Raw genomic sequence first — 144,179 nt, 5'->3', positions numbered from 1 at the left:
ATCTCCAAGTATCACTCCAAACTAATGCCTGTGCTCTTGAACAGAAACGTACATTTTCTGTTTCTTGAATCTCAGAGCTGTAATAGTAAGCAGGCTGTCTTAACATACTACTTTGCCTTAAAAAAAAATTATCCAAGCATGTCCCACCAGATCTGACTTCTAAAAAGAAAAAAACAAAAAAAAAATCCGTGTGGCTTAATTTGGAAAGAAACTTTGGATTTGTTGTAGTTCTCTTTCCATGCGCTATTTTTCCCAAAGGCAGACATTCATACACATATAATTCCCTCTTCTTGTCACTGGGCTTCTGGGTCAGTGAGCATTCCTTTGCTGTAGTGTTTTTCAGATGAAACTCCAAGAGAAACACTGTCCTCAATGATGGGTCGGATACAGAAGAGGAGGATGGGCAAATATTCTAAGATTGGCCTGGATTCTTGCCAGGAGCAGAAGAAAAGAGCCTTTGTGTTTGGACATCTGAAGGCCAGGCATAAACATGTTAGCCGATACTTAACACCCAAAGCCAGAGCCAAAACCGTTAGACACCCTGGATAATCCTCACTAGGCCTCCTTTGGGTTTCAACTGTCCATTACAATAGGGCAGCCTCCTCCAATTATCAAATGTGTTTCTTCTAAAAACATCCTTACAGGAACTCCCAAAATAGCAGCGATTAAAAGCAAACAGCCTGTAATTCATTGACATATGCAAACCTTTTAATGTTTTACTGGAGACAAGTTGCAACTTTTTGTACCTACAAGACTATTTATGCATTTTTAATAATTACCCTTGTATATTATGTGATACAATTCCTTCAGGCATTTAGTTAAGAGAAGCAACAGAATTCACATTCAAAAGAAACTGTTAGTTTTGCTGCAAGAAGCACAGTTAATTTATGTAGTGAATTTTTTATACATTTTCCCCTGATTTCTCTTCCCTGCTGTCCTCTTCCCCCTTTCTTCTTCACTACATTAAGAAATTCTGATGTGCCTGCAGCAACATCCACTGGTGGGGAGTGTCTGCAGTGATGCCAGCCCCAGCTTCCCCGCATTGGAAGGCAGTAGCGTGTGCTGCTTCAGCAGTATGTGCACCTTTATAAGCCCCACTGGGATGTGCCTTACCCTGGGGTCCTCTCTAATCACATACCTTCTGCAAGCTGGAGGATTCCCTTGTCACCTGATAGACAGTAATCCCCATCCAATCAGTTCTGCAGAGAAAACAGCACAAGGAGATCTTTCCTGCGGATCAAGAATAAAGATGCTTTCACAATCAAGAATCCTGCAAGTTCTGACTTGTATTCAAGCTTGAATTCCCATATTGCTTGCATTTTGGCTAATGTTTTAGCTCTTGTTTAGGACAATCTGATCAAAGTGCCAAGTGGGGAAACTCGGGCACGGGGCTGGGCACCGTGTGCCCACAGTTCCCACCGTTAGCACTGGCACACACAGTTCAGGAAAACAGAAACTGAACTAACAGCACAACTCATCAAATCAATGTAGGTTGCAACAATAGGCAGCTCTTGACCTGCCTCAGGGATGAAAAGAGTTAGTTTCTTCCTCACCGGACACCAAAGGACCAGATCCCCATCTGTGTAGCTGCATTGATTTCATCCATTTATACCTGCCAAAAAACTGCTCCTCCCTCTGTTTTAGAACAACAACCAATGAAAGCCGAGTCAAATAGGTTGATGTTTCTGCTGTTTGGCAATATATTTGAGGAGGGATTTTCAAGTCAGCCACTGCAGACACTACGCTTAAAAATGCAAAGAAATCCTTTAGCTTACCATGTGCAGGTCACAGTTCTTGCACAGCAGCACTTCCAATTGGCCTCAGAAGGCAGTTTGTCACATCGAGGACTTCATTTTCCCATTTTAAATAAGTAGTGAATAATTAGGAACTTCCCACAATTACATATTGATGTAAATAAATAGATAGCAGCACTTCCCTGTTTAGATAGTAAGGAGAAGGCTTTGCATCAAAAAACACAGAACAAGTGAGAAAGCGAATAGCATAAAGCTCATAACAAAGAAAGATAAACTCTTCTTTGTATGCTTAATAGATTCATTTATTTCTCTGTAACTGAGAATCTATACAAATAAATGGGATAAAAAGCCAACATAAACCTCAATATCAGCTGTAATCTGTCAGTTCTTTGACCAAGCCTACTGGAACGCATAGGAAAGGGGCAGGATATACATAACAGGCACAATGAGTCAGCTCTTGTCTCAACAAAACTGCCCCTCATCTGCAGTATTGTAGCTGCAGTAGTACAAGTCTAGCAATCACAAAACTACCTGCCTGGGTCTAGCAGTTTTTCAGCTCAGCTCCTTGCTTAGCTCCAAACTTCCCTTGAGTCTGTGATTCACTACAAGTGAATCTTCTAACAGCTACACCAGTAGCAATACCAAGACTTGCATCCCCAAAATTCCTGGACATCCTGCTCTGCTGGGGGTGGATCTTTGGCTTCAGAGCGCATCTGCGACCAGTGACATGCATGAGGTAGTTTCAGCACCTGGAGGAACAAACAGCTGAATAAGAAGGACCTAAGCCTGTCTCCAGTGCACAGGGCAGGATTCAGACTGCAGGGCCATCACTCAGTCTGGTGTTGGACTCCCTGAGCCTGTGCCACAGAGGATGCTTATGTACACACATATGTGTCCACAGCCTGCTTGCAGCCCTAGCAGTGGCAGGACTGCCAGGTGGCTGAAAATCCTAGGAAAATGTAGAAAATATCCAAATTCCTCCTTAAGAAGTTTTCTAGGTAGGAGAAGAGAACCAGGAACAGAGTAACCGTCTTTGTGTGGCCTTATGTCATTTGTGGGAGTCCTCTCCTGGAATTAGGTACCTCCTTTCAGATTTCCTAGGTCCAAAAAGTGCCAAAGAACTTCCCAGCCAGGTTTGTGAATGCTGTAGTACAGTCTCACAGAAGGGTGGTTCCTGGCTCCACCCTACCTGAGCACATAAACTTGCTAGATTGAAAAAAGATTTCTCCCTGACCTCATCTTAGTCCCTTAGAAAAGTTAATTTCCTGTTACTTTATATGCCAGAGTGGGAGAATGGAAATGCAGGATTGTTTCAGTGTATCACAGTGACTCTTGGCTTGTAGGAAAGTTATTTTGAGGAGAAAAAAGCCTTCGAGGTAAGTAAGGTTTACCAAAATAATAGCAGCAATTCATATAATAGTAACAATTCAGAGTGAAAGTGAAAGATCATATCTGTTTTCTGTCTCTGATTCTTTGGGGAACATTCACCAACAAGAGAAATTGTGGAGCAGAACCAATAACCTAACATTGCCTTCATTCATTTTTATGGGCCAAAATTATTGTCTCATACCTTTCTAAAGCACCCAGATGTTCAGGATACCTTGCAGAACTGTCATCCCACTCTGGGTAGGGGTTTTTTTGCCACCAGGGAAAAGCTTGCCAGGGCTTCTCCAGCCAGTCATGCTGTTGTTATCCTGGTGAGCTTAATGAGTTGATTTTGGTTAATGGACCAGACTTGCTTGTGGCACCATCCTACCCACTCAGGTGTCACATTCCTCTAGAAGCTCTTAGAGCTTGGTCACACAGAAGCCTAATGGCACAGTGGATGTTTGTTTGGAGTGACAATTTTCCCACTTGATTCAAGAGATATAAGGAGGTAATTGTTCATGGGTTTCTCTGTGTAACAAAATTATTTACAAGGGATTTGTCCTTGTTTTTGCTGGGGTAGATTTAATTTTTTGCTGGTAGCTGGTATACTGCCATGCTTTGGATTCAGGATGAAAATGTTGATAACTAGTTTTGCTGAGCAGTGCTTACAATAAGTCACGGACTTTTCAGCTTCTCATACCACCCAGTCAGCCAGGGTATTGACAGTGTACGATAGCTGGAAGGGGACACATCCAGGACAGCTGACCCAAACTGGCCAAAGGGATATTCCATACCATATGACATCATGCTAAAAAAAACCTGAGGGGAGTTGACTAGGGGGAGCAGCAGCTGCTCAAGGACAGGAAAGGCATTGGTCAGCAGGTGGTAAGCAATTGCATTGTGCTTTACTTGTTTTATTATTGTTATCATTATTATTGTTGTTGTTGTTGTCATTGTCATTATCATTGTCATCATCATCTCTTCCTTTTCTGTCCTATTAAACTGTCTTTATCTCAACCCACAAGTCTTACCTTTTTCCCAATTCTCCTCCATTCCACTGCAGGGGGAATAAGTGAATGGCTGTGTGGTGTTTAGCCATCTGCCAGGATAAAACACATCGGGATTGCAGAACGTTAACACAATCAAGGGAGAAACATCCCCCTTTACTTCCCCGCCAAAACGAAGCTGTTGCCCAGCAATGTTGTAAGCCTCTATAACTCCCACTAACCCCAGCATTGCCTCTCTTGAACCCCTACAAAGCACAATTATATAGACTGGTGGTATCGTTACTGCTGTAATACCTTGCTACGGTTTGTATATTTTCTTTTGACCCTCTTTCTTCATCCAGATTAAAGCCTCTGGTACGCTTCATGCAAACACCTCTGTACGAAAGGCAGGACTGTTGAGGAGAAATGCAGGACAGTTGTTAAATAAACTTTCAATTTTATTTACAGTTCAGGAGCCCTGCAGAATGACACACACTTATGGTTTAGGATCACTAGCAATTATTGTAAAGGTGAAAGCAGATACTGCAAATTTAACAAGCCTTTTGTATGAACTAATTGCATTAGAATACATTAGTAAGGGTGCACGTTGTGGGTTTTATGTTTCATTGGAAAGGTCATCCTAGATTCTGGTTGAATAGTGAAAGAGAGGAAGCCATATTAGTAGTGTATCCAGCAAGTGTCTCTGGGATGAATTTCCTTCAGGTCATTTGCATTATTTGATTGTAGCTGAATAGTTCTCCCTCTGCTAAGCGAGTAGGGGAAGACCTATGGTGACAATAGGGGAAGTTCAAAGTCTTTGAGCCTTATTAGAAGGCTCATTTTCTGCACTCATTTTCATGCACTCATTTCCCAGAACTAGGCTAGAAGCTGTATAATCAGGACAGCGAGTTGACATGCCTCCTGTAAAATACAAACCTCTCAGGAAAAGTTACTGTTAGTTTTCCTGAGGCTAGAGGGCTCATGCTTCTTCAGAGGTGCGACACCCCATTGTGCCACAACACAAAGTCCCATTTGCTGCTCTCTCTGCAAATGATTCACGACTGCTGCCTGAGCCAGGATATGCTGGGAGGATGTGCCTTAGCAGAGGGTTTCTGAGCAAACCCAGGGCTTCCTCCAGGCCCTGCTTCAGCCACCTCAGATGTCTGCAAACACTGTGCTGGGAACAGTCACTATACCAACTCCATCAGCTCATAGGGCTCCAGTGGCTTTGCAAGCCCGGGGCTGGTGGCAGCACCAAAGAAACTGAAGAAAGCACAGGGGTGGTAACAGCAGAACTGATGCTCAGGGAAGGAAATGGGTGCAGGGCAGCCAGTAGGATCCTGAAGGAGATTAAGGGAAGGGGGAGCTGGGCCTATAGAGGCACAAAGTTCTGGTTCAAAGGGAAAACTTTTCTCCCCTGGCAGGCAGAACTGGATAACTCTCTGCCAGCACTACCTCATCCCGCGGCTGCAGAAATGAGACTAAGCGTCAGCCAGAGAAAGACAGAGACTATGCCAATACAGACATTTGTGGATCTGATAGTATTAAATTTTCTGGTTACCCCACATACATTCCCCTGGATCTCCAAAAATATGGCTGGTGTCCATGAGTTTTACTGACATGTGAACTTAAACCAGCCCTCCAGTAAAGTTCACCATGTAAAACACTGGTGTGTTGTGTTAGACTAAGCAGTGCCAGCATGCCTAGAAGAGAAGCAAAATGGATGTTCCCAATGACTCTCATCTTTCTGAGACCCCTGTCTAACCTGTAAATGGCACAGACAGCACAGCCTCCCCTTCGAAGGTGTAGTGGCATTTACCCTGTCGTCAACCTCCTTTCCTCTGAAAAGAGGTGGCTTCAACCCATCTGCTGGCCCCAGAAGACATAAAAGAGAGGACCATATGGTTCTGAGAAAATAAAAGGTCCTGGTATCTCAGCTTGATAAAGCTATTGACTTACTCTCTGACCTCCAGCCAGACACATGCCCTCCATCTGCCTCTCTCAGGCTGGCTATGAGACAAGCAGAAGTGACTCTGCTGCAGAGATGCTGAATTTGAGTTTAAGTTGTCGAAGTCACAGCAGCTGGTCACCCCTTTGATGCCGACAAACTGTGTGAAGGCTCATTTCAGCCAACTAATAATAGCTAGGCCTTCTCCTCCCATGAATTCAAACTGGCTGTGAGGCTCTCAATAGTTTCCCAAGACCATGAACATAAGGAATGCAAAACCATAGTGCAACTGCTGCAACAATGAGCCGGGATCTCCCAGGCCAGGTTGTACCTCTTCCCCCAGCTCCATAGCCCAGTTCTCCAGCTCCTGCAGCCCCACAGTCTCATCACAGCTACTGGGATGACACACTCAGTCTGTAGCTCCTTTATACACGTTTTCATGCAATCACAACCAAGGGAGCAAATCAATCCACTCCATATGTATGTCACCTCTGGCAAGGTTAAAGCTTCAGTTCAGCAAAGCCCTTGTGCATTTGGTTGTGGGGACTCATCCTGTGCCACAGAACTTTGCTCAATAGCACACTGGGTAGGAGAGCTCTCAGTGAGCAGAGGGAGACTAAGCCCCATTAGTAACCTGAGACACTTCCAGTAGCAAGCAGAAAAAATGTAAATATCATCCATCCTTCATTAAAGCTGTATATCAGCCCAAACAATAATTTTTACCTACTCTACATTGAAAACATCACACTCCAAATCCTAGTGTCCCATAATTTACATATTGAATTCCAGAGAGGATATTTGATGGAGTGCATGCCACAGCTCCTGTATGTATGTGCTATATCCAAAGGACATGGCAATCTAGCATAACATCAGAGAAGTCCTATTAAGAGCTATATTTTAAAGTCCATTTTAAATATTTAAAAACACAATCTGAAATAAAAATGAAGTGTGAAATGTCCATATAAATAGTATTATCATAGGCCGTTATTAAAGTCAAAGACTTAAATTTTCATCACAATTACAGTCTCATTAATAGCTTTATCCTGACAAATGAATGGAAAGTCTCTATTTTCTTCAGTTAATATTTTGGTCCACTTCATCATTTCTTTTCATGGAGAAATAAAACCTGGAAGTTCTGGGAGCGGTGAAAACCTCAACACCCACTAGGTCCCACTAGCACCAATGCCCTGAAGACATCCTTGGTCCCTTCTTGATGCCACTGAATTTGGCCCAGAGAAATCCCATCACTCATCCACCGGGCTCTGGATTGATTTTCTTTTCTCCCATCCTGCACAAACACACATCTTTTCACTGTTCTCCAGACCCAAGTTGCCTGATACTCTAATAACCATGAGACCAAGATCCATCTGGAACTGGAAAAACATTTTTTAAGCACCTTCCTCCAATGTGGCCACCACCTCTGTCATCCCTTTATTTGCTGTACCCCTCTCTGATTGTGCTGTTTTTCTCCAGGTCAGCAGAAAAAGAACAGGACATGACTGTTATGTATACTATGTGGATGAGGAAGCGAGAATTCATGCTGGAGGTACATGGGCTAAATATTAATTATTTCAATGTTTTTACACAGCAGCAAAGTAAATATAGAATTTTTAATAATGTGTTTTGAAAGGTCATGAAGATACATTAAAAGACATCAAATCAATAACAAGAATTTCAAACTGCTCTCAGAAAATCCTAAATAGCTACATATATGAATTATAACCATTGGAAAGAACTTCATATAAAATCATTTTTCACTTCAGTGTCCTCTTATGATCTGATGGAAAGATTTTTCTGCTCTGGAAGAAAATGATTTGTTTGTAATATCAGTCTAATACTATTAGTTATATTGATTCACACTAGAATATAGTCTGGTGAAGTTTTCGAAGCCCTAGAATTGCACAGCTAATGAAAGCCTCTCACTGGAGCTTTTGCCTAGGCAGGGTGCAGAGCAGGGACCCCCAGGTGGTGTATATTTTGTACAATTATATTTAACCAGCTCATGTAATGATTCCTATAGATTAACAGGGAGCGTTCATTTTGCTTTAAATTGTCTTGATTAGATGAAATAGTTTTACCAATACATCAAAATCTTGAGCATGTTTCCTTGAACTATTCTACAATTCTATTTCTCATACTATTCTAGGAAGGCAAATTTCCATGCTATTTGGCCAAAGACAAAATCGGAAGTTGCTTTTAATTCTTAAAAAAGAATCTTGGTCAAAACTTCACAGTGAAACCAACAATGTTCGGAACAGACCATTGAATCATAAAATCGTGGAATTGTTTGGGTTGGAAGGGACTTTTCAAGGTCATCTAGACCATATGGCTCCCACTTAGATTTTAAAACTCATCAATTGCCGAGTCTGGTTTCTTTGAATAAATACAATATTCTTGCTTAATACAAACACCAGGCACACACTTGCACAGGATGTTTCCAAAGGCAGCATATAATCATTGTCTCCCTTGTATAAAGGAAAAATGTTGTTGAAGATTTCCGTTTGCAAAGCCTCCCTGACTTTCCCATAACTTCCTACAGTACCACTACAGCAAATTTGCTCTCTGGAATATCTTGTAGCCCTCATGCCACAAAGCACAGAGAAACCCTTGAGGATGTACACGCTTTGCAGGCGCTTTGCAAAGGTGAATCATTTTAACCTCAAAATTCATTAACTGAACAGGCAACCCCCTGTGTACCTGCTTCTTTCAAGTGTTTAGAGGCTTGCTTCATATATATATAAAAAAAATAAATTTTAAATTAAAGATATCCACACAATCCAGAAGACTAATAAAATAGAAACACTATTTAAGGTGATGGGTCATGTAAGGTAAACACTAAAGTTTCTCTGACTGCAAAATAGGATTACAAACCATTTTTCCTACTTTTTTCCTCTATTGGACATTGCAATATCAAACACTGTAGTCTTAATTTTAGCCAAACTTTGCAATTATCTGATGTATTCAGTTACAAAAGCTTTTGTCATTTTTGTGGTTGTCTAGTGGTGTATGGTTCAATCATAAAAGGGCAAATGACATGCACAGGTAAGAAAAGAATTTTCTTCTTCTTACTGACATACCCAGGGAAGGTCCCCTGCTGTAACATGGAAAATCTTTTATGCAAAACAGCACAGCAACTTGCAGTGCACAATCTCTATGCAGACTTCTGTTTGAGTATTTTTTTTCCCAATTCAGTTAAGGAAAGGGAAGGGAAAAAAAGATGGCCTTAAAATCAAGTTAAAAAGTTCAAAATTGATTTTAGTGTTAGAGTATATTTATAGGTTTGAGGACATAGAGATTAAAATGCAATAAAGCTCATCTAAGTATGAACATGCCCTCTTTCAACAACACTTATTCTAGTGATCCTGAGGCCATTGCAGTGAATAGTTTTTCACACACAGATGAAGCAAGGTGAGAGGCAGAGAGAGATGCTGAGTCCAGCAGGAAGCAGGCAGGGGCATCCCATGTACTGGAAAAACAAAGAGAAGGCTGTACATGCATTTTAGGAATGCATTTAGTATTCATACTGCTATTTCTGAGCACAATCCAAACATAAAGCTGTATACAGAAAAATCAACCTTTGTGCAGGATTTAAGTAAAACTGCTTTTGGAATAAATAAACTCTCCTTTCATTTCCACAAGGGTGACTTTAACCTCTTCTGAAAATAAACAAAGGTCTTAAACAGAGGGAAAAACTTAGTGTTTGCCATTTTAAGGTCCCGGTGTAAAATGATCTTGCTGCAAATAAGCATCACTCAGATTATGCACACTTGTTTTCAAATGAAAATAGGAGTGGCATAAAGGCTTATTATTCATTAAAAGAGACACAAAACCGGCCTTTGGCTCATGTAGGCTGCTAAGCTGCACGAACCAAATGTGGCGACTTCAAGATGAGAAGATGTCTTGTCCATCACCCCTTATGCAGAGGCTGATGGTGAGCACCATGGCAATGCCTGACCCTAAAGGCGCAGAGCTGCCCTGGGAGAGGTGCAGGCTGAATGTTGCTGTACTCAGCTTCTGCTCCCTTCCTCTCCCAGGCACAGAAGCTGCCAGCGAGTACTGCAGGTGTCACGATGGGAGGGAGCAGCTCTGTCTGGCTAAGAGATGTGCAGTCACAGAGTCCCTGTTGGTGCCCTAGCGCCACCTCCACCGTTCTGCATCTTCCACAGTTGTGACTTCCTCCCAGAAGATTCTCAGATATTCCCACTGGAGGCCGCTCCTTGAATCCTGTGTTCAGTTCTGGGCCCCTCACCACAAGAAGGATGTTGAGGCTCTGAAGCGAGTCCAGAGAAGAGCAACAAAGCTGGTGAAGGGGCTGGAGAACAGGCCTTATGAGGAACGGCTGAGAGAGCTGGGGTTGTTTAGCCTGGAGAAGAGGAGGCTGAGGGGAGACCTCATTGCTCTCTACAACTACTTGAAAGGAGGTTGTGGAGAGGAGGGAGCTGGGCTTTTCTCCCAAGTGACAGGGGACAGGACAAGAGGGAATGGCCTCAAGCTCCACCAGGGAAGGTTTAGGCTGGACATTACGAAAAAATTCTTCACAGAAAGGGTCATTGGGCACTGGAACAGGCTGCCCAGGGAGGTGGTTGAGTCACCTTCCCTGGAGGTGTTTAAGGCATGGGTGGACAAGGCACTGAGGGGCATGGTTTAGTGTTTGATAGGAATGGTTGGACCTAATGATCCAGTGGGTCTCTTCCAACCTAGTGATTCTATGATTCTATGATATGTTACACCTCCAGTTCCCCAAAAAGAGGTATTTGGAGGCTGTAAAGAAGCAAGGTCTCCACCAGAACCTTTAATCTTTGCCCAAATGCTCTCTGGAAGAGAGCACTCAATAGAAGCGGGGACATAGAGGGTCCCTCTGAGGATGGCTGAGAGATGGGGGAAGAGATTGCCTTTTTCTTCCTCCCATCACTACGCATGCTTGAAAATTGTTGATGAAAAGGAAAGTAGGATGTGGTGGGGGATTTTCTCAAGTCAGTGACTCTTCAGCTAAATGGAAAATGCCCAGAAACTTCAAGGTAAGCATAGCACAGCAAAGCCTCAGGGGCATGAGTTTCACAGGCTCCTGTCCTGGTCACAGTACAGCCGCCAAGCAGGGAAATAGGGTGTACAGAGAAAAATAGAGACTTTACATCCCCAAGTTACATTTCCCATCAGGCATTGTCACAGCATTTCCAGATCAAATGTGGAGTCATTTTCAGCTGAAATTTTTCAATTGTAACAAAAACCCCTTTTGTTTTCATTAGCATCTATTTATATGACAATTTTTTTCCAAAGAAAGTATATATGGTTTTTTTCCAAATATCTGTTTAGTTAAGAATCTATATTTCTACTGATGAACAGGATCCATGGACAATCTCTTTGAATTACTCACAGAAATCTGAATAAATACCAACAGGAAGACATCTTATGAAGAAATATATAGTTCCCTGGGAAAAAAAAATAAGCCCTTCAATAACCCATGGCTAAAATCCAGCAGAACTGGTCTCAGTGAGTGCAAATCAGCTATTGATTTCAATGAATCTATGTCAATTTACCCCAGATGAAGTTCTGGCCCACTGAGCTCAGGGAAACAAAATGTCACCTTTACTTTCTAAACACTCTTTCTCAAATTATATTCCCCTTGTAATAATGTGCAGCAAGTGTTTAGCTCAACATGCCTTTTATAGTTTCTGTTTGGGAGATGATTTTTCTTTTTAATTTCTCTGTCAGGCACACTTATTGGAGCGCACATGCTTTAGACAGATGTAACCTGCAAAAAAATGGTTTGAAAGACAGTGATTTATTTATGAAATTCCTGGTTGAGAGGGTGAGGTAAGCCACACAAAAATTTTAAAGCTGTTCATTAATATAAGGCATCTATGCAATATATGTAAAACACACGGAGGGAAAACATTGAGAATATTGGACACAGTGCCTGCACAGGGCAGAACTGCAGTGGGTGAAAAGGGGCAGTGGGTGGGGGAAAAGCTGCAAGGACAAGGTCTACTCTGCCTTTAAATTCACTTTGCTACCTCAGGGCCAGCAACATTTATTATATGGGCTATATACATATGTCAAGTTTTTGTTCTTCTGTGTTTTATATTATGTAGACAACACAGCGATTAAATCTGAAGCTCCATGGTGGATGCAGAGCATAAATTCACTAAAAGATAAGTCCCTGCACTAAAGGGTTTGCTCCCAACAAAACTCCTGTCCATGGCAAAATCTTTTTCTCCAAGTAAGAGGCATTTTAAATTGCAGATGACTCCCTCCAAAGTGGTCTCCCTGGAGTCCCAGGACCACCAATGTTCCCTGGAGACACAATTATTTGGCTGCACAAGTTCAACGGCCACTTGTGCCTGTGCCCTGGGGTGAATGTGCACTCCCTCCACAAGGCTGCTCACCTTAGCATGGCAGAAGGTGAGAGTGTTGGTAGATTTGCTCTGGCAATGCCAACCTGTGGCATTTGAAGACAGATTTCTCCCAGTCCATTTCACACTGCTGAATGCCCCTATAACAGAGCCAGCTGAAAAGAAAGTGTGTCCTAGCTTTGGCCAAGCCAGGGTCTGGGAGGAGGCAGCAGGAACATGCTCCCTTCCTGTGCGACAGTGTGAATCACCAGAGGCTGCCCATATTCACTGGAATAAAGTAATTGGAGGTCACCAGTATCAGAGGAAAAGCACCAGTTTCATGCAGGTTGCAGACAATGGGTGAAACAAATCAGTCTGAATGATGGAAAAGAGAAGGATGCAGGCAAGATCAGCAGGATCTGGGGCTGGAGACACTCTCTTTTATGGTACTGAGGCAGAGATAAATCAAAAAATCTTTAAAAAGCGCATTCAAAGAAAAGAGTTTTTAAAGAATTTATTCGTATTGTACATAGCCGTGAGTGGGCGGCAATTTTTGCAAGCTTTTCAACAGAAATGGCATTGAGGGGGAATTGCAGGGGTGAGGCAGCAGTGCCTGAACCAGCTGGTTCAGAAAGGACAGCCCAGGCACAGGGACAGGACTGTCAGACTGCTGGTGCTGGCAAAGTAGGACTCACTACAGTGTGGTGCAACAGCAGGCAGGAAGAGATTGGAGCTGCTTGATACCTTAGGAGGAGAGGAAAGTTGTATTCAACATGATGGAGAATGGGGTTTTGACAGAGATTCGAGGTGCAAGCTAAAAGGGAAAAGGATGATGTGAACAACCAGCTGGAAAGATGATCCTAACAGGAGTATCTGTGACACATTGCCAAAGGCAGAAGTCACCATCACCACACAAGGGGAAAAAGCTGTGTTCGTTATAAAATAAGATTTTGCTCCATCTTCCTGGTAGATAGTATAGAAAGCAACATCAAAACCTCTCACTCAGGGCACCAGTTCCAGGATGAAGCAGAGCTGGAACTGGAGAAACTGAGACAAAAATGACCGAGCAAACTATCTAATGCTGGAAGGGACAAGCTCTTGAGTCAACCAGTCTTGCTGCAGTGGTGACAAGCAAGGTCCCTTCGGCTCTCCAAAGAGAAAAGCAGTGACTTAGCAGGCTGCTAGTAGCACCCCAACAGTTAAAGGGATTAGAAAAGGAGTCCTCACTCGCAGTGTAAATGGTATTTTTGACAAGATTACTGCTGAAGAAATTAAAGTTTCATACTAGTTAAACCATATTTTTGTGTCTTATCTTCCTCCCTGTTTGGTGGAAAAGGTAGATGGAGGGCAAGACGAGGAGGTGGCAGGTGTTGAGAGTTGCTGTGTGGATGTTCGCAGGAAAAGATGGCATCAATCAAAATGGGAGATGAGAAGAATTTTAGCAGTGCCTACAGAGTAAATCTGAAAAGCACTGGAGAAAGCCTGAAGGTGGTGGGGCCAGGGGGGTAGAAAGGAGGGGTAGGAAAAGGCATAGCGAAATACCAGATGCAAAAGATAACAGCCCAGTACAATTTTACCAAGAATAAAGGCTTCTGAGCCAATACTTTCAATCTACATATCCACTCTCCACGAATAAAACCATTAGACAGACAAAAATTAAGAGGAAAGAAATCACTCGCCTGCAAACAGCTTGCTGAAGACATGACATTCCCAAAGAAAAATGTACACAAGCGTAAGCAGCTTACAAGAGCAAGATATCTCACCGAGCTCACCCCCCATGAACACTATTAAATCCATAAGAATCAGAACAAGGAAATTGTCAGGGAGAGGCTGCGATTAGCCAGGGTGTCTGCTAGAAAAATAGTTTATGAATTGTCATAAAAATTTAAAGCTCAACTCACATTAGCTGCTGCAGTGTCTCTGCTCCCACCTACAGTACAATTCGTCTCCCTCTATCTTCATCACTGACTGTGCCAGTACAAGGGGGAAATCTTCTGACTGTTTCCCCAAAATTAAATGCTGAAACAGCATATCATTATATTTGATATTCAAATCTATTATTAATAAGCTATACACTACAAAAAGATTCTGAGCATGAGTGATACGTCTCATAATTCTGACCTATTAACAGAAGTACATGAGTCTCCCCGGACCAAAAAAATAGTTGTTAAAAAAGATGAATCGCTTTCTCAAATCAAAATAACATGACAGTTCCATGAAAGATTTCAAAATAAAAGTTAATAAGTTAATGGATTCTTTTTACTGCTCCTAAAATGCAAACAGACAATGCAGAACAGTCAGTCATCTTCTTATTAAATAATATGAATCAACTACTCCATCGTGTTTGTGTTAAGCAACAGGCAATAATACACTCCCTGGTAGTGTATTAGGGTGAATGTGCCAGGAAGAGGGCAAAGCCATAGCACATTCTTAATTTTCTTTGGAGTCAATGAGCACGTAATTAAAAATTTGACCTACACGTAAGTATTACCCTGAATGCAGGGGCAAAAGCATTGCCCCAGCTGAAAGCCACCATTTAAGCCACCAAAACAATACCATATTGCAACCACTCCTAATCCTCGCTGTTTGGGCACGACTCATGTCACCGGCTGACCTGCCATCCACTGTCCAGCAGACCACTGGGAGCCCTCAGCATCACCTCTCTCCAACAACTCTCCTAGAAGTGAGTACCTTTCCGTTCAAGGTACCTTATAGCTGCTGAGGGAGCCCAGGCGGGTGGCTCAAACTGAGCTGCTAGGTTTTCAATGTTGAAATTAAGGAGAGAGAAACACTGTGCTCAACCCACACTGGAGGAAAATGTTCCTGGAAAACCTTGATTATAAAAGAATGGGTTTTCCAGTGTAAGGAGAATAAAAATAACATTACATTTCCCTGATATTAAAATAATTCTTCTGGCTTCTTTCAAGTGTAGTAGCCCAAAAATATCCCAGAGGAGGGTAGGCTTGGGAAGAAGATTGACTTTGGGGAATGGTGGAGTGACTTTCTCCAGCTCTCTGCAAGGCCTATTCAGATTTGGCTGTATTATGTGGGTTTGATAATCCAAGTCTTTATATACACAGAAGTTATTTTAATAAGAACAAGAGGTAATATAAAATATTCTAGTTGAAAGTGGGCTGCATTGTACAGGCAGAAGAGTTTTCATTACCTTCTCAGAACAGATAGATGTGAGGGGTTTAATGTAGGAAATTAGGTGGTGAAAGGATAGGAAACAAATGACTCATGGCTTCTGCCATTTAAGCATGAAAGAGACACATGAACAGTCACTGATTTCAGCCACACAAGTAAAGCTTCGGAGAACTGGGCTTGTAAACTGTAGCCGCTTAAACAAAAGTCGGCAGCACCATTTTCAAGAGTACCTAAGTCTGGTTTTCTAAAGGACCTTCCCCTCTTAAGTCACTTAGGATTTATCTACCCCTTCCAGCAGATCCTTGGTTAATAGAGGGAGTTTGCCTGGGCTAACAGAGGGAGGAATGAGGGAGATCTGCTAATGGGGCAGTGGTCAAAGCAGGACCTCTGCACACTGTTGGCATGGAGCTGACTGTGCCAGTGTGGGTGGTGTGCTGGGACCACACACTATCCCACGTTTCATTCCCACAGGCACTTTCAACACTTCTACCTTAAGCCTGCAGTAAGCTTTCAGCAGAAGTCTCCTCAGGCTTTAAGCAGTTTCTAACTGTATTTATGTTTTTATCCCTTGAGTAGGATAAACATGTTAGCAATTAACTCTAGCTTCCTGACCTCTAGCTGGATAACCAGATCTCTAATTATAACATATTATCAGCTCAAGAGTTGTGCGACGCTATCTGAAAGTTTCCCCTCCCATGTAGGGTCTGCAGCTTTGTGTGGAAATTGGCAGCAGAGAAAGTACTGGCAAAACGTGAAGCCAGTTTTTCCCCTCCCTGGCACTTCTGCCTCCTCAGCATTTCCCATGCTTCCACTTACCCTGGAAAATACTTACGTGGTATGCCAAGCAGCTCACACTGACAAGCAAAAGATTCTGAGAAGCATTTTATTCAAAAATACCTTTTATTTAATAACATCCTTGCAGTAGAGAATATTCACTGAAGTTGAGAAATGGGAGAGCATTGATAAGCCTCACGTCCTTTATAATTGTTTTCAATGGTTTCTCAATAAAGCACTATGTTGGGAGAGAAGCTGTTTTTATTTCTTTATACTGCTACAGAATTATTATTTATGAGAAAGAAAAATAGGAAAAAAAATTGTAATGTGCCACTTACCATAGGAGCATAACTGACCTTCACAAAGGTGATGTAGTTGAAGGGACAGCTTTGGAATTGGCAGAGCACATCTCAAAAACAGAGTATCTGGATGGCCTAATGCCAGAAGCTAACAGTGACAAAGCAGAGCAATTTGGAAAATCAGCTTGCTGTCATCCTGTATGCATGTAACTCTTGAAATAAAACAGTGATCTAATATAAAGGAAGTATACGGATTTAGTCTGACAGCAAAGCCAAGCATCCATTCTAAGCAAGTGCCACACATATTCTTTTTTTAAACTGGCTAAAATACACAGCAAATTAGCTATGTTCACATTTAGGAATGAGTCGACTTTGCACTTATTTTTCTATGTGGTTTCCCACTGTCTGTACAGAAAATGCATATCTGCATCTGACCCCACTTCTTACTTCATTACCCATATGGATTATCCTTTCTGAAGACAGATGTGGAGGAACTGTTCAAGATCTCCATCAAGCCAGGAGAATAATAAACTACTTCTTATTTACATAGAACATTATACTCTATTGTAATAGAAACTGGTTTGGATTCACACCAGAAACACCTCCACACTTCAGGCTTCTGAGCTGTGAACAGATTAGTTTAGAGAGCTGCACTGAATGCCCCTGTCATCAGGAGAAATGGGCATATGGACAATGGTAGATTCTTTCTCAAGAAGGCATAAACTAAAGCAAGATGTGCACACCATGAGATAATAACCTACAAAAGTAAAGGCCAAAAGAAGAAAATATGGTTCACACATCAGTTGGAAAGTTAATTATACAGGTCTTAAAAGGACCATGGCAAAGTCATTTTAGACGTGTCATTTTGTTTCTCTCAGTGGAAAGAAACAGTGGCAAAGGTGAGCTGATTAGTTCCTGCTTAGATCTTTCCCTTCTCAGTGGTTTCTTTGCTTCTCACACCTCACCACCAATTATGTGCAGCAGGGGCCAGAAGATTACACCCCTGGCATCAGCCACGTTCTTACTTTGCCTGCTCTATCGCTACTACTCCTCCAAACCAAGTATAACAAAAAAAAAAATTGTTGTGTTGCTAGGGGCAGCCCCCAGCACATTTCAGATGGCCCATTACCAGTTCCAGTTAAAGTGGGCCTTTGTGGATCTGGCCATTTCTCTTTCTGGGTTAACTCTCTGCAGAAGAAGGTGCCATACAAGGGATACTACAAAACATGGCATCGTTTCATAGAAAGGGCAAGAGCAAATATGCATTCAGGGCTGTAAAGAAGGAGACTGGAGAAGTAACACTGTTATCCCACCTATGTAGTCATATTTCTTTTGCTCTCCACAAATTCCTTGCTTGGCCTCCTCATCCGCATTATGTTACAGCTTCTTCTTCAGGCATGAAGGATCATTGTGTGTGTTGCACATGTTCTCCATGTGGGATGATGCAGACCAGGCTCCAAGCTCCATGGGTAGCATTTTACAAAGCACTGTTGTTATGCTTGGCCTGCTATTGTAAAATGCACAGTTCACATCAAGAGAGCTACGAGAGTAGATGTGTTCATGCATCATTCACTCATGGAGAAGGAAGGGGAAGTAGTGAAGGGAATAAATGGCCAACCTAGTTCATTGAAAAAGAGAAAAACAAAAGCCATATTGATGTGGTCCAGGGCAGAACTAAGGCTGAAAGAAAGAAGCTCATGACAACAGTTACCTACACAGTGACTCTGAAGAAGAGATGCCCAGTGAGCCATAGCCACTGGAAATACTTATTACCTGGTTTTGTAGAGAAGAAATCAGTGTGATTGTCGTATGGAAAACAGGTATATAGATATACCTGAAGCAGTGTGTAGGAAAATAGGCAGAGAGAGAGGATTAACTGAAATTTTAATTAGTCTTATCTTCTAAAGCAATGGAATATTTTTTTTCATGGAGAATTGTGGGACAATGACTTAAGCAAGTGCTTTAAGTTTCCAAATAAATTGAGTGGAAGATACACAACAGAGTCGGTATATGTAAGCATAGCAAGGGATAAAATATGCTGGATCAGGCCAGACTTAACAAGAGAAGAGCTCCTATGAGCTTCATGTCCATTCCTGTGTTGAGCATCTAGCCAACACAGTGCCTGCTCAGCTCACATGGCCCAGCTGTAGCCATCCAACTGCCCAGCTGTCTCACGTGTAGACAGAGACAGCAGCACAAGGAGCAAGAACACAGGAACAAAACTGTTGCAGAGCACAGATTCAGGGCACAAACCATACTGAGTGCTCTAAATAAAGGCTGAAAAGAAAAAAATACTATATTGTATAATTTATACCTCAGAGAACAAAAAGATAGGGATGATTCTGTTCTCCAGATGCCTGAAAGACTCCAAATCAATCAAGAACAAATAAGCAGGCAGGCTATTCCATGCTAAGCTTGAAGGGTACTGTGCAAAAACAGTTGTTTCATGACTGCCTCTACCTAACAAGCATGTTCTCCTCCTTTCTAACCTGCTTCTAGGCTAAAAAAAGACCAAATATACTTCCTGCTTCTAAAAGTTCTGCCCTATTTTCATGCTTGGCAGACACTAGGAAGGCTGAATTCTGCAACTACCCAACCAAATGCACATACTTTTTCTGTGGTAAAGCAAACGCATGGGATCCAGCCAATGAATAACCAGCACTCATAGTATGTGCCCTCCAAGATGCTTCATCATTTCCCTGTCCCTAGAATGGAAAATAATTGCTGCATTGGAGAGCTGACTTTTTAATGGCAGTGTTATACATACATCAGTATTCAGATAGTCTAAACATTAGTGCTAACCTCTCGGGCAGTTTCAGAGATTTTTTTTTTCCCCTTTCCAGTTTGTGTATTTGTTTTCACAATCCCACAACAAATCTCCTAGAAAACTAGAAGTGATCAACACCCAGATTAAACCTTGCAATGAGAAGTGGCACTCATCCATTGACATGATCCAAGGATGCCATCATATACACTTTTGATGCATAATAAAATAATACTTCACACACTTATGGAGTAGAATAAAACTAATCTATTATTGGTGCCTTTTAGTTTGGTTTAGTTTTCTCAAGAAATGATGACTTAATAAAAGCCTTCCTCACAGAAAGCATGCAGGTCTGAATTAGAAGTGTGAAACTGGATTTATGAAATAACCTTTGCAGTAAATAATAGCACATCTCAAACTGGGATTCATCACACACCTGTGTGGTATGAAATGGAATTCAGCTTCATCCCACTTAGAGTATCAATCACTCCCAGGATGCAAATTCTGCAAGATACAGAAAGATTACTTTACATAACCTGTGGAAAATAGTTGGTTCAATGTAATAAAACCTTCAGTACAGCATTGTACAGCCTGTGAGTAACCTTAAGAAGACACTTTTTTCTTCATTTTACATATAAACAGAAGTATGGCAAGTAGACAGATGTGCTAGCTTGTACCTGTGGACATAGTAGGTTTTATTAAAAGATTTATTCAAAAGTTTCAGTCACACATGTTGACTCTTTCAGTTGGAAGAAGTCTCTCCTTTCTACAAATTAGCAGCAAAAAAAACATGGCCTTCACTAAGGGTGGGGTCTTTTGCCTTTCATGTATTTTTAGTGCTTTGCTTCTTTCTGACAACTTCTGGCAATCCTGAGCAGTGCCCAGAGGCGGCTCAGTCAGCAGGACATGCAACTCCATCCATGCATACCTACCATCCTGATTTAGACTGCTGCTTTGGACAGAACCGCCAGGGAGAGATTACTTCATGGACTTCAGCTCTCCATAGGCCTGTCGCTGTCTGTTCCTGCACAGGCACTCAAAGGAAGTGTCTGCATTTCCAAGTAGCCCATCATCCAGGAGCTAAGCTCTTCTGAAAATCCATCTGCTGGGTGTGACACATACATACAGAAGTCAATATAGAAGTCAATTTTTTTTTAATTATCCATCCCGAGAGGTTGGCAAAACCCTTCAGAAGCTCTGTCCTTGGTGACCATGCTGGATGCTGGGGCAGGGGGAGCCGGCACAGCACGGTCAGCTCAGACACCCACAACTTCACTGCGGTTTTTGTGGCAGGCAAAAAGGTAATGACACATTTTGTTCTGGAAGACAAACACTGCAGCCAGAAGGAGACAAACTATCTAATCTTTCCCTTCACTACACAATATAATACTTAGGTTCCATTTACTGTACATACAGTCCCTTATTTACTCTGTTATTTGGTAAAATTGTGTCACGGTAAACCCCTGTATCATGTATATTGCAAGTGATTTCTGACACCAGGATACCTCAGGAAAAAAAAAGTGCATATAAAATGTGTAGGGAAAAAATTAAGATGTCTTTTTCATTCTCATGTATTTTACTGTCATCAAAACAGTATAAACACATATACATAAAAACATAAATCTTAAAGCTCATTTTATATGCTTTTTATATATTAAACAGAACTGTTTGCCTTCAGCTTCTTATTTTATTCTTTTTGAAAAGAGATTAATGTAAAAAATTTTAAAATGAGGCATTCCACAGCCACTTCTTTTCTATTGCACTATTTATTACTGCTTTGAGACTGCAGAAAAGAAAATGAATGCAAATGGCACTTAATTCCATAAGTCTTTGGGTCAAACTCAGCTGCCTACCATGCTGATCAGATTTCCCATTTTTAATTTTGGCAAGGGCTAGATATAACCCATCTTCATAATAGATTTTGGAATATAACACTTTTTCTCTAAGCTCATTTACACCTTTCAGTGTACAGCTTTCAATTTTTCTTTTCTTGTTCTTCCTTCTTTCTTTTTCCATTCTTTCTTTCTTTCTTTCTCCTTTCTTTCTTTCTTTCTTTCTTTCTTTCTCTTTCTTTCTTTCTTTTTCTTTCTTTCTTTCTCTCTCTCTTCCTTCCTTCCTCTTTCTTTCTTTCTCTCTCTCTCTTCCTTCCTTCTTCTTTCTTTCTTTTCTTTCTTTCTTCCTTCCTTCCTTCCTTCTTTCCTTCCTTTCTTTCTCTTTTTTTTTTTTTTTCAGATTCACACATGACATCCACATCCTAACTAATGTATAAAACATCAGGGTAACGGATAATAAACTTGTTTTGCCTGCATAAGCATTTTAAAGTGAACTGGGTTTTATTTTATGGGGTTATATTTTTACTAAAAGAAAAAAATGGAAACAGTTAAATTGTTATGTTTAACACTGACTTACTATTTAGGTTTTATAGTTTCAAATCCTAAATAGCATGCTGAAGAGTTACTGGAGAGGAACAAGAGCTCTTCCAGCACAAGAGCAATCAGATTCAGGCAGTAGGGTTGCAAACCTGACAGGGAGCGTGGGCCTGGAGAGCTGGGGAGTCACAGGCCCTGCAGTCACATCCAGAGCTAATCGAAGTCACTGACAGCCTCAGTATAATACAACCGGAGGTCTCAATTGAGCAAAAGAAAAGCTCACAGATGTCCTTAATTCAGGGCACATCAGATCATCAGCATCACCCACCTGCTGAACATTAGGCACACATCTAATTCTCGAGAAGAGCAGAGCTTTCGTTGCTATTACATTTCCACTGGGGCAGGGGGCTGAGAGAGGACATGGGGGTTGCCTTCCAGAGCACAACAGCAACATTCATAACAGCCTTCATTCCTCCACAATAATTCTTCTTCCTATGTTATAGAGAACAGATATTTAATATTTGTTTCTAGGTAATTAATTTTGGAAATAATCTTCATTAAAATTTAACAAATCCTTGTGCATTCTGCATGTACTGCAGGAACCCAGGTAACCTGGGGCTTTTGCTGTGCAAAGACGGAGATGGAGAAGCTATAGGTAGGATGGAAAGAATGCAGATTTATAAAATTATTTTTAAAATGTTAATGAAACAACAAACCTTATTTTCATCTTTCCATCAAAGGTTTGTCTCTACTTAAGAATTAGCAGATGCAGAACAGTCTGTTGAATATTCAGCGTGCAACCAAGACTTCTGCCTTTGCTGTATCCTCACTGAAATTTATGAAGCATATAAGGCCAGAAAAACAAAAAATCTATGTTCCCAAGAGTTACACTCACTCTACCCACCTCAAATTGTCATCTTGGAACTTGACTGAAAAGCGATGGAGAAGAAGAAAAAAATAGCAGTCAAATCAGGGCCCTGGCTATAACGTAGCTGCAGCTGCTCTGTGCCCATTAGGCACAGAAAGGTTGGGCCATCAGTGATTTCTCCAGCCTATTCCAACAACCTCATGCCTCAGAGAGCCAGGAAGGTCAGGGTGAGCACCAACTGTCATGAAAAGGAACTACGTACCATTAACTGACATCTGTGGATCATCTACGCTAAGAAGTTTTGGGGCACCCAGTGAGGATGACTCAACATTACGCTGCACAATGCTGTTCTCTATTCTCCCCTATGAAATAAAAAAGCGATGGTTTCTTTCGCTTCCAACAAGAAGACTGGGTGTAATGAGCTTGTGCCACAGGAAATAACAGGTCAGATGTCCTACCCTAGCGAGGGCTAATTTTCAACGATGAATGAAGTGTTCCACCCACATTATGAGGGAGGCTTTGGGATTAAAATAATGCAAGCGTGATGCATGGTTACCATCTATCATTGCCATATGCAATTAAAACCTTTCTGAAAGCATTTGGTCATTTGATCAAACTTTTCACTAGGGATCACGCAATTTGGATGTTCAGTCTTGGTCAACTGAGGCCAGATACGTTAACACACACGCACATTTCAATTTGTATAAACAAATGGAGAAACTTAATCTTGGCAGGCTGCAACTTTTGAAGGCTCAATTATTCAACCTTCATACCCCTCAGACAGATGGAATTCAGGAGGAGGAAAGCTTTATTACTTGTTTTAAAATAAATGTATCACTGGGTAGGAGAATTAAGTCCTCCAATCACAATTAGGTGTGTAGCACCATTCCTTGCTTGAAATAATATCAGTAACAGGCTGCTATCTTTTACGTGTTGCTTACCAGAGGGGTAGAGGAGCACATGCAAGGCTAACATGTCCATTGTTACTTGCAAGTCAGAGTACAAATACTAAGAGGTGGCACCTTGGGTCCTACCCCAGGTCCCTTATGGAGCTATGAGACCTTTAACCTCTATCCCTCTGCCCCTCTGGGGTCCTGGTTCTTTCCTAGTCCTCTTAATCTCACCTTATTACTGTTCTACTTCCCCCTTTCTCCTCTTTTCCCTTGTCTCAAGCCCCATCTTCCTTCCATCTTACCACACTTGTAGTCTGCCCCTCTCCATACTCCATCCTCATCCTGCAAGACTGAACACATGAAATCACGAGAGAGTGACCATTATTGATAGTTCCCCTACCACAAAACAGAAATATAAAGTCACCACAAAAAGAGGAAATCCTCCTCCAACCCACTCACTTGGGGTCTCTTTCTCCATCCACAATCTGGTCATGACCAGGTGCAGGGAGAGGCTGAAGCACGTTAAACACGTATGCATCCAGTCTGCCCACAAACAGTCCACCTGCAAGGACTGCATCTAGCCCAGGCTAAACAAACAGCTCTAAACCGACATTTTCTCTACCCTACGAAATTCTAAATTTCTGTACCGAAGGATGCTATGCGAGGTGTTCCCAATGAAATAATTGCAGCAATTTTTTTTAGGATGTTCAGATGTATCATTTTCCCTTAATTTCATTCACTGAAGTGATTGAATCACAAAACTGACTGCTTCCAGCATAGTTTGCCTTGAGACAGAGACTAGCAGGAAAAAAAACTCTTTCATTGTTAAAAGTTTGGCAAAGCTATAAACAATACTGCCAGCCCCAAGCATTAAGAAACTACAAATCAGGCCATGCACAAAAAGCCTCATAGATTAGCTGTAAAACCATGATTTTTTTTTTTCAAATAGCTGTAAAAGCAGGCACCTGCAATTGAGGTAGTTCAGTTTTCTCATTGCATTTACAAAGCTTCCCTCACAAACTTTACAACTTTGCAAACTTGTGAATCTTTTCATTTGAAGTGAAAGATGGGCTGCTTATATTTTCACTTGTCTCCTGGATCTTGATCTGGATGAAAACATCAAGCACTGAAACACTCAAATCAAGACAGATGGCAAAACTATACAAGCAAGAGGAAGCAGAATCTTATGATGAAAAGCATCAAAGAATGTATCTATAGGTGATAGCACCAGTGTGTCTATCATGCTCCTCATATCTCTTACAATGAAATTCCAGCCAATGAATCTCAACTCTGTAGTTAGTTATGTGCTCCTTTCCACCACTTCGGATAAGATTTCACAGCATGACAAAGCATGTGATTTAGGGGTAGCAGTACACAGTACAGCAAGGATAGAGTTCAGCTTCTTGTCCCCATCTTCTCCCTATCTTGCTGCACGTTTATTTCCTTACCTAAAACTACCATTAAAAAGTTGTAACATTTGTAAACAGGCAGCTCCCCGGTGAAATCTGTAGGGGTGCATATAAACACAGGCAGCGAGGCTGAGCCAGCAGTTTACATGAGCAGCCCCTGAGAAGGGTCACACCTTTTGGGGACAGGCTCTGCAGAGATGCTTACAGCAGCAAGTGCACCTGTGTGCAGCCCCTAGCCTGCCAGAGGCTTGCTGGCAGCTCCAGGCTGCAGTCGAGACAACAAACATGCTCCTGTCTACCATGTCTGCGAGAAAGGGCACTGAGGATCTCAACAGACAAGCTGCTTCCAGCAAAGCTGCAGCTGGCTGCGTGGGAGAGCGGAGTGAAACTCCCTGGAAGAGGGACTGCAAAGGGGTGTCTCCAGAATAGGCTCCTCTCCGGTCCCACCCTCCTGCTTTCCTGGACCTCTACCTGCTATGGGCACTTTGGCCTCTCCTGACTCTTCTCCCAGAAAGTGATCCTGTGCACAAGATAATTTGTGCCGACTTGATATCCAGAGCAGTTGTTAAGAGAGAAAAGAAGTACCAAAGGACAATTAGATGGGCGCTTGATATTCCTGCAGCTTCCAGAAAAGTTTCTTGAATGCGGTCTTAATCCGCTTCCAGCCCACTTTCTAAATGGTGTATAAATTTTGGCAACTGCAGTCTGAGGATGCTCCTAACGCATCGAAAATTCCCGGGGCATGTACTGCATGGAACTGATATGACTGCCAGCAAGACATGGGCTAGTGATCTGATAACAATAAACTGAGATATATGGGCATAGAGATGGAAAGGGAGATGCAAAATGCACAGGACAAGAATCCCAAATCTTTTTTTAAAAAGAGAACATTTCAAAATGAGTATCAGGCACCTGTTGTTACGTGCTGAAGGGGAAATCTTTCCACTGGATCCACAGGGCAGGTCTGAGATAAGCGGCTGGAATGATAAGTTATCTCTGTTGCAATTCAGAAAATATAGATGCCTCAGATGCTAATGATGTGTCAGCAGGGAAACAGACACATAGCAGACTTGGGTTAAGTAAGTCTAGGAAGGTGTTTATTCATGTATAACATTTGCAGAGAAGGTGACTCCCTACCTCACTCCTGGCTGCCCAGAGGAACTGCTTATAACCAAAAATATTCTCAGAGAAGTCAAGCAGAAAGGTCGGGCAGGGCAGAGGGGGGCGAAACCCAGCCCTGACAGCCCTCCCATCAGCACTGGCGCTCCCCACAGCCACGCTTGTCCGGGGAAGGACGGCAGCCTGTCTGCCTGCGCCTGCGACCACCGCGCCTCGGCGTAACCCAGCCAGGCTCCTGCCCTGGCACTGACAGAGGGGACCGCTGCCAGCTTTCCGAGAGCATAACTTGCTGCAGCTCAGAAGAATTAGAGGTCACTTGCACATTCTTTTGCACTGGGCTGGATCGAGCGGAGCTGAACCATTCCTGGCAGACATTTGTCCAATCTATTTTCAAAAACCTCCCACTGCCACTCTAGGCAATCTATTCTTGTGCTTTCCAACTGAAAGTTAGAAAGCTGTTCTTAATGTCAACTTTAAAAATCACAAGTATGCTTAAAAGTTTCAAGATTTTTCCTAATAATAAATGTAGCTTTCATTTTATTTCTCTGTTGGCTGCTGCACATTCAGAGTGCTTTCAAATCACTTTTTAAAGCATTCCTCAAGAATCGTGACGTATAGAAACTGTATTTTTTATTTTTCACAAGAGCTGAGATTGTCATTTAATTACATAAATCCAGGAGTGGGAGATCTAAGGAGAAAAAAAAATTGTGATAAAGTCCTGTGAGAGATGCCAACACTTAATTTAGCTGTAAAAGGCTTTTTTTTTTTATCCGTATGCCTCACAGACCCATTGCCCAAAAATGTTCTAAAGTGACAGCGATGTCAAGCAGAAAAGACATCTCACCCATAACTAATAGAGAAAAACATCTCAGGTGTGGCAGAGATGTATTCCTATGTATATGCAAACATATTCCTTCATTTATGTCCCATCAAAATCCACTTTAACTATCGCAATCAGGTGAACAGTGCCTTTCAGTAGACATTTTGCAAGATTGCATTCAAATAAGTTGGTGGTGAGAAAGGTAGTCACCAAAGATGAACCCACAGAAAACTGCAACTTTACTTCGGTGCTTGAATTAAAAAAAAAAATATAATATTAAAAAATAACTGGACTCGCTTTCTGCTTCAAGTTTTTAAAAAGAGCACCTTATGGTTTATTATATGAAAGAAAACTACGCTGCCTTAACTTTTTAGATACCCATGGCTGAGCACTGAGATGTCCCTGGAGATGACCACATTCAAAATTTATATCCTCAGTGCTTGATATTTATCACTGAAAATGCCTAGCTTTTTAACTAGGGTGTCACAGTAATTTTGCTTGACTTTAGCATCCATGGTATAGTTAGCTGTATCTTAGTGAGTTACCCTAGGCACTGCATTTCATCCCAGAGCAAACATTTAAACACGGCAGATAAACTGTGCCTCCCGTTGACTGCAAATGGTCCGTGCATTGCAGACATCTGAAGTTAGGTGACACGATCCTCACCCTCATTGTCTGTAGGGGAGAGGGAGGGGGAGGGGGAGGGGGAGGGGGAGGGGGAGGGGGAGAGGGAGAGGGAGAGGAGAGGAGAGGAGAGGAGAGGAGAGGAGAGGAGAGGAGAGGAGAGGAGAGGAGAGGAGAGGAGAGGAGAGGAGAGGAGAGGAGAGGAGAGGAGAGGAGAGGAGAGGAGAGGAGAGGAGAGGAGAGGAGAGGAGAGGAGAGGAGAGGAGAGGAGAGGAGAGGAGAGGAGAGGAGAGGAGAGGAGAGGAGAGGAGAGGATGACTCTTGGTAAGAGTCAATCTCTTGACAAGGCAATTGTCTCTGCTTACCATTTTGTCAGCAGGTTGAGGCCAGCCACACATTCCTTCTGAGGTGCCCATGTATCAGGATTGTAATTACTATAACCTGGAGTCCAGTTGCAGGGTGAGGAACGCACTGGAAAGCAGGGCATCTAAAAATTAGGCATTGCAACGCTGAGCTTCAGCCCCATTCTAGATGTCTAGCCTAAACTGCATTTCCAGTCTCTTTTCTGTACCTTGAGTGAACAGAAGGGAGGGAAGAGGGCTTGTGTCTATCCTAAGCAATTTTAGTAGTATCTTTACCACACCAGACCTAGCACTTGGCATGCAGCTATGATCTTTCTGTGTCTTTGAATAGATGTGTATATATATACATATACATATAGACACACACATATATCTATGCAGCATGTGCCCTTTTTTTTTATGGACATGGTAGCAAGTTACACTAAAATAAAATAGCTCTAAATATGGTTTTGTCTTTTGCAGTCTAATCTAAGACAATAAGTACGCCTCAACGGAAGGTCCGGGTAAGTTACATTTCCAGAAAAGGGGAAAAATCATTCCTATGCATTGTATTGAAATTGCACTTACAATCTGAAGGTATGCAGTTTCCAAACAGCCTAAATTTACACTCTCAGCATGTCTGCAAGGACATATAGTATCATGCTGAAACACCTCAGCCATGTCTGGAAGAGCTAGTTCTGCTATAGTACCTACTCCATCTGAAGCTAGTCCTTCTCAGTTCACTCCCCACTCCTTAGACCTTTCTTTTTGCTCCACTGTAAGTGAAAATTCTGCCTATGTGTGCTTTTCCACTATGTCCGAATCCTCTCTGCATAGCTCAAGAAGTCTGAAACTCTTACTCACCCAGCCCTAGGCCCTCCAGCCCTCCACACAGCTTCTTACTTACTCAGAGTGCCCTCAGTAAGCTTTCCTTTTGTCTTTCAAACAGAACGTTCCTCTTCCCAATCCTTCCCAATCCTCGTCTTCCCAATGCCTTCTTCACCCAGCTCTAACTTCTTCCCCAAACCACTTCCCACTACCCCGCATTTCAACTCTCAGTCTGAAGGCCAAGTCATAGTTTCTCCCTCACTTTCAATTTCCAGAGGTGAACCTAAATCTGTGTCTGCATCTTCTCTCCTCCTTCCTTTTTCACCCTATTCCTTCCCCTCCACCTCCATGTGCCTGACCGTAACAAGTCTCTCAGGAAGCAGCGCAGAGCAGCCGGGAGGAGAAGATGCATCCTCTGCAGAGTTGCACTCAGTTACTGAGAGTGAGTGCATGCTTTCAGAGGAGTGATGGAATTAATTTTTTTTTTAGGGAGAAGAGAACCTTCAAAGATGCCTGCTACTGCTTTGCTGCACACATATGACCTGTTTGGTCAAAGTTTTTTTCCAATCATTTTTAAGCTTGACCAAATTGGCATAATAGATTTTCCTTACAGACTGGAACTTCAGTTCTCATTGCCAAAGCTCTGGATGACAATAGAAAAAATTAGCCTTGTTTGTAGCATCTAGCAACATTATAATACGATTTTTTTAACTGAAACAATCAGGCGACTACAGCAAGGGACATCTCTCTTGTTCCCACCTGTAATGACTAGGATGCATTCAGAGAGGAAGCAAAGAAAAGAGTGAGGTCTTAAAACCAAACCATGCAGATTTTATAATTTATTTTTTTTAAGCAGCAGTGAGCCAGGATCTTTCCCAAACAATATATGAACATTGGGTGTTGATGAGATTTTGTTGGCTGTTTACTGGATAAATACATTAATTCAGTGTAGAAGATGGCTGTAGGAAAAAGGAAGAAAGGAAATAATGTGGAAGGAGTACAAGAAGCCCAGCAAGAAACATTTGTGGGCTTGTTAAAGACACTAAAGCCACAAAATTTCCCTTGATTAGTCCAGTCCAACCGTGATGCACCTGTCCAAAAGGTTTGAACCAGCAATGCCAAAACTCTGGAGTAAAAGGACTAACTCATATACCCTTTCGGCTGCATAAAGACCTTCTCTTTTGAGAGGAGAGTGAGTTGTTGTGAAGCCATAACAGGAAAAGCAGACTGACATAGGGTCCCCCAGGATTTTCAGTGCCAAATGTAAAAGCTACTGTCAGCTCAGAAAATGCTTTACTGACACACCGAAGATAAAAATTGTGTATTGCCAACCACCCTCACCACACATCCTAAAACGTGCCATATGGCCAAAAGTACTACAACTGATTTTGCCGTTCCTCGGGTTCTGGTGTGAATTGACAATGAGTCTAACATATAAATTACATCATCTTTAAACTTTTTGTGATGTATAACATTGGACAGCTTTGTCTGGGACAATCCATCATGAACTAGACTTGTTGACATTTTGGATTCTCTCTTCTGACCTTGTCCTTTCAGCACAGACATAATTGTGCTTATGATAATTTTATTCCCAGTTAGGCAGCAATTTTGCACACCTTTGAGTTACAGAATCACTAAGAAGCCAGTTATCTGTACGACTGCTGAAATGAGGCACCTTGAACCAATTTATGCTGAAGCACAGTCCAGTGGTGTAGTAGTAAATAAAAGGGAGTAAACTCACCTCTCCCAATGCACATAAGTAGGCTAACTCTGTTTAGTCATGTTTACTGTTGACTGCACCACAGGTGCTATCTCAGCTGGGGGAGCTCCCTATTGAGGAAATACCAGCCGCATGTTTGCACAGGAGGTGAGCAAGGAGGGCTGTAGAACCCAATCCTCCCAATGTGAGAGGTCTACTAGGCAAATGAGAGGGATCCAGGCTCATTTCTGCCACCCAGTTCGTGTGCAGAGTCTCCCATTTCAGTCACAGAGCTCTAGGTTCAGGAATCATCACTAATTTGTCCACACTTACATGTCATCATGGGGTTTTAGGGAATTTTTAGAAATGTAACCCTTCAGCAATTATCTAGGGTAATGGGCAAGTCTTTTTTCTTGATGAATTGACTGTTCAGCATCACTTTAGTGAGAATATACAATTATTATGGTACATGAATTATTTGAGCTGTTCCGTACAAAGACTGATTGCCTTTCGAGGGCTGTGTGTGGGAGCAGCAGAGAAATCCTTGCTGTTCTAACTGGTGTCAGCACCCCCAGACAGACAAGCAGAGCTCCAGAAGCGCTACCATCATTTCACCTGCAGTAATGCTCTAAGCCAAGGTCTCTGCCCACCCTGCTCTCAAAACAAGAGAGCCATCTAACATATTTTGAACCACCAGATTTACACGACTGTGAGAAAATGTGCTGGACTATAAATATTTGAAATTTAACTTTCAGCTATCGCTCACTGCACCCACATCTGTATTTTCAGGGAAGAAACAGTTATGTCAGCTGTAGCCTCCTTTTCAGCATAAAACTTCTAGATCAATTATTAGATTATCATAAGTAATAGGCTATCACACTCCCAGCATGATAACCGAGTAACTAGGTGAGTACAGGTGTGTTTTAGTTGAAGACCACAACTTCACAACATCACCCACTCATTTCTGCCCTCTTCAATACATTTTTCAGGCCCTTCGGTTCTGCCACTAAAGCCGATGGGAGGAAACGGAGGGGCAGATGTTGATTTGAACAGGGGAAAAAGTATCCTCCTACAGACACAGTTGTTGTAAAGCTTGAAGGAGTGGCGAACAGTGCGAGCTCTGCAGGCTGCTACAGGGTTTTTTTGCTGCTTCCCACAATATTGTTTTGTGTTGTTTCTGGATCTGCTTCCATTACATGTGTTTTTTAACTTCTTGCGGATGGAGGTTGTTGTTACTGGAGCATGGAGATGTTGCTGGAGATGCTGTTCAAGTCCACAGACTTCTTGCGTGTTTCTGGCTTCCACTGCCCTTGGAGCTCTTGCCCCCTGACCACCAGACTTTATTTTCCATTGAATTTAAAATAAAAGGAGCTCTTATTTAAGGTACCTAATTATCAGAAAGACTAAGCTCCCTGGGAATAGTGACTTGTTTTTAACATTGGTTTGGCTGCGTGGCCTAGGCTTCATACCTGAAGGAGAGGTGCTTCAGGAGCCCAGGGAGGCAGCCCAAGAACAAGGCAATTTCCTCTTATCTCCTTCACAGCCTCCTCACCTATGCCGTTTCTGGAAGCTGTTACTTAACATAGCATTAAATGTAATTGGTTATCAATCCAGTCCAGAAAGCGAGCAAGAGACGCTAATAGACAAGACATGGATGCTTTAAACAAATGCTGAAGCTCATGGAGGAGCAGTAACATAGCAATAACTGAAACTGAGTTTCAATTGAGTTGAAAAAGCAATTATCTGGTACTGTGGAATGAAGTGAGTACAAGGTAACATTTTACGATGTTATGATCCCTCTTTTTTTCACAGCTTTCTCAGGGTGGGGAGGAGGTTGCCATGACCTTTGCACGTAACTGCGAGGCCATCAAAGGTCATCCCTGCTCTGCTGTGATCCTTCTTTCCCAAAAAAACCCCGTGGATAGTAACACTTAGCTTATCCCTGGCTTCTTCATATTTTTGTTGGGGAGTTTTTCAGAAGGCACAAACATAGAACTGAGAAGGAACCATCAAGGTGCTGTCAGCATCCCCCTATCAGGTCGGGGATGCTGCCAGAGCCACCTCTAGTCGGATTGTCAACCCTTCGCATCTGGTAGCTCCTGCATCTTCCGCCCTATGGGTGGGCACCCACGTATCCCCCCCTCCCACGCTCCCTCCTCTCCTTTTTTTTTTTTTGCTTAATTTTAATTTCTTTTTTTTTTTCCCCTGCAGAAGTCGAGGTTAAAACCCTGAAACCTGAAGCCCTGAAACCGAGCTGCTTGGCCCCGCCGGTGGCACGGCCCCCGCCACCCACACCCGTGCCCGCTGTGGGTCACGCTGTGGGGCAGCCTGGGGTGCCCATGCCCTGCGGGTCACGCGTGGGGCGACCACGGAGCTGGAGGAGCAGGGGACAGGGGGCTCCTCGGCTGTTTGCATCTCCCCCACGGGCAGGATAGGGGAGAAACCCGCGTGGGGGAGAAGGAAAGAGGAGCGACCGCTGAGGTTTCATTCCGGAGAGAAAGCAATTAAACACGAAACAGTCGCGCTCACGGGGAGGGCAGCCAGCCCCGTGTCCCCGTCCCCTGCCCCGGGAGGCTCCCGAGCCGCCTCCCGGGACCCCCGGGAAGGGAGAGGCGGCCCCGGGGCTGCTCCGTGCGGCCGGGGCCAACCAGCCCCGGGTCCCCGCTCTGCATTTTAATCCTGAAATCTGGAAATGGAAATTGTTTGATGTATGAGGAGACGTTATCTAATTAGGGCGTAAGAAATTTAATCTTTCCAGCAGGCAGGTCATATAATTAATGTTAATTTAACGCTCAAATTCTCAGTCATTAATTTTTATTCTCTTAAATGTAGTTTGGCAGGGCCCCCTGATCCATGGCAATGGATTTTACTGGATGTAAGAGCACACTTGGTCTTTGGAGTGAATTACTGCAGCCCTTCCTATCCCAATAACAAGATCACATCATGTATGCGTTATTAAGCCATGTAATTGAACGGTCCATAGTTTGCATATCAGACTATTAAAATAATGTGTTTTGCTTTTCTTCCAACACGTAATGTTAAAGCCTTTGCGAATATTTGGTGATTCTGATAATTATCACCGAATTACTACAAATGTTCTCTTCATTAACGTGATTTCTTTCAAGCATTTTTTTAAAATGTGAATAATGCATTAAGTGGTGGCTTGTAAAGTGTTTTTTAAATAAAACTTGTCAACTGCAATTCGAAAATGAGACACACAGCCCGCTCCCCCCCCCAAAAAAAAAAAAAAAAGAGTAAGAGAAAATTAACAGTTCAACGGGAAGAGAACAATTCTTCTATAAGATGGGAAAAGACGACTTGCCTTTTTCCCCATTTCAGATAAGTGACTGTGCACCTTTAAAGTTTCACTTCATCGGGAGCAAAAGTGCATGCAATCTAAAGAACTGTCGATTGCAGATGATACAGAACAGATGGAGGAACAAAGTTGGAGCTTTTCCCTTTACAGGGAATAGATGGGGACATAGGCAGACAGACAGAGAGATTGATTTGAAAAGATACTGACCTCTCTCCTTCAGCTGCAATTTAACTTGTCCTGAAAAAAAAAAAAAAACCCAAGTGAAAACTGCCTCCTCCCCTGCCTGCCTCCCTCTTACCCCCGCCCCAAGTTCGCACTGTCATCCCAACAAACTGCTGTGCCGAGCTCAGAAGGTGAATAATTCTCAATTAACTAAGCAACTAACTTTCTTCTTGCCATCTTGAGTTACTCACTTAACTAAATCTTAAGCCTCCGAGACCCTTCATTACTGCCTTCCCCCGCCACACTGTTTGCGAAGTTCAATAGCAAGGCGACAAAAACCACCGCTGCAAAGTAAGAGTCTCTTTTAAAATTAAGGAGCCGTTCATTTGCATCGGAAGAAGTTATGCCCCCATTTAAATTATTTAGGCACCGAAGAAAATAAAATAAAAAATAATTAAAAAGAAAGTACACGCAAACCATCCCCCAGAGCGCACGCGGCCCGTGCCAGCATCACCGTGGCGGCCGCTCCGCAGGGTGCGGTGCCCGGGGCGGCTGCGCTCCCCGCCGCGGAGGGTGCGCGGGCGCGGGGGGGGCTCGGGGCGGCCCTCGGGGCGCTTTTATTTTGGTCGGCGGCGGGCAGGGCTGCGGGCTGGAGCCGGGAAAGCGGAGGGCGGCGAACTCCGCTCCTCTGTTTGGTTTAGGGTCGGGTGGTTTTTGTGGTGGGTTGTTTTTTTTTTCCTTTCCCTTTCCCTCCTCGCTCTCCCCCTCTTCCCTCCTCACTATAGCAACCAACGCCAGCCTGACAAAAATGCACCCTCTGTGGACAATGGCCCAGCCTGCCTGCTCGCCTCGGTCCTCTTCTTCTTCCTCGCAGAGCGAAACAAAGTTTCAAGCCCCCCCCCTTCTCTCCTCTGCCCCCCCGCAGCAGGGGCAGCCGGGCTGCGCTCGGACCCGCGGGCACCAGACCGACCCCCCGAGGCAGGGTCCCCTGTTTCCTCGGGCACCGGGACCCCCGGGCCCTGCCCTGCCTCCCCTCGCGTTGGGCTGGAAGCGTTTGGAGAGGGGGACGCTGCCCGCCGTGCCTCCCGGAGCCCCCGGGGGCCGGGACCCGCTTGGCCTCCGCGGGGCCGAAAAGCAGCGTCCCGGGCCGGGGGGGCTCCTGCTGTGTGCCGCGAGGGTGAGCCAGGGCCCGCTGGGAGGGCACCTCGGGAGAGGAGAGGGAAGTGCCCCGAAAGCTGGAAGTGGGGAGGGAAGATCGTGTCCCCTAGTGAAGCTGGGACACGATTCTGGGCTCTTCCCGGGGTGTCTGCTTGCTGCCACCAGACGTGGACACCGAACGAAACTAACAAAAAAGCAAATGTGAGATTTGTCATAAAAAGCTGGGCACTTTATTCTTTTTCTTTTCTTTTCTTTTCTTTTCTTTTCTTTTCTTTTCTTTTCTTTTCTTTTCTTTTCTTTTCTTTTCTTTTCTTCTCTTTTCTTCTCTTTTCTTCTCTTTTCTTCTCTTTTCCTCTTTTCTTCTCTTTTCTTCTCTTTTCCTCTTTTCTTCTCTTTTCTTTTCTTTCTGTTTTCTCTTTTCTTCTCTTTTCTTTTCTTCTATTCTCTTTTATTCTCTTTTCTCTTGTCTTTTCCCTTTTTCTTTTCTCTTTTTTCTTTTTTCTTTTTCTTCTTCTTTTCTCTTCTCTTTTTCCTTTTTTTCATTCTTCTTTTCCTTCTTCTTTTCCTTCTTCTTTTCCTTCTTCTTTTCCTTCTTCTTTTCCTTCTTCTTCTCTTTTTCTTTTTCTTTTTCTTTTTCTTTTTCTTTTTCTTTTTCTTTTTCTTTTTCTTTTTCTTTTTCTTTTTCTTTTTCTTTTTCTTTTTCTTTTTCTTTTTCTTTTTCTTTTTCTTTTTCTTCTTTTATCCCATTGCTGTGCTTCATCCTGCGCAATTCTCTGGCCAGCACAGCCTTTGGAAAGCACCGGGTGAAACCGTTTTCCCGTGCCGGGGAGGCAGGATCGCCTCCCCTTTCCCACCAATTCACCTGCTTCTCACGCCAGAAGAAACGCCCTTCCAGCTCCATCGCGGGGCGGTCATTTCCCAGCCAGGCTTTTGAACACTACATTACTAACTGCGCAGCACCAATCGCGTCTGGGTCTGTCTCCAAGAATTCAATAAACAAGCTGTATTAACTCCAACCAGAATTTATCTCATAGACTGATGGAATTTGTATTTTTTTCTTCTGCTTCTTCTGCTTCTTTTCCCCCCAAGGCCTCATATTCACCACTCAAAATTTAGCAGCCTGCCTTTGATAAATTACTCAAAGTAATCCCTGCAACAGCTAAGTCTGACTGGTTGACGTTGTGTTAGAAGTCTTCATAGCAGTATCTGTCTATAAAATATTCACTTGCGGACTACAAAGGGTGGATCATTTTTAATGACAAGATTCAGAACTGGAGGATGAAGGGAAAAGATTAATATCCGTGAATTCAAATAATTTAATTTCAAATACCGAACTTAGAATATTATATCCTACAAGTTTAAACAGTGATGCAGATAAAATAGCAGAGTCTCAGACGAATGAAGTGGCCAGAAGAATAGAGTTGCAGGGAATATTGGAAATGAGCAGTAATACAAACTTTACAGGAACTTTTTAAATCCTACACCTTTCTGTCTTCTGGGTTAATCAGTATTCTAGCAGGGCAAAAATGTGTATGATATTACACATATGTGTGTACATATCTATATCTGCAGGGAGAGAGGTTTTTCTTTCCTCTGGAGATAGGTGGAGAAATCTATTTAGACGGCGGATTTTAACTTCATTGGGTATGTGAGCTTGAGCAATCAAAGTTATCAATTTCTGTCCTTTTTGTTTAGATTTCTTAGTTAAATGTGTTTGTTATATCTACCCGGAGGAGAAGCAACTTGAAAGTGTAGCTTTTGAGCCATCTTATAAATACATCCCTGAGGCTGCTGTTCTTGCAGCTTTAAGCAGTTTTCATTAAAGCAGCCAGCTGCCTCTTTGTGTAGATTGGATTTTTTTTTTTTTTAAGCAATCACTTGTGAAGCCCCGGCCTCAGTTTTGTCTCTCCGCAGGCCCTTAAAGTTGAAGTTTCATTCATGTCTTAGGTCTCTCCACCGAATCAGTCTCCTTGGAGCAACACTGGAAAGAGCCACACGAAAGTGCAGGCTTGAATACCTCATAGAGAAAGGTTAAAAAGGAAGCAGAGATCAAAACAATCCCATCTCACAAAAGGTGCATTAAATGCGCCCCAGCAATAAGCACAAATCTTCTAAGTTGGCCTTTAAAGGGAGCACCGGGAGCCTCACGTTTATTGCACCCAGCAATTCTCTGAGCAACTCGCCGCGTCTTTGCACTCCTGGCGCGTTTCCTCCTAAAACAACATCTAATGGGAAGATAATAGAGACGCAGAAAGGAGGCGAGGGGATTTTTTCTTTTTTTTTTTATCTTTTTCCACACGCACACACAACCACCCCCTTTCCTTTCAGCTGCATGTGTCTGTCTCCAGGCTTTGAGACCAGAGTTTAACGTAAGCTTTTCACCTCTAAACAGAAGAGGCAACGTGCATCACCCGCCCTAGCAAGCGGCGCGCCCGGAGGGAGGCGGGAGCGTGTGTTTGGAGGGCGCTGCCGCAGCCCCCGGGGCCGCAGAGGATGCTGAGCGGCGGCGGGGAGTCGGGGCTGGCCAGGAGCGAGCCGTACTCGCGTTTTGCTGCTGGAAACGCCGCTTTCCCTCCGGCACGAAGGGACTCGAACGGCCCGGGGAGCCGGGTGGCGGTCAGGGGACCCCCGGGTGCGGGGTGGCCGGGGGGTCCCGGGGCCAGCCGGGGTCCCTCTGCGCGCACCTGGCGGGGCAGGAGGCACCTCGCCTCCCAGAGCTCCGGTTAAGTGGCGCTCTCTGTACTTTATAGCGAATATTCTCGAGTAGCTGCACCGCGATGAAGGAGATATCAAGGAGGCCTGTCAGTTCAAAGCTTTTGGGGTTGTTTGAAAATCTTCTTCGCGTCAAAGTAAGCAGCCCTAGTATTTGAACAGCTGCTTTGAACAGTGAAAAAGGGCTGAGCTGAATCAAAACACTGCAGTGTCTGCCCGAGACACCGCATCACCTTCAACCTGCTTTTATACGAGCAGAGAAAAGGAGAGAAAGGCTGGTGAGACCTCTAATCCCGCGGGGTCAGCTCCGCCAGAAAGGGGCCGCATGACTGTCTCTTTCACGTCCCGAGCGCCCGGGCCCGAGCGGAGCCGGAGCGGGTGGCGCTCGCTGCTCCCCGCTCCCCGGCGCTGCCTCCGCGGGGGGAGGCGGGAGGGAAGGACGCTTAAGGAGCGGTATTAATGACGGGGCTAACAATGATGGGGAGGACGGGGAGGTGGAGTCTGCGGCGGCTGCGAACGCGCTCCCGGCCGCTCCCAGCTGCGACTCCATAGGCGGGCGCTCGGCCGGGGATGGGGCGGGAGGGGCGGCCAAGGGGCTTCGCCGCGGGGCTCGGGGTCTGTCCGCCTCCTAACGCCGCGTCGCCGCTCCGGTAATCGTGCGATTACCGTGAGCCTGTGGGATCCGCCGCCGGGGCGGCGGGGAGCACCGCGGGACGGAGACCGCGAGCATCACCTGCCAGGCGGCCCGGCAGGACGGGGCGGGGGGGGGGGGGGGAGAGGGGCGAAGGCGTAAGAGCAGAGCGGGCCCGGAGGGGGGGTTCGCAAAAAGAAAAAGGGATGCCTGAAGCTCGCCGACCCCCGCGTCCCGTCTCCGGCAGCCGCAGGGAGCGCGGAGCTGCCGGGACCCCACGGGCACCGTCTGTCCGTCCGTCCGTCCGCGGGGCCACCGGAGGGTTCCCCGGGGCGGTGAGCGGGGCGCCCGCCTCAAAATCCCGGCCCCGGTCACCGAGCGTGGCGCCTCCGCTCGTGTCGCGGCCGAGCGCGACCCTCCGGCAGCGGAGCCGGGGAAGCCGCCCCCGGCGGGGCCCCGGGAGCAGAGCGGGGGGGCGGCCCGGGCACCGGCGTGACCCTCCCGGGACGCTCCCCGCGATGCTTCGGCCGGAGCCCGCTGCGGACTCGCCCCCTTGTTTTCTTTCAGTTCGCTGGTCCTCGCCTAATGGGGATGAGAGACACTGGGAAAAGGGTCACCGGCTTATAAAATTCCTGGGCGCCCAGTTGTTTCCACATGGGAAACAAAAGGCCGAGCTTCCCCTCAGAGGCACTGACTGCCCTCCCCGCGACACTCGCAGAACAGGGAGGATCGTTCTTCCCTTCTGCACGTCGAAAAAGCCGGGGGGGAGGCGGGAAGCCTTAGGAAGAACCTCCACTCTTTCACGGACAAAGTTTGTTCCCCGCACCTTCTCCTCCTCCTCCTCCTCCTCCTCCCTCCCTCCCCACCCCCCGGGGCTCTTGATACGCCGCTAAACTAACGAAATGAGGTAACTCCTGCTGCGCCCCTTGTCTCAGGGCGCTGGGTGTCCTGTTTATGCCGCTGCTGTGTACATGTTTATGCGCCCATCCCCCCTCTCCTCCGCACCCCCCACGCAGGGGAATATTTCCAGGCGAGGAGCCTTTCCAGCGCTCACGTTAAACACGATGATTTATAAACAACTCGCAGAAGAAAGCTGGTCCCTGTTAGTAGTAATAAATTCCCCGCTCCGCCCCATTGTGTTATTTCGACCAAGATAGCGGGAGCCTGCGACGCGCACCTACCCCCGCCAGCAGTTTATTTTCGAGACAAAGCTACGGCCTCCAGCTCAAAAAAACGGGCAGGGAACTCCCCGCGGCCACCAGCCCGGGCGCTGCTCATTCCTAGGAAATCCGGATCCAGTTCCAGGTCTCCTTCCTTCCTGTCCGGCCCGCAACTTCTTTTTTCCTCAGTTTTTTTTTTCTTTTTTCCTTTTTTTTCTTTTCCTCGCTTAACTCCCTGGGTTTTTTCACTTTTTGCTCTTTTTTCCCTTTCCTCCCCTCCAAACCTCCCGCATCGCTGTTAGAGCCGCCCGCCCCGCAGCGGCCCGTCCCCCCGGGGCCGCCCAAGCGGAGCGGCTCCTCGGAGGAGCGCAGCCCCGTCGCCGGGCTCTCCGGGGAGCCGGGCCGGGCTGGCAGGGACGCGGGGCGGTGGGATGGAGGTGGGGGGGGGGGGGGGGGTGTGTGTGCTGCCCGCTTCCCACGGCCCGGCTGAGAAAGTTGCGGGCGTCCCCCCCGCCGCGGGGCTGCGCGCGGAGCAACAGGAGCCGGCGGGCGGGGCGGCGGGGCGGGGCCGGCGGCGGAGCACCCCCCCCTCCTCCCTCATCCATCCATCCGTGTATCCACCTATCCATCCATCCACCCGCCCCGCGACCGCCGCTCCCCCGCGCCCCTCGGAGCCGGGCGGGGGGGGGGGGGGGGCGGGGGGCGGGTCGCGGGGCGGGGCCGCGCGGCGGTCGCGCGCCAATGGCGGCGGGCGGCGGGCAGGGTTGCCGGGAGCGCCCGCGTCCGTCAGCGCGCGGGGAGCCAATGGCGCGCGGCGGCGGGGCGGGGCGGCAGCGCGTGCCTTCGCAGAGGGCCCCGCCGCGCGGGCCGGGGAGGGACCGGGGAGGAGGCGCGCGGTGAGGGCGGGGGGGGGGGGGGGGGGCGCGCGGGCGCCGCGCGGCGCCCGAGGCGAAAAAGTAGCTGTCAAATGCGCGGCGCCTTTAACCGGCGCGATCAGTGCGGCTCGGCGAGTCATGGCGACCGCAGCCTCCAACCACTACAGCCTGCTCGCCTCCGGCTCCCCCATGGTGCACGCCGAGCCGCCCGGCGGCATGCAGCCCGGCGGCGGCTACCGCGACGCCGGCGCCCTGGTGCAGGCGGACTACGCGCTGCAGAGCAACGGGCACCCGCTGAGCCACGCTCACCAGTGGATCGCGGCGCTGTCCCACGGCGGCCCCGGCGGCGGCGGCGGCGGCGGAGGAGGCGGCGGAGGCGGCGGGGGCGGCGGCGGCCCCGGCGGCGGCCCCGGCGGCGGCGGCGGAGAGGCGCCCTGGTCGGCGGGCGCGCTGGGGCAGCCCGACATCAAGCCGGCGGTGGTGCAGGCGGGCGGGCGAGGCGACGAGCTGCCGCCGGGGCGGGCGCCGCACCTGGTACACCACGGCGGCGGCGGCGGGCACCACGCGGCGGCGGCGGCGGCGGCGGCGGCGGCGGCGGCGTGGCGGGCGGGCGGCGCGGCGCACCTGCCGCCCGGCATGGCGAACGGCGCGCAGGCGGGGCTGCTCTACTCGCAGCCGCCCGGCTTCACCGTCAACGGGATGCTGGGCGCCGCGCAGCCCGCCCTGCACCACCACGGCCTCCGCGACGCCCACGACGAGCCGCCGCCGCCGGGGCCGCCGCACCACGGCGCCGAGCACCCCCCGCCGCCCCACGGCCCCCACCCCGGCGCGGCCGGACCGGCCCCCAACGCCGCCGCCGCCGCCGCCCCCGCGGGGCCGCCGCACCACGACCCGCACTCGGACGAGGACACGCCGACCTCGGACGACCTGGAGCAGTTCGCCAAGCAGTTCAAGCAGCGGCGCATCAAACTGGGATTTACCCAAGCGGACGTGGGGCTGGCGCTGGGCACCCTCTACGGCAACGTCTTCTCGCAGACCACCATCTGCCGCTTCGAGGCCCTGCAGCTCAGCTTCAAGAACATGTGCAAGCTGAAGCCTTTGTTGAACAAGTGGTTGGAGGAGGCGGACTCCTCCTCGGGCAGCCCCACCAGCATAGACAAGATCGCGGCGCAGGGCCGCAAGAGGAAAAAGCGAACCTCCATCGAGGTGAGCGTCAAGGGCGCGCTGGAGAGCCACTTCCTCAAGTGCCCCAAGCCCTCGGCCCAGGAGATCACCTCGCTCGCGGACAGCCTACAGCTGGAGAAGGAGGTGGTGAGAGTGTGGTTTTGTAACAGGAGACAGAAAGAGAAGCGCATGACTCCCCCGGGAGGGACGCTGCCGGGCGCCGAGGACGTGTACGGGGCCAGCAGGGACACGCCGCCGCACCACGGGGTGCAGACCCCCGTGCAGTGAACTCGCGGCGGGGGCGCCCGGCCCCTCCTCCTCCTCCTCCTCCTCTCCTTCCCCCAACTTTTGATTGTCCTCTTTTTTCTCTTTTTTTTTGTGTTTTTTTAATTATTATTTTCTCCTATCTTTAAAAAAAAAGACAAAAAAAAAACCACCAAAAAAAACCGAACAAAAAAAAAAAAAAGACGGCGAAAAGAAAAGAAAAAAAAAAGAAAACAAAACAAAAAGCGAGAGAGAGAGAGAGAAAGAGAGCGAATCACAGCAGACAGACAGACAGACAGACGAAGCACCTGCACCGGGCTGTCCCTCAGACGGTAGCAGGTGCGATGCTGTGTTTTGACCTTTCCAGGCGAGTGCCCGTGCGCCGGGGTGCGGTGAGCACCGCGCACAGGCAGGCAGGCACCGGCAGGGCAGGCGCGGGGCGAAGCGGTTCGCACAAAACTCCCTTTGCTCGCTGGCGGATAAAAAAAAAAAAAAAAAAATACGGCGCTGCCCGGCCGGGGAGGGGGCGGGAGGGGAGGAAAAGAGGGGAGGAGGGGGGCGCGCAGCCACCTCGGGTCCCCTCCGCAGCCCCCTCCCGCCACACAAAGGCAGATCGCATTGTGGAATGTCGCTCGGTGTTGGCACATGCTGCTGTGTTTATTTTCTGTGGATCCCCTGTAGGAATATATGAGAGAAAGAAAAAAAAAAAAAAAGAGAAAGGAAAAGCTATCCCTTTTGATGTAGACAGTATTTAACCGTTCCAATTTGCACTGCAAGAAAATCGAAGTTTACATAAACAAATTGTTTTGGTTTTTTTTCTTTTTTTGTTGTTGTTTCTTTTCTTTTTTCCCTTCCTTTCCGACCTTAATTTTGCAAATGACTTGCATTTTCCACGGTGAGCGTTAGTCAACCAGTGACCGGTCAACAATATGTTAATGTGTTTTAGCTTTTGCTTTATGTGTACATGTGAACTTTTGTTATAAACCAGTCTTCTTAAATATGTGTAACGCTTATTTTCTCCTTTTACCGTAGCAAAAAGAATGCGTATATCTGTATGTATGTATACATATGCACGCGTGCATAGATGTACATATATACACATATATAATCTCTCTCTATACACATATATATGCACCGCCAGCTTCCATTCTCCAGAGACGTGACTCTCGTAATTGCTTAATATGCGCCTTCAACGGCCAGAGTCGAGTTTGGAGAAGGGCGAATAATGCAAACCGACAAAGTAAACTTCATTTTCAGGCAGTGTGTCCGGGGGGCGAGGCGCAGCCAGAGGGAGAGGAAAAAAAAAAAAAAATATGTGCAGCCCTTCCAGGTTGTGTCAGCGCAGGCGAGCGAGGCCCGGAGTGGGAAAGGCGGAGATGTTTCCAGGAGAAAGTGGCGCTTCTTTGAGAGGGAAAGGGGATTATTTAGCTTCCCACCCCCTTAGCTTCCCTCGCCCTCCTCCCCCCGGGGCTCCCAGTGCCCGGGCAGCCCCCAAACTTTCTTTCCTTGAGCAGTTTGGCAGGGAGAGCCCGAGGAGCTGCTGGGCCCGAGGGGCGTGCGGGGTGCGGGCAGCTTACACCTGCGTGTAAACACACACCGCCCCTCCCCTCCGCCGAGACCCTGGGTGCTTCTTCTTCGCTTTTCTTTTTCGCTTTTCTTTGTCGCATTTTATTTTTTTTTTTCTACTTGTACCTCCCTCCGCCCCCGCGTCCCTTGGTCAGATTGCGGTATAATTTATTGAAGGAAAGGACTAGTTTTAACTTGGGCAGCCTTGTGTCTTTCACTGGGGAATTAAATGAAGTGGGGGGAAAAAATGCCATTTTTCAGCCCGTCTTTCCCCCCCTCCCCTTCGTTAATAGTTCTAAAGTGCATTTGGTGGCATTGTCTTGAAGGGAAACTGCTAACTTTCAAAAAATATATAAAAACCCATGGGAACAAAAAAATAGGAAAACAAAAAAGCCAAACAAAAAGCTCTAAAGGGAGGCAGAGGAGCGGGACCTCGGAGCAGCGCATGTATGTGCGTGTGTTTGTGTACTTCTGCACACACACAGCTATGCATATACATTAGAAGAACTTTAAACTATGATAGTTATAAATTCATAAAGGGATCATTTAGTCAGCACAAGCGGGTGCTATAGAGACAAAGCATTTTTATAATCTAAAAGTTTACTTAGTTGAATGTTGGACAATTATGGAGAAAAAACAGTGCAGCATTCTCTCGCAGAACTCTCCTATAAATATTGCATTCAGTAGCTAAGGCTTTAGAGGATGTTTCTCATTGTCTTTTAAAGCGCCTGTGACATTGGGTTTTCTTTCCTTCTTTCTTTCCCTCTTTCTTCCTTTCTTTCTCTCTCTCTTTCTTTCTTTCTTTCTTCTTGGTAAGACAGATGATGATTTCTAAGAGGCACATGCATTAGCCTTTTTCCTAGTTTTCCAACAATTGTTACAAAAATACGGGCTCCAAGCTTTTCTCTTTTTTTTTTTTTTTTTTCTTTTTGGATGTATTGAGCTGCTTGTTATTTAAAGTGTTGAGGGCTAGCGCCTAGTGAAGTGAATCAGATCAGGGCAGATCCAGTGGTAAAGGGAGGAAATGAACTTTCAGACACATTAATACGTGCGTAAGGTCAGAAAAAGGAGTTGAGAGGATGTTTGAGAAAAAAACTCAAACTCCAAATAGGTTTACTTAAAAAACAAAAAAGTTACCACACAAACCTTACCACTATGTATATATGTTTAATATTTGTCCTTTGAAATGCAGAAATAGTTTCAATGTTTTCTTTGTCTATTTTCTTTTTTTTTTTTAAATGCTACCCAGGGAAATATTTTCATATCATTTTTAAGTGGCCTGCCTCAATGTATATTTATTTCTTTTAAAGCAAACAGGTTCTGGAAACTGTTTTTCTGTAGCTTTAAATGAGTAGGTGAACAAAATCTATATGGGATGTAATTTTTTTTTTTTTTGGTTCAATCTCTTTAAAAATACTTTGTTTTGGTACATTTGGATGTGCTTGTGGGGAAAAATAAAAACGCAGAGATCCTTATATATTTATGTTAAAGTAATATTTTATTATCTACATAAAACAGAAATGCACAATACCTTCATAGTTTGTTCTAATTATTGAAATATCTTTATTTTATTTTTAAAGATAGCACAGATTTGCACAGTTCTCAAGCTTTGGAGGGAGAACGCCCCAGTACTTACACCGATTTGAGTTCTGTGTAAAAGCACCGCCACTCCTTTCTATTTCATGGAATTTTTGGAATAAATTTGATGCCTATACCGAGAGGTTCCACGTTCCTAACTTCCAGGATCTGGAAGGAGAGCCTGAGGAGCTGTGCTCGTTGTGGCTCTCCTCAGAGAAGGGCAGCGGTGCGGTTTGGAGCGTTGGTCTGTGTGGGTAGGGGCTGTCCTGCCTCTGGTGCTGGTGGGGAGAGGAGCTCCTCGAGTTAGCCGCGTGTTCTGGAGGAAAGCGTGGGGGGAAGAGACTCTCCTCCTCGTTTCCTTTTGATAATTTAAGGTCTGACTCCTAAGAAAGAAAGAAAAGAAAAGGAAAGGAAAACAAAAAGGCGGGGCTTGCTCCTGGGGGGCACTGTTGGAAAGCCGAGGGGAGGATGCTGCTGCCCAGCGGGGCTGGGGCTTTCCCGTTGGATCCGCGGCTCCGTGTGCGTTCGACCCGCTCTGTCCTGCCCCCGAACCGAGCAGTGTGCCCAAAGGCGGCCGAGTGTTCGAGGTGTTCGAGTCTTTTTTTTTTTTCTTTTCTTTTTTTTTTTTTTTTTGGCTGGTTCTGTTTCCTAAGTGCAACATCCCGCCCTTCTCCCCCTACCCCGCCTTCACCGTCGTTTCCAGGCTTATTAGATTTAATCATCTTTTCTAACTCCTAGTCAATATTACACTCATCCCGAACAGATTCAGTTAAATGATCTTATCAATAGTTTCGAAGAGAAGTGACAGAAAGAAGAAGTGTTTTGTGACCGCAGACGTGCTGACGGGTAAAATGTTGAAGCCGGGTATGGATTTAAAAGTCCTCGGTCAATAGCCCGCGGAACGGGCTGCGGAAAGCGAGCAGCCTCTGCCCTCTGCAGGACGCTCGGGGGGCTCCGGGGGAACACGTCGCCTTTGAGGACAGGGTCGTGCAGCCGGCGAGCGCTCCCGTGTCGGGCGGACGGGAGGTGACTTGGCTGGCTGGTGCGGGGCAGGCCCGGCGCCGCGGGGATGGGCGGCGCTGCCCAGGCTGCTCCTCCGGGGAGCTTCGCCCCTCCAGAGGCCGGACAGATGGGAGAAACTTCTCTCGTCCTTCCCGGCTGGTTGCGGGGAGGCCGGCCGGTCGAGGGGTCGTTTTCCCTGTTCCCTTCTTTCTCTCTCTTTTAAGAGAAAGAAGAAGGAAAAACGGAGCAGGTGCAGGATGCACCTTCCGCGGGTGGATGTCATGGGGCGTGGGGGGTCCCGGGGCTCCCCCACCCTCGTTCCCAGCAGAGACTCTGTCGTAGACGAGATGTCAACAACAAAAGCCCTATTCCTTCCTCCCTCTGATGGAGGCCGAAACTGGAAGGCGGAGGGAGATTTTGTATCCCGAAGCCCTGGAGTGGTGATTGCCTCCCCCCTCGTCCCCGGCTGCTCCCGCCAGCTCTCCCGAGGGCAGCCAGGAGGAAAGAGAAGTGAGGGAAGAGAAAATAATCCGGCAAATCCCTCAGGCTGCGGAGCAGGCCGGGGCGGAACCTCCCCAGGTGATGCCGTCGGGCTGGGCAACCTGCGAGAGCCCCGACGGCCACCGAGGCCCCGGTGTCCCCCATCTCCGCCCCGCCGCCTCTCGCTCTCCCCCGGATTTTGTTAGTGGGAGCTCGGGGCTCCCCTGCCGTGACCCCTTCTCCGGTGCTCTTCATCCCTGTCCCCCGGCCCCGGGCTCGGCCCCGGGCCCCCCGCTTGCCCCGAGCGGCACTGTCGGGTGTTCGACGGCTCTTTGTTCCGCTGCCGTCGGTGCGAGGTTTGTCCGGGGACGGGAAGCGACGGCCCCGGGACGGGTCCCGTTTCAGCCTCCGCGTTCGGTAAAGCACCGGGGAGGGCGGCGCACACCGGGTGTCCGAGCCCGGCGGCGCCTCGGGGGACACGGAGCGGGGGAAGGACGGGGCTGTCCCCGGCTCCCCGGCGGCTGGATGGGGCAGTGCCGGCCTTTCGCTGCCTCGAAAACGGAGGCTGAGTGTCCTCGTCTATCTTGGAAAACGCGTCTCTCCCGCGTCACCTGCTCCTTCAGGGGTTATCTGCTTATTTTGCGTTTGGGAAGTGGGGCCTGGGCCGCCGCTCTGGATTTGATCTCGGGTGGAAAAGAAAAGAAAACAAACCCCACTGTTTTTTTTCAGAGTTGCAGGCGCTAAGTTGGTACTTTGTGCTTGGGGCAAGGTCGGGTTTGTCGTCGGGGGTGTCGTAGGATGCTCCGAACGAGGCCAGTGCACCGGGCGGTACTTGGACAACTGGATATTTTTCCTGGGCGAGTTAGTTACAGCCAAACCAGAGAGTGTGTTGGGAGAAACGGCAGAACGAAAAGCAAAAATTCTTCCTCAGCCCCGACTTCTTATCGAATTATAAACCAAGCGAGCGGGCTTTTCTGCGGGCGAGCCCGAGCCGAAGCGTGTGGGTTCCCACGCCTCCCGCGGCCTCATCCAGCTGCCGGTGCCCGTTCCTCGAGCCGCCACCCCTCCCCGGGGCTCTCCGCGTAAACCCCCCGCAATTCTTGGGGCCGCGGTCCCGGCAGCGCCGCGGAGCCCCTGCCCCTCGCCCTCCCCGTCGGGGGCAGCGGTGGGGCGGGCGCTGCCCCCGGGCCCCTCGCCCCGGGAGCTCGGGCGGCGTTTGCGCATCCCGGCGGGTGGATCCCGCTCCGGGACAGAGCCCAGCCCCGCCAGCCCCCGGGAGAGCCCGCACGGGCGTCGTTTTTAAGGATTAAAAAGCCAGTAGGCCGGTAGGAAGCTGGGAGCCGGGGTTCCTTCCCCTCCTCCTCGCAGGGCGGTGAATCCTGGCAGGAAAACCCGGGCAGAGGCAGCTCCTAAAAGTGACGGCGAGACCGCTCTCCCCCTCCTCTGCCCCGTCCCGGGACTCGCAAGAGGCGCTCGTCTAAAAGTTAGGACTTGTTTTTAACCAGTCTGACTCATTCATTAATTCCCTTCCCCTCCTCGATTCATTCATGTCTACAGTCATTCATTGCCGGGTCCGTGGAGGCATCAGCTCCGCGGTCAGTAGGGGAGACGCACAAACAAGGATGCTGCTATTTATTTCCCTCTGCCTGTGGGTTTCTAAGACGTTCAAGCAGGCACAATCATTAAACTAATTTGTATTTGATTGTTTGGGCGGACGGGGGTGAATTTTATTGCACTAAGCATTCAAGCACGCACGCATCGCTGATTACCAGTATACATTAAATAAAGTTGTTTGTACACATTGTCTTACCACATATAGGCAGTCTTATTATTCTAATTACTCTAATTAGTGCATTGAAATGTTTTCTACTTGATTTGAGGAGACAGTGATTAGTTCTATTACTTCTTTTAACTCTTATTTCATGGAAAACTGTTGATGCATGTTCCAATTACCTTGTTTTTCTCTTTAATATAGCGCGGGCCAAAAATATGATGAAATAATAGCGTTGGCGGGCGGAAGCTTTGATCTGTTTTCTCTTTTTAAAAGAGCTTCCATTTTTTATAGATGTCCCCACCAGACAGACGCCCCCGCCAAGCGATCGCAAATCATTATTTCTACCCAAAGCAGCACGATTCTTCTTTACAAACCTTGTGCCGGTGCTTAGATACTTTATGGTTGTAGTATTTGCCTTTATTTTTTTTATTATTTTTCTCCAGAAAACGAGAGTCTGAGGTACACGTTATGCGAATCTATTTCATAAGTTTGAAATTAAGGTTACTATTAACTGATAGGACCGGTTCGTCAAGCACGTTACTTCGATAGCGAATAGTAATGAAAACCTTAATCCCTTTTGAGAGTTATTTTTTTATTATTATTATTATTATTAAACGCTTTCTTGAGGGATTTTCTTTCCCTTTTCAGCGGCGGTTGCCGCTGTGAGCACGGAGCCCAGACCCACCGGAGCAGGGAGGCTTTTTTTTTCGTTATCAAAAGACCGATCTTCACTATTGAGCCAATAGAGGTTTTGTGTCGAGTTTTAGGATGTGTGTGTGTGTGTGCGTGCGTGTTTGCCTTTTGTGTTGAGGTGCCGGCCACTTAAACCCAGCCGGGGACAAAGCGGGCGGCGGGGACGGAATCTCGCCTTCCTCTCACGTTACAGACTGGGAGACGGGCTACTTCTCTCTCATAAAAACACTGCTTTTATTGTTGGGGGCTTCCACCCCCCTCCTCCTGCCCGCTAGTTTGTTAAATAAATACGAAGCGGGGAAAAAAACCGAAGGAAAAATATGATAAAAAAAAAAAGAGAGATGAAAAAGAAGAGGGGAAAAAAGGGGAAAAAGAGAGAAAGAAAAGAAAAAAGAGAAGAGAAAAAGAAGAGAAAAAAGAGAGAGAAAGAAAAAAGAGAAAAAAAAAGAGAAGAAAAAAAAGAGAGAGGGGTTAAAAAAAAAAAAAGAAAAACAGAAGAGCAAACCGTCCCGTAAATTCTTAGAAGTCCAGGTCTGGAGGGAAATCTATGGAGTTACATAGGCAAACAGCCGGCCTAGCCCGCTCATGCTTTTAATATTTAAGCTGGGATTACGCGGATCTACGGGCGCCTCCCTAACCTTTGCCGACCGCCTGCGCCAGGAGGAACCCGCGACGCCCCGCGCACGGGGGGACTCGGTTTCCCGCGGCCTCTGGGACCAGCCCCGCCGGGGGAAGGGGGGGAACACGGGGGGGTCGTGGCGGGAGCCGGGGGGGGGGCTCGGGGGCGGCTTTCCCGGGAGGGGAGCGGGTCCCGCTCGCCCCGCTCCGCCCCGAGCCCGGGCCGGGCCGCGCCGCCGGGACCGCGGCCTCGCGTGGAGCGCGCGCGCCCCCCAGCGGCCGCCGCGCCGCGCGCTCCCGCGGGAGGGGCCGGAGCGCCCTGAGGGCCCGTGCGGGCTCGGCCTCAGTTTGCGGCGGTCGCCTTTGGTTGTTTGGGTTTTTTTGGTTTTTTTTCCTTCTTAAAAAAATAAATACACGTCGTAGTATCAAAAATACCGCGTTAAACGTGCGGCTTCTCCCGCTGTGTCGCCGCGGGGGTAAAGAAAAAGCGAACCGGCAACCCCCTGGCCCGTTTGCGGCCTCCCGGGGCAAAGCGCCTTCCAGCTCCCGAACGCGGCGCCGGGCAGCGGGACAAACCCGTGTCCCGTCCCCTCCGTTCCCGGCGGCGGCACCTTCACCCCACCCCGGGAGCCGCTCGCCTCCAGCGCCTTCCAGACCCGCTTCCCTGGGAAGGGCCTGGAGCCGCCCCGCTTCGCCGGGCGGCCGCTGGGCTGTGCTGAACGCGGATCGCCCCGGGTGCCAGATCGTCACTTCAGAAAACACACGGTCCTGCCCCTTCGGGTGAGATCCCCGCTTCCAAGGGACAGAGCCCCCCGCCTTCATTTGGTGCTGTCTGTGTGCTCTCTTTCCCCCCAACACCGCGACACCCTCCCCCGTTTTCCAGGATTCGGCTCTTTACGAGACCCAGACCGAGTAGCTCTGGCTACCGTACAAGTTTACACCTTGTGTTTATTTCGGTGTCATTGCTTTCATAACTACCACTTGCCACGCGGTGTAAGTAGGTGCTGAAAATGTTAAAGTAAAGTACTGTGAATATCAAGAACCTGAGCCATCCAGACATTCTGCTGCAGCAGACTGTGGTGCACTGAAAACAGCCAAGTGACATATCACGATCTCAGAGTCTTGTGCTAACTCAACAAGCAAATTGAGGCTGAAACAAAACAAAACAAAACATCAAGAAAGATTAAGTTTTAGAAAGAAATGAGTGTTCTACACAGAGCTAACCACACTACAGACAGCCAATACTGTAGCACGGAGTAGACATGGGGAAAAATAACCTGTTTTCCAGCTCAACATCAATTGTAGACCTGTTCATGTAACAGAAATAAGATTCTATGCACACAGCTGGAACAGGAAAGGCACGAAGTGGCTACGCCTTCCACTGCAGACCAAGCCTGTGCCGGTCCTGGCTGTGGAGATAGGTAGAAAGCCACAGCAAAGGTTCAGCCTCTAAAGCGAAAAGCTGGCTTTGTTTCAGGGACTCTCCTTAGACCAGCAGATACAGAAGGATTGATTTATTTGGTAATAGGTTTAGGGAGCTGGACAACACTGTCCTTTCCTGTACTAATTTTGCTGAACGCCTCCAGTGTATAAGTCATATCCCAAATGAGGCTTCATTTTGGGTGGAATCTAGGCCTTTAAGCAGTGCCATACTGAAACGACATATATGTGAACCTTTGAATTGGGCAAGGAAGGGAATGGACAGCCCAGCCTACTTACTTGCCTTGGGCAGCAGAGCAGGCGAGGGAGGTGTCTCAGAGGACCTGTGGAGGGGCAGGGGGGCCACTTGGCCTTGGTGCTGCTGCCTCTCCAGCCGACCGTTCAGAAACGTAGGCACTTCCACAGCATGGGCCAGGCCTTTGCCTGTCCATATAGGGCTACAAATCTATATAGGGCTACAAACCTGTACGGGTAGGTTAGATTACACTTCTCTCCTGCCCATGGGCCTTACCCACAAGGCTGAAATCAATCTCCTTTCTCCCTGCCTGTCCCAGCACCATAGCCCTTTGCAGTCCTGCCTCACATCTCCAGTGAAAGGGCACAAGGTGGGGGTCACCCAGCATATCGCTGTGTAACCCAGCAGCCAAGCCTCAGCTGCACCTTCAATCCCCCTTGGCCTGAATCCAAGGCTTCCCTATCCTGGTGATGCTCTACCACCAGGCTCGGACCTGACACATACAAGGTCAAATAAGGTTAGCTGCAGTAGGTGCTTAGCACCTACTAGTCCTAAGCACACAGCATGAATATACAGCCACAAGCTGTTACATGCAGTGCAAAGCCATGTAATTTAGGTGTCCCAAATGCTTTTTATTTAAGACCAAATCCAGCAGTGTCCAGGGAATCTGGGGTAAGTACGTGCTGGGGAGTTTGCGGGAGTCCTTAGAGGCAGCAGGTGTGACAGCAATGACTGCTGTCAAACACGAGTAACAGACTCATCAGAATGTCACAAACCCAACCTCTTACCTAGTACAGAAAAGCATCCCAAGTGAACATGCCCCCTTTACTCATTTCTGTTAGTTTTGAGACAAAATATAGCACTGCTATTTCTTGACCAGAACGAACAGCCTCTGTGCCTTCCCTGGGCTGGTCCTGCTGTCCTGTGAAAGTGAGGCCGTGACAGGCACTAACCTCCAGCAGATGGAAAGATGCAAATAGGAGCTGGAGTTTCCTCCGTCTTTCAGACCTTATAATCTTTAGGACATTCCTGGGAAAAAGAGTTTTTATAAGGAGCCAGTGTTGTTCTGAGGAAAAAGATATGCTAGGGAGTAAGGCAGTATGCTTTCTTCCTTGTGTCTACTGATGAGTGGCACTAAACTCCAGTCCAGAGCCATGGTGGAATATAGCAGCTCCAACCCACAGAGGTTCAGTCTCTGCCAACAAATAAACACCTAAGGACTGAGATCTGCCACCTTGAGCGGTGGAGACACAGATGCCAAAGCCTCTGCACCTTTTGGAACAGCAGAACACTCATGGATCAATACTTTAGCTTGAAAGCTGCATACATTCTCTAAAGAGACTGAATTACTTAAAGCATATAAGAAAAAAATCAGAGCAGCCTTGCAGATCTCAAGGTTTGATCTGTACCCACTATATTTTGCCCTTACAAATCCTTTGTCTTGGCCAATTCAAAGATAATGGTAATACTTTCACATAACATTTAAGTTCTCCATGAAACTCATTGGAATGAGATACCATAAGTATTACCTGATCACATAGAGATGGAAAGTGAATTACCAGTTTAGTAACTCACCCCTAGGTCAATCAGCAAGCCCAACACTGACAACACCACAGTCCAGGGCACCACCTGAGGATTCTGTACCTACCTACAGCTTTTCCCTTCCCCAGTCACTTTAAAAAATGAGAATCTCATGCTTAACACCAGGTAGTGATTGCAGACCTTAAAGAAAAGATGACTACTAGAGGAATGATATTCTGAAGCATCTTATCAGATCTGTTAATGCATTGTATGGGAAAAAAAACCCCAACCCATATACGTAAATACTGAAAACAGCATGCAATCACCTTCAGTGAACTCTCCGTATGGGTCAGATAATATGCACACAAACCCTTTGCAACTACTAAACAGAAACGACTGCAAAAACACAGTAACGATTTCTCTAAACAGAGATACCGCATAGTAAGATCTCTAAAGTTCAACCCAATTTTACATATTTTCAAAATGCCCAATTAAGCAATTTAGCACTTTGACATTTTGCTGTAGCCACTGCAAGGGAAAAGCTGCTCCCAGCAGCAGCATCTCGGGAACAGGTGTTGGAAAGTGATAGCAGGCACCAGACTCAACCACCTTCAGCAGCATCTCGAAGAAAGAATAAGAATCCCTTGCATCAGCCACACTTTCTTACAACCTTTATTTTAATTCCCATTTCAGTTTTCATTAGCTCTGAGCTGCTTTTGGTATTTTTTGGCAACTGTTAAAATGACTAAATTAGACAAGGTGCTCTTGGTCCTCCTGTGCTAACCTAACAGCTGCTCAAATTGATATGTTTACTATTAGATACAGGTACTGGAAAAAAATAACCTAAGTGGAATCGCCAATCACATCTTCCTGTGACACTCAGTGTAGTTTTAAGTATAAACTATTTTGTTCAACTCTGAGCTTGTAGCCAGCTCACAAGGCTAAATTCTAAACATCATTTATTCTTTTTAAAAAGGAACTATGGGGACTGTATCACTGGGCTCCAAAAGTACTCAAAGACCTATTGGCCTGAAGCTTGAACTGAAATTGTTTGTGCCTTTGCATCCAGCTAGACAGACATGGCCTTGTTATAAAAATGCTGCTGCACTTGTTTTAACTCCTAGAGATATCTAGCAGTTCAAACTGCACCATCACTGTCTGCATCAGAGCATTTTTATCTCTAGCTCTTCAAAACAGTGAGGGAAAATGTTACTTTAAAATCTGTTTGTTTCCTGAATTGTACATGATGACATTTGATTTTACCAGTGAATAAACAATCGCAGCATGCATGGTATCAGATCTGTGGCATTCTGTTTAAATTCAAGGAAGACTGCCAATTGCATCTTAAATAACAGAGAAGTTCACATTTTTTAATGTTTTCACAAAACACTGAACTTTCCTCCCTCCCTTTGGACATATAACACGTAAAACTACACGAGTATGGAGAACAAGCAACTGCTTTCACTTCTCCAAATAATAATGTAATTAAGTGTATCATGGGCTCTCAGGCATTAAAGTCTGGAAATCCTGAAATATCTTGAAATCTGTCTTTATCTCTGCATTTTTTGAACCATTTGCGCAATCAGAAGTGCCACACAGAGCAACAGAGACACCTGACAATTTTTAGTTTTATGTGTGCATTTTCAATACCGCAAAAGCAGCGCTACGAAACAGGTGTCTGTCAGCTGCGTTTTGTCCAGGATGCACAGAAGCTAACTGCAGTCTTGCTCTTATGCTTCTTGACAGTCAAAAGCATCAGCAGCTGTAAGCTAGTGCTAGAAGAGTTTTGGAACGTTTCAAACGATACCGGCCCGAGGCAAAGTTGTGATACAAAAGCTGAGCACTTCAGTAGCTGCGGGAGATTAGAAGTCTTTTTAAAAGTTTCCTTACAGATGCAAGAAAACAACTCAAATCTTATTTGTTTTAAGTAGGAGCGTGTTCTGGAACAGTTAACAGCATCGGGTGTATCCAACCCTTTACAAACTTCATCTAGAAGATAATGGGCACTGATCAAACCAACACAAATTTCCTGAACCAATAAACAAACTTTTTAGGTAATTCACAAAAAAACCACCCTGAGGACAAAGTCTAGCAAAGCAGTTATTCGCCTCCTGTTCAATACTTGGGTTGTTCAGGAAAAGCTGAGTCCAACCAATCACCTGTCCCCTTCTGGTTCCCACTGCCAAAGCTGCAGAACCCTGTAAAATCTTTGCTAAATTCAGAGTTTATGGTATTTCTTAAGTTCCACAGCATTTAAACACAACTACATCACTACCTATATAACCAAAGTGGGGAAGAAATACATACTGATAACATATTTGTGCTAGAGCAGGAAATTATTCTTGAAAGAAATTCAGCGATTATTTCTTTTCTTGGAGGTCTCTCTTGGAACACTGTAATCTCCACATTCTGCTTATATCCTGCCTGTCTATATACAGCTGTTGTCTTGCTCTGTGCCTACATCACAAACTGTTTCAGGCAGCAAAGCATCTGTTTTGTGTAATGCACCTAGTTCCATGTGCTTTCATAGGGCTACAGAGCAAGCTACATCTTAAACAATAACACACTATTCTTAAAAAAAACTTAGCTTACAAATTTGTATCTAAAACCATCCAGTGCAGCTTATTTCAAAATGAACTGTGATAAAAACGTGATCGAACTGTTCCTCTGAATGCATCATGCTTCGTGTTTTATTTCACCTTTTTTTAAATGAATGCACAGAAGGTCAACGAATGTAGGCAAATAATTTATTTTTGTTTTATTTATTCATTATTTTATGTACGCTTGGTATTTTACAACACAGTCAAAGGGAAAAAAAATAAGTGCAAAGCAAGATAAACATTATAGGTTGAATATATTTTAACACATTTCTGTCATCTCTGAATTAGCAGACACTGACAACTCTGTGAGAACATTATTTTCAACTTCTTTATAGTGGCAGTAACAGAATAAAACTGTACAATACAGTATTATGACATTTTAAATGATGCAACCTGTCAGAAAACAAACAGGTAAAAAATAATTTACTAACTAGAAATAATTGGTGTAAATATGTAATTAACTTTTTAAGATAAAAAGAAGCTATCTTTGAGTTAGCAATATAAGGCATTAGATGATTTCTCCATAATAAATTCAACTTTTTTTTCAACTTGTTTATAAATATGGGGGCTAACAGCTCTGTTTTGTGCGTTTTCAAGTAAACTCTTACCTTTCACCACAAAAACGTATTAAGTGGTACAAGGCAAAGGTACTGAAATGAGGAGGAGCCAGATAGCGATGCCTGAGCTGTGTTTGTGTGTGCACACAGAGAATATGCAGGAGTCAAATCTGAACAGAATTAGTACACTAATAATATACCTTCCATTTACTATTGGTCAAACAGAATACTGAGAGGGGAAAAGAACCCACAATTTTGAAATGTAATCAAGTACTTGCATAAGAAGAAAAAAATAAAAGTGCACAAGCCTCAGAGGGGAATATTAAAAACAAATACATAGAAGATGCAAAGGTAAACACTGATAGTCTACTAAGAGGACCACAAATCAAAAAACGAGGTTAATGCTGAATGTATGCAGCTTATTGAATCACAGCACAAAGAAGAGACATGGGATCTTAGACTGCACGTACTGACACAGTTCTTGGAACACTGACTATATTTAGGACTGCAACAGTGTGAAGTAGTGGGTGTTAGCTTCGTGGGCCCATGTAGCTTAACATCTGGAAACAGTCCTGAAAAACACATTCATGAACTGCTGCCCCCACCTCCCACTTCTGGTTTTACTAACCACTGCCTTCGCCATGCTTTAAATATGCTCTTATTAGCCTTTCTAATCTAAACCTTCTAACATCTGTTTCTCAAAGGACCTTAGTTAGGGAATTTATTGAAGCCAGTTAGGACTCTGAGGTTCTCATTATGTTCACAGTAGCATTTTATACTTTAGGGCCTGAACCACCATTAGAAGGTAAAAATAAGCAACCTCAGTTTGGACATCTTTGTGACACAGCACTGACATGAGCTATTAAAAAGTTAAGGAGCCTTGGAACACAATCAAGAGTGGCTATCCTCGTTTATGCTCCTTGGAATTAAAACATTTGCACAACCAACATGCTCCCAGCTGCTGCTTGCTATTCTTTTTACTGGTGTTAAATGCCCTCTTCCTTCTGCTGACTTTAATACCCAGCTTGGGAGGGTAAATCAACTGACCAACTTTAAATGCTCAACTACTAGAAAACAAAAGGTTTTCTAGTTTTAGCCAAGATATTTTGTAGGGAGCAATCCACAGTTCAACCAACAGAGCAAAGAAAGTGGCAGCATGAGAATTTAGAGGGCTAATAGGGAGCACCAAGGGGTAAGCAACCTCTTCCTCTGAATCTACATGTGCCAGGATAGCACCTGTAGGTCAGGAAGCTAGTTTCCAATAGAAGTTTTATAGGGTCTACATGGACCTCAGCTTCTCCACAGATCAATTCAAGACTTCAATTTAAGACTGATCTCTTGATCCGAATTACCCCATGGAAGAACCTGTCTACCCAGGGTGAAGGGGCCCTAGGAGACTGGTTTCCTAACTTTCTAGATATTTAAAGTTATATGATACAAATGTCTTCTATAGCTACAGAAAGCTTAGTGGCAATTATCCCTTTTTTCCTTCTCGACTTGTTATTTAAAAAAAAGCATAACTTGCTTCGGCTGCTTACTGGCATAGCATGCATAGCAGAGCTATTTAATGTCTAGAACCATTCCCTCCATTGCTGCTTTTTCCTTTTACAGAAATTAGCCCTTTAGAAAGGTAATATGCTTGGAGTTTGTTGTAACATTACTCAAACTCCTATTGTTGTGGCAGAAAACGGAGCATAGTATTAAAATCACAAATACAGTGCAAGTATTTTGTTGCTGGTTATTGGGGAAGGGAGCATCAAGGAGATGAATTTTTAAATGAAGCCAGGTGCTTTAAATGAAGCCTTCTTGTCTGCACATAGGAATAAACATAGGAATAAACATGAGCAGGAAATTTCTCCAGACAATTTCTCCAGATCAAACTTGCAGAGATCAGGCCAAGTCCTGACACAGCCCAGCTCCCCTATCTGCCTGGCAAGGAGAGAAACGCAAAACACCACAAGATGCTAAAGAGCTGCAGTGGCTTTATGCTTACTAGGAAGAACCAGAGTGAGACCATCACATCAGTTTCACTAAGATGGCTCGAGGGACAGCTGGTAACCAGGACTTAGCTCCATGTGAAAGTTATATCAGAAAGTGCAAGGTCTCCCCTATGAATACACCAATTCCTGGTTATTTTCATTTATTTTCAGTACATATTCCAAAACAAGTCCAAGCACAGACTAGCCATTGTTTTCCAAATCATAACTAAACCAGCCATTTTTATTTTGTATCTCTTAGTTTCAGAACAGTGCATAGGTGCAGAAATCCGTGACACCGCCCTGAGGAAAATTCCAAGGTCTGATATAGAGAATGCATCTCCTGATGGTGAGCAGGAGACTGTACTACCCAACAGCTCTTGACTGTGACATAATAGTAAATAAATAAATAAAGCATGGGAATTCACACAATTATACACATTATCTCCCTAAAATGCTCAGACAGTTCATTGTTTCATAAACTTTGTCCCTGAATTTTCACCTGAATTCAAATATTCATGGTTTGACACTATGAACTGTTAACAACTGTGCTCAGTCTCCAACAGACTAAGCAGAACCAACTGACACCTAAGCCATAGTAAACTCAATGTATTTTAAGTTCTATGTAAACAAGTACTAAAAATTATGCAAACTAAACTGTTCCTAATGTGTTGTGGACAACTCCATTTCCAAACAGAATCTATAGGCAATACCCAAGAATAAGGATATTCATCTCAGTCCCTGGTCTAACTTTCAGACTTCAGAGTAACAAGAATACTCCTGTAAACTAATCACGTGTTTTGCACATTACAGAACTCTATGTTGAAAACATTAGCAAAATTTTAATAAGTAAATTTAGTTTTCTCACTAACCTAGGAATATTATTTCTCCCAAAATTAGGAAGAAAGTAAATGAACAAGATTCTTGTAACTGTTCTCAACTCTACAAGTTCCTTAAAGTAGGAATTATTTCTTTTTCCCCACCCTACCATCTTCAGCAACCAGTATACTGAAGCAAACAGAAAAACCAAAGGACAAGTGTTAGATCACAGAACCACAGCATGACTGAGGTTGTAAGGGACGTCTGGAGGTCATCTGGTCCAGTTCAAGCAGGGCCACCCAAGGCTGGCTGCCCAGGACCATGTCCAGATGGCATCTGAATATCTCCAAGGATGGAGATTCCACAGCATCTGTGGGCAAACTGTGCCTGTGCTTGGGCACCTTTACCATAAAGTGTGTCATCTTGTGTCCAGATGGAGTCACCCGTGTTTCTGTTTGTGCCCACTGCCTCTCATCCGTGGGCATCACTGAAAATAATCTGGCTCCCTCTTCTTCACTCCCTGCCCTCACCAGGCATTCCTACACAAGATTTCTCCTGAGCTTGTTCTTCTCCAGAGCCATCTCTTTACCATTTTTACCCCAAAACTGCAGGGGTTTTTGTCCTCAAAAAAGGACCAATTGCAAAAATCCCAAGCAATTAAGTCTTAAAGGCATCTGTGTGTGCACAGACAAAATCATTTCAGAATTTAACAAAAAAATGCAGCTGGGCTGCAGTAAATGAAGAAAAATACTTCTGTGTAAAAAAATGAAACAAAGATGAATTACTGCACAAGCACACATATGAAAGGTCAATAGTGAAAGCATCTAAATGTTAAACCTTGACTTAGAAGTATGAGCATGTAAAATTATATGGGAAACATAATTTCTGGGAAAGATAACAGTTGACCTAGAACAATGCACTTACTTCCTGCGCCCCCCGACTATAAATAGCTCTGCCCACCCTTTCATGAGTTTCCAGATAAATCTGGACAAGTTCTCTTTATTTTCTCTGCTTTCTTGACATTTACATTTCTTCAGTATCCAAGGAAAAAGAGGGAGCTTTCAAATAGTTGAGGGAGAAAAGAGAAAAACTTGATTCCTCACAAAGGAACTTCATCCTCCAGTTTAGGATGTCCACCCTAACTGTGCCACTTATCATTCTTAAATAAAAACAGGACAGGGAGAAAGTAAAGCTGCACAACTCAGACTAAAATAATAGTCCTTAGTCCATTAGCTACAAAGGAAAATCTCACTCTGTCTGCTATTATTGAGGCTAAGTATTCTTCAAGAGTCGCTGCTTGCCAGGGCCCTTCCCTGAAAATCAAGATGATCTGAAACGCACCAGACTTACACCTCACTCCTTCCTAATGTCACTTACCACAACTTGTCCCACGCCTGGTAGTGCTTAATGAAGAGCCCTTCTTGGATTTCATTGTCAAGTCCAAAATCTAAAACCACAGAAATCATCATCTTGGTGAAGGACAAGCGCCTTCATTTGGAGAAAAAGAAAAAAAAATGTTGACTGTGTCTGATACAGCATTTACAAATGCATTAAACCAGGAACTTCCAGCCTAGTTATTTCAAAAGTTAGAGCTTATGGAATCATTGCAAAAGAGTAATAATGAACATGTACATCAATATATAAAGTCACCCCCAAACTGCATATAATAAAATGCTACATTTTATCTAGTTTTTGCAAATTTAGTAGTCCTGCAGGTGTGATGTGGGAAACATACTCAGTATGATGCAGTAAGCACACACAGAAGAGAAAGGACTGAACATACAGTCTTTATAAATGCACAGTGGGCAACATTTCTGATGACAGGAGGGCAGCTAAGCCAGTCATAGTCTTGCTTATAGCAGTATGAAAGATTACCAAAATAGCTGCAATACATTAATTATGCTTTCCCATTAATTTCATGCATTTACAGAACCATACATACAGCCAGTCAGGTACACGAAATGATTTTAGAAGAAGGAAAGATTCATTTCCACCAAAAAAAGAGACATACTACTGGCACTGGCACGGGACTCGGGGGCAAAAATGGATCCTGGCATTTAAAACACCGTCTTTCCAAGTTGTCAGGATCTTTTTAATTTGCTTCTATCTGGATGGATTTTTTGGGGGGGTTTGAGTATGGATGCTGTTTCAGTCTTGTTTTTTGTTATTCCAAGACAGGTAGTACAGCAGTGGATGGAATTAATCTCAGTTTAGTATTCTAAAGCAAAATATCTAACCTAGATTAATCACAGCTTCCACAATCTCCAGAGAGGTTCTCCAGAAAATGATTCATTCTACTTTCCTTAAATATCTATCTTAGGAGATTAATAGCTCTCTAGAGGTATGCGGATTCCTGCCTTAAACTAGATGTCTAACTTTCAGAGAGCTATATTCAGTCAGATGAATTCCACTCACTGCGTGTCGTTACTACTGGACATCTTGCATCTGGAAAAGTTGTCATGAGAGCCCCAAGGAAAGAATCAGACAGGAAAAACAAAGGTCTTCCTATTTTTTCCCCCCTGAAATTTGGACCTCCCAGTACAGGGGGATTATAAAGCCCAAACTTATATGCAAATCTATTCTTCCACATATAACTCCTGCTCACTCATGTACTTAATCACATGTATAATTTAAACAAAAGAAAGCCCACACATTTCTACAGGGCTACCAAGCCAGACAGCTCAGGAATACAAGTGAACTATTGAAATGAAGACTTCAAGAGCTGGGAAGATGCTTTAAATGGTAAAACTATTATATTCATTTTTAAAATGACCAAAAGAATGACATATCTACCTACATAGCATCCCACATCAGCTTCATACAGATAGTATGGAAGTCCCCCTTCAGTTTAAGAACACAAGCACTTCAGAGCAAGCCTCTTGTTTTGGACACATTAGCAATGTTTTTTTTTTTTTAACATCTATTATCAACACACCTTTTACAATGCTTCAGAAAGACAAGATCAAAGGACAAGATAAACAAATGGATTATCCTTAAAAGCAGACACATCTAGCGTTGGAAATGATGACCCAATTCCAGAATAATTGAATTCTTCCAACGAAGGAATTGCCATCACTTCATTTTGGATCAAATGAAATGAGAATAAGTTTTCCTCTATATGACTGCTTCAGAAGGAGACAGTCCACAGCAGTTGTTGGACTTCGCATTTGCACTCTGCCATACCCTGTAACACCTTTCGTGTGTAGACAACCCAAAAGGCACTTTGGAAAAGCAACACAGGAAATCCAGCACACCTACTGCCCAGGCTTTTCCTGCTGCATGGGTGGCGAGGAACTCAGTCTCCAGGTAAAGTAAAACAACAGCTGAAAACAGAAGTGCTATGAAACATCTTTTGCTATTACATTTTCACAAAAGTAATTCCTACATGGAAAACTTTGAGATGTATAGATACAAATATATAAGCATGTACACACATATATAGATGTTTATACATACCTACATGCGTGTGTCTATACATAAAATTTATGAATACATATACAAAAATAGATACACACAAGTAGAAAATAACAGAACTAAAAAGATAGTGATCTATTTTTGCTTCTGTGTGACGTATAAGGAAGGTCTAAAAGCACTTTTTTTTTTTTTATCCTGGAAATATTACAGATGCCACTCGGTCTATTCTCTCCTTGCTGGAAGACTTCTTGGATGTACAAAACCGTAGCTGAAAAAGCTTCTTACCTGCTGATTGAAGGTTAAAGTCTACAACTATAGATGGAAGTCTTTCCAAATTATTTCTCAGCTATTTTAATTAATTATGTGTAAGCAACAGCCAAGTTTTAAATAGTCCAAATAAAAAGTAGATTTCAATTCATCTTTCACGTAACAATGGAGAATTCCTAACAAAAACAATTTCTAATACAAGGCACAACATAAGAAAAACAATCCTTTAGTATGAACAAAATGTCAATTTAAACCTCCTTTATACTACCTAAAAAGCAATAGAGAACAAAATCCTCTACACATACATGAATACAAAAACACTTATTCACTGATGCTTTTGAAGTGAAACTGTATTATTTACCAAGTTTAGTTAGAAGGCACAATGGCTATCACTTCACCCATATCCCATTCTATGTACAGTGAAAAACAAACAAGAAGGATCTTGAAGAAAAAAGGAGATAAACACAGATGCACCCTGAGAAGTGAAATTTCACAACAAAGACATTTGTTTTGAAACACTTTTCTTTGTAAACTCCTATTATCTAAACCTGTGTTCTCCTATAACTAGAACAATAATTTTTAATACTCAATTACAATGAAAAATATTACTTGTAGATAAAAAAAAAGTTAAAAGTTAAGTTCTCAGAAAAATAAATCAACCCAAACCTGATTGAAAGAAATGAGGTCTCTCACACAGAATCACACCAAAGCTGACATCTGTCAGTGTGGAAGAAAAAATATTAAATCAATCTAAAGATCTGACAATGTCCAGTTTTCTGGGAAAAAAACAAATGGAATGGCATAATCTAGTTGGAAATCCCATAGTGTCATCTGTGCAGAGTAAAAATCAAAAAGCCAACTGTGCTTGCCCTCTTTGGATCTGGAATTCCCAAAAGATTGTCTAAAATTGAAAAATCTGAAGAAAAATGTCCTTTTATAACATCAGATAAATGTTCTGTAGCCGTTTTCATGACATGGTTTATAAAGTATTGGCACCAGCACAAGAGTTCAAAGCGTTCATTCAGGAGTCACATAGATCATCAAATCTTTAATGATTCGTAGCAGTCCTCTAGTAGCAGTCGGTTATTTACTGCATAAACTGAAGTATTAGTTGCTTGTGATCTTCAGTGCAATAACGTACTTCTGCCAGACAAAATATTTTTCTTCTTATTCCAGCAGGTAAAATAAGTGCCATCAATACAAGAATAGTGGAACCAATATAAAGTGACAGGCTATATTTCATGGTTTATATTCAAGAACAATGGCTAAAAAGGCAAAATTCTAAACTCAAGCTGTACACAGCAACATAGTCTAGCAGTAGTATTTGGGGGGAGGGAATAAAGGGGAAAAAAATAAACTAAAACCTTCATCCAAGGAAGTGCAAAAGGAAGAAACCTCTAGAATTTATCCATCTGCAAAGTTTTCCTTCTCCAGAGGATAAACAGCATTAAAGAGAGAGAGTGCAACAGTACTTTGAGTGATCACCTCTTGAAAAACAAAAAAAACCCAAATGCAATCAAATCCAATACTAATGTTTAGTGATTATTAAATCACCAAATCATATTGCCCTTGTTTTAAACCCAGTACCTTTTCATTGCTGTTTTGCTGAACAAAGATGCTTGGTTTTACACTTGAGAGTAGTTTCGATGCCAGTGTATGAAACAGTCATTAACGCATTACTCTTAAGTTCTGTTCTTTAGAGTACTCTGCGTGATAACCAGATTTATCACAAATCAAGTCCTCACCATGACAGAAGTTTGCTCTGGAGCTTCCTACACATTACCAGTTTGGACACTAAGTAGCTGGCTCAAACTTTATATCCAATACCAGAAGCATCTGGTAATTCTCTCTTTCATTTCTGCTTTAGGTTTAGGTGGAAGGTTCTTGCATTTATTTGTTGTGTCACTTAAAATACTTGCAAAATATCATTACATCTATTTCAGGTGGAAGAAGGGAATAGAAATTGTATTGGATACAATTCATTGCCAAAAAATGAAGATGACAAAGTACCTTATCAATCCATTTTTATATAAGCTTAAACAGGTTTTCAAACAACTAATTACAGGCCAGATCATAACATCTTATGCTGCAGCCTAAACTACAATGCTACAGTATCTGTGTATGTATATATAAATATATCTGTATACATTTATATACACGTACACAAACATATACATAAAAAGGAAGCACCTATCTTTTCCTTACTGCTAAATATTGAACTTCTGCTTTCACCTTGATATTAATATATTTTATTGTGTGTAATACCCTGTAAGGGGACATTTAAGAAGACATTATGCATTTTCTGCTCATTAAAGCCACATATATGGCTGGTATTTAAAAACACACAGTGCCACAAATTAACACAAAGTAAACCAATTCTTAGGTACAATATCAACTCTTTAAGAAATGTATAATATATTTAATTGTATTTTACCCATTTGCGCACATAATTAATACCTTCCACAATTACATAGGGGATATATAGTCATCTTAAAGTTAGAACAAATTCACCGGGAACAACTCTGTTAAACAGATTCCACAGCAGTGTATGCAGCGAGTCACTGAGTGAAACTCTTTTTTATGAACACGTTAGGGAAGTTGGCATTCAGTTCTAGGACAACTCTGTTATCAATCTGTGAACAGAAGGACACATCGAGTAAAGAAAGATCTTTACAAGACTCCAGTAATTTTCTTAAAGATGCAGGGCTTACCATCCTCGTTCCTGTTCAAAAACAAAAAAAGAAACAACAAATTGTAAAGTTACTGAAAGTAGTCTCTTTTTTTTTAAAAAAAAAAGCTGTTAATATTGTGTCCTAAATAATGCTATTATAACACATTTTTATTTAGATTATTTCAATTAGATTTCAAACTAAAAGCTTTTTAGAGACAGTGTAGGATTTCTACCTTTAAGTAGCGTATTGTATTTTCTTAACTCAATTCCTGAGGTAACTCCATTTTCTATAGGAGGGGCAACTTTACGACTTCAAGGGAAATTCCTAGGTACAGAAGCCAAGTACCCAAAGCCTCAAGACCTCCCAGTGACCAGACGCTGGGCTTTGGTGGCAAACAACATGGTACACTATACTCAGGCTCTCATGCCTCTCCTGCTGACTGCACTGACCAGCACAGCACACGAGCTGTTGTGAGCCACTCCAAGATGCATCAGCAAAGCTTCCAGGGCTCTAGAGTGGGAGTATTACACACACACAAGGGTTCCTTATACCAAATAGGACGTTCGCAGTAAGCTGGTAGGCAGGACACTGACCCAAAGGAGGAGACTCACGCCTTACCAGAACAGCTAGAAGTCAGGCAGGTTACTCTGGGCAAGTGAACCAAGCCCAGATGTCTACAGGGGGCTAAACTGCTCATCAAGCTCTCCTGGTTCTGAAAAGAGTTTATATAACCAATATGACTTAGACATGTTGGTAGACACTTCAAACTTGAACTGAACTGCACACCAAAAAGCCATCTCATCAAGGATCTTCTCTATGATCAGGACCACCAATGCTTACAAAAAAAAAAAAAGCAAGACAGTAAGAGCAAAATTAAAAGCCAGAGCAGAGATTTAAAGCAGCTTTACACTCATAGATCCTCCCAGCTGCCAAAAATTATCAGTGCAGGGATATCTGAAGCTACCTTCCATGAATGCTAAAACTTTTCTGAACTTCTTTATATTTATGGCCCCTTCATATGACTTCTACAGTTTAACTATATAATATTAAAAGAAAGAAAAAAAAGTCAGCTTTAAACCCACTGCCTGTAAGTTGAAATGATCAAGGGGCAACAAATCATAAAGAAGCAGTAAGAGATCATTCCCAGTCCACCATTTCCACATCATTCAGAATCCTATGGACATCTCTTCTGTTCCTTCAAGGCTGCCTATTTTCCAGATTCTCCTGTATCTCAGATGATCCCTGTGGTCTTATTTCTGCACTAATATAGCACTTCTGAAGTTCATAGAATCATTAAAGTTACAAAAGATCTCTAAGATCATCAAGTACAACAGTCAGCTCAACACCACCATGACTACTAAACCATGTCCAAAATTGCCACATCTACGTGTTTTTTGAACACCTCCAGGGATGGAGACTCCACCACTTCCCTGGGCAGCCTGTTCCAATGCTTGACTACCCTTTCAGTAAAGAAATTTTCCTTAATATGCAATCTAAACCTCCCTTGATGCAACCTGAAGCCATTTCCTCTCATTCTATCTCTAGCCACTTGGGAGAAGAGTCCAACATCTGCCTCACTACAACCTTGTTTCAGGTAGTTGTAAAAAGCGGTAAGGTCTCCCTCTCAGCCTCCTTTCCTCCAGACTGAAAAAACCCAGTTCCTTCAGCTACACCTCATAAGGCTTGTGCTTTAAACCCTTCACCAGCTTCACTGCCATTCTCTGGACGCATTCCAGCATTTGATGTCCTTCTTGTACCGACAGGCCCAAAACCGAACACAGTATTCAAGATGTGCCTTCAACAGCACCGAGTACAGGGGCATGATCACTTTCCTACTCCTGCTGGCCACACCATTTCTGATAGAGGCCAGGATGCCGTTGGCCTTCTGGGCCACCTGGGCACAGTGCTGGCTCATATTCAGCCGGCTATCAACCAACATCGCCATGTCCTTTTCTGCCTGGCAGCTTTCCAGCCATTCATCCCCAAGCCTGTAGTGCTGCACAGGGTTGTTGTGACCTAAGTGCAGGACTCTGCACTTGTTCTTGTTAAACCTCATACAGTTTACACTTCCTACCCCTGAGTAGATCAAAACTCCCACCCAGTTTGGTGCTGTCTGCAAACTTACCGAGGGTGCACTCGATCCCCTCATCCAGATCATTGATAAAGAAATTAAACAGAACCGGCCCCAAAACTGAGCCGTGGAGAACACTGTATGACCAGCCACCAACTGGACTTAGCTCCATTCACCATAGTTCTCTGGGCTTGAACATCCAGCCATTTTTTTTACCCAGCAAAGAGTGCACCTGTCTCAGTCATAAGCCGTCAGCTTCTCTAGGAGAATGCTGTGGCAGACAGCATCAAATTGGATTACCAGAACTAGAGTGCACTGAGTGCAATAATGTCAGTAACTGTATAACGAGATCTTACGGTGTTTTCCCCCTTTTTTCCTAAGAAATCCTAACCTTCTATTTGTCTGTTAGAACAATGCTAAGCAACAAGATGATGTTTTCCAGAAATTGTCCACAGGTTCACTTTCCTACAAACCAGCAAATAATATAAAGCCACCTACCATATGCTGAATTAATGCTGTTTTGCTTCTTGTGATTACTTTGCACTTGATGGAACAGTATTTTTCCCGTTTATCATCTGTTTACTAAGCATCACAAGAATGTCCTACAATTTTTCAGCATTAAGTTCTTCATCTTAAGATTTTTCTACCCTGAATATCTGTGCATCACCCTCTGGTACAGCATCATTCACCCCTTTGTCTGAATTATTTATACAGATCAGTATAGAGTCTTGATGACCGCAGTAATGACGAAATTTCATTGTGAAAAGAGATGATAGTGTTCTTGTCTTTTGTCGTCTATCTTTGAAACACTAATTACAATCCAGGAGAAAACAGTGAAGTTACAAATGCATAACAACTGTGGCTAAAGCTTTTGAAAATCCAGTCCTCTGTGGACTGGACCGGTGCTCATCTTCACCAAGAACTGCAAGGAATTCTAAAAGATTGGAAAGGCGTAACTATTCTCATGGAGATGCAGCTCTCCTTCAAAGTATCATAACAGCCTTTGTGTCCACTGACTTCATGTTCTTCTTATGGTTGCAAATGGTTTAAAATGAGCAAAAGACAGTCTTAACTATTTTGTAGCGTCTAGCCTTCACCCTCTCCAGAAGATTTTGCCTTGTTTGTAACCTTTTGTTCCTCTAGTGCTGAGGCTGATTTAAGTGACATACAGCAGCAATAAGATTTCCACAGTCCTGTATTTGAGCTCATTTAGTACTGCTGCATAGATACCATTTACCCCTAACAATTTATTATTGTTCAATGTATTGATTTGTTCACAAGCTTTCTGTATTGGCATTCCAATTTAAGGCAGCTTTCTGGGCTAATCTCCTGGAAAGAACAGCTCTGATTACTTGATCCCCTTTGCCATGAAAACTAATGGACAAACAACAGTTCTCCTGCAAGGGCCTCCTGGTATCTGAGCAATTCTTTACTACCAACCTCAGTAACTGTCCTGCAAACTTCTGTATCTGAAATACAATTTTAGCATTTACTGTTAGCCAATGGTTCCTTAATATCTCATTTTGCCTTGCTGTGATTTTGCTTCACTTTCTAGAGTTCATCTTCCTATTTTTGTTCTCTGAACAGGATTCATTTCTAGCAAGATGCCTCTGTTTTCAACAGTCTCCTGTAGTCTTCTTTGTAAGCAAAGGGGTATTTTAGTGTGGTCATCCTCTATGGCAAGCTCTTGAATCAGCTGCTTGGAGACATCACTTAACATTACCTGAAAACAGTCTTTGCTATCATGCCCCCAAATTTTACCTCATTTATGCAAGGGTAATCAAAGCTTGGTATTATTACAGCGATTTTTAACTCCCTTATCATTATATGATCGCTGTCACCACAATCACCTGGTGGTTGATGTAACAGTTATGGCCATACAGAGAAATTCTGCAATATGCCTTAGTTATTTACTTCACTTGTCCATAATTTTACCATGGTACCACAGTCCTGCCAGTAGGATCTGTTCTACCATTCCAACCAAAACTTCAGGAACATCACATTATGCTACTCACCTTTTTTCACCAAGCCTTAAAATTGCTACTGCATCAGCACCTTCATTTAAAACCAGACTCTTTTACACAGCGTAGCTTTTAAGCTTCAAGAGCTAAATGTGCACTTCCACAAAAATGCTAGATCTAGATGCCTAGCCACATTTTGTTTTTTGTGTAGGATGTTCTTCATTCCTTCCTACCTGAACTTCAGCAGTTCTCCTACCGTTTCATGTAAGACTAAGATTTTTAATGGATTTGTAACTAAATAGGCCATCCTAAATGACACGCTTTACTGCACCTGTTTCTTTTTTCCTCTTCAAACTTAAAATTTTAAGTTAGGAAATATGTTTTCCTAAAAGCTAAATAAGCCAGCAACCTAGTTGGGGCTTCCTTATTCACACCAGCTGATCAAACATCATCTGCAGCCTTACTTTTATTTGCATAATGTATGATTATTGATATATATTTCTTAAAAGCATATTCGTGCACTTCAGAAGTGTAATACAGCACATTTTCCATTGCCTTTGAAAGACTGACAGCATATCCTGCTAGTTACTTACACAATGCATTTTTCCAGAGTTTGAAGGTTTTGTTACTATAACTTTTCCTACATGGAGTAATCATCCATTTCTCAGAATAAATACATAACTGGTATTTAAAATCAGCTATTTAATTTTGTGGTTCAGTTTATTCCCTGGAAAAATACTCTGGAATTGCCTTTGTTAAAGGCACTTCTGAGTAATGATTTCTTTGCCAGAACAACTATATTTATTAGCTGTAAATAATTTCATTTATAACTACCATATAGTCTTCAAATTCTGGAGCTGTTTAGGAGACCTGTGTACGATGGCTATAAAAATTGCCAGAGCCCCTATTTCTCGGGCAAGGGATACTACTACAGGCCAAACAACATTGGCAACTAGAGATCTTTAAAATAACTAGTACTATTTCCTCAAACATCCTTACTTACCCTTTCTTCTCCTAGATCAGACACACAGGCCTTTTACTCTTTACATTTTATTCAATCTATTGCAGACAACTCAAATTCTAAATTTTAACATGCTACACATCCTCATGTTTGAATTGACTAACTACATGTTGATGCTCTCAAGATAAAGCTGAAAATTTTGACAGCTGGCAAGGGGGCAGTTGGGTTTTCTGTTGCTCAGGAAGGTGTGGGAGGTGTTGTATGTAGGTAGGAATATATGAATTCTGCACTAACAAGGCTGGTCTACTTTTCATTACTCTTTTTGTGCAGGACAGAGTAACTTTGGACTTTTGGGGAGCAACATTAAGATGACTTACTCTTCATCCTTGACAGCAGCTGGTAGTTCCACAGCAACAGAACTAAGCAGCTGATATGATGCACAAGAAAAGCTTTTGATACCGCCAATTCAGGTTGCCAACTGACTCATCACATTGCTCCACAGTGATCACAGTTTGAAGACTAGTTTTCAACTACAGGTCTAGCGGTGTCCACTAAACCTCTGATAGCACTGGATGATGTACTCCATCACTACAAAAACTGCCAGATGATCACAGTTGGATCATTCTAGTGCAAGGTGAAAACAGATCATACCAGTCAGTGGAAAGGATGGGGACCGAGAAAGAAAAGATGCTTGTAAGCAGGCAGCTCTGTACGTAATGGATAGAAGAAAGCTCGGAACTAAAATTTCAAGAAGCACACCCTCACATACTCAGCGACACACTTACATCATGTTTCCTCTTCCAAATTGTATTATAATACAGCATACATGGATCCAGATCACGATTTATCTTTTTAAACAGAAATTTACTGTCTGAAGTAACACACCACAGCTACCCATCGAACAATGCTTTACATGGGACAACAATTTTTATGAAGCCCCTGAAAACTGGTAACTTTCACCTTCTGCAGAAACTTCTGGTTCTGTAACCAGGGGAACAACTACACACTAATGGAGAAACTAAGGAAAGGGCAGATGGGTAGCAAGACACAGGATCAGGATCTACCACTTCAAAACAGCATCCAGGGTATGTATAACATCCATTTTGTAACACTTAAATGAATGACACCCAGCTCAAAAAGATTTCTTTCAGAGGCTTCAACTCCTCCAGTCCTGAAGCTATTGCAGTGACAAGTAATCTATAACTGAAACAAGAAGCTTCCCCTGGCAGGTTTATAAGTTCTAACAACTGCAGAGAGAAACCAGTATAGTATTGTCAACGCTGGTGACTACACTGCAAGGTAAGACATTCTGATCTCTGCTTAGGCAAGTGCCTGTACACAGCAAAAAACCTCAAGCTTTTACACAGCTTTGCTGAATCAAAAGACGCTCCCTTAAAGCACGCACTGCTAACCTAACAGCAATATTTCCACATCCTTCACAATGCATGTACAAACCAGACATTTCTGTACCTGGGAGATGACAAAGGATGTAATGAGAGCACCTCTCGTTCATTCACATCACAGAGAAGCCACATTGTTCAAGGTTACTCTTGCCAAGCTGAGCACTGACCTCAGGTCTCTAACAGCTTCAGACTTGTCACACTTCTTCAAAAGGACAAAAGAATATTAAACATTTATGTAGCTTATAGTTACCAAATGGCCCTACATCAGCTGCCAAAAGCTAGACTACATACAGAAATTTCTGACTTTCTTGGTTATTCCTGATCTGTAAGAGATTAGCTCCTTAGTTCAGACAAAAGACTTCTGCAATTACATGGGAACACCTAGCAACCCTACCTCCAGATGACACAATGTGGTTCTACTTGACAACTCTTTTAACCACAGACTGTAATGGTTGCCATATTCAAATGAAGAAATGAACAGTTTCCTTGCTGTTGCCAAGAAAAGCTGGGTAACTCCTTCATATATATCATACAACCTTGTACTAATGTTCCCCCCTGCCAGTAGAAGACAACATTTTTTCCCCCCTATTAAGTATTTCTCTGAAGGAAGAAAGCAAAGTCCAGAAGGTGGTTATTAAGGTTTTTGGAAACATCTTGCAGGTAATTCAACTGGATACCCTCTGGAGAACACCTAAATCCAACATGCAGTCTCACTGGGAAAGGTTGACTACAAATCCAGGAATACTGGTAAGCACCCAGGGAACAGAAAAAATTCCTTTTCCATGTTCACATATGATTTTTTCCACAAAACCATCAATAAGATGTGAAACCAAATTCAAACACGAATTCAAATGCTAAAGAAGTGTGTCCACAAAGCTACGCTGTCAGTAGAGAGGCAACAGGAGCACGAGACTGTCCATACGCTTAAGACTTCCAACCTATTCATTGGGCAGCCTCTGGTGTAGTGAGAAGGTCAGACCACTTTGTGAGCAGACACAATGCCATTGTAATAGAAATGCATGGATGGAGGTGGTCAGGAGAACATACATGTTTATGAAAGACTTTTAAAATGCCACCTGGAAATTTTTCATGTCCGAATAGGGAAATGCACAACAAAATAAATTTCCTTATGGATACATGAAACACATTAGCTCCTGTGGACGTATATATCAAGCCTCTACAGCCTGTACTAGGTGGAGATGAGTTTTTATCTGTTCACTCTCCATTCCCACATTGGTCAGAAGGCAACTTCCCCAGTAAGAGATGAATAAAACCATATTTCATGGTAGAGGAGCGTACTAGCTATACTGGAGTGACAGTCTGAAGCCATACGGTAATTTCTTTTGTAATGAGAAATGCTAAATGCCGATAGCCTTAAATTTGCTTGGAATACTATTCAAGTTGAGGGCTCCTGTTTCTTTCCAGCATCTTTCTCAACTTAAAGAAATTTTTAATTTAAATTATTAAAAACGTGCAGTGCAGCTGCTTTCTTTCCTTTAATTTGAATCTTACCTTTTCAACTAATCCTGTGAAATTAAGTCAGTAGAAGCATGAAGACATTTCTCCCACCTTGATGTCACAAATATCCCTGCTGCCCTACATAATTTTAAAAATAAAACCTCATATTCCACCATAAAAAAGAATAAATATAGTATCATGCAAAACTACATTTCTTGAAGTCAGTACTCAAGTATCCAAAGTACATTTACTTTAGATGTCTAAAAATATTTTTAACTACAGAAGTTGCAGAGGATTCGAAATGTAAGATTTGCTATGCTTCTTGCCCCTCATCACTTCCTTCCCACCTTAGCAGAAAGTCCATTTTAAGTTTTGCTGTTAATTACCCTTTCCTCTTTAGCGAGTCAAATTCAATTCCTGGTAGAAGTGACAAAGAAATTCAATATTTCTTGGTGTATATGTATTGCATAAAGCACAAATCTCTTTATTGATCACAGATTCGCACTATAAATAGACTTTGCCAAACTTCACAGAAATAAAACAACAAACAGAAGTATAAAGAAGGAGGAGAAATTGGATCTTCTGATAGTCAAAGGATAAAGATTTGTTTAAAAAACTAATGGTCTTGAAACTAAAGTTATTGATTTTTTTCAATTGCATTTAAATAATTTAATTTTTTTCAGTTGCATTTAAATCTCGGTTTAAGCAACTCATACTAAGTAGACACAGTTGGTATAAAACCATTGGATTCTAAGTCAGAAATTCATTGCAGTGAGTAAAACTTCCCTCCATTTTTTTCTACATTAAGTATTCCATAAAATTACGGGTTATTTAAAAATATGTGTAGAAGACAGCTTTGTCTTAAGGACTCCTTTTTAACTGCAAGGCTTTTGAGACACAGTAAGAAATATACCAATAGTCCTACATTTTCTTACCTAATATATCCAGCTGCCGTAAGTGCGTACAGTTAGCAGCGAGCTCCTCAATGTCGGTGTCACACACAGACCTGTTAGCCGTAAGAAAGAGCTTTTGCAAGTTTGGAAGTTTACGTGCAAGGTTTGTGAAACAGCCTGTACTGCTCTGTAACGTAGGGCACCAGCCAAGATCAAGTTCTTCCAAAAGCTGGCAGCCTGAAGCCAGCTCTGCTATTCCACTCTCAGTTATGTTTTTACATCTCCACAAATCCAGACTGCGAAGCTTTTTGCATTTTGCTCCCATCATGCTTGCTACAAGATCATAGTCTTCAATCTGCAAGGAAAGCAAACACTGTCATGTATACCATCTTTCCAGACATACACAAGTGCTTCAAGACGTGCCTCCTAACACACCTACAGATCTGTCTTGAGCATTTGTCATTTCTAAAGAGCTCTGAAAATTATTTATTGTAGGGTACCGTGACAAAAGACAAAACGAAGATAAATTTCCAAACTAGTCCCAGATATGTATAGATACTTTTAAATTTACAAAGGTGAATTTAAAATTTTCACTTTTGCTTCAGTGAAAACAGTGAAAAGGTTCTTTTCTTTGAAAAGCCCTTTTATTTTTGCACAGCTGTTGTGCCTTTAAAAGATGATTAAAGCTGTTTTGATGACCACAGGCACTGCAACTATATGCACACGCAGACTGGAAAATACTTCCACTCGAGGCTGATCAGTTGCTGCATCTCCTTATGGAAGTCTTATTAGTTATCTTAGAAACAGGGTCTGACTATACAGGCAGAAGGAATCAAATCCACTATAAATAACTGTAGGAAGACAAGGGCTGCTGGAAAAATGTAGTCGTCTTGCCTTCCTCTTCTGTCCATGAGTCAAAGCAAAGAAGGCTGAGCCAATTCCACTTTGTCACTTCCTTCTTGAACTATGAGGAAGGTCAGCTAAGTCTCCCTGATGAGTAATCTGGCTCGTCTACTACCAGGGAGAGCAGCCAGCCAGAATCCCACTTCATGCAATTCTGGCACACACACGCAATACAGCTCAGAGGAGTGACCTGCAGGAATTGCTGCTATCCTGTATTCTCTTTCTTTAAGTCAAGGAGGGCACCCAGCAAGTCTATGACTCCAGCAGCTTTTGCTGAAAATATTTATCATTTATATTTATAAAGTCAGTCTTAAGTATTACTTTTGGAAAGAAAAAGTGCTTATGCATATAAAGAATGCCTCAAAATTTAGGAAGACACTAAAGAACTATGAGAAAGTCTACAAGCTAGGTTTTAAGCCTACTAAACTAGTATGTAACCCTTAAGAATACGAATAAGCTGCATTCATCTTGGACCTTTCTAGAGAGTACAGTATAATGTCACCCTAGCATTTAACACATCTTTGTGAAACATAAACCCAACCTGAGTTCCAAGCACACATGTAACCCTGGTGCGGTGTAAGCACTCACCATGACACAGCTGCCCAGGCTGAGGTGCTGCAGTTCCGAGCAGAAGTTCAGAATACTGAGCAGGGCTGTTTGCTGCCACAGGGGAACACATCAGAAGGAAATATGGAAAGTGAAACAAAGAGAAGAGGTCAATTAGACATTAAAGGCTGTCACTGCATTTCCTGAAATACAGCTCAAAACTCCGTTACAGACACCACAAATGCCACTTAATGAGTCCCTGGATACTCTAATCATTGATTGGTTTAAAGCAACGGTAATCGTTACAAACCTTTATGCAAGCCACTTTGGATGTGGTTTTGCATTGCCCTGAAGATACCTACACACTCATGACCTATCTGCTCTTTTCCCACAGGAAAGCTGCTGAAGAAGTGTGGCAAGTTCAAACAGAAGGCAAGGCCAGCCCAAAAACAGAGAAGGCTGATGACAGACCAGAAGAACAGCAGAGGCTCTGACATTCACTGATCAGCTGAAGCCTGATGGAACTGCCAATAGAGCCATGCAGCAACGGGACCGAGCTGATGACTTTAATGTCAAAGGAGTCTCCGTGCTGACACGGATGCTGACAACCATTGAGCGCCTGTCACTACTTGCATGCAGACTGAAAAAGATATAATGTGTATTTTACAGTCATGTTCCTGCCATTTAACATGGCCATTCTTTTCAGAAAGCATTATACATTGTTCAGCCTGAAATTGGACTTGAACATCAGATGCATCTAACAAAATGTAAAGTATGCAGCTGTTCTGTTCCACAAGGGAAACTTCACAGGTTTTTATTTGTGTTTCTACGATACAGAAAAGACTCTTCTGCATTGTTTGTAGCCATATTTTGTTCTGTAGCTGGAAATGCACACAATGCAAAAAAAGAATGTAGTCCGGGATTCACATCAAACAGCTGTCATTCACCACTTTGTTCAGACTTTGTAATCTGTATGAGCTTGAAAATGAGAATAAGTTTCATAACGTATTAACAATACACGTCTGTGGATGTCTGCAGGATCTACAACAGTTTCTCACAAAAAAAAAAAAAGCCCAAGCAATAGGTAAGGGATCAAATAATCTGTTAATAAGTGGAACACTAATCAACAACATTCATACACAGGGATAGTATAATTAATTTTCTTTTTATACAGAACTTACTTGTTTTCGGAAAGTTTGTGTTAAAACGCTTTATTCAGTTTCGTCTGTTTGTCATATTTTAATGAAACTTAGCAGGAACATGATGTTCTGTCATAACACCATGAAAAAGGCTGCCATACACAGAACAGGGACATAGCATGGGGTACTCATGGAGACCATTTCACAAATCTAACCTACGTGTCTCCAGGAAGCAAATAGAAATACCCAACATCTGACACATATGGAACCTCAGTTTCCAACTTGGCCTTCTAAAATTTTATTTCCCGAAGGCAGCCAAAAAGTAGACATTATGAATAAGTCTTTATCGCATACAACTTTGCAGAGGTCTTACAATGCCACTGCTTGCTTGCTTGCCTTATTTTCAGCCATGTTTTTAAAGAAAAAGGTAGCTAGAGAACTAAATACCAAAGTATTAAAACATCATTATTGAAGAGATAACACTTAAGAACACTTTAAAGCTAGTAAGCATGTAAATATCCAACACATTTTAAATAATGTACTTAATAAGCAAATGCTTCATTTGGGTCATTACACCTGAATAAACAAATAACTCCAGAGTAAGACACAGTCTTTACTATTCAACTCAGTCAAAGTTATAAGCTTTAGAACCTACTCAGGTGCACAAACCAAAAGCAAAATCCCCAACCTCCTCTCTACAAACCTTAAATAATCAGAGCTAAATAAATCAGTCTCTTATTGCACACAGTTCTAAGCAGGGTTTCTGCAGGTATTCAGGTGACTACACAGGAAAGACTAACACCTTGATGTGTTCTACCATGGTTTTTACTAATTATTTCCAGACTGGAATTTTAAAACTGGCCTGAAAGGACGGGAAGCATCAATATAGTTCTTTAATTGACACGAACAGTGCAAAAGTGAACAGTCACTGACCACCTTGTAGGAAGTGAGATCAATTCATGCTTCCTCTTCTTCAGAGAGGGGTTAAATAGATAGGAAGACTAATATTCATAGTTATCTTGATTAGATAACTAGGCTACTTCTGTTAACTTGAACAGGAATTTGATGCATCTCTCAGAACCCCTTTTTCAGTCCAATTTGAAACAGTCCTTCCTGTACTGATTGTGCTGAGTCTACATTTTCAGAGGTCTTTCTGCAACCCATAAAACCTAAACAACTATTTATAAACCCCAAATAATTTTAAATAAAAGAGCTAGGAATGTGGGTAATAGAAGGGAGCTTCGTAGAACACCATGCTGTACCATCACAAATCACACCATGTCAAGCCCAAGGGTAAACAACTACTTATTCAACACTAATTCCTCTTCTGGGGGTGCATACATGCTCACACACAACAAATCAGATTTCTTTCAGAAGCAGTGTCTGTTCTTCCGTAACTGAGGTGGGGTTTGCATATGTCAAGAAAGAAGAAAAAACCCTTTGTGCATGCCTGGTTGTGCCTCAGTCAACTGAGAATCCAGGTGGCAAAGGACATGAAAATAGCAGGGGAGAATGGTAGCTCACAGAATCCATATGTGCTACATATAGGAAGACTATCATTGTAATAACCTGTCTGTTTACAAGCCATCTGTCTATATAATTCATCTCTCTGACTGGCAAAACAAGATGAATGATTACAGTCCTATTTAAGCGAAAGAGAAGAGCAAGGCAATCAACTGACCCTGAACCTGTAACACAGGGCAGACTTTATGTTAGAGGGCTTTGCAAGAGTAGCTAAGAGGCCACCTAAATTCTAGAACAGCAAGCTCGAACCTGGAGAGAGTCCAATTTCACTTTCTCAGCCAAGCAGGGACAGTCAAATCTAAGACTATCCACGTAATACTATTCTTGAGGGTAGTAGCCAAGACATGTATAGTTGGGAGATTTTTTGAGTTTTCCCTGAACCAAAGGTAAGGTTTGGCTTCACACCTGCTCCTCTTTATGCAGACTGAGAAAAGAAAAGAGTGGATGATTCAAAAAAAAGAACCACCAACAAACAAACCAAACTAAAACACCCTCTCTTCCCCTCTAGAAAGAAACTTACAGTAAGAATTACTTTTCCTTTGTGGAGTAATGTATAGCATGGCTTCAGTAGTCTAAATTTCTTCCACCATCCCAGCCAAAACAAAACTACTAAAATAATCATTTTTTATAAGATGGCACAGACAACACAAAGAGTGCAAAAGGGTCGAATAAAATGGTAACTCTGCAGGGCACTGTAAGTATTCTGTCTTCCTAATAGAAGTCATAGTCAATGAATTCTGACTGAATTTCTTAAAATTCTTGGAACTTGAGAAGCAGACGGAAAGGAGAACAGACTCAGGTTAGGCCAATGAAATCTTCCATGTCTCCCTCAGCCCATCAATCAAATCCATATTCTCAGAAGCTGATCCCTCAGCAGAGAAATCAAAATATTCTCAGAACTGCACAGAAAGGTTCCCATGTTCATTATCTGGGCAGAAGCTACCCTTTTGTTCCCAGAAGTTTTAAATTTACAGGAAGGGTGATTGGGACGAGCTGACTCAGCCATATGAATGCAGAACTGTGAGAACAGATTGGACCAAAACATCTCGAACTTCAGCACACACATCATGAGCGCTACTTCTACCGCTGCAGATAACCCCCCTCTTCCTGTGCAACTAAATTGTCCTGCACACAAGTATTACTGCATACACATTACTATGTTCAGAATGACTTCGGGAATTCTCCTTAGAGGCAACGCAAGGCCTCCAGCATGCCACAGACTACAATTCTCCTGCTGGAGAACTGAGCAAGACATACCACAGACAGAAAAAACACAAGAAGTTTGAATCACAATTTTCCGGATGTAGTTACAAAAGTATAGAAATTAGCAAGTTAACATGCCAAACAGGTTGAAAACTCCTTCTTTAAAATAATAATAAAAAAGACCTGCCAAGTTATTGCAGGTAAGCCCAAACCTCTTAAAGTTGAACATGCATGCATGGAGAATCCCGTGGTGAAACAAAAAGCTGACTATCTAGTCAACGGGAAAGCAGAGAAGAAGGAAAACACCACTTGGTTTAAGAAAACTACAAACAAGCTCTTGGCAAATCAAGAAGAGAAATCATACATGTGGTACTTATCATTTAATATCAAGGCAGTCATCTCACACAGGTTATTTGTTAGGATGAAGTAATCTGAATCAAAAGAGTACCTGGAAGTTTTTACAGAACAACCTGACTACTGGAATTTAGATCAAACTTTCTGAAAGGGCAGATCAGCAACTACAAGCTTATCTCCTTCACAGCTTCACACCAACAGTTCAAACCTCCTTTGGTATGACCAATCCTACTTAACAGCAGGCATATCTAGCTTTTCACCAAGGATGTGTTTCGGAAGGGTTAGTGATTCCATGAGGAGCAAAGTAGTTTTCATCCATAAGAATTAACATAACAGAGGGGACACATGCAGCGACCTAAGAAATACACACTGGTTTAATACAAACAAGTCATACATATGATGTGATCATCGTATGAGAGATGTGATGGCTTTTAAGGCAGCTGTAAAGCATATGTGGTGTCTGGGTGTTTCAATGGTGTACATTAAATCCCTAAGTCCCTATACACCCTCTCTGAATTCTTTCAAGAAACATTGCTTTATCACCAACCAAAATTCAGCCACTTCACCTGCTAGACTGAATGCCTGACAGAAACATCCTAAAAACAGAACACCCTCACTGCCTCTTTCAGGGCAGTTACATCTCCATCATTGTCACTATCCTTCTCAGATTATTCAAAGTAAGACAAACCAACCAAAGGTGAAGGATATAAAAAGTTAAAAATATCTCCTTAATGATTTTCAAGGTATTATGCCTCCACGCCTAAAAACCAATCTACAATGGTCCCCAAAAGCAATTCTTCTCACAGAAAGAAGAAAGTAATACATTAATAATGCAGAAATAAAAGACAACAATGGTGCAGAAGTTGCCTTTCAGAAGTCAAAACACTCGCCCCATAAACAGGTGCAGTGCAATTTGTAGGATAGGATTCAGGATATACAGGGGCACCTTTTTGTTCTCTATAGTCACTTGACAGTGCCAGGGACACAGCAGGGACCGGGACACAGCAACACTGCAATTACGGAATTAATTTAATGGAAGTAATTGCCTTTGTGGTTAATTCAATTACTGTATTTTCGTTTTGCTTAATTTGGTCAAATTATGCCCTCCCTTATGTCTGCAAATCTGTTTTACAACTTCATTCTTCCCCATCATTCTTCACATTACAGGCTCAAATGACCAAATCCAGCCCCATGAGCCCAACGTGGGACCAGAAGGCCCCATTAAGGCCTTGTATAGCACGATTATTTGTCAACAGTTCCACCTTCTTCCAAGAATGCACTTTCTAGCTAAAGGCCTTCACTTCCTTAACCCCCACTATTTGCTTGGAACTCTTAATATTTGTACCTAGGCCAATGAAGTTTCAACCAAGCTGAAAATACTCAGACAACAGCTCTGAGAAGTAGAATGTAACCCATAATAGGTTATTTCAGAAAACTCTGTAGAATGACTTTATGGCAGCATTAACTCATTGTTCATGGCATAAGAAAGTAAGAGCTGTTATATTTACTGCTAGGATGCTTATGCCGATCCTTGGCATCTAAAATTTCCACTGCTCTCTCTTACAGCTGCCCAAGTTCCAAATTTGCTCTTGGTCAAAGATATCAGAAATACAACACTTGCTTTAAAAATGTGTGCAAAACAAAGTCCTTTGTCCATTGTAATTTGGTTTAATTCCAGTTCATTTTGTATTTTGATAATAATTGCAATAACTTTAAATTCTTTTTCTTCCTAAAGAACATGGAATATCATGCAACATAAAATACATAAACTTACATTAAAATTTAGACTCAGACTAGTATGGAGACTGTCAAGTTCTCCTACTGTAATTATAGCTTTAGGGTTTTTTTAAAATATAATTTTGGTTGCATTATTTATATAGATGGAATACTTCACAACAAGCATTAAAGCAAGACAAGGTTCACACTCAAACCATAAAGAAATGCATTGCCAATTAGTGTATACAATAATACCTTCATTGTTCATTGTATTCTTTAAATGTATCAATGACGACAAGTGTTTAAAGTGTGCTTTGAATATGCTCACAATGAATAAATATTAAGGAGTCGTGTGTCAGCAAATATCAAATCCACCCACACAAAAACCCCACAAGTGTAATAGTGGTCCTGAGCTAGCAGAAATTACATTTACAAAATGCTGGGATCAGTTTCTCAAAGCAAGTTATAAATTATTTCAAGCATATACATAATCAAACAACCCTTAAGAATTAAACCTGTAATAACGAACTTAAAGCAGTGGAAAACTAAGCTGTACTTACTGAGGAGGAGTATAGGGATGCAAGACAACAGAAACTTGCACTCAATAAGTCAAGGAAATAACATTAAATATGGCCTTAAGAATGAGCAGGGTTAGGACCAAAGACCATAAACTCCTCTGGATAGTACAGCTATCCTCCAAAATAGCAATGCAGTGCAGTAAGTGGCAGAACACCAAAACTGCCCATTTCACTAAAAACGTACACTGTAAAACTGGTGCTTTGATTTGCAGAGGCAATGGGAATATTTTTAAACATAAAACTCGTTCAAAGAAAGCAGCTAAAATGAAAAGAAACAGTCATAACAGCTGCTTAGATGATTACATCATATATTGTCAATTTTATTAAATTTCCATCCTCCTCAAAATTTCTTTTTCTGTACTCAAAACAAAAATCATTAATAGTAGTCTCTGCAGAGTACCTTCTCAGAATCAATCCATTAGTGTCATATTAACCATATAAACAGAAAGGTACAAATACTTTAAAAGTTGAAAGCAATTTTTCTCTCCTTTTTAAGCATAACCACAGCCCACACCCCACCCCCAAAAAAGGAAGGACTACTGCAAGACAGTCTAAGTAAGGAGATCCTACACCTGGGCACTTACATCTGGGTTTGTTTTCATTTAGTCAAAATACTATTTCTTTTACTAAAATATTAATACTGTACTTCATAAAGTATAATGCAGAAGCAGAAACAGCTTTCTCACATACTGACAAAAAAGATGGAGAATCTTCATCCCATATTCTACATTATTTAATCACACACCCAACTTTATATCCAAAAGTACAAGTTGTACCATTTACCCAGATGTGCTCTAACACAACACTGCATTTTCCACAGAGATTGACAACTGTGGAGTGGGAAAATGACCTCTTTCTTATGGCATCACAAATAACACAAAGAGAGGAGCCTTCCTTTAAAAGTCAGAGCATTAAGTCTTATTTTGCTTTTCTTGCTTTCTTTAGTGTTGCTCTTTTTTAAAAACATTACCACTTCTGTTAAGTAACTCAACTTCAGTGTTTACCTTGATCAGCCATAACAATAAACTCATGAGACTGTTTACATGCATAACAGGCAGTCCCCCTCCCCATTTGATCCAATTCTACTATGCTCCAATTCCAGCAACTGCCTCTAATTGTGTAGCAAGATACATACTCGTTCCCTCTTCACATTTTGGCAATTACCTCAAAATCTCCAGTAATATCAGAAGCACATCACCCCAATTTTATAATAAGGAGGTTAAGACAAGATGAATAGGGATTCCATCCTTCTGTCACAAAAAAAAATGACAACACACTGATAATTATGGTAGGACCAGTACATTTGCCATTCTAGATTATAATGCAAGAAGAAAATTTAGATGAAGAGACTTGGTGCTTTATTTTGTTTCTTCTTTGGTTTATTTTTTTTAAAAAAGCAAACCCTGATTTATTTAGGAAAACAGTGGGCTGAACGGAATGAACAGACTTTTCTTTTGGTTTCTTTTTTTACTTTGATTTTGAGATAGAACTTTTACAGAGGAGCAGAACACATAAACACACATTAGCTGTGTTCTTCTCACTTTATAATTTACTTTCTCTTAATAATCACATAGCAGTTTTCTTAGTCATGGCCTCAGGTTCTTCTCTCTGAGCAGGTCCAGCTGCCAACAACACACTGCCAAGCTCTTGATTAAATGATAGCACTGTTCCATTTTTTGCTCCCTAGAAGCTCCACCAATGAAGCAGCAGCAGTAGCAAAAATTTCACAAAACTCGAGAACAATACCACATTACAGATCTTTTGATAAATTTTAGAGAAGCCTAAATCACTTCAGAGCATGCTTGATCAACCTACTCTGTCTTTTTTTTCATCTAGACATCAGTTACTATCTAGCATCTCTGTACAGAAGAAACAGCAGCCAACTTTGTATTGAAAACCAAAGATTTGCATTAAGAGATATTAATAGTAAGAAGTTAATGTTATTTCTAAAAATTAGTGACTTTTGTAACTCTAATTCAAATCCTAATTCAATCGATCTTCATTCTTTCCCATTTACTTTTCCACCTGCAACACACGATGCATATTATTAGGTGGCTTCATATTTCCAAGCAACACAAAAGCATGCTCTCCTACTTACCCATTTAAATTTCTATAAATATCTCTTCTATGACAAAGAATAGTGCCTTTTGTTTATACTTACATATAAAATGGAAGTACAATCTTAAGCTTGACGAATTAATGTTCTTGGCAGCTACAATCAGACGCATGCTCGGGCATACGAAAGGTAAAAATGAATAAGGGCTGCAAAGTTACTAAATCTTTACTACCCACATTCAATTTAATTTCAAGTTCTATTCAGCAAAGCAATAGCTGAGAAATGACAGTCACCAATCACTTCCAGAGTACACCTCAGCTGATGCACTATTACCAACATGAAGTCTCAAAATACAGAAGTTACCTAGGTAGAATCAAGACGACTATGGTCAATCAACAGCAGAAAAGAAATAGTCACACAGTCTTTACCTCTGATACAACTATCTTTTTTGTATCAGAAGAAGCCTTGTGTAGCACAGAGCACATGCTCAAAGCGAGGTAAGGAGATTTACCCAAGATTTACAGAAAGCCTAGCGAGATATAAACAGAACAGACACCCCCAAGGTACTGATTCGGAGCTCTATACAGAAGGCACTTCAAAGCAGGGCACACCAATTTATTTTTTAGTTTGAAGAAAATAATAATTGCTTCAACACATGGAGCAACTATCACAAAGTAACAAGTTACCAAGGGGCACTGGCTTCATGGTGACTGCCTGCATACCCCACAGCAAACACCAATCATTCCAGGCAACCTACTCTTTAATCTGACTACCTCGCACTACCAAGTCACTGTTACACTACCGTATACATGATTTACCAAAAATAAAGGACAATAAGATGCAACTAACTTTGTAGCACTTCTGGTAGGTGTGAACTGCCTATAAATAAGATACTATATCTTCAGTTTCCCCCTAGACATCTAAGTAGATAGAATCGACTGCTCCAGCTTCAGTTCTTATATTCAAAAATCCAGTGTCATAACCTCCCTTCTGTGTGCCAAAAGCATAAGCAGGAGTAACAAATAGAAGCAAACCCTTCTTTGAATCTTTGCGCTAGAACCGGAACTGCAAAGACACATTTTTCCCCTGTTTTGGAGCGCTACTAAGCAATAGCTTCTGCAACAAGAGAAGCACAACAAGTCTGATAGCTTCCATGTAAAACAGAGTAGTAAGGCTGTAACACAGGAGTCATACAGCTGGTGAGAAGGAATGGAATTGCTTCCAAATCAAACTGCTGAATTTACCAGGATACAACATTTGTAAAAAAATAGTGAGCTGCAACAGTCTTCTCAACTGTAACACGTAAACCTTACCACCTCAGACAGGACACATGGTGCAGCAAACAATAATAACCCAATTCAGGCAGCTGAGTGACTGTATAAAGAAGTAATTTTAGATTATAAATGAAAAGTATTTTTTTAAATTGTGTTTCTTGTCTCAAATACTGCTAATACACAAAGACAGTGGGAATCTAGTAATTAGTAAGTCATTCTAAAGGAGAGAATGTTGATAACTGCAGTAAGTTACTAAACAAGATAATTTCCGTATTATATTGCCAAACACAGTCTGTCTGGAGTTGCCATCAAAACAAGAGAAAAGCTTTCACGTTTGTGATTTCACTACATTGATAAAACAGCTGGTGAAAAATCACGAGGCTTCCACGCAATTTAAAACATGCCGGCTTTTTATTTATTTGTGTTAAATCCAGAAGCTATTTGAAAATAATAATTAAAAAATCCTATGTTTTTTTAAACTACCTTTGCATTTTCTGAATTTACCTTTGAATTCATATGCAAAGTTCTAATTCACATCTTCATTAATTAAAAAGTAATACAACTTTATCAGGACTGAAAGTATTGATTGCAAAAGTTATAAAGATTTGTTCTTACCTCCACTTTTGTTCGGTAAAGAATGAGACGCTTTAGGCTGCCCACTTTGGCAATGTGGTTGAAAGCCGGAGGAGGTATTTTATCACAAGATGAGAGATTTAAATCCTGAAGATTTGGACACATTTCAGTAATGACCTCCAAACATGTTTCATTGAGGAAATGGCCACACGACAACTCGAGACGTACTAATTCAGAACCACAAACTTTCAAGAACCTGCAAAAAACACGTTTTAAGTGTAAAAATAAACATGCTTTCAGGTGAGAGTTTGAATACTGTAAAAATCTTAAGCACATAAACCAGGAAATAGTTCCTTTCAACAATGAAAGGCCTACAGACCACAGCTCTCATGTGACCTCTTTTAACTAACAGAAAACATGATTAGGTTAAAGTAAATTAATTGTAACTACTCTGAAGAAGTTACTTCTGAATCAAATCAGCACAGATCCAAAAGAGAACAAACCAATGAGGTGTTGAGTTAGAGAGTAATACTGAAAAAAACCCAAAGGTAGACTGAGAGTCAAGGCTGTTTCATCAATGTTAACTTGCTACTGTACATAACCTAGATATTATGTCTTGTACAAAGGAATATTTGACTACATACATTTTAAGTAACACAGGCTATAAAATGCTATACGTGGCATAGGGAGGCTAACGTCACTAAAGCAGCCTTAAAAAGCAATTCTACCTTGAAAACAAATAGCAAAAGAATCATTTGGGGCAAGAACAGTAGAGAGAGGGCTTTTTATTAAATTAACCTTAGCCTTGAAAACTACTTCAGAAAGCTGGAACATGCTTCCTTCTTGCCATTTACTCTGAGGTAATGGAGTAAATTACAACACAAATGTTTGAAACCATTTTAAACAGCCTCCAAAGCCAATTTTGACAATGGCCTGCAAGTTTTAAACAATAATTTCATATTTCTCTCTCAGAAAAATCTGCAAGTATGACAATGAGGTTAAACAAATACTTATAAATGACCGAAATTGTCAGAAGTATTTTAAGACTTTAAAGAAAATCTTACTACTTTCATTAACAATTACATCAAAATCATCAATCTGCAGCTGTTCTAGAACACAGAGATCCCTAAAGACTATTCCATGACTTTCATTAGAATTATAAAAATCTGAGATACCAGAAGACAATATCCAAAATTTAGAAATTTTTATAGTCTCTGCATCTCCTGGCAGAGATTTTGTGTCAGAAATTTAAGCTGTATTATATTTAATCCGAGCCTTAATTAAAAACACATGATTTTGTCCATTTTTATTGCAAAGAACCTTCAAATTGTAAATCAATCACTAGGCTTGCAAGTTTGATACTTGATAGGAGCCCCTCACACACACTTGCAGCGATTTTATTATACTTTATCTTAATAGTTTCCAAAACAGAAAAAAATTAAGTTCCTAACCTATAGGCTGCAATGAGTTCCCTTTGTTGTTTTCTAGAATAATGGAGCTACCTGTGAGAAAGCAGGAACTGGTTTCTCGTAACAAATACTCTGATCTGCTCTATCCTACAAAAACCTTCATGCAGACAAAGCAGCTCCTCCTTGCACAAAACCTCCTGTTGCTGCAACTCATCAGGTATTAGCTTTCCCAAGACTTTGCTCCTGCTGAAGCTTAGGACAAAATAGCCGCTGGTCTTAAAAGCGGCACATTCAAGGAGGCATTTCTCAATGACACCAACAGTAGCACAGGACTTGTGACCATCTTTCAAGATCCAAGTTTTCAAATTTTCTCCTTTTCTTATTTTTTCATTACTCACTCAAGTCATACTTGCTATTCATCATTATCTTTATTCCTTTCATCTTGCACATTATGTGGCCTTAGTTTGAGTACACAGATCCTATGCAGTATGGAGGGGAAAGGAGATTCCAGGGTGGTATCCTCATGCCTGGATGTTTCCAAAAATCATCTGAAACTCTGACTGACCTGATCTAGCGCTGGGGACATTAGCACTTCAAGAGGAAGTCTGGAGTAGATGACCTTCAGATGTCCCTAACATCTAACATTTCTAAGCCTATGCAAACAGAAACAAAGAGTGAAGCTGAGATACGAAAAGCGTGACCTCAGCACCAGAGCCACAGGTGTTCTGCTAAGCATGGCCTTCGAATCTACTCTTCCGCTATTTCTAACTCTACAGTCTGTCTTTAGAATCTATTTTTGCTTGTAAAATCAGAGTTTATCAAACAGCAAGTACTTATTTGCTGTTTTCATAATGAATACAGTGAATTCAGCCAGTCCCACAGCCATGTTATGGGAGTGTCAGAGCTGAAATTACACAATAATTAACCACAATTAACAGTAGGTATTAAAACATTAGTAGGTATTTAAACATTAGACTGCTATTTAAGACTAGCAGTAGAGTTCAACACTGCCATGGAGGAATGCAGGATGCAGATCCTCTGGAAATCAAAGTAGAGGCATATGGATTCATTGCTGATTACCAATTAGCCAATTCCTCTATTTAATGAGTGTTCTAACAATACATTCACACAGCTTCTTTCATCAACAAATTATCAGGTTTGTTTGAATGGTGATATTTTCCATAAAAACTTGTCAATTGCCACTTATTATACCTCTAGCTTTTAATTTGCTGAAAGATAAATATTTTATGAATTACTCCATTACAATAATGGATGTTAGGTTAACTGCCATATAATTTAATAGGGCTCAGCTGTTATAAATGTCGATGCAGATCAACATTTTTCTCCTTCTAGGACCACTGAAAGTTAACATTATCAAGTCAGGGAAACACCATGAAACCTCTAGACTTAGAGAAGAGCTCCAGGCTCACCAGCTCGAAGAGTTATTATCCTCATGGTTTTATTTAAATTCACTACACTTGAAACACACAGGAAGAGCAAACACAGGAACAGCAACGAGCACTGCACTTCATGGCTTTGCTGCCTTTTTGGTAAAGGTTATTTAGGAGACATTAAACAGAACAGCAAGGAGGATAAAGTGACATGCAGCAGCGTAGAAGACTGAGCTGACAGGCTTAAAGTAAATAGATAAATAGATACAGGAGGAGGAATCTGAGCAAGTCACCAGCCTGCACAGGGCACAAGTTAAGCAGAATTGTTGAGTTCCGTGAACGATCAAGAAATCTGAATCTTTGCACTCAAAAGGTTGCTCAGGATAGAGGTTTTTGCTAACATCTTTCTACGTGGATCTCCAAAGTCATATGACAAAGTAAGACATAGATTCTCATGCTTTCAGAAAAAATGCAGCATTGCCTTCATACTTCTGACACTTAACACATGCCTGGCTCTGACTTAGCTCATGTGAAAACAAATAAGTTCCCTAAGAGCACCTTCTACCTAAATAAAAGCTTCTTCACATACTTCTCCTTTAATCACTGAGGACTGACTGATGACTGTTTTTAGGCTCAACTTTCTGCACAGTCATCCATCTCTTTAGTTTTGTTTTTATTATCAATGCTTTATACATACAACTTCTGAAGTAATTTCCCTTCATTCCTTCATATTTGTTATGAAGCATGATTGACTAAACCTAGAAGAATGTGAACATGTATATTTACTTTGTTAGGCACTGGACTGGGCCCTTTCCTCTAAGCTCATTCTCATTCTAAGTGGCAGTATTTCAGGGTAGTTTTTTGGTTGTTTTTTATTGGAGGTGGTTTGTTTGCTTTTAATTAAAAAAAAAAAAGAATTCTCACTTTCCATCACTTCCCGCCTGTTTTAAGGACTGCTGTTCATTTTCCCCTTCTTCAGCCTTTGGGAAGTGACTTAGTCCTAGTGGAATCCTTGTGAAACATCAAATACAACTATTAACGCTCAGGAGGCTGCTCATGCTGATGTTAAATCATGATCATGAGGTCATTTAGTCTATTAACTTCCAATCTTGTAATTAAGGTCTGTATCATAAAGATGTCACGAGCCAAAGAAGATCCAAACTTTAAATATCAAAACACAAAAGACAGCACCCTTCATGTCAGGACTGGCTGTGTAAGACCTCTCAAACAAAATCCTCAAAATACCTTTAGATATATGCCTAAGAGGGTACTGAATGCATCACATTTGCTCCAGTGGTTTCTAAGAAAACTGCACTGGATCCAAAACCTTCACTCAACTGCTAGCATAATGGTCCCTACTTACGCGATATCCCACAGTTAGAAGTTACCGAAAATTCTACAACAAGCAAGGATCACAGTCCAGTTCTCTCACATCCATTCAGCCTTCCAAAATACAAACAGCTACCTAGTTTTAGATTCCTGTAGTATAATTATCCCAACTGGTCTTAATCATGCTGACTTTACCAAATCTATTTTCACTGAAAATCTCAGGTAACCATTTCATACTCATTGACATACAAATCACTACATTTGGTGTTAAGGGGGCAAGGCATGTCCCACAAAATTCCATTCACGAAAAACATATGGTTGAAGAGATTTTTTTTCTTTAGCACTTTCCCTTGTAGTGCTACCTTATGCTAGTAACCAAATCAGGAATGTTACCTCCTTTACTTGACAAATACAACATTGCCCCATTCGCCTAGCCTTCCTTGGCGTCTCCCTCCTAGAAGCGGTATGTCATGAAAACAACCATTTCAGTTTTCTTCAAGACAAGTACACACTCCCTCCAGCTACTCAGGTCTCCTGCTTTCCAGAGCATGCCACTAGTCAAGAACAACGTCAAAAAAAAACCCACTTGGATTTTATTCTTCCTCATTTAACTACTAAGACCTTGAGATCTTCTCTTTCTTACTGCGGTTCTACCTATATTATTATTCACACAAACTTGGTAGAGAACTTCATAATCACAACCAGGCTTCCAATTACAATCTTGAATTTAACCCTATAGCTTGTGGAATTACATTTTGATACGCTTAAAATTCTGTTCAGATATTTTTAAATTCTCAATGACATTTTTCCTTTCAGGACTGCTGTGCTATATACAACAGCATCAAATACAGATAACTAACAAAAGTGTTAAGATTGGTACTACTTGGCCAGTGGGTTGAGGGAGGTGATTCTGCCCCTCTATTCCTCTCTTGTGAGACCTCACCTGGAGTATTGTGCCCAGTTCTGGAATCCTCAACATAAGAATGATATAGAACTGTTGGAACAGGTCCAGAGGAGGGCTACAAAGATGATCAGAAGGCTGGAGCACCTCCCATACGAGGACAGGCTGAGAGAGTTGGGCTTGTTCAGCCTGGAGAAGAGAAGGCTTCAAGGAGACCTTACAGTGACCTTCCAGTATCTGAAGGGGCTACAAGAAAGCTGGGGAGGGACTGTTCACAAAGGCTTGTAGTGATAGAACAAGGGGAAATGGGTATAAACAGGAGAGAGGCAGGTTTAGACATAAGGAAGAATTTCTTCACCATGAGAGTGATGAGGCCCTGGCCCAGGTTGCCCAGGGAAGCTGTGGCTGCCCCATCCCTGGAGGTGTTCAAGGCCAGGCTGGATGGGGCCTTGGGCAGCCTGGTCTGGTGGGAGGTGTCCCTGCCCATGGCAGGAGGGTTGGAACTGGATGATCTTTAAGGTCTCTTCCAACCCAAACTATTCTATGATTCTACAGACTGGAGAACAAAGGGGTACACAGAGGCGTAGAAGCATGAGAAATAACAAGTAGCAATAGGAGGGGTGGTAGACTGGTATGCTTTGGTGGTAGCCAGATTAGCAGGTCATCAAGATCCTTGAACATATGTACATGCAGTTTCTTAGTACATGCAGATTAGGAGACTAAGGAAGGAGGCGGCACAAGATGGAGAGACTATTCACTGGACAAATTACTCAGGATACACGTCTCTCATCATGGTGCATGCACACACGCAGGCATTAAAGTGAGACTGAGCAAAATAATCTTGGTTTTAAATTGAAGATGCTTCTCCTCTACTCTCTTCCAATTGTTACAATGTTATTTTCTACCCTAGCATGTATCACATGTTTTTTGTCAGCAAACCTTAAAACATTGCATGCAAGTAAGGAGAATATTAAGTATCTGATCTTGTGCTTTCCTCAACAAAGATTAAACTATTTTAATAAAAACAGGCAAAACAAACATTATAACTCAGTGTCAGTTACAGCAACCCTAGTTTTTACTAAAAAGTGCAGAAATTAAAGCGAGACAGACAAGATTTTTAAATTGAGAATCCCTGCCAAATCACACATTACTCCTATTTTCTGTGACCAAATATTTGATGTATCTTTCAGTAATTTCCCTGACCTTCCTGCTAGTTTGATTGGTAGCAAGGCCTCGCCAAGTTAAACATTGTGAAGATACATCTTTATTAAACAGCAACTAAAGCGTTCAAATTTTAACAACAACATTTCTAAAGAAGTATTTTTGGATGTGCTTGATGTGTAAACACCGCATCACTAACCTGAAAGTAAAAAACTATTAATTTTTACAGTATGAAGTGTTAGATTAAAAATCCTAATACCTCAGGTATTTAAAGCAAAAGAGTTTAAACAAGCTAATGACATTTATCTGTGATACAACGAAACATGCAGGCAAAACTTGGTTTTTAAACTGCCATCAGCCCTGAGCTGTTTAAAACTCAGAGCATTTATTCAGCATCATTGAGATGGATTGTGGTGATGAGAAGATTGAGTGCCTGTGGGTTGAAATCAGAGGAGCCCATAAGAAGGTAGATTTTGTGATGGGAGTCTGTTACAGACCACCCAGCTAAGGAGAAGCAGCTGATGAGCTATTCTATAAACAGCTGGGGTTAACCTCTAGATCAATGCCTCTCGTTCTTGTGGGAGACTTCAATCTTCCTGATATCTGCTGGAAGTACAATAGAGCAGAGAGGAAGCAGTCTAGGAGGTTCCTGGAGTGCGTGGAAGACAACTTCCTTGCACAGTTGGTGAATGAACCAACAAGGGAGGGTGCCCTCCTGGACCTGATGTTTGTGAACAGAGAAGGCCTTGTGGGGGATGTGGCAGTAGGAGGACGCCTAGGACAAAGTGATCATGAGATGATAGGGTTTTCTGTTCTAGGTGAAGAAGGGTGGTTAGCAGGATAGTAGCATTAAATTTCCAGAGGGCAGACTTTGAACTCTTCAGAAGGCTGGTTGGCAAAGTCTCATGGGAGAGAGTACTTAAGGGCAAGGGAGCCCATGAGGGCTGGCAGCTCTTCAAAAAGGAAATCTTAGCAGCTCAGGAGAAAGCCATCCCCATGTTCAGGAAAAAATGCCGGCAGGGGAAAATAACAGCTTGGTTAAACAGAGAGATCTTGAGTGATATCAAGAAGGAGAGAAATGTTTACGAGCTCTGGAAGAAGGGTTAGGCCTCTTGGGTGGACTACAGGAGGGAAGTGAGATTGTGTAAAGAAAAAATCAGAAGGGCTAAGGCTCAACTAGAAATCAGATTGGCCAAGTCTGTGAAAGATAACAGAAAATCTTGCTATAAACACATAAAGAACAAAAGGAGGACTAGGGAGACCATACAGTCCCTATTGAACGCAGAAGGAACGACAGTGACAGGGGATGAGGAAAAGGCTGAGGTACTTAATGCCTTCTTTGCCTCAGTCTTTAATTGTAAAGAACGTCGTTCATTCTGTGTACAAAGCCAGGAGCTAGAGGAGCAAAATGAGGCTCCCGTGATCCAAGAGGAGGTCGTCAGAGCCTTGCTAGCTCGACTAGACACCCACAAGTCTATAGGGCCGGATGGGATTCATCCAAGGGTATTGAAGGAGCTGGCGGATGTGCTGGCCAAACCCCTTTCCATCATCTTTCAGCAGTCCTGGAAGACTGGGGAAGTTCCCCTGGACTGGTGGCTGGCTGATGTTGTGCCCATCTACAAGAAGGGTCACAGGGAGGATCCAGGGAACTACAGGCCTGTCAGTCTGACCTCAGTGCCAGGGAAAGTCATGGAACAGGTGATCTTGAGTGCTATCATGAAGCACATGCAAGAGAACTGGGTGATCAGGCCCAGTCAACACGGGTTCACAAAAGGCAGGTCTTGCCAAACTAACCTGATCGCCTTCTGTGACAAAGTGACTTGGCTGCTGGATGAGGGAAAGGCTGTGGATGTGGTCTTCCTGGACTTCAGCAAAGCCTTTGACACAGTTTCTCATAGCATTCTGCTTGGGAAACTGTCAGCCTCTGGCCTGGACAGGTGCACACTCTCCTGGGTGGAAAACTGGTTGGATGGCCGGGCCCAGAGAGTGGTGGGAAATGGTGTGAAATCCAGCTGGAGGCCAGTGACAAGTGGGGTTCCCCAGGGCTCAGTGCTGGGTCCAGCCCTGTTCAATGTCTTCATCAATGATCTGGATGAAGGCATCGAGTGCACCCTTAGCAAGTTTGCAGATGACACTAAGCTGGGTGGAAGTGTCGATCTGCTGGAAGGTAGGGAAGCTCTGCAAAGGGACCTGAACAGGCTGGACCGCTGGGCTGAGTCCAATGGCATGAGGTTTAACAAGGCCAAATGCCAGGTCCTGCACTTGGGGCACAACAACCCTGTGCAGTGATACAGACTAGGAGAAGTCTGTCTAGAAAGCTGCCTGGAGGAGAGGGACCTGGGCGTGTTGGTTGACAGTGACTGAACATGAGCCAGCAGTGTGCCCAGGTGGCCAAGAAGGCCAATGGCATCTTGGCTTCTATCAGAAACGGTGTGACCAGCAGGTCCAGGGAGGTTATTCTCCCTCTGTACTCGGCACTGGTGAGACCGCTCCTTGAATCCTGTGTTCAGTTCTGGGCCCCTCACCACAAGAAGGATGTTGAGGCTCTGGAGCGAGTCCAGAGAAGAGCAACAAAGCTGGTGAAGAGGCTGGAGAACAGGCCTTATGAGGAGCAGCTGAGAGAGCTGGGGTTGTTTAGCCTGGAGAAGAGGAGGCTGAGGGGAGACCTCATTGCTCTCTACAACTACTTGAAAGGAGGTTGTGGAGAGGAGGGTGCTGGCCTCTTCTCCCAAGTGACAGGGGACAGGACAAGAGGGAATGGCCTCAAGCTCCGCCAGGGGAGATTTAGGCTGGACATTAGGAAAAAATCTTTCACAGAAAGGGTCACTGGGCACTGGAACAGGCCAGGGAGGTGGTTGAGTCACCTTCCCTGGAGGCGTTTAAGGCACGGGTGGACGAGGTGCTAAGAGGCATGGTTTAGTGTTTGATAGGAATGGTTGGACCCGATGATCCGGTGGGTCTCCTCCAACCTGGTTATTCTATGATTCTATGATCTCAATATTTAGTATACCTCCAGTCAACTTGCCTCACTTTTCTTATGTAGGTCTTATCCTCCCACACTGATATTCCCCTGGCATGAACAAACTCACCATACCCCTAACATCGCCAAGAGAAATGCTTATGTAATGCTTGCTGTGAAATCTTTGTTTATTCCCTGTCACTTTGAATCCCAGACACTTGAGACTGCTCAGATACCCATTTCATTTGTCTTTCACTTTACTGTATACTTTTAGTTCGATCTTAACAGTAAAGTTAGTTAATTTATATTATATGCTGAAATAAAAAATTTATGGTAGTCATTTTTAGCCCTAAGGAGTAGATGTTATCAATAAGTTAAAATACCTTCAGCTTTGCCTCGGGATGTTCATATGCCTGAAGCATTCTATCTTCTCGTGATAATACAGTATTTGCTTCAGTCATTTCTTAAAATTACTCTTTAAAATAAAAATTCTACTTTAATACACTTTTGCAAGAATATATACATTTCCAATTGTTTCTTATAGTCATGTCTCTATGAACCTTTAAAAGCAACATACAAGTTCACATGAGCTACTTCTTTTAAAACAGTCATGAGAAACCGTAAAAACATTTTTTAAAGATATTTGTCAGAATAAAAATCAAGCAAAAGTAGCATTTAAACATGCCCTGATTTGCAGAACTCATAACCTAAACTGTGTAGTTGTAAGAATGAAACAAACTCTACCTGGTTTGAATTCAACAATGCCAACTGTAACACCGAATGCTGAGGAAAGTGCAAAAATAAAGAAAACAAAACAAGAAAAAAGGCCCTGAATAAGTAAAATGCAGTTGTCTGTGAGGATACGGTACCTTGGGTTTAGCCTTTTACTGGTTTTATACTGCAGCAGTTTTTAATGTTTCTGAAGTTATTTACAAATTTCCTTCAGAAAATGTTTTAATCTTTGAATTGACAAATATAGGTTGGTGCTTTACAAACAGTATAATGGAGCCCTTCAAACTGTTACAACTTCCAGGCAGAATTCTCTATACCTCCAAGGAGCTGACTTGAGAGCCATTCACATTCACTTATGCAGCAATTTATCACAAAATTTATAAACCTAAAGTACTGGAAGAAACAATTTAGGCTTGTTCTAGCTCATCTTCAAGTTACAAGACGATCTTTTCACCTATTAAATCCAAAATAAAAGGTGCAGGTTGGTACTCTATAGGCACACTTCATTACCTTATTTAAAAAATTCTCATTTTTTTTCTGCAAAGGAAAAACAAGACCAGAGAGCAAGTCAAAGAGAACAAGAGAAACCAACAAACTGATTCAGAAACATTCACACACTAGGCAGCAAAAGAAGATTTCACATTAATAAATGTAGTGGTACAAGTCTTCTACTGTTAAATATAGAGACAGACAGAAATAATAAATACTTAAATTTCTGCAAAGGATTGAATAATATGATTAAGGTTCTAGTAATAGTTAATATCAGCAGGTAACTGATAAAAGCAGCAATGCACTCTTGCCAGCCATTTAGGAGCTTCCTCTGTAATACATTCTGAAGAGTAAACTAGAAAAAAAAAAAACTTAAGCGTGAAACAGAATTCTTAGGAAAGTCAAAATACCACCACTGTCTGAAAACTGGTTTGCATAATATCTCCCAAAAGTCAGGCTGGCTGAAGAACATCTAGAAGTCCAAAAGGAAAAAATGTGAGAGTTCATGACTGCATGTCCTGGATGCTACAATATTCATAGGATGGTGGTTTCTTAATGATAGCGAGGACAATGAAGTTAAAACATTACTTGACAGATTGCTCCTTTGAGGAACAGTATCTCTTACCAGAAAGCTACTTTTTTTGATAAAAGTTATGTTAATGTTTTTGAAAAGCAAGTGCTGTTCTAATAAGTCTCCTGCTTCCATAGCAAATGACCAGCAAATTTTCCTTTCCTAGAAGCCTGCACATTTGATAAACATGCTGATGACGAATGTCAAAAAGAAAATTTATGTCTGGAAATTCTACTAAAAAGGACACTTCTACAGAATAGAGTTGCAAAATTATTTCTGTATTAGGAAAAAGAAAACTTTTGAAAACAGATTTGGTTATGGTGAAGAATATTTGATTCAGAAGCAAAAATTCTGAGCCGAAGTTGTCACTCCTGAAAATTACTTACAACTTTGTTTCAAAAATTTATGACTGAACTACATCTCCCATCCACAGACTGCATGTATCTCCTCCATTAAATACTTTTTCTTAGAAATACAGATAACTCACAATTGTATTAATGTCTGAGAACACTTATCCCCCTTTTTACAAATATCATCCATTATAACAAATATAAATTGACCACATTTATTCACAGATTAATAGACAAACAATGAATATTTATAGTTTTAGAAATGCTGAGTATATGAAGTGCTGCTATTAGTTCAGCACAGAATTGAAAACAAAAAAAAAAAGTTATTAGCAATGAAGACATTTTCAACTAACTGGAATTCAGAAATGCCAGAACTGCAAAGTTTATAATACTCTGAATTAGGATATTCGTTACTTTCAAGACTACAAAAATTTTTATCAGTACTGCATGTTAAAAAAATCATTAAAGTTAAAACCAAAATCATTAAAATTAAAAAAAGTTACCATGAAGAAGCACATACTTTAAGTTTCCAAAAGACAGATTTAAAAGCTAAACATTAAAAAGCAAGCAATTCATGATTTCAGAGTTGAATTCTCAATTACATCTTGCATATTCACCCTCTGCAAAATATATCTAATACAAAATCCAAATTTAGAAGAAATGTTTGTACCCCATCCAGCAACCAGCTGATATCTATCTCCCTTTTTTACCAACACGCACAAAAGAGCACAAGATTCCTGGATTGTACAGGAAGGTCATTTAAAAAAAGGAAGCAGCATTCTCATCTTGACAAAGCATTTCTTCAAATTATTTTACTTCCCCAGGGAAGGCACCCAGGCACCAAAGGAAAGAACATGTTTGCATAGCTGATTTAACCTTTTTATTTAGAGAACACGTGAGTGTTAAGACAATTTTTTTTCAGATGTATTAAGCATTTGTTTCTTATCAGTCAAGTTCTGCTTTCACCTGCCATTGCTGATTACCTCTTAGTTGAAACAGCGATATTTGCTTAAATGAAATGCATTGATAAATGCTGTTTAACTAATGCAAACGAGCAAAGAAGCAAGAAATGATATGTTAAGAAAGCAGAGAACACGGCTGTTATACAGAGAAGAATCTCTATGAATTTGCTATTTTAATGACCTATGGCACAGTCATATTTTCAGCTCAGTGGAAGATGCACATGCAAACCCCCTGTTTCCCAACAGAGCTAACGTTTTAAATCATTTTTATGAAAATATTTGCATTTACATTGCACTTCTGTGATTACTTAGGGCCCATACCTTGTAAGCATGCACTGTAATCAGTTTATTACTGCAGCCATTCTAACACAGTACTACTGATGACCCATCTGCACAAAGAACAACCACAAACATTCTCTTTGTGAGACCAACTTTTGACGATTTGGTTCTAGTGGAGTCATTAAGAAGCCCAGAAAAAAGCAAAACGCTGCTCACCCTGTTAGGCATAATGCAGACTCTACTGACTGAAATGGACTTCTGCTGCTATATCTTGTGTTTCTTACTGTTTTAGCTGTTGGTTGTTTGACACATCACAACAAACACACCCTTTATAGTAAACCAAAGACATTTCTTGTCTTTTAAAAAGGTTTCAAATACATAGTGAAACTACCGTGCAGCAGCTCTGCAAAGAAAGCCTGTAAAAAATACTTCTGTACATTTAGCACTGACCTGCTAAATCCAGAAACAGAGATGGCTCCCCTGTTTCCAGTCCAAGATAAATTCAGCCACTGGATGAGAGTGCAGCGAGACTGTAGGTATTCCAGAGATGTGTCATTAATCCTTGCCCAGTAAGGTTGTAAACTGAGATGAATGTATTGTAGAGGATCACAGCAATGTTGATATAGTAGCTTACAAGTTTGTGCTAGTCTACACAGGTCTGGTACTGTAAGGTGACTCAAAATCAACTGGATGAGCTATAGTGAAAACAGAAAAAAAAGTTGCAGATGGTCATATAGCACTTGAAATGTTAAGGGAAACCTGCAAAGGAATAAGAAAAGACATTCTAACTTCAAAGCAAAGTAAATCCTTCTACTTAAAAGTAACTTCTGGAATAAATCATTGATTAACTATTAAACAAGACCGCACTGCTTTCCAATTTGACAATGCATTAAACAAGAAAGGAAAAAGCAGATCAGCATATGAAAGTGACAAGAAGCTTCCAAATCAGAAGTTTCTCTACCCATGCTAATTTTAACAGTGATATATATGTAAACACTCTGTTTACATATTTCCCTTCACAGTGTCTGCACTGCCATTGATCAGGACACTCAACTGGCATCTTCTTTCTTTTCTGGATTTAGCTTTTTAAGATGGTAGCATATTTGCAGAGTACGTGGAAAAAACACAGCGTATCCCAGATTCCCCACAAAAAGCTGAACTGATTTCAGATTTATTAATCTGCCTCCTGTTTTAAAAATCAGTGGTTTGTCTTCTACCCTATATCCTCTCCCATCCGCACTGGAGTACACAACTAGACAAAAAAACTCAGTGTATTCAGATCCTCCGTTATGAAGCAATCTCTTTCTTGATGAAATACTTTGAGAGCATTTTTGTTCTATGTCAGAGTAAAATCTGAAAGGCAAAACCTCTTTTTACCTTTACCAGATTGTATCATCTCAGCTTCAGAATAATCACCAGCCCTTCTGATGAGCATTACTATATATGTTTTCATCATGACTTATCTCGCATTCAGAAATTAAAAATTATCCCGTCTTCTATCACATTTTGTTTCCCTTTCTAAAGGAATATCATGACACAGGGAAATACTCACTTTATGAAATAACAAAAATGCTCAATGAAAAAAAAAAAATCTCCTTCAGCCTAGAAACTTGAGAGAAAATGCACTTGAAAAATGAAATCTAAAAATTAATGTTTACTTTACCAGGGCTGCCTTGAACAGCTGTAAGTACCTGCACTCAAGTTATGTAACTAAAATTGACAAAGGTCTTTCAGGCAGATCGGGAAACAATAATTCGCTGAAATGAATGAGTGTAAATTAAAAAAAGAAAAACACCCACAAACCAGCTTAAACTGAAGAGAGTCCCCTGGCCCTTTCCAAATACCACAATGTTTCATTTTAATGTTTTATGAGGATTCATAAGACAAAACTGCCAAAAATCGGAATAAAATGCTTGACATAAAATGAAAATGAAGCTTTTTGTGAAATCCAAACAGATTGTACTTCCAACATACCAGTTTATGCAGCTAGCTTCCGCCTCCCTGCCTCCCCCCTTCGTTTTTGGAAGAGAAGAAATAAGAAAACAATCCAACTTCCTGCAAAATGAAAAATGTTACTTCCTACTCAGCTCCAGATTTAGTATTTGGATTTCAAACATGATCTACGACTCTTCAAAAAATTTAACTTTTACTCCAATGCCAAAATACAGTGTTTGCATATACTCTTGCTTCTCTTAAGCTTGATTTCAGCCTTCCTTCTCCTTCTTCCTTCTCCTCTTTTCTCCTTTCCCCTAAAACCAGACCAAGTTTTGTGTCTCTGCAGGTGCCGGGAACTCTCAACCTCAGCTTAATGCAGAGAATCTGCACAGACATTTCAATGTGACAGCAACATATGTGTATATCTATATATATAAAATATAGGTATGTATATATAATAACTGCAGTTAATATAGTATAACCAACAAAGGTTGCTCCCAACTGACATTAAAGTTGTTGGGATTTTGGTATCTGTATTTAAGTGAGAGCAAAATAACTAGGAGCTAACACATAGTCAATATATTGATTATTGCTTGACTCAGACCCATACTTAAGATTGGAAGTAGCTTAACACAGTTTTGTTTGTCATTCTGATACTGGATACCTAAACACATTCCTATTTTTCTAAGACCATCAATTCACTTTAAACAATTTTCAATATTCTGAAAGATGGCTTTAAACTATTTTGCAACCTTTCAGCTATTCCTCATTCTGTAGCCATCTAAATATCCATTTTATTAATGTCTTTCCTCTCAGATTTTCCAATGCTTATTTAATAAGTTTTCTAGAGGAAAGAGCTCAGCAACAAAGGCTGCAGTTAGCTAAATTTACATCTACAATTAATATGGCATAAAAATGTCTGATAAAAAGAAAGTAACACAAGTTTTGTTCAATAGGAAAAAAAGGAGTTATTTTGTAACTTCTGAGCAATAAAGATAATCGTGAGTAAAACGACAAATGCCTCACCGATGTCCCTTTACACTAACTGATGACTTCACTGAGTATTTCATAACATACAAGATGCTGCAATCTTTCCACACCTGAGATGAAATCTCTTGCCACATGAATGTCTTAATGAGAAAAAAAAATCCTTTATTTTTTACTGAAATTATGCTACTTCATAATATCTAGAATGAAAAAATATAATGAAATTTCTCTACTAGGACATTAAGATACAAAGTACTTTTATCTGCCTTTTGATTAAACAAAGATAACAGGTTCCAAACCTACAGGCTAATAAACATTAATCACCACTGGTCTGGAGTCTGGTGTCTGTCAGAAATTCACTTTTTATGTATGTCTATCCTAGCATAAAGTACAATTTGATACCATAATGAGTATGTGACACAATGTGCTGTATTGTGCTATGCCATGTTCATGGCTATTTCAAGAAAGTCACAGAACTGAGGATCTGCTTTGAAAATTAATTTTGTAACAGTTTCTTGCAAACGACTAGTTTTACTCTACATTTATGAAAAATTATGGCAACTATTACTGTTTCACACTTTATATAAATCAATCAGTAAAAATAACAATTATTGGAAAAACAATAGAAAGGAGTATAATGAGGAAAACCAAACATAATTTATACAACACTGATTGCCTTTCTAGGCTATGATGGACCAAAAGTACAATAGGACTTTCTCTCCCGTTTCCGGGGCAAACATGACACATGCCAGCTTTAAAGATGTGGCGAGATCAATATCCACTACATTGAAAAATTCTAAAAACTGGAGGCTTCCAAATTATAATAATTCAGCAACCAGCAGCATACAAATTCATTGTGCAGTGTTTGCACAAAAAAGATCCTGATTCATACCCGATCTGTGTGTGTTTTATCACCACCATAGACCCAGACTGCAGCACCTTACATATACACATATATTCTGAATTATCACCTAAAAATATAACATCTATAAAAAAACAGAAATCTTGCCCACTACAAAGTTCACTTAAGAGCTCAGACAGGATTGCCACCACACTCTTCAATACATGTGGTAAAACTTTATTAATGGTGTAGCTTCTAAAAGTACTTAGCTACCCAAAAGTTTCTCCAGCTTGTTAAGCTTTTTTGCTGAATAACAGCAAGCAACAACTATTTGTACACAATAAAATACTTTCTGGGGCTAGAGCACAATAATGCAGAACTTGATTTGGTCAGAAAACAATGCCTGGACGCTGGTCAAACCTTGAACAAACTGCACTTTCTACCAATTTCCTCTTCCAATTCTTCAGCATGGGTCCCTCCCATATGAAAATACCCTGGCCTGTGCAAACCACTCATCCAGAAACACATGAATGACTTGCCATTTTTTCATTCTGCAGCTAGAGCTTCCACAACTGAGACTGATGCATTAGAATTGATACCAAGACACGCTCAGATAAAGGACAAAGATTATGTGCACCAAAAGGTAAAGAGAGGAGGCAGGAAGGTGAAGATGCTACTTTAGGGCTTTTGACATTACTCTGCACAGTTTAAGAAAACACAGTCCCCAATTCCACAGGCCTGTAGATTGCACAGCAAATGGATACATATTTAATAGTGCATGTGAACACATGAAATGTGTGCAACTGTTTCACAAAACATAACCATTTAAGTGCCTCTTTTCTTCATCCTACTCGTATAACATGCTTTGGCTGAGCGGGCTTTACACCACCAGACTATAGGCTCTGATCTCCTCAGCAATGAAAGGCCATAAATGTTTTAGGCCCCTTCTTGATTGAAAGAACAGAAAAGGATCTCACTGACAGATTGCACAATCAAGTAATCAAGACTCCAGGAGGACTAGAGCTGGAGAGATCTTCTCCACGCGCCCTTGCTCAGCTCAGCACCTAGTCTGCTATAGCAACTGTCAGTATATTGGCCATTAACTGAAGGGAATCTTGTGCCATATGGTTAGGAGCTGTTAAGACAGGTTTTTAAGACCCTCTTGAGTTTCTCTTTCCAAAGAGAGGCATAAAATCTTGCCGATTATCTAGAAAGTCTATGAATATTTGTTCTGGAAAGATGCAAGAAGTTTACTGTTGAGGCAAAAAAATTGTATAACCCTGAAAAATGCTCCTTCTTATTGCTGTGACTCTGCTAAGTATCATTTAAGGGATGCAGATCTTACATTCAAGACCCATCTTCCTGGGGCGTAGGTGCCAAATCCACATTTAGCGGTGAAATTCACTTTCCCAGTAGACGTGAACAGCTCATAAATTTTGTAGGCAGCTTTAGGAAAACTTGGCTTCAAGGAATGACAAAGATGTCAATTATATCTTTTTATATCAAAATTTATATTAAAAACTATCTTTTGGACTGCAGCACACAAGATTTCTCTTGACTCTCCTCTCTGGAGAACAAAAGTTAAGTTCTTGCTAGCTAGCACATTTCGATTAAGTCTCAAAATGCACGAGGTACGCTGTGGCAGGTATTCCTCCCCTTTCTCAAAGGCTTTTAACTTTTTCAGGCCTTCAGGTCTCAGGCATTCCTGCAAAGCCAACTAAGACCAAGGCCTGACTCCTTCCACTTTACAAGCAGGACAACTCAGTCAAAGATAACTGGGAAGAAAGACAAGGACATGAAGCATCTCCTAAAAAAAAAACTTCCTCAATATTAAGGCAATTCTGGAGAACAGATGATGGTGCGAATACCTCACAGCTACTAAGGGCTGGTTAACACTGTCCATGGAAAGAAAATTCTCTCTCCTACTGCATCCAGGATTTCACACTGTCTCCTGAGGCAGTTTGTGTCCCAGGAGTCAAGTGTTTTTCTCCTGTTGACAGAAGTAATCTAGAATCTTACAGTGTTTTTAGAGCTCACATTGCAGCAAGCCATTCCTAATGCCATTTTGAGTAACATAGTCTATGAAGGTATAGTCTATGGAAGTTTCAGAAAGACAACAGAGGCAAAACAAAGGCTGGAGGAACTGCTGCCTACTTAAAGATTGGCACAGAAGACCATTCTGCCTGTGTATTTTGTGAATTACAGAGGGTAGCTTGAAGAAACCTGAAACATCTAAAATAGGGTATAAGTACACATATGAAGACTAAGGACAGTTACACATTAATAATCAATATATATTGATACATAAAAAGTTATATTTTTTCATGTAATGTAGCAATCAAGCCCAGGAGGAGTCAGGGGTTGCCTTAATTCTTCATTATAAGGTTTGAACACTTCCCAGAAAAATCTGACACTTGTTAGTCTTGAAGACAGCCTGTACTGTTCCCATATCTGAGGTGATAAACAACTGTCACACTATGAAGCACAACATTTTTGTTGTTCTGATAGCCAAGCCTTCCAGCTGGACCAGGAAAGTAGGAGGCTGGGATTTCTGCTGTCACAAAACTAGTCTAGAAATAGTCCTTTGTAGTTCTTCCAATAAATATTTCACCCGTCTTTTCAGTTTCTTTAAATCAAAGCAGAAGAAAAAAAAAATGTGCTTGGTATTGACAGACCACATAAATGCATTCATGAAACCAAACATGGTAAAAAATGGATAAAAGAGGAAGCCGGAACACAAACAGGAAAGCAGAACAGCAAAACAGAGTACACAGAGGCAGACATTCATAGGAGCAACAAGACTACACAAATTTTTTAATTATGATCTTAATATGTATAACTATGTGGAACAGAAAATAAATGAATCAGTCTCTCTGGTAGCCTATTACAGTACAAATCAATTTATCCAACTTATCGATTCATCCTTTTCAAACAAGACTTCCTAGATTTAAATCAAGCTTTTCCTACATTTAATTTTATTGAATGGCTAAACCAAACAAATTTTCAAAGACAATTTCATACATCACCTTCATCAAGCATGAGGACTAAAACTACTAGACAACTGCCAGAATCTTTTAAGTTCAAGAGGTAGAATTCAAAGCTAGAACAACTGATGCACAAACTGTGTGCCAGTGGACAGACCCCTGAGAAATAAAAGCGCAATAGCTATGCCAGTACCAGCAAAGTGGCCTGCTAATATCCATCCATGGAAGTAGACAGACTTCAGGCATAACTATACAATAGCCGCAAGAAACTAACAAAAGAATGCAAGGAACTAACTAGAAAAAATCAGTTTTGACCAGTAAAGCACCTTTACACCCTTAATGATCAAGACAAATACATTGAGTAAACATGCCTTTCTTACCTCATAAGGCAGTTTATCAAAATATCCGTTAGTTGGCCATTCCCTGAGGGTAACAATGCTGAACTGTTTATTAATAGTGTCCATTCCACAGCCATACTTCTCTTCATCCTCATCTTCATCAATATCGTTCATATCAATCATTGAAGACTTAAGTGAAAGCACAGGTCTTTCTTTCACACCATGTAGCACTACTGCATCCAATTCAGTGTAATAGTCCAGAAGAGAGCTGTTGACTTCCAGACGGATTAAGTTTGTAGGAAAGTTTATCTGTTTGATACAAGGTGTGAACTGCCGAGCCTGGGGACCATTCACCTTTGTAGGTGCCTCAGACCAAAGGATTTCCCATCTGTAAAAGAAAAATTGCACATACACAGTATAGGGACTAAGATCAAAATTACTAAAGCAATTTTTGAACACAATTAAGAATGCTTCTTTGTCAGAAGTATTTAAGAAGTGAGAGACATGGTTGAAAAGACAATGAAAATTGTTGTTTTCCCTAGATTTGGTAAACATCCTAAGGATGAATATAACAGGAAACACCAATTCATTACCTTAGTATATTTTGTTTGCATAGCTAACTAACAAAATAAGCTTAATACTCATAGTAATGCACTTGTGTTAAAGTACTGTTATACATGCACAAGTTATTCTAACATTTCACAGGGAAGGTAATCATAAAAAATGGGTTACAGATGGCCTCACAACGATGGTGCATTAGTGTAAGTATGCAGGGAACAGTCCTGCCATGTGACCCAAATAGACAGTTAGCTGCTCTCTCTTATTTCTCCACAAAGAATACAAAAGAAAAAAAAATCCACAGCTTGGACCCTTTAACATCAAACCAGTTCAAACTGCAGCATTACAAATTATTTTTTAAAAAAATTACTGAAAGTTTACTCTGTTTACCTGCCAAGGCAAGCAAAATATCCTTCGAAAAAAAAGTAATTCACTATCAAATTATCCCATTAGTACAATGTTATGGTTAAAACATTACCAAAGAAAATTAGATCTTCAAGTCGTTTTTTAAAGGGTCCTTTGCAGAAAAACTTACAATTTCAAAACTGCTAAACTGAAAAGGTTTTCTCCTCTTTGGCACAATGATAGGAGGAGGTGCAAGGCATGCAAAGTGCTTCCATACATATATCCTTACTTTCAGACCCAGACCTCAAATCTCCTCCAGCAAATGACAGTGAAACCTGCTGGCAGTTGAGTAATCAGGACAATCAAGTCTTACATTCATTAGGTCTTGAGTGCTCCCAAACTTGTCAAAAGGCCTGAAAACAGAAACATGTTCTTTGTATCTACATGGGTCCTTGTCCAGTGAACGGATTTTAGAGGTCCTTCAGTCACTGAAACCCAGATTCTCCTCCCCCAAGTGTAATTAATTGCTAAAGAAGGAACCCTCCAACAGACCCTGCTGCCTTTCCCTTTGACAGCACATTCCTGCACGTCGGACACTTCCGTATCTACTGCACCTCTTTCCAATCACCCTCGTTCCAGCTTCAAGGATTTCTCCCAGGCAACTTATCCTCTCACATGGGTCTCAGAAACGTTGTATCTGTTCCCCGGTCCTTCAACATCTTAGCTTTCCCTACCAGATGCCACTATTCTGAACTTATAATTGTTGCTTAACACTGACAGGTACTGCAGAACACACAGGGAGGAGGGGAAATTAATAAATAAAAAATAAAGTCAAACATGCTTTTTTTTCCAGAATCAGATGCTTAAACTTTGTCCATCATGACAGAACGTAAAATATGTGTAAGGACTTTCATTAAAACAGAGCATACTGCATAAATAAGACTTAGAAGCTTGATATTTGCTACTATTTCAAGGATAGAAAAATTAATCTGTATCAGCTGAAACTTCCACAATGGACATTTTCAGATATACACAGATAAATTTTCCTATTTCCATCATGCTGCTGTCCACAAATACCTTACAGTAGAATGGAAGGCCTGCAGAAGTCTTCTGTCAAAGGGAAAAAACAAAAGAAGTCATGAACTAAAAGCAAACATGCAGGACTGGCGAATATATGGCATAGTACCAATGCAGGAGAACGGACAAGTCTACCCTAAGGTCAACAGCTTTTGCAAGAGAGACTTCGTAGTGAGAAAAGATTTCATTCATTTAGGCAAAAAGTAACAGATTCAGTCCCACTGTGACACCCTCCGGCACAGATCTATGTTGGCAATACACATGACCTTTCTCCAACACATCCAGATCACCACCTGACACTCTGCTTAAACACTTCCATGTATCTACTCTAACTTTCCCTACAGAAACTCAAGCCTATTTTTTCCACCAATCTGCCACACACTGAACCATGAACTTCTAAGAGAATGTGTCTCATTGACTTCTCCCTTGGTGCCCTAGAGAGGATTATCAAGCAGTAGAAGAGCTCTGGAAAAATACAGCACATCTGGAGGTCCAGGTTCATCAAACCACGAGTAATAGCCTTCTTCAGCAAGCAGTGTCTCTAGTTCTCAGTCTTTGTAATAAAGACTGAGATATTTGTAAATAAACAAATAAAGTCTTTGTAAATAAAGAGAAAAGTAAAGGAATTACACATAGCAAAACTTTTTACACTCTCGTGAAATTCTATATTACATACCAAGTGATGATGAACAACAAGACCAATGACTGTTTTCCACTCTCCTCGTCATACTGTTTTCTTTTCATCAGCAGCCCACCAATATAACTTCAAAGGAATTCACTGTTGTGGAAAACCTCAAGTCTATCAGGTTGATTTGATGGTTGTCCCTCCCTTGGTGGCACCGCACACAAGAACACACCATAGCAACTGCTCTGAGTCAAGGTTGGTACACTCCTTCCAAGAGCAGGCATATTCTTAATATAGCCATAACTGCAAATGGAGAGTGAAATCTCTTCATCTAGGATCAGCACTTTAACACTTAAATGGACTACATGTAATCTGAATGGGAGTGAAGACTCCACAGCTGGATCAAAAACGCTTAAATTTCCAGCAGGCTCCAGTAAAAGCTGCGTTCCTTCTGTTCTGCACGTCATGGCCATCCCTTTCAAATGCCTTCAGACAGTCAGTCCTGGTTTGAGGTTGTTTACCAAAATCGACTTCCCTAATAAGATTGTCTGCATTTATTCCAAGCTTAAGATGCTCAATAAACTATTTAACCCAAAGAAAACTGAAACAGAATCCAAAAACATACTTGCAAAGAAGTCAAAGTAATTCTCATTTCCCCCTTGCCCATCTTTGACTTAATTACGTAGCTCTCAAAAATTCAAGCAGAATCAAATGACTGAAGGTAGGCCATTGTTTGTCCTCAACCCTTGCAGATACACAGTAACAGCTGATCAAAAATGTTGCAATAAGAGTGCTTTGATAAAAGCCTTTCACCAGGAATGTGCAAGAAAGCCTTGGTCTTTACACTGCTGGCAAAGAGAGGTAGTAACATCTGTATTATTCTCTCAACTGATGGAAGAAAATGAGGACTTTAAGCTAAGTTTTTCCATTCAGCTTTAATGGACTCAGTTTTCCCATTAGATTTCTCTCTACTTCATTAAGATAGCCAGGAACTCACTCTGCTCAAATTGCTAATACTAAAGAGTCTATACTTCTATGTAGTAAAAAAAAATAACATCCCCCATTTTCCTTCCTTCACTGTGAAGGAAAATATAGTCTACTAGTTTCTGGACTGAGAAACATATTTGCAAGGTGTGTGTCAAATGAAAGCACATATTTAATGTTTGTTTTGTTTTTTTTTTTTGTTGACCTAATGTTGCTGGAAAGCATTTTAATGGCTAAGTGGATTCCTGAGTAGATCAGGTTACATCAGAAGAAAATACATAATAAAAAAGATTCTTTGGAAAAGTGGCTTCTAGGAAAAGTGATCAGATTTCCCTCCAGCCAGACAGATGAAACCTTTCCTGCAATATGCTGAGATTTCTTGCGTTATAAAATTGAGATTGGTTTAGAAAGTGAATAAAGCATTGTGTGTGATTTAAACAGGAAAAATAAATGCCCTGTCCCAAGAAACTTAGAGTGGTGTTAAAAGCCAAAATGAAAAGTTTCAGACAGACTAACAAGGAGAAACTCAAGAGTAGAATATGACCACACCTTTGCTGAAATTGCAACTTCTGCAACAAATACAATCATGATATGTGATACATCCCACCTGCTCTTACCCAAGCAAGTGTTCTGTAAATAATCTGTGGGCTACCTACAAAAAAACATCTGTCTGCTAAGATATCAGAGATGTTTCAGCACATTAGGTTCAACATAACCTGGAACGTGTGCCCCTCGCCACAACTGTGAGTTTGCAAATACAAAAGGCAGGGAAGACTGATCCCGAGAACAATTCCAGAACCACTTAGATCAAGGTGATAAGCAGAGTACACAACAGCCGAATTACTGTGGGGGGAATACACAGCAGATTTTCATTTCTGCTTTGAGAGTTCAATTCTGAAATACCAGAGAGAGCAGATAGGACTCCAAGGATGCTCAGGGCATTTACAATAGCAAAAGATATAACTGCCCTGCTCACGTGAACTTTTTATGGGTTTCTCAAAAATGACTGTGTCCCATGAACCTAAAATTCATTCTTCTGTAACAGTTATCTGGACAAGGAAAAGCTGTTTCCCTGAAGATGTCAGAACAAGTTATAAGTAAGGATGCAAATAGCTAGAACTTAAGTTCTGTGTAACACATAGGTGAGATACAGCCCTGAAGGTCCCTTATCACACTCTGATGTGTTGATAGTATCAGCAGTGTTTTGGGTTCCTTCATCTGAGATTCACAGGGAATAAAAGGCAAAGCCAAAGAACCATCTCTACAAACAAGAATCTTGGGGTATTTTACATTCGGTGCACTGCCTTTCTGGTTTCATCCCCCCTTATCGCGATGGAGGGATTTTAATTTTCCATCCAACAGTTTGATCCCAATCTCAGCTGCCAGTAAATAAACCTGCAACTTTCCCCCCAGGATTACGCTTCCAGAGAGCCTACTGCCTAAATACAATTAAGTTCCTAATGGAAGCAAAGAGAGCCTTTTACTTTGTCCATCTTCCTTAGTTTGCTCCTCTGGTTGCAGAAGCTTTTGCATTTATAGGCTTCAAGACTTTCAGAAAGATAAAGGTACCTTGCATGCAGCAAACACAGCTGAGCTAAGTAATATTGAGCCAAGAATTTTTCTCGGAAGAGCATCTAGCAAAATTCTGAGCAACATGAAAGAAATTAAATTAAATGGAAATAAATGGTGGGAACACAGAAGGCAAAATGCTGTCACTGGTACTTCTGGAACTGCTCCCAGCCAGAAAAATAATCACAATATCTCACTTGTGAGAAACAATCTAATCAGTGTTATACTTTATCTGTGGAAAACGAGAAAAAAAAGAATCACAAAACAATCTCCAATCTACTAAAGAAGTAATTACCATATAGCAATAAGGACATGTGCTGTACAACATCACCCCAAGTGCTGCCACACATTCCAAGCTGGTTAAGAATCCGGTTTTGAGATTTTTATAAAAGCAAATGAATAGATGGTGTGACTATAACACAGATGCGATAAGGGAAACAAATTAGGTTAAGGCAAGACCAGGAGAGAAGAACAAGCACCAATTTGTTCTTTTATATTCCAAATTTATATATCAATGTTATTTTTGTAAAAGGAAAAAGTTGAAAAACTTCTGAGAAAAGTATTTCTGACTTCAAAGCTCCTGTTTAAACACACAAAACTCTTCCTGTCTGACAGCAGCTAACTGTTAGGAGTATTAGAACATTTCAAAAGGGCTAACACCAAAGAAGCCATCAGGGAATCACCAAAGGTAAGCCTTCTGGGTAAATAAGAAGGAAAAAGAAACAGTAAAGAAAACATCTTCCTCATCATAGAAGCTAGCTACACCTTATCCATCAATCTGACACAGTATGAGAAACAAAGAAAATTCTCTTGGTAGGGTTCAGCTCACACCACTGTTAGGTGCAGTGTCCCCATCACATCTGTGTGGAGCTCTGCCTCTTCCACTACCAAAAGAAAGATTCATCGTTGTCACCAAACCTGAATTACACAGAATTTGCACCATAGTCCGAAGTCTCAATGATACGCTAGTATAATAATCATAACACAACACAATACAAAAAAGGAAGCGATTTCCTCACCACATAAAAACTGAGACTACATACTATAATACTCCCTTTATCTCAGATTATTAATTTTTGGTTGGATTTTCTGCACTCCGGTAGTTCATGTAAGAAATTTATACATGGATACTAATGTATATTTTAATTTAACAAATTACCAAAGATTCCTCACCAGTCAAGGTGTGAGTGGCACTCATCTCCATGTGTACAAATCTCCATGGGCAAAAAAGATCTCCATGTGTAAAGACAGCAGCGTCTCTGACATTAATGATTTTTTAAAATTGTTTTATGCAGAGCAGAGCGATGTAATGCCTTCTGCATCTAAAGCACTAAAAGATGCGGGAGGATAGAGAATCCTCAAATTGTTGGAAGTTGGTTAAACCATAATGAAAATGCTTCAAAATAACTGTCATATTTTAAGCATTAGAATTATTTAGGAACAGTTACATTCTATTCTGAAAAATAAATGCTTCTTCATATTCCACAAAGAGCTGATCCCACCTCTAAGACTAAATAAAGCAGACCTAAGACAGTGTCATACAAAGCTTTAACTGACAGTAGGATTCAATGCACCAATAACAGAAGAACACGATTAAAGACCTTTCTTTGAACACTTGCATAAGTTGTTCTTTCATGTGACTGAAGCATAAAGTGAGCAACAGAGCAACACACTGGCCAACTATGTGGGCTACTGCCACTTTTCTAGACGAATATAGGAAGTCCTCTTGAGAAATGACTCTGGTACACCAAGTCTTTATAGAGCCTCTTGCAGGTTAGAAGCTTTTGCATACAGCAAAGTCTTGGATGAGCTGGTGTTTTAAATGCTAAACAAAAAGAAAAAATATTGTTTGGCTGGACTAGTACAATCCACTAAGCATAACATTTAAACAAGTCTCAAGAGACTTTTTGCTTTCAGCTGTTTTGACTCCATTAATTTGGCATTCTTTTTAAATCAAATTAAGAACTGGTGAAAAGGAACCTTTCTAATAACCTGTCCTTTCTACACTGGTGTTCAGAAAGAAACAGGCCCAGAGACAGATAAAATAAAGCAGCAGTTTAAGATTTTTAGGTAAGAAGGTGATATAAATTGAGTATCAAAATAGTCAGAAAGGGAAAACAAGGTTCTAAGTGCCCTTTGAGTAACTGGGACATGGCATTTTTTAACAAAAGAAAACAGTCTGGCAGTTCTTCAAACACAAAATATGATTTAAACACAGAATCACCTGAGACTACCAGCAGGATTCCACCTTCAAAACAATGATTCTTAGTTAACATCTCAGGGAATATTTGGAAGTGAAAATAAAGGATCAAGAACTGAAGCAGAAGAGACAGTGTTCTCTTAAGTCTTCATATTCCCTTCATAAAGGTGAGCAAATGGACAAAGAAAAAATACTGCATACTCCGTGTGGAGAAAGGGTTCCTTCACCTTCCCTTCAAGACACTGTGCATAAGATACATTTGTGTCTTTCAGAAAAAATTAGGAGACAAATCAAATAAATGTTTGGCTGAGGAAACACAAGCCAAAGGAAAAAAGTACCTCTATCACTTCTTTAGCATCAAGGCTGGCAAGTACTAAAGATGCAGCATAGATAACTGGTTCTGAGGCTCCCTGAGAAAACCTCCTTGTAACCAAAAATGTTGTTCATCTAGGTAGGCAAAACAGAAGATGCTCCTATCTACAAATTAAATAGCAGGGTCATAAAGTACATACCAGAAAATTTTCTATTAGTATTTTCACTTCCATCTTCTTTTACGTCTATGAAGAATTTTCTCTTTCTTTGTTTTTTGGTTTTGTTTTTTTTTTTTAAGTGTACCTTACTAAACACCTCCTTTGGTTAACATTTCTTGAGCTTTCCTCCAATGCGTCTTGGTCTTTACACAAAACTAAAAATGTGTATTGTTTTGTGAACCAAAACCTAAATAGGAGTAGCTTATTACTCAGAATTATATTCTTGCATTGCCTTGCAGTACATTATCTTACTACTACTCTAACACAGTGCTATCAACACTTACAAAAATCACCTCTACATGAATCTGTGCTACACCATAAAATAAAAAAGTAAAAACGGAAGTTCGCACAGTAATTGGCCAAAAGTCATTTCACATTAGATGCTAATTCAAAAGTCTTAAAAGCTCTTTGCCACATACCATCCCATAAATAAGTTCTGCATTACAGTGCCAAATGCACTCCTACTTCTGAAGCTAGATGGTCTATTATCATTACATTGACCTATGACTGTTCCTTGAATTCAGATGTTTACTTTAGAGCTATACACTATACACTCATTAGAGAGCTGTAAAATGAACAACTACTCTAAACAACAACAGATGACAGAACATATACAACAGATTAATTGGGAATTCTTAATATGTAACATGACACCTGATTTTCTAGGGTTTATTCATGAACATCTATGGCCTACTGTTAGGAAGCATGGGATACTAAGTTAGACTTAAAATTATGCATTTTAGCTGTACCTGTGAAAGGCAAGTCAGGGAAAAACCACCCAGCATCCAAGCTAATACTGCTTACACTACCAATGCATGCATTTCAGAGGAATACAGTATTTGTTGTCATATTATTTTCTATAGGATGCATTTTGTTAAGTTTTTCTTCTATCATTTCTCTTTGCTTTATAGTTTTGGTATTATTTAATCTCTTTTTGATGTCTACAGAGCACTTTTATTTCATATACTGATAGCTTTCATATACTGACAGCTTTTCCCAATGTTCTTCTTGCTTTTCCCACCCCAGCTGGAATTTCATCCAGAGTTGCTACTATGAGAAAAACTAACAGGATCAAATCAACTTCTTTTAGTCTATGAAGCAATTGTAAAAATGAAGAGCAGCTCATAACCTTTGGTCAGATCAAAACCAAAGATCAGACAAATGGCATCACCTTTTGTCTGACTGTTCTGTCCTTCTGATTTTTGCCTCATGTCCACATGAGTAATTATAGTGCCTGATTATACTGTATGCACAACCTAAAGCATGCAGAGAGAGGAGATTACGACTACTTGAAACACATTGATATAGCAATCATGAATCCTCGGCCTCTTCTACACAATCTCTTTTCTTATTGGAGAAAGAGAACTCAGTACTGCCATTTCAAATGTGATTTTTGTATATACATAGTAATTACTGTTCATAATTCCAACACTGAAACTACCTTATTAAACTAATTAAAATTAATTAAATCTGATTTTGGGATCTGTATTAATTCCTACCAAAAAAATCCACATTTCTGAAGTTGCTCTAAAAACATAGAATAGTTTGAATCATAAAATGGTTTGGGTTGGAAGGGACCCTTAAAAGTCATCCAGTCCAATCGTCATGTGACCACTGTTTTAAAAACATGCAGAAATAAAGAAAACGTTAACAGGTTGGAAACAAACAGTAAAATAACAGGAAGTAAAATTTGCTAAACAGGATTATTTGTAGCATTTAACTTTTTACAGGAAAACATAATGGAGAAAAAAAAAATTACCTTACTTCAGCTGGTGGATTTTGTGAGTAAGGATTTGCAGAGCATGCCAAAATCCTGACTACAGCTCCAGGATGATACGTTTCCAGAATGTGCACTGCGGTGGGATAAACTGGCTCCTCAAAAGCAAGTTCCACATAGTCCTGGCTGCAGAAGGTGGGTGGCGTCCTCTTGAATGGCAGCTGAGCACTAGGGCAATGATCCCACCAGGTCCCATAAGTCCGAAAGACAGCAGTCTGAGTAAAGTCACCAGAACTAGGGTACACATTTGGAATACCTGCTAAATTCCACATGGTATATGACATGCTGTTTTCACTGCCATAATGAGAGCTGAAATCCAACACTTCTTTGGCATACTGAACTATTTCAACGTTGATAGGTAAGGCTCGGGTATTTGATTCGATAGCCCTCCGGCTGTTCATTTCTCCTCTCGTCGCTGTCCTAGCTCGGCGCCGAAGGCACATGTAGTAAAACATGCTCAGAACTGTTAACATGGGAAACACTGGTGACATCTAGATATGACTCAGGAAGATGCAAAAGGTCAGGAGTCCTTTATAAATTGCATTAACCGCTTGTGGTGTTTTGGAAAAGAGCTGATAAAACAGAACAAATAAACATAGTGAACAGATAAAACGTTCTTAGAAAACAAATTGTATGCTTTCAAATATCCTCTTAAAAGTACTGCTACTAAAATATTAATAAAGTACTACACATAATGTTAAGATAATTATTTAGCTAGAAGCCATGAAGGGTAGCTTTCCATTTACTTTGTTTAGAACAGGAGAAGACTATAAAGAAATATTAGACAAAACTAGCCCTCAAGCAACAAAAAACCCTAAATGGTTAAATTAAGCATTATTTTCAGGAATTTATAAAAAAAAAAAAAGTCTTGCACTTATTTATGGATACTAAATCAAGTATGACATGAAATCTGGCTTTTACAGTAAACAACTGTAGAAGAGTATCTGAAGGCACAGCTAAAATTATCTGTCGTATAGTTTTAAAATACTTAAACTAAAAGTGACTGCAAACAAAGAATTCAGGTACCTAGTCAAGCTGCAGGAGTACATAGCTTAACAAAATAGAAGTTATTTCACTGCTTGTATTTTGCAGTAAGACTGCTCCTAGGACCTGAACTCCTTCATTTTAAGCTAGCTCAAGTATATCTAGACTATGCTATAATCTGGAAAGTAAATATACCCTTCAGAGAGAGCTCATATAGGAATCTAGACAGCTACTGTAACAAATTGTTTCCTCTAATTTGTTCCCATAACTTGTGAATAGTTTTAAGAGTGAAAAGAGTTTTGGGCAGTTAACTGAAAAAAAAGTTCCCATTGCTTCTGATAGCAGGGCACTAGCTTGAAAGTCTCACAAAAATACTGTCTTTACCCTTTGAAGTTGTCCATGACAGCATTCATCAACAACAGAAGGGTCACCAGCCTCCTAATGGGTGCTCAGAATTCATTAACGACATGATCTTCCTTTAAGCCAGGCAACAAAGTGAGTCTCCAAAAGAATTCTGGCATCAGAAGCAGAAGTCTTCATAGAAAGCATTTTACATCTGGTAAGAGAAAACATTGTCATTTATATAACAATTCAGTTAGACGCAAAATGTATTAGATCTGCACACAAGGCCACCTAAAAAAAATCAACACAAAACATACTGATAAATAAGGATATCAATGGGGTTTCTATGGCCTATATCAAATTACACGTAAAACCAAACAAGTAGGCAGGTTTAACTAGTAGAAAAAGCCAAATTAAAGGTCTCTTCACTAAAGATTTCTATTTACAACAGTGAAGAAATATTTATAGCTGAATGTTATCATCAGGACACAGAAGGTCGGTTTCGTATTGCCTACTAATAAAGATCCTCTTACATATGTTTGTCCCATATTTAGCAGCTACTCCATATCTGTGTGATGTAAACTGTTAGTTTTACCAACACACTACAAAACGTGGAATGTACTTCCCAATTTCTGCTACCAGCACACAACACACTTGGGCAAAAACAGCACTCCAGAACTCACATCCTCCAGTACCACAGACTGTTTCTCAAACTGACCTTTGGATTAGCTTGTTGATGGGATTTACTAGGAAAGAATAAGGAGCAGTACCCATAACCTGTCAGCAGCCAAAATAGGGATGACTAAGCATGTCTCAAAATAGAATAAACGTTTCTTCAACAGCTTGTACTAGAGTTGCCAGTGAGATTATCACAGTATACATAACTGTGGTTATCACTAAATCAGCAGAGGTGACTCTTCTACTGCAGAAGACGTGTCGGACAACAATTAACATGATATCTCACACTGTCTGGGAAACAGATTACTTATTTAATGTTTGCAATGGTTACAAGTCAGACCATAGAGTTTTTGGAACTATAAGCTTAAAGTAGGGTAAATAATTAAACAAATGGAGATGAACTAAAGTGACTTCTGTATGCCTCTTTAAAAATCCACTGTGCAAGGTTTTGGGGTAAATTGCTTACTTCCCATACTTAGAAAATGCACACAGATGTACAAACAGCTCACTCTAACTTGAATATTGCCAACAAGAAGATGCTTGCAGTAACAGATAAGGACAGGCTGCACTATCTGACCCCCTTACTCGTGCCAGTGAGAATTTACTAAGTGTTCACTTCTCACTTTCTTGCCTTCTCTATTATTAGCTTTTTGTTTAGTTCCCATCCTTCATTCAGTTTCACATGTTGACATAGCTGTCAACAACATGAATTACTCCTGACATTCCGTGCAGAAGGGAATGCCTAAGATGATATGCTGGATCCACTTCAAGCTCTCCCAGAATGCCAAAACCCAATAATGCCACATTTCACCCAAAGATCCTGTTGAATCACCTTTTAGAACAGGCACTGAGGAAAAAAAAGCAGCACAACCTCACATTACTCTTCCTTAAAAAAACAACCAAATCCCAAAAACACAACTCCAAACTGAAAACTGCTATTTTATTTTTTGAGCATGGAGCTGCTGTAAGATGTAAGTGAAGATTACAGATACATTCTCCTTCTGGATTTTTCCCTTTTGAAAAGAAAAAAAAAATATATTTACAGAACATGCCAAGAGACATTACACTTCAACAAACTTACTGCTGTCAAGTCCTGGAAACAAGAGTATACCAGCATATACACCAACTTCTAATTCAAAATTTCACTGATTAACATGGTTTGAAGGCTGCTCACAGAAATTATGGCTTTCCAGAGCTCAATTCTAAGAATCATTCAGTTGGGCTACTTCAAGATGAGGTGCAAATCGCTTATCTCACATACGCATGCTGCACAACCTCATGTCTGTGCTGCAAACCCCAGTCTTGCCCTGGCCACAGCCCACAGCTCTTACAGCACTGTCCTAAAACCCAGCTGTGCTCCCTGTCAGCTTGCCAAAGACCAGTATAACCGCTGTCTGGTTTGGAGCTGGACATCAGCTAGCCAACCAGTTTAAGTCAAGTCTAACAGAGTAGATAACTTGAAAACATGCTACAGGCTTTCCTCTGCAGAAACATTAATTTTATATCCATGACACTGGTGTCACTTTGTCAATTTTGGCTCACATCAAGTCAACAAGCTCAAAAGTTACTAGGCATGAAGAAACAAAGCAGAGCAGACAGCCTTCAGGAAAACCTAAAAGCAATACAAGTGAAGAAAACTACTTTTAAAGAGTTAAAAGCAACATAGGATTTAGTAGTTTATAGGAATTAGTAGTAGCTTAGTTGCATCTCTTCTCTCCAGTGATAGGCAATAGGATGAGAAGGAATGGCCTCAAGTTGTGCCAAAGGAGGTTCAGGTTAGACATTAGAAAAAAATTTCTCCACTCGAAGGGTTATCAGACACTGGAAAAGGCTTCCCAGGGAAGTGGTTTATAAGATGGGTAGATGAAGTGCTTAGCGATATGATTTAATAGGGGACAGGTACAGTTGGACTTGATTTCAAAGTTCTTTTCCAACCAAGCAATTCTATGATAATAAGTAAGGGGAAACAAACCTATTACAAAATAAGGATAAACAAACATCAGGACCACAAAAGAAATAGAAACCCTTCTTCTGGCACTTTAAAAGAGGCATTGAGAACTGTGTGTAGTTAAAAGAGAAATAAAAAATTGCTTGGGAGGTTGAGGGATAATGAGCTAGCAAAAGAACTGCACTAAATGCAGATCAGTAGGGCCAATGATATAGAGAGTTTTTTTCAGGTACTACCACAGGTCAAACTGATTTCCAATTAGAGGGATCTAACTTTGCAAAAAAAAAAGTTAAAAATGCAGACTCAGGCGTGTGCAAAGCATCAAGATAAGCAGCTATGGAACAGAGCAGCTCATGTGCATGCAAACTGCCCTCTCCTCAAACAGCCTGATTATTTTTAAGACATCCACCTGGGCCTATGCAACTATAACTTCCAATCTCTGGCAGCATCATTGTCTTGTTGCATATTATTCAATTTTTTTTTGTACAGGCATAATTATGCCAAACTGAAACTTAATAACTGCTTCTTTTAAAAGTGTCTTACTATCTTCCTTGCAATCAGCAGCCACCTTATTTTCTTTTATTTGGTTTCTTTCACATCATTTTATATTTTTTCTGTCAAGACAACATTCAATGGACTGAAACAATGCTACTGAATACCAGGACCTGCCGCAGCCACCACAGACCAGTGTGGTCAGCACAACAGTTTGATTGGAAACAGAAAGCAATGCTCTATGAACATACAGAGACATTGTGAGGTGCTCCCTGACACCGACATGCCCAATTTGCACTTCCAGACTGGATCCCATGCCCAATCTCCTGGGGCTACCAGAGTTGGGCCCTCCCATCTCCAGCCCTGCACAAACCCACCCCTCTCTGCTTCACTGTCATGTCACCTCTCCAGCCGGCACTGCTGGGAGCCAGATGAGGCCTGGGGCACGTCCAGCCAGACACCAGCCACCCTCGTAAGCAAGTGTGATTATCAGTATGTCCCATCTCCCCAAATCAACTGGCTGCCAGTTAACACAAAGTCAATGCTGGCTCAACAGCACAGTATGACTGCAAGAGCCCCAAGTCAGACTCGGGCAAAGGGCTGTGGAAACGTTACCTCTAGTTTCCTAAGACACATGGGACTCCAGAGAACCAGACTGGGCAAGACCTGGAATATAACTTTTAAGAGAGACACCACTCTCTTTCAAAACACATTCCAGTACATCAGATTATTTACAATCTCTCTGACTCACATCACTAATTAACAGCTACTTCAATTATATGGGAGAATTCACTTTTTCTATACTATTAACCCTTCTTCCCTTCATGCTATACACACAGAAAGCCTTCTAAAACTGTAACTCACTATTTCCTCCTTGCAAACAAAACAAACCATGATAAAGGAAAATGCCTGATGGCTTTTCTACAGATTTCATGGAAACAGGTACTACTAAAGGATTCAAAAGCACTAGATCTGTTTGGTGTATTTTGCCTCTTTTTACAGGCAGCGGAGGCACACAAATGTATTTTCCAGCTTCCAAACAACCCATCCTGGTAATGATTATAGTACCTAATCATCTTGGTGGTTTTTGCAAATTCAGCTCCCCAGTATTAACAATTTTATCCCATGAGCACAGAAACAGGACAGACTTACATAGTTATTCCCAAATCAGAATGCTAAGCAAAGGTGGGAAATAGAAAAATACTGGGGTTTGGAGGGGCTGCAAAGTGAAGGACATGTGGAAAAACATAACAAGTAACAGATATGAAACACAGAGAAAAATTAAAAGTTGGCATATTTAGTGCAAGAGCTGTCCTTGGCAACATAATTGCTACACAGGAGTTCATACTCTTTCAAGAGAAGCAAATGTTGTGTACACAAGTCATGTATATACCAGCTTTGATTTTTAAAGCCAGAAAGGTAATAAGTTCTCTTTACACCAGCTTTGCTAATCTCACACATGGGAGTACTGTGCAGAGTTTTCTTTCATTTGACTATAAAAGAAACAGCAACATTGACAAATTACAAAGAACATATAAATGACAAAAACGATAGGCTGTATTATCTCTGAAGAAAGATTAATGCAATTTAATATACGCGTCTTAGATAAAACATGTGAAATGGCAAATCTCTTAATTATCTTTGCACGTTAATGCACAGAGGGAATACTCAAACCTTACATTACAGGCTAAAACAGAGGATTTTTACCACAGGTTAGCATCTCTTGCTGTTAATTACCCAGATTATAGCAACATCTACACTCAACTTGTTGAAACTAGAAGCTAATATTAATTAAAAATTAATAAGTTCTTTCAACATACTTTAAACTCGGCCTGACTTGCTGTGTTTCTTCCCAAATGAAGTGTTCTGGCAATAAAAACATAGGCATTTTACGTATTTGCAACTTATAAATTCACAGTTTGAAAAAAAATGGAACATTATGACAACTCTATCTAGTTAAAACATTGCTTGAGTTCCCATCATAAGCATCAAAACACGTAAAATCCAAGAATTTCAGATTACTTCACCGACTGACTGCTCCTTCCTGCTAGAACTTATTGCCTGCTTTGGCATCGCAGTGTAACAGAGACAAATATTCTCTGGGCATCGCAAGGGCCAGGTGACCACCCTGCCTTCTGGAGGCTACCTTCACATATAACAGAAACACATGTTCTCAACACGTGTAAACCATAAGGTACCCCCTTTAAAAATGACTTATTCTAAACTACGCCTAAAGTCACCAGCAATATACTGCTTCATTTTGAATGACTGCCCTTCCACCTATGATTAAACTCTTCTCCACAGGCTAAAAACAGTATATATCCCCATTCAATACTATTTTCAGTAAGTAATTCAAGTATATTTGTCTTCTCATTTTTTCTTTGCACAACACTGTACCACCCCTCCACACTGTCACCATCCTCACTACATGGATTACAGCTATCGGGCCATGCAGTTATCTCCCACTGTCCCCTCATCAACCTGCACTGACAATAAATAACAACTCACACGAAGTGAAGCACCTCAAATAACGCACCTAAAAAAAAATTTATATATATAGTCAAACCTGCCTGTTAAGCTTTACCCTGCTTCTGTTGTGTTACGATCAGGCAGCTGAGGAGATAAGGTGTAACTCATGCAGCATGCCTGTAACCCTGCAAACAGGTGGTCCCTGTGGAGAGTATGATGGTCCCAGAGCGGCCAGGGATCTGCGGGGAGCTTAGCTGGTCCCTGAGGAGAGCAGGATGCTCCCAGAGTGGTCAGGGATCTGTAGGAGGGTGTAGCTGGTCCCTGTGGAAAGTAGCTAGGGACGTACAGTGGAGTATAGGTGGTCTCAGCAGAGAGCAGAATACTCCTGGAAAAGCTTGGGATCCATGGGGGGAGGTAGTTGGGCCCTGTGGAGAACAGGATGCTCCTAGGGATTCAGGAGGAATGGTTGGTCCCTGTGGAGAGCAGGATGCTCCCAGAGAGGTCAGGGATGACAGGGGCCGGGGAGTGGGGTTCGGGGGGATGGTTGGTCCCTGTGGAGAGCAGGATGCTCCCAAGATTCAGGGGGTTAGTTGGTCCCTGTGGAGAGCAGGAGGATCCTAGGATTCAGGGGGGATGGTTGGTCCCTGTGGAGAGCAGGATGCTCCCAGAGCGGTCAGGGATCTACAGGAGGGCATAGCTGGTCCCCGTGGAAAGTAGCTAGGGATGTACAGTGGATTATAGGTGGTCTCAGCCGAGAGCAGGATGCTCCCAGAGAAGTCAGGGATGCGAGGGGGGGGGAAGGGAGTGGCTGGTCCCCGTGGAGACCAGGATGCTCCCAGGATTCGGGGGGATGGTTGGTCCCTGTGGAGAGCAGGATGCTCCCAGGATTCGGGGGGATGGTTGGTCCTCGTGGAAAGCAGGATGCTCCCAGGATTCGGGGGGGATGGTTGGTCCCCGTGGAGAGCGGGATGCTCCCAGGATTCGGGGGGGATGGTTGGTCCTCGTGGAAAGCGGGATGCTCCCAGGATTCGGGGGGGATGGTTGGTCCCCGTGGAGAGCGGGATGCTCCCCGGGATGCAGGGGGCCGGTGCCCCGCCCCGGCCTGCCCGCTCCCTCGGCGCCCCTGCCGCGCTCCCCTCCTCGGGACGGCCCCGCGCCCCTCGGGCCCCCAGGCCCGGCCGCCCCGCGCTGCCCAGGCCGGGGCCGCGGGGTTCGCGCTCGCGCTCCCGCCACCCCCGCTCCCTTCCCCGCCGGCCGCGTCCCGGGGCGGGGGGGGGGGGGGGGGGGGTGGGGAGGGGCCCCGGTGGGCAGCGCGCGCCCCCACTTCCCGCGCGCAGCCGCCACCCCTACCCCGTCCGGAGGGCGGAGCGGCGCGCGCCGCCGCGGCAGGGGCAGCCGGAAGCCCCGCACGGCGGGGGGGGGGGGCGGGGCCGGGGCGGGGCCCTAAAGACCGTCCAGTTCCGCCCCCACCCCACCCACCCCGGTGTGGGCGGGGACAGCGCCCGCCGGGTGGGCCCCGGCCCCGCCTGGAGCACCCGCAGGGGCGGGGCTGCCACGGCTTTCCCGGGGAAGCGGGGCCGGGGCCTCCCCGCTCTCAGCGTGAAGAAGTTCCTCCTAATGCCTAACTTCAGTCTTTCCCCTCCCAATTTAAAGCCGTTCCCCCTCGTCCTGTTATAGAATCGTGGAATGGTTTGGGCTGGAAGGGACCTTAAAGATAATCCAGTCCAACCCCCTTGCCATGGGCAGGGACACCACCTCCCACAACCTTCGCTCGGTGCCCTTATAAAAAAATCCCTCCCCAGCTTTCTTGGAGCCCCTTTAGGCACTGGGAGGTCGCTATAAAGTCTCCTCGGAGCCTTCTCCAGGCTGAGCAACCCCCGCTCCCTCAGCCTGCCCCCTTACAGAAGGTGCTCCAGCCCTCTGATCATCCCTGTAGCCTCCTCTGGTCCCGTCCCAACAGCTCCATGTCCTTCTTATGTTGGAGATTCCAGAACTGGGCACAGTGCTCCAGGTGGGGGTTCAGGAGAGCAGAGGGGCAGAACCCCCTCCTGATCATAGGGAGAACCATGGTGGGAGCCTTAGGCTCAGCCCGCTGTCCCTCTCTCCATTTTAACTTGAAAGCCAAGCAAAAAGCTGTGGAGGGCCGTTTTTCTGCTGTGGTCAGTGCCTCAGCCCCCCTCAGGCTTGTGCGGGGGGGCTTACCTCCGCAGTAAGCGACCCCCAGAGCCCCCGTGCCCACAGTGAGCCCCAGCCTGGTTTCCCCCAAAGCCTGGTTTCTCCCACAGTTTCTCTTGTACCCACTGCAAAACAGGCAGCTTGCAAGGCTCACCCCAGCTCTAGCCTAACCCGATCGTGCTTCTTAACGTCGTGCCCTGAGTCCCTGGCATGTCATAAGGGCAGCCCTGATTTTAATTGATCTTAATGAGTACTTGCTCCAGCAAATTGCAGTGCCTCTTGGGTCCCTAACTGACATATTGCAAGGAAAGTATCACGTTTTGCTTCTATATCCGTTTTTATAATTTGATATGCATGCCCAAGCACTTGCGCTTTCTCTCTCAAACACTTCTTTGATTCCAGCTCCTGCATTGGTTGCCAAAATTGCTTTGGTCCATCTAATCTCCTCATGTCCCCAGCAAAGTTCCGCGTTAGATAGCACCTGGGGCTGTTCAGTTACAGTGGAAAATAGAGGTGCTGACTTGGAGTAAATGGTCAAAAATTATTGTAAAAATCCAGAAAAGATAAAAAAATACTTGATATCTAAGCTACTTTTTTATAGCCCTTTAGTATCAATTCTATACATATATAATAAAATCCAAATATAGAAATCTATACATTTAGGATAGAGTACTTCTCTGCTGCTGACCGTAGTGGCAGACAGACCACTACGCAACCCTGCCTTCCGCAAGAAGACATGCCAGGGTGACCAGTTTATAGGTGACTCATATACCTGCATGTACATTTGTGTGCACATACAGAAATACACGTACGTACATGTTTTTCATATGTGTACGATGCCACTGTACCATTTTAAATTGAAAATTTAAGCCCTAGCTTTTAAGGCACTGCTATGGCAGAGGAAGGTAGACTGTTCAGGTTCCAATGCCAGTGGTGTACTATGCCTTTCTGCATCATTTAGCTTCGCTTCTATCCTACAGTCAGGTGCTCTCTACAGAGTCTTTATAAGGTCCTTTCATTAATTACCTTCCTAGGCAGTGGACGCCTCAAAATATGAATTCCTAATACAAAAGAAAAATTGGAAATAAGGCTATGAATAAGTTCGGTGAGTCAGAAAATAGGTTAGGTATGAAGCTGATTTTTTGTGTTTTATTTTGCTTATGTTATTGTTTTCATGTTAGCTTTTGCACATATCATGATATCCTCCCTTTCCAAATTAATTGAAGAGAAAGGGAACACTCAGAAGGCACAATTTGTTTAACCCATTTAAGACTTACACTTTAGCATTAAACATATCATCTAAGAACAGGAAGCCAAAAGTTTCTACTTCTGTCTATTGGATATAAAGAAAAATCAGGGAACTAGTTGAGATATCTGAACAGATATCTGTGTTTGGCCAAATCATTCCTATTCTGTGTTTATTTTAACACTTTACTGAGATTGAATCACAGAAACACTGTATTGAGATTCTGAATTAATGCAGAAGATAGACAGATATAAAAAGGTTTTATCTCAGTCCACTCATCTGTCAGCACACAGAAGCTGGAATTACCAGATTCACCTTACGTAAATTTAGCTTTGTAAAAGTTATGTGGTTGATCTAATCTTCTTATCAAGTAGGGTTATTCTGTACTCCATAGGGAGACATGGATACCTCAGTTGATCCAGCCTATCCCATTCACTCCTATGACAGGGTATAGGCAGACGATATCACTGTTTGGATGTACACCTCTCTCCACTTAACATAGACCATCCCCAAGCTTTCAGACAGCAAATAGGATGTGTTATGTATCAACTCAACCTAACCACACTATGCAAATTACAGAACCAACTTCAGTGTTACTCACAGCGGTTGTCCAACAGCAGGTAGGATTTTAAAACTGCAAAGTCACTGCTATTTACTGAAGAGGACAGTGTCCTTTTTGTCTAGGCTGCTGTCTCAAAATTCAAGCTATGTGATTTTGAGATGTGCTCCAAATCACTATCAAATTGTCATTCCACAGCCTTTGTAAAGATCAATTGATGACCTGGTTTTATTCAACAATTACCTACATCTGGAGCCAACAGATACTTTCCAGTGAGCTATGCCACATAAACGCTTTATACGTATATCTATAGGCACATCAGAAGTAAAATGAGGCATAAGAATATGTTCCAGAAATTATCCTCTGTGTTGAAAGGAAATACACTGATAGAACAATATAGGAAACCTTCTGTTTGTAAAATAACAGCGAGACTTAGTGTCTGTGTGTTAATCAGACTTCATAATCACAAAATTCATGTCTTAACAGCATCCTCCTTCTCCTTCAGCTTCTGCTTATTATGATAAGTGATGCTATGGCTTGCTCATTGTAGGAAATCTAACTGAAGTCAGTTGGACTGTTGTTATTTCAAAATTAGGAATAAAGAATGGAAAGGCCATGTAACTAGCACGGTTAAATGTGATTAAGTTATGTCTGCGTCTGTACCCAAGGCACATAAGGGAATGATACGACTAGTGACATTTCAATTATTTTTTACTCCCAAGATATGTCTGGGTCTTGGATCTGCTATCAGATACTTTAACTCACTCCTCACCATGAGTCACCATTGTGATGACTGGTAAAAATGTCTAGGGGGAAGCTTTCCACAGGAGGGGTTAAAGATCCCACCACATAAGCAATTGGTTTAGCAGTTGGAGCTCCAAGGCTTTTTTATGTTCTGCACTCCCAGAAGGTGTCCAGATCTACTTTTCCAGGCAAGGTAGTCATTGAAAAAGCATGTGTAGCAAAGGAATTTTTAGTGAGAGCAAAGAATCTGCTGATTAAGCAACGAAACTGACCTGCGCCTCCAGTAAAGAGTTAGGAGACAGCCCTCCTGAACATAGGGCAACACTTCAGTTAAGTCTGAAAAAAAAAAAAGGCCACTGTTTCTATTTCTAACATGTCAGTTGAGAAAACGTATTGCAAATAAACAAATCATGCAAAAAACTATCTGGCTTGTAAGTCACCGGTTCCTGCTCCCAGAAGGAAACTGATCTGAATTTTGTTATCACTTTGCAAAGCTTTGTATTTTAAAGTGTTAAGTCGAACCCTAAAAATAATGAAATCATTTTAATCAGTGAGTTATTTTTAATACAACAAACTTAGTCAAGTATTAACTGCAAAGCAGCACTGCGTATGCATAACACTGTTGCCATTACTGTGAGTTGTTCTCTCTGGCTTTCTCTGCAACCCAGGATGTTAACCCAGCATGGGAAACATCTCACTGCCTCTAGACCAGCATTACTGATTTTTGATATGTGAAATTACAAATCTTCTTCGAAGTAGAAGAGAAAGTATACTAAGTCAATGAGACTCCACCCTGAGTAATTTTAAAAATGTTTGTGGGTGTTTGCATGAGCCAGGCCTAACAAGTAATTGGTTTCTATGTCAGCTGAAACTCTTGGTTTTTTCCATAGGAGATGTTTTATTCCATGTGGGGCTTTTTTCCCATGTAATATTTTACATAGCATCCCCTCTCTGCTGTACTCTATGAAAATGCCATGTTGCATAGTTAATCATATTCTCTGCATTTTGTCTTTACTTTCCCATATTCTTATTGAAAGGTAAAGAGAAGAATGTGCCACAGTACAAATATGTGCTCACATTTTATACACAGTTAAACTACTTCAGTATTTCATCTGTGTCTCTGCTGCTTGGCACTGGATCTCAGTAGATCACACAGAATTTAAACTATAGACACACTGGGGCAAGACCAATGTCTTGCTATGTTGCCTGTAAAGAACCTGATATAGATTATCAAACTATATAGCAATAACAGTTTCAGCATTTGAATGGCTAAGCACTGCCTTTACTGTGGAAGCACTCTGCATGAAATGTAATTAAGATTTAAGAAAAAATACAGTGTTACCTGGACATATCTTGGTTAAAAATCTTTCCTCTTACCTTTTTGTCTTTCTGCAGAAATATGAATAATAATCCTAAAGCCTGGAAAGGCTGAGCTAACTGAAGCCTTCATGAGGTTTTTAATGAGGATTAAGGAATCTGAGATAGTAAAATCTACTGTATACAAGGGGGTTGTTGTGCAAGAATCTTCAGACAAGTTTTAAATCAGAATCCTTTGTCAGCAGCAGTAGGATCCAGTGAGGATAATATTGTAATTTTAACTGTTAATAGGCTTCATATAGGGATCTAAAGAGGCAGAGATAGATACAATCTTATTAAGCTTTTTTGTTGACACTGCACAGCTTGTTACTCCATTCAATTGAAATTTAAGAGTGGGAATGTAAAACCTGTATAAAATTTTAGCAAGATATAAAGTAACATTGAAACCTAAGTACCAATTGAAAGAGTAAGTAGGAAATTCCCTTAGCCCTTGGGCTACCACCATTTTTCTGTTCTAGCAGACAAGTAAATGCTCTGGGTATCTATGCCATAAAAACTTTCCCAGAGGCAATTCTGGCAAAGCACCTACTTTCTTCAAACCAGACCCATTGCGTTAACCTTCTGAATGTTAGATTTCTAAAGCTAACTGCTTCTGGTGCACTGTTACCTGCTTCTAGTCTCTAGGCTCTCCTTGCAGCCTGCTAGGAGTGCAGAAGAGTATCACAGGCATGTGTGCTCCAGGAACAGGGACAATTGATTCCTTCTTCATAACAACTACAGAGCTGCAAGATACACTTGAACAAGGTCTTATTGTAATTTCATGATGAAAGGGAAGTTCTAATATTAGTGGGACTCTGTTTTATCAGACTTATGATATTGATTGGTAGCAATTGTTAATCAGCTCAAGTCTCCTTTATCATGCCAGTAGTTTTTCTTTAGAGATCTATCAGCCATTTCATATTTTCTTGCATAATGGCTATATGAACTGACAGGCAGCAAGAAGCAGATGACTGTTAGTTGTGAGATAGACATGTGTAGTGTCCACACTGTTTTTTTACCACAAAAACCAAGGGAATAGGTACAGCTGCAGTGCAGTACTTCAGTGTTTGCAGATCTGAGCCATATTGATTTCAATAGAGATATGTCATTTTGACTCACAAAAAGACATTGTTAGCCTCTCATCAAGTATCACGTAACTATTTGAAACCCTTTATAGTATGTTCTTATGACCAGAGATATTTTTATAGGTCAGTTGTGTTCAATGGATGCAAAGCTGACTGTGGCTCATCTACTTCTGCCACATTTCACAATGGCACAATGGCATCATCAGTCAAATCAAAGCTCAGCAGAGCTGAAGAGTTATAGATGCTAAACAGTAAGATGATTCCACCCAAGGATTAGAAACCTGGGAAACTAGGAAAGTGAAGTTCATTTTGCTGTTCCAATCACATCAATGTGATCATTGTCATCAATGGCAACAAATGGAAAAGTTGTTGTTGGTGGTGCTTTGCAACTAATGTCTTAGGCTTCCAACACAATGGATCAGATGTACAAAAGTTTTCTTTCAGAAACAGCATGTGAATCCACTGCATGCATAAAATCTATTTTCAGCCATGTAAATATGCTAACAGTAAAACCATATGCTTATTTACTACCTTTCTCCACTGCTAAAGATATCATGCAAGTATAAAAAGTAAAAGTGATGTATTAAAAGTCAATATAAGAAATTTTACCCATAAAATATTCAGGAGGCTTTAGAGCTTACTGTGTTTTATTAAAAAAAAAGGAGAAGAAGTATACAAAGCACATTGCAAAGCTTATTTTGTGATGGAACAGTTCAGAATATGTATTAGAATTCAGTATTGTATTTTGTTACCTTCTTCTAAAACAAAATTATTCCTGAATTTTAGTGAAGGAAAGTCTGGGAGCTCTAAACGTGTGCAAGCCCTAAAACGTCATGGGAAATCTACCACAACTTGGGCAGTTAATGACCTAATGACCTCTTGGTTAATCTAATGAGTCCTCTTCAGCAAGCAAGGGCACAAGAAAGGAACTTATCTTCTCAAAATGATAAGGTCTGTTCATCAGCAGAAGTTCAGTCCTCCCAGACTTGAGGATGAATGGCTTTAGGTCATCCAGCTGAGTTTGCCATTCAAGCATTTTTCCAGAATGTAGAGCAAAGCAGAAGAATGGATTGAGAAAGGGGGCTCATATCGCTAGGGCCAGTGGATTCTTTAGTTGTGTTCTTTGGGGTTTGTTTGGTTTTTTTCCCTGGCAGATAATGTGTAGGAAAAGAGACTGTCACTTCCCTAAATATATAAGCTTTTAGCAGCCAATTTCAGGCAAGGCTTAATGAGCTTTAGCTACTAAATAGAAGCTTGTAGCCACCTTCCTTTCTTTCCCTGCTATACCGACAGCTGAAAGTTACACTGTGTATGCATGATCGCAATATGCATATATATATATATACACACTCCTACTCTGCCCCCATTGCCGGAAACATTTTTGCTCTCCTTAACTTGTGATAGTCTCTTAATTATGGCTGTGTTACAAATGCAAAATAACACAGCCAGAGGTCTGACCCAAGCATTCTCTGTTTAGGAATGAAATTGGTACAGCAATAGAAACAACTGGACTAAGTCACTTCTGAAGTCTGAATGGATACCATGTTGGCGTTCAAACAATCGGAATCACAGCCAAGAATGTGGGGATTTTTTCATTCCTGTCTACTAATTATACTGGAATTTTCTACCTTAGTGAACTGAATGCTCTATTTCTGCCTTATAGCAAGTCAGAAACAAATGAGCTGTTAGTTACAAGTAGTCCTCCAAGCCTTGGATCTTAGTTTATTTAGCTAGCTCCCCTCTATTTTGCATGGTTTAGTTTTTGAAATTAACATATTTTCTTGCAGAAATTTTGCTGATTTCCATAGCTGATGAAGCAGATTTGTGATCTAGGTAATATACAAAGGGTGAACAGGCAGCAGTATCCAGCAACATAGTGTCACACTAGTACACAGAAGAATCAAAATGCACAGGATAGCTACATATAAGTTCTCAGTGCAGCATTGCCAGTCAGAAATACAGGGAGACAGAAGTAAATGCTAGCAGATCCAATTAAGAAAAACTGGGCATAATTTTAAAATAAATCCTTTTCCACATCCTCACATCTTTATCGCTTTGGAAGGAGGACTCATAGCATAACAGGAGGTGATGGTTCCCAGCTATAAAATTACCAGCACTGTGAGACTTTAAAGACACAGATATGTTCAGATTGAGTGAAGTATAATAGAGTTGCACACTTAAACTGGCATGCATGATTTGTGGTTTTATGAATTGTGGATTCATTCCTGGTATGTTAATAAAGATCTGTATATAGTTTTCTTTATTAACTTAAGGCTTAAAATTTGTTACTTTAACGCTAAACAAGTTTAGATTTTTGAGCTATTGCATCTGATACTTCAGTTATTCATCCTGGGAATTAATGTACAATTAGCCTGAATTCCTGCTCACATGGAAATAGATGATTATGTTAATTTGGATGCAGTTACTGAAGAAATTCTGAATAATGAAAAGATTGATACCTTTTGTATTCGATATAGATCAGACTGTGTAAGGAACATTTTTTTTTATGTGGGAACATCTTCACTGTTTTATTTTCTCCTTTCTCTGTTATGTTTCAGGCTATTTGGCACATTTGCCAATGATCTCACATAATTATTACTGTTAAGTAGTTTTTTACTACAAATATATATAAAGTATTTGGCCGACTTCTGTACTGATGTGTACAATTCTGAATGAGGGTAACTACTTTAAAGTGACGGGGATTACTCCATTGTAAAGTCACTTAACGAAGATTGTAGGTAGGTTAGTTCTTCCTAGAGTTTTTTCCTCCAACATATCACACCTGAGATTTGCTGGTGAGTTATTGGTACTGTTATTAATTTGTTCATCCAAAACCAAAGTAAAAAGGTGCAATTGCTAAGAACGCTGTAATATATTTTTCGTGGCACAGTGATTTCATTCATAGCTTTAAAATACAGCAGTTTCACCAGAATAGCAGTGGTTGTTTGAATCTGTTTTTTTTATTGATTGATTTCTCTGCTTCCTGGCACCAAAAGCTTTCCTTACTGTTTAGAGGACATAGCAAGGGATCATCAGTCCAAGCCTGAAGCTGCAGTGACATCTGCAGCTCCTGTGTGGTTTAAGGATGCTTGAGATGCACAGAAAGCTGCTTATGTTTGTGCAGCCCACGCACCTCTGTGTAGGGGACATAAAGTTGCTTAGAATAAGAGGCAAAATGAAACAGCTGTTTTAGCTGCTCGCTGTTAGCCTCCAGTATGCATTAATGAAAGATATTCAGCATTGTTAGTCAGATTTTTTTTCCCTTTTCTATGGTTATAACCCTTTAGACTGAGTGTTGTCCTGTCCCTGGCTTCCTGATGATCACTTATTCTGGGCACATAGTTAGTTCTGAAGGTGGCATTGTTATTGACTGAACATACTAACTGCTTGAGAAAATGTTGATTACTTCACATTCCTGAAAATTAATCCTGAAACCTTCCTGAACTATATTAATCAACTCCTTTAAATTTTTCTCTAGTGGAGAAGGTGAAGGCCAGCAATGTCATTGAAGAGCAGGTGCCTCTCCCTGCCTAATTAGCATATTGCCTTATCCAGTTGCAAAATCCTCAAAAGCAATAATGCTATTTATAGCATTTACAAAGCTCTGTTGGCCTGTCCAGTCTCTGCAGCAAACCATTTGTCTGCCTCTTCCACCATGTTAAATCAGCCCCTCGTGACAGCAACCTCAAGACCTGCAGAAGCAACAGCTCTGGAATGAAGTAGCATGTCTGAGGGAGACTGATGGCAGCTAGAATGACGGACTGATTTAAACACACCAGCTTCTGAGAGACTGAAGATGAGCATGAGGATGACAAAAGGGGAATATGAGGGCATTGGAGGGAGGAGGATCAGGGACTTCTGTAAATAAGAGCTGTCCAGATCCCAAGACAGGAGGGTAATCTCAAAAATGCATAAAAAGAAGATGCTGGTAATAAATTGCCTTTTTTTTTTTTAATATATATGTGTCTTCTAACTACAATAGGAACAGGATGTAAGGGGGCACTTAGATCTAATAACAGAAGCTATATTAGAAAAGAACGGGAATATTTTCTTCCCTGTATTTGCTATAATTGTCTTCTGGCAGTCATATTTGCATGATGCACAAAATCAAATACTACTGCTGGATTATTTTGTGATCAGCAAGAATGTTTTAGTCCTCTGTCTGCAAGGTATACCTCACCAGATGTCCTTGGGGTTCTGGGATATCTGTGGAGGATTTTTTCCTCCATATGCAAGGCAGAGCAGCCTAAGTGGCCAAGGACACTACTCTGAAGTACCAGGCTGACTTGCCTCCACAGACTGGATACTGGAATTAAGAATCATTATTTCAGATTGGAATGGAAAATCCTGTATTTCTAATGACAGTAGCAATAGTCATGATGGGTAATACTTTTCTGTGGTGTTAAAAAGCAGAAGTATGCAGTACAAGTTAATGCTGTGGTGATCCATTTTCAGCATATGTCTCTTTACATATACCTAGCTATGCACTCAGGTAGAAATCAGATGCTCTAGGTAGTTATACCTAGGTCTGCTGCAGCCAGCTGAGTGACCTCAAGTATCTGTCACCTATCTATGTATGCAGATGCTCTCCCATCACAAAGAAGGATTAATGATGGTATTTTACAGAGCTAATGAGAAAATGAATCAGTTAACGTTTGGTTCACAAGAGTCATAAAGCATTATGTAGACAGCATTTGTTTCTAATTCCTCCCTCTATCATGCTAGCTAAAAAGCAGCATTATTCATATCGATACTATTAATAAAATCACATTGTATTTCCCAGATAACCCAAAGTGTCTTTCTGATGTGCTTTTTCTTGCTTATTTTCCACTTAATGTTTCTCTTCCAGGATACCTGGATGGCAGAGTCTCAGTTCAACAGTATGTATAGGTTAGAAGATATAGGCAGGTAGGATCATGTCCCTCGCTTCCCCTCGAAAATCATGATCAAAGAGCTTCATTCTCCTCTTACAGTACCTAGTGATCTCTCATTTTTCCTTAGCTTCAGGATCTCATTCTTGAGACTCAGTTTACTGTTCTGGATGGAAAATGTTTAAAGGATTATACTCAGAGCTCCTCCTGATTATATAAAGATGAAAGGTCATTCTTAAACAATCAAAGTGTACGTTCACATTTGGTCAGAGCACACATGCTTTTTCCATCTGTCCTTGCAGCAACTAACAAGTTAAAAGACATCAGCAGCAAGCTGTGTGAAGCATCATTTAATCATATGTAATTTCTTGCTTGTTTGATACCAGAGGACATATAATTTTGTAAATATATATACAAGGTCTTAGGGCCGCCTCAATAATAATCAGTTCATATTCAATAATGACAGAACACCAGTAAAAGTAGAAAAGCCTTTTCTTGTTAAAGTGAAAGGTACCAACAAATACGCATGCCTAATACAAATAAGAATTCTGATATGTGTTCCTGTTTGCTTCTTTTTTGTTTGTTTTTACTTTTTCCAGTAATATTTCCAGTTATCAGACCCATACATTCCTCAAACAAATCAGCCTATATCCTCTCCTAAAACAAGCATAGATGTCTTTGGAATATAGTTTGAGGATGAGGCAGGTCCTTTTAGATCTCTTTAACTGCAAATGTATTTTCTTTAAAAAATGTATGTAAATAGATCACTCTTTTATTCCCTTCTGTTACATGCTATTGGCCTTCCCCATGTGAGATGCCTTCTTGAAGCAGCTAAGGCAACTGTTAATTTGAAGCCTCCATTAAAAACATATTTCTACAGTACTGTGTGAGTCTTTCCAGTGCACCCAGTTAGAGAGTTTCTTTTTACTTGTAACTTTCCATCTGGATTTGGAGCATTCTGAAAAATCAGTTCTCACTCTCCCAAGGGTTAAATTTCTGCTAACAAATATGGACTATTTGATATGAAAACCGTTATTGTTTGATATGTCAAATAAAACATTTGTCAATCAAAAGTCTTTAAGCACTGGGCTATGTGACATTTACTCTTTTATAAACCAATGAAGTCCCTGGTGGCATGCCTTTCTTCTTCTCATTTAAATAGTGGTAGGAGAACAAATCACACTTCAGGGCAAGTTGATAACTGCCAGTCACGATTTCTGCCTTGTTTACTATAATGAGGAGGGTAATAAATGCATCTGACCATTTCAGCTGGCATTTGCATAGATGAATGATTTGTCCAGTCAGTTGCTCTCCAGTGATTTGGGCCTTTTTGTCAGCACAAAGAGCATTCAGTCTCCCTGGAATTTACAGCAGCCAAGCTCTCATTAGCAAACATCCTTTACCATGAATGATTCAAATAATTACCACTGAAATAATAAACTGTTTCACAAAAACATTTTATTTGATGGCTCCAAACATCAACTTTTCTGAATTGTTGACATTCAAATAAGCCAGAGAACTCTATTGTTGAGCAACAATGATCCCCTTGTAAAAGGGTGGGCATTTTTTTACCTCCAGTAGACCTTTAAACTTGGCCAGATATCAAATGTGTTCCTCAAACAGCTAGCCAACGTGCTGGGTGATTGGAGGGCACGTACCAGTTGGAGCTATAGTAAAACTGTATGTTCAGACTCCCAACTAATTTTCACTAGATTTACTTAGGATATTGTGAGTGTTAAATTCCAGACTAATTAGCAGCAAGTTATCTATTTGCATCTACAGGAGTTGTATAATTATTAACTGCTTCTGCTTACACCGAGCTCTCAGTTCTGAGTCCTCTTCTGTAATGATATTCTCTGTGTATAATTAAGTGTCATTTGATATAGTTTTGGAGTTCAATCAAATGAGCAAGCAACAATTATATCCCATTATGATCTCCTCTAGTGCCTGGCAATAGGAATGATGTCAGTGCATTTCCAAACCCGTAGCATGAGGCAAAAGGAATTTCCTGCTATCACTCTACTTCACCCTTTCTACTATGCATAATTAGAAAAGTTTTATTAGTTAATTTAGAGTAAGGCTATTAACTACAGGTTTTCATAGGCTACAGGAATGTATTCAGTTTTCAATGCAGTATTGTTTGTAGGGGTATATTTGTGAAATTATTATCTTAATATCAACTAAATGGGATTCAATCACACATTTTATGCTTCTTTTAACTGCAAGGAAACAAAACACAACAGAAGAGGGAAATATTTCACCTATCCAAGCACATTCTTTATTGCATGATTTCACTTTCACGTTAAGGTAGGGTCAGTGACAATAATCTCAAACAGCCTAATACCTGAGACCTTAATGTTCAGAAATAGAATAACTGACCCTGATTTTCATTTACAGACTCTTTATATCCCTTTAGCAAGACAGATTTCTTATGCTGCCAAGGAGAGGTAAAGAGCTCTTAAAATATGTGAAAGTCAGGCCAGTAAAATTAAATACATTAAAACACATGACTGTTACTTGCAAGCTATAAAGTGTGCTTCTTAAAATATAATGTCTGATAATTGTTCTGAGCCAGGAAGGCAAATATTTAGAACTCAACTTTTCATACTTAGGTATTTGCAATAGGAGGCACAAATTCTGCCTCATTTTTATTAACCCAGGGATAATTGCCCATTATAACACTCAAATTTGGGACCATATATTCTATTTAAGCACCAAGCTTTGTAAGCTGAGCCCAAGTGAATAAAGTTACTTACATAAATTGTGCACTGTCTTTGAGCTTTCCAGGTTTGTCCATGGGTATTTCTTCTTCATCCAGCCAAGACCATTCAAGTCCAGTGTAGTCCAGTGTTATTTTTTATTTCCTCCTGCTGTTGCTTTAATCTGTAGTCAGTACCTAGATGTAATAGACTATTTCTCATTTACCTTTTTGGCTTCCAGGTACAACATCAGAAGGAAATTAAGAAATCCCCTAACAATTCACTTTTAACAGATTTTTTTTTTTTTTTAATTTCTAATCCAATTTGTTGTTGACAGAGCTAAGGAACTCACAGAATTGGCTGGAGCCACATACAGATGACCAAGTGCAAAGAACATTTTCAACACCTCCCAGTAAATCGCATGTTCTGTTAGACCGAGAGGAGCTTGCTGTCTTGCAATGAAGACAGTAAATGCAGTTAAAAACAATACTGCTTTCCAGAGCAGTCCATTATACATGTCAGCAGGAAGAGAACCTGCACGTTCACAATGAATTCATAGTTTTCTGTCAGTACTGTTACCATGCTGCCAGCACACCTCTGGTGAATATGCCATTTCTGCCACCATTAATCTAGACTTTAAAAATGACTTAATTAATGAGTTATTTAACCTTAAAGTACGTACATCTTAGACATAACCACCATTTAGACAGCAATTAAAAAATTGGCCAGTTTCAATGATTACAAAGCAAACCAGAATTTAAACCAGAATTTGGAGTGGGATTCAGCTCTGGATATTGACACATGTGTTTAGATGTTTATGTAGGAGGCAGGTATTTAAGCTCTTGTCTCAATATAGACCCTGTCAATACTTTCAGTGGCCCGTGGAGAACTCCATTGGCTGTAAAGAGCAGATCTCCATGAGCTACAAAGGAATATTAGATAACTGGATCACCTGTAAATATCTCCATGTAGACTGCTAAGGCTTTAGTTACCTAAATCTAGGCACTTGGTGTTATCTGAGATGTTCTGTGGTATCTGAGGCATCTGCACATGGCCTTGAGCAACTTGCGTCCCTCTGGACTAGCAGGTAAAGGCTTAGTGTGAGCAAGATCCCACTAAAACCCATGTCTGCAACTCTAAGCAAAGGTATCTTAATATTAATTGTATTCCTTCCTCAGATTTCCAAAACCAGAAATCAAAATCCCAGCTGTGAAAAAACTGGAGGACCTTGAGCAAAATTGGCCTTAGACGTAGACAGATGTCTGCTTAATGCTGTGCACTGCTGCTGGCAGGAAAATAGCATGCAAAGGACCATTTGTGTACAGCTCAGCTTCTTGGACATCTAACACCTTCCTTGCTTCTCCCCACTCATCCTTTTCTGCTGCTGCCATTTCTACCTTGTAGTAGATTGTGTCCCAATACAAGAACTATTTGCAGAAAGTCGTTTTATTTTGTTTTTCCAGCTCATCTTGTCGTGCTTAAACAAGCTACATGATTTAGCTCATCAAGTCATTACAATTCCTCGCAATTGTAAATTGCAGCTGTAGTCCATTGGTAAAATAATTTATAATTTCTGATGTATATTTTTCTTTATAATTGGGAGACTTCCTACATTATCCATGACTGTTCTTCACTTCTGCAACAGATAAACATAGAAATACTACGCAAACCTAGTTAAATGAGTAAATGAGGCCAGTAGCAGCAATGAAAGTACCATCTGTAAGTACCAATACAGTGAATTATAAGGAGTTTCTTTAGATGGCCTTCTGTATTACCCTTCATTGTAACAAGAAAACCCCAATTAACGCTCATAGAACAGAAAAATGCAACTTTTTTTGTTAATCTAATGCTCTGACAAGGTTTTTACTGGTAGATTTAAAATTCTAAACCCATAAGATTTCTGTAAAATTGTTTTGTTTGCAATTATATTATCTATCGTAAAATTGGCTAATTTAAAATGGACTTGCAAAGTACATGAAAACTGTCAATCTGGAAATGTTGTTTTTAGAGTTTAATTCAGACTATTTCAAGTCATATTTTAGTGAAGCAGCAATGATACGCAGCCTGTAATTTAATCACAAGCAGATATCAAATCATTTTCTGTCCTATATAAAAGGTATTATGTGAAGATACAAAGCATTACAGAACAAACTACCCAACGAATCTGTTATACAACTTCTCAAAGGGGAAAAAAATATCAATATATGTTAAGCAACTTCCTATCCTTATAATTTATTGGGGAGGCTCTTCTTGAATATTGTATAGCATAATAATTTATAGCTATTATGGCAGAAGTAAACATTCCATTAGAATTGCCACATATTATGATATCCCCAGTTACAGGCAAACACACTATTAATTTTCACTGATATCCAGAGTAAGTTGAGAGTTTATTCTGACATAGTTTGTGCTGCAGTAAATGCTTGAAGGTCTTAAGGAATAAACTGTTGCACAGAATGTGAATTTCAAGGTAATGCAACTTTAGAGTTGCACTCCAAGTGGTCCATTGTGTTACATCTTACTCTGTGTCTGGCTGTTTGTACTAGATGTTCACATTTTTATCAGTGTCATGTTTTCTTGAACACTCTGGTCCTTCTCTAACAGTATATTTAGAAGCCATCAGTTATGAATACACTAAGTACATTAGGTGGCTCTCAGATTTGTGAGACTGCTGTCTGCATGACCTCATTGGCCAAGTTTCAACTGAAGAACCAAGGGAAAAAGGAGACAGTTCTCATAAAAATCAAGGTCCTCTTTTTCAGGGTGGATGTGTTTATAACCAGAGGCAAATGCTCAGCTTGCCATCTTCACATAAACAAGCATAAGGGTCTTATGATCTGCACAACAATAAAATTAAAAACCAGCTTTCTCTTCCTCCATGAGTAAGTCACAACAAGTGAATATTTATGAAGTTTGTCCTCAAACGTTGCAAGTCTGAAGTCTGTGTTCTTTGTGCATGCAGATTTACTGTTTAAGAGCTAAAAACACCCTCAACAAACCCTGAAAAATAAATAAATCCCAGCTACTGAACTCCCTTGTAAGTCATGTCCTTTGAAAAGCTTTGTCTGACTCCTCCAGAGGTGAGTCATTTGGCCTGAAATCTTTTTGTCAATGAGCCAGATGCTGGTTCCTGCCTTTTTAATATTCCTTCTGTAAGTAAAAAGCCTGTCATGATCTCTGGCAATTCACCGGGTGTAAAAGGAGTAAATCAGCCCCACAGCTATGCCTTTACCTTCAGGGGCCCTGCTGGAGAGCATCCTAGCTCCCTTGCTTTCACAGTCCAGAACTTGGTTGGATGCTAAGCCAGTTTAGGAGCTGGGAAGCACTCTCTGAGGCTGCAGTCTCAACATTTCCCACATTCTCTTATGCCTGTGTTATATAGTGTCCTATGAAGAAATGTAGCCAAGAGAGGGAGATGGTAGCTCATGGATGGGAGAAAATGTATTTAACATGTGAAGTGTGCATAGTGGCACAGATCATAACAAGTGTGCAAGATTGTCAAAGCAGAACAGCAGGGAGCGGAAGAGCCCCTGGAGCCCACAGATCAACCAGAATTAAGAAGGTGACAAAACCACAATGTTGTTTATTTGCTTTCCAGCCAGCACCCAATACTTTCTCATCACCTTCTAGAGTTTTTAACCTGACTCTAGGGTCAGAACAGTACTGGAAAATACAAGAGGAGCTATGCAAAAATCTGAACAGGGAGATACTATGCCTGATCCATAACAGTACAAAAACTGATCTATAATAACTGAAAATGCAGCCTATTAAGCCTGCAGAGGCCTTCAGCATCGGAAAGGTCAGTTCTTCCAGGGAGCCCTCCCTATCCAGCACCAAAGTTATAGGTGCTGTACAGCTGCAGTGGCGAGAGCGGTGCTCTGCCTTCACAACGTGCAGTGCTGTGAGCAGATATAAAGTTCCTTCTTCCCTCCCATCTGATCTCTCTCCAGGAGACAAGCAGCTGCTGGGCTTTTCCTTGAAACCTTCCCCTCCCCTTGAGTACCTGCACTGCAAACCTCATCATCTTGACTTCATTTTGCAGAAGACGACAAGGAGTTAAACACCCACTGTACTAAATGAAACTGTCCAAAAAGGATGTGACTCCCACGCATCCCAAACTTTCAGATGCCAAGCATATTTTCTTGAATGAAAGCCCTTTTGATATTTTTCATTGGAGGGAAAAATGCATTTCAGAAGAATCAAAATCAACAAAGGGGTTACAGATAGCAAACATAACACTGCACATATTATGAGGGACAAGTACAGTAAACATAGATGGCTAATTAAGGAAATTCTTGAGAATGTCTTGAAACAGATTGCTATATACATTTCCGATGAGCTAACCTTAAAAGACATCACATTCAGGAAGAGTAATGGAAAAACTTGTTCTTTCCTAGCAGAACTGCTTTATCAAAAAGCTACCTTCACTTTTATTATTTACTAAGCTTACACTAATGCTTAGAGTTTCCAGATGTTAATCTGTCTGCTTTGAAAATATCGTTAAAGGTAGCTGATGACTCAGATTTCTCAGACAGGAAAGCAGGAGACACTCCTTTCGACTCTCTCCACATCATCCCCACAACACTTGGGTTTCTTCTGGGCCAAATGGTACCTCTATAGATTTTAGAAATAATCTTTACTCCATCCATGTATTTCATCAATCAGCTGCTGGAATAATATTAAACCTGTGGTGCAACCCACTAGAGCAGTGTTTTTACAAAACTGAGGGCTTCACATAACGCGTCCTGGAGGGTGATGTGAGGGTAGAATTGGGCAGAAACTGAAGCTGCATCTCCTGAATCTGATCTCTCTTACTCAATCACTAGATAATCTCTTACTCATGTGATCTACTATGAAAAAAGCACCATAAAAAAAAAAAAGACAGTTCTAGTTTCTTGTTTAGTGTTTAAAGCTCTCAGAGGAGTAAAAATCTTTCCCTCTTGCTGCCCTCACCATTGTCAGCTCCCTGTTTCTGTCTTTTAGAATTACAGCAGAAAATCCATGCACAGAATGGAACCCAAATTCTCATATACCAGATATGGTTTTATGACAAAAAGCAAAGCACTAGTACTTCCCAGATATAACAGGCAGGGACAAAGAGACACTATGAGGGTATTTTGAGTAGGATATTTTGAACAGATTTTGTCTGATTACTTATTGTAAATTCTGAGAAAGAAACACAAGTTTGTACCTCTAAGGAAAAGAACCCAGCACCAGCTAGGAAATAGCAAAATGTCTTTATTGGAATCTAATGCACTGAGTAGAAGCAAACATTTCTACTTGTAGAACAACTTTGAGAATTTAAACTGGAGAATGTTTACGTCTGCTCCTGACCTCTAAGCGATATAAGGTTCATCTGGCTCAAGACTCGGTTCACAGCAGTCTCCAAGGGCAGGTGGCTGCAGAAAACTATGAGAACAGCGAAAGCACATAGCCATATTTTCAAAATATACTCTCCTAGCAACCACAAATTTGCATCTCTGGTTTTCTGAGCCAGAGAAAGTGTTTTGTTTTTAATAGCCATTGGTGAATTTCTCTTCCATGGATGGCTCCAAAACAGAAGCAAGAGACAGTCAGAGACATTACATTTACCTGTTTGAATGCAGCACAGAGTCAATGGAGTGAAAATGTCAAGAAAAAGTTAAGCTATTTTTTTCTTGTGCAGAATATGCCTTTTTTTTGTTCTGATGGCATCACTGTATGTACTCAGCTGACTTTTTAAAATATATGTTTTGTTAGTCTCCATAATCTGGATACAGACACAGTCGGACTCTACTACCCTAAATTGCCACAGCCTTCATGAGCTCAGTTAGCTTCTCCACTTACGCTGCTAGAAAATTTGGCCGATCATAGCTTCCTCTACTTCAGATTCTCTTGATAAATGAGGCTGTAAAGACATATTCCATGTATTCTTGGGTTACAGATATAAATGATAGAGGTTTTTGAAAACAACTTGTTCAAAAAATGTCAAATAAAAAGAACTGTATGCTCAATGTTGTATTTAAAGAAGTTAAAGAATATTTTGGATGGCCTTGTATGATGTTAGACAGTACCATGTCGTTCCGTTTAAGGAAGTTTGCTATCCAACTTTATCAGGTTCCATAAAAGTTCAGTATGATATTTTAAAATCTATCTAAACCAGCAAGAACATAGATATGTGCAACACCATGAATATAAATGCAAGCCATTTAAAACATATCTAAGCGAGCAATCCAGGAGCAGTCTGATCATGGAGGAGAAAAACAGATAACAGAATTTGTCCATATCCATGTCTCTGTGTGTAAATATCTCTGTATGGATACTCATAAATATTTCATCTGGATCTAGTCTGAATTTGGTTTCAGCACCTAACCCTGATAGGCAGAGTTCACAAATTGCCTGTTCAGTGATCCTGCTTTATTTTGTGAATGTGTAAGTATGTGACTCCCACAAGCAATACAGAAGGAAAAAAACTCAAATAAATAAAACCCAAAAACCGTGAAGGAAAATACCTTTGCTTCTGAGTAGACAAACACCCTAGATTGTTGCCGCAAGGAGCATTATGAAGGGTAGTCAATTTGCTGCTCAATTTCATATCAGAGGGATTGAAGTGGTTTCTAAACAGCCCTTTCTATTGACCTTTGCAGAAGACTGTTCAAGGCACTTAGTTATAACGCCACTGAGCACCTCCCACAGCATGTTTGGTCTGTGCTTTGGAAGACTTTTCTTGAATCAGGAACAATATCCATAAGATATCTTTATCCCCAGAGAGTGTTTTTTTAATACCTGAAAATTAAGAAGACCAGTGATGTTTTTCTATTTGCTAATATGAAACTAGTTTTCGTCAGTATGAAATAAGAGAGAAAGAATTCTGGCCACGTATTCTTAGCTCATCTTTTCTATAAGCTTTTTCTTTAAAAAATTATCTGTTGCAACATAAGTTTTCAAACATCTAGATGCAGCAAACACAAAGCTTTAGCCTATGAAAGGAATTTTACAGTGGAAATCACCGATTTACTATATTCTGTTAATTCCAAACTTGTTTAGGCTAAGAAGAAATATTTTCATTTCTTTCTAAAATGTAACTTTTCAGATAGTTGTGAGACCTTGAAAGCAAGAACTTAGCGGTAGCTGTTATAGCATGCTACTGAGATGTTAAAACAAAGCCTTTCACCCCTACGTGACCAGCCTGATTCAGACAGGCAGTGCCTGCAATGCTGCCCTCCAACACACTGTGTTGACTAAGCAAGCACCTGTGAGCTGTCATGTTATGGAGGCGGATTGCCTCAGCAGAGAAGGAGAGATCTAGTGGAGATGAGAATGTGGCTTTCCATTGATTCAAAGGAAATATGGGCTGCAAGGCTCAGCACCGGAGCATAATGTTGCTTTAGGCAATTGCTTATCTTTTCCTTGCTGTTCCTTGACTGTGAAGTTGGAATAAGAGTATCTATCATCAGGTAAATAATGATCATGCTTACATCTTTTTCTGTTTTCTCAATGAAATGATCCACCTGAGAATGTGAAGCCACGCAGGCCATGGATTTTGTTTGGTTCCTAGGGAAAAGAAATGTGGTGCACAAAGGCTACCTGGAAGAAGGATCATAAATTCCTTCTTGTTGACTGAAAGGGAAGTCCTGTTAATCTTGATTCTCATTAAACA

The 144,179-nt window shown here is 41.7% G+C and overlaps 2 protein-coding genes across 5 annotated transcripts; one reads left to right on the top strand and one right to left on the bottom strand.

The window, feature by feature from the left end:
• Positions 1–40,435: 40,435 nt before the first annotated feature.
• Positions 40,436–41,832, top strand: POU3F2 (POU class 3 homeobox 2). Its single transcript, XM_069850929.1, has one exon. The coding sequence runs from the start codon at positions 40,495–40,497 to the stop codon at positions 41,806–41,808; it is 1,314 nt and encodes a 437-aa protein (XP_069707030.1). The 5' UTR covers positions 40,436–40,494; the 3' UTR covers positions 41,809–41,832.
• Positions 41,833–55,424: 13,592 nt separating this feature from the next.
• On the bottom strand, positions 55,425–123,208 carry FBXL4 (F-box and leucine rich repeat protein 4). Of its 4 annotated transcripts, XM_069851146.1 has the most exons (10): positions 123,156–123,187; positions 121,157–121,202; positions 116,261–116,432; positions 114,875–115,464; positions 105,270–105,615; positions 98,593–98,837; positions 85,652–85,865; positions 75,235–75,306; positions 73,786–74,098; positions 55,425–65,046 (listed from the first exon to the last, which is right to left on the bottom strand). In XM_069851146.1, the coding sequence occupies exons 4-10, from the start codon at positions 115,381–115,383 to the stop codon at positions 64,883–64,885; spliced, it is 1,863 nt and encodes a 620-aa protein (XP_069707247.1). In that variant the 5' UTR covers positions 115,384–115,464; positions 116,261–116,432; positions 121,157–121,202; positions 123,156–123,187; the 3' UTR covers positions 55,425–64,882. The 4 variants fall into 4 exon arrangements, with proteins under 4 accessions (XP_069707247.1, XP_069707246.1, XP_069707248.1 ...); XM_069851145.1 differs by lacking the exon at positions 121,157–121,202 and having other exon boundaries at positions 123,156–123,208; XM_069851147.1 differs by lacking the exon at positions 123,156–123,187 and having other exon boundaries at positions 121,157–121,630.
• Between the last annotated feature and the right edge of the window lie 20,971 nt (positions 123,209–144,179).

The sequence above is a fragment of the Phaenicophaeus curvirostris genome, chromosome 2, assembly GCF_032191515.1.
Source record: "Phaenicophaeus curvirostris isolate KB17595 chromosome 2, BPBGC_Pcur_1.0, whole genome shotgun sequence".
In the NCBI taxonomy this organism is placed as follows: Eukaryota; Metazoa; Chordata; class Aves; order Cuculiformes; family Cuculidae; genus Phaenicophaeus; species Phaenicophaeus curvirostris.
The sequence above is the reverse complement of the archived record's forward strand: the minus strand, read 5'-3'. Positions and strand labels throughout refer to the sequence as shown.

What these genes read in the sequence shown, in the direction of transcription:
- POU3F2 (XM_069850929.1), top strand. Translation starts at nt 40,495, where the DNA reads ATGGCGACCGCAGCCTCCAACCACTACAGCCTGCTCGCCTCCGGCTCC.
- FBXL4 (XM_069851145.1), bottom strand. Translation starts at nt 115,383, where the DNA reads ATGTCACCAGTGTTTCCCATGTTAACAGTTCTGAGCATGTTTTACTAC. An exon ending in TCTGTTTCTGGATTTAGCAG is followed by an intron (nt 85,866 to 98,592) that starts GTCAGTGCTAAA and finishes TGTTTTTTGCAG; the next exon opens with GTTCTTGAAAGTTTGTGGTT. An exon ending in TTTACCGAACAAAAGTGGAG is followed by an intron (nt 75,307 to 85,651) that starts GTAAGAACAAAT and finishes CCCCTGTGGCAG; the next exon opens with CAAACAGCCCTGCTCAGTAT.